The following is a 117,969-nucleotide window of genomic DNA, read 5'->3' as shown; positions in this document are numbered from 1 at the left end:
TCAACATTGGCTTTGAGCTCACAAATCGTCGCCGGCTTGTTACTGTATACCAATGACTTCACATAACCCCAAAACGGGACGGCTTGTTAAATGGACCGTAAAATGGCCGTAATGTTCTTAAAGTAGCAGCAACAAAACGATTATTTTCATAAAAAATTTGCACGATTTGCAATCGTTGCTCAAGTGTGTAGCGTTCCATGATGAAATGTATAATAATGAAGTTTACCAATGACAAGCGAAAAATAAAAAATATTGCGTCGTTCGCCCTCCCTATCGGAACAAAGTTGAAGCGCACCTATTGAAAAACGCTATATATCTTTTATATTTCATGAATAATCGCGGTTCTTTTTTTCTGGCACAAACTGTATATTTTCATATTATGATGCCAGCATTTGGAAGGGACAAAATGGCATCAAAATAAGACTAGTAGGGCACATATAGGATTTCAAACTCTAACAGCACTTATATTTCACTTATTTTATCTAATATTTAACTTCCAAAAGAGTTTCGTTTAACACTTATCCTTGTTGTTGTTATTGTTGTTGTTGTAACAGCATAAACATTCCCCATACATACATATACGGGGAATGCTGCTGGAGTGAAAGACCTTGGCCGATTACAAGTCCGGGGCGTTTCGGTTCCGTAGAACCGACTGCCGTGGAAACGGTTGTTGTTAGTGTTGTATGTAATTTGAGCATAAGACTTATTGTCTTATCGCTGGGATCAGTTCCATTTTTCACTAAATAATGTTTTCATGCACTATCGCTTTTGTATCGCAACTTCTGTCCGACAGAGAATAGGACTTAGAGAGGGCTATTGACGTTGGCGATGATTTTATAGAAGCTAGTGGGGTATTTTTAAATGGTTTTATTCACTTACTTCAAAAAAATCTCTTGCAAGTAAATCAGTGCCAATATGAATTTTATTTTAATGGATATTCTAAATTTGTGTGTGCCTCACTTAACTTCAGCGTTTCAATTGCATATGAGAGTTGAATATTCCCTGTTTTATAAAAACGTCGATTATGCTTCCGTAAAGGCCTCAAACTAGTCCGCCGGCACTGTTATATGCATTATCTTTATGTAAGTACCACTTGCTAATTCTCTTCTGTTTTAAGAGTGTCGCTCTTAATAATCAATGACTTTAATATATCGCTCGTTTGTTGGAAGAACGTCATAAGTCAAAGACTAGTTCAAAGTTTTTAATTTACTATCCCTGCTTAAGGGGTTAGGGGTAGTCAGAGGCCCGAAAAAAATTTGGTTTTTAATAATCTGTTTTGCTAGTCAGTTGCTTTATTTTACAAAAATAAAAACATAGCATTAATGCATCATGTTTCGACTTGACTTTAGCAAAATTTCAAAAAAAAATTAATAATTGTAAAAGTTATCGCTGTTTGGGTGGAGCCCGCTTCTCCAGAAGTCCCTTGCGATGATCATCACAAGTCCTTGGAGATTCATCTAAAATCAATCGCTCAAGAGAAATTAGTTTTAATAATAGATAATATTGTGCCTGATCGAGGCTTTTTCTTCAAAACTAACGATATGGCGGCCTCAGGAAATATTGTTCCAGATTTTCGAGAAAAAAACCGACAATTAATTGTTAAAAAAATCGAAATTTTAAAAAAAAAAAATCCTTCGATCAGCCACGAGTTTTTTATGTTTTTCAAAAGCAGTATAAATTTTGTCGAAATCTACCAAGCGGTTTTTAAGTTACAGTGATCACCAGTTAAAAAAAACATAGTTTTAAGAAAACCGCACTTAAATTTGCACACAATATTAAGATATTATACTTCAAGAAAATGCAAAATCAAAAAATTAAATTTTTTTTTAATTCCGACTACCCCTTAAGTAAGAGTAAATAAAAGTGTACAAGAATATAAGGAGGTTCTAACGATCTCGGAAAGACCCGGATTTGTATGCGGTCAAGTACTGCCACTCTAGTAGCATTCCCCAAATATTCATAGGGAACGTGTATGCTGTTACAACAACAACAACAACAATGAGGCAACTTCTACACACCTGTCTAATCAAATTTTATGGGTCATGACCAAGACGCATTGAACAGCTAGTAACAGTAGCGCAAAAACAACAAGAGTAATATATTTTATTTTTGCCTTTTCGCGTGGGCGGCCTTCGGCCGCGCTTCAAAAAAAATAACCCTCATCAGTCCGACTCCAGCTACGCAGTCCACCGTATTTTTGCGTAGAACTTCTTTTCGCGTGGGAGGCCTTCGGCCGCGCTTCAAAAAAAATAACCCTCATCAGTCCAACTCCGGCTACGCAATCCACCGTATTTTTGCGTAGAACTCCTTTACGCGTGGCTAGAATGTCAAAACCTACATAAATAGAAAAATTGATAGTTTGGCGTAATTTCAACAGAACTTGACAATTTAGATACCAAATAACATAGATAGCGGAAAATTAAATTTGCAGCATTGCTGCTGCTATCTGTTTGCTGTGCCTTGGTTACGGCATTCTTAAGCTATCGAATAGCTCCAAAAATGTTAAAATACAAAATTACGCAAATTGAAGTGGAAATTGACTAGGTTGTGGAATAAGTATAGCGGTTCGAGAATTGAGGGTGTTGCTACTGACCTATTTTTTTTTTTTTTTTGTTGTGTCGGAGTGTTTGCATGTGAAGTTTCAGTTCAATCTATCAATTTATTCTTCGTTTACAAGCCATTGAAGATGGGGCAACAGTATTGGAATTTGTAGTGACAGTCAAACTGCACTGAAAGCCCTTGCTAACCCACGCTGCTCTTCGAAGTTAGTCGTTGAATGTAAGACAAAACTGAACAGCGTTGCAAAACACAAAAAAGTTAGTCTTATTTGGGTGCCTGCACATTGTGGTATTGCAGGGAACGAGTTAGCTGATAAATTGGCAAATTAAGGCTCTGCAAGTATGCCACTAGGCCCTGAACCCTTTCTAGGTGTCAATTCCGCATCGATTCAACAATTGATTGAGGACTTCATGAGGTCTACCCACAGAGGTCGTTGGTCTGAGTTGAACTCGTGCAGAGTAGCCAAATGCTTTGTGAAAGACCCAAACAGGAAAACAGCGACCTTTCTCCTAAAACTCAGCAGGTAGGACCTGAGATTACTGGTGGATGTAATCACAGGCCACAACGTCTGTGGTCAGCATATGGCTACCATGGACAGCACGATATGCTTATCCTGTCTTGAGAATGACGACACTGCAGAGCATTTTCTCTGTATCTGTCCTGCATTTTCCAGAATCAGACTTAGGATATTGGGTTGCGATACACTGAGTATGGACAAAGTTCATACTCTTCTGGATCTCTTAAAATTCATCAATGAGTCCAAGAGATTTGTGGAAGAGTGACCTCAAACTAATTTACCCTTTTTACCATCTCTATTCTTTCTACTGATATCTATCCGGGTGTAGTACAATGGTCTACTGACTGAGTGCTTGGATTTGCCCAGCCCCCCCACAAATCTAATCTATTCCAAGCCATTGAGTACCGACGTATCACAGTATTTTCTACTCTCGAATATCGTCGAGTGATTGCAAAAGATTTAGTAGAAGCCCTGGGCATCTCATTGGGCAGTGCCAGCAATATTTTTACAAAGTATTGGGTTTCAGAAAGCTGTGCGCACAATAGGTGCCGCATTCGCTAACAATGGAACAAAAACACGTTCGAATGCGATTGTCCCAGCAACACTTCGAAGGGATAAATTTGTTAGTTTAAATTTGTTTCCCTTCGTGTATGTAAATGCATTTTCTTTCTTCGGCTATTCGAATTGGTTACTCCTATATTTCTATTATTAATATTATTCATATTGTATACGTTTTTAATTTTTCTGAATATCTTTGTTTATCCACATAAACTTAATTCGAAAGCTTATATACAAGGGCGGTTCAATAAGTACCCGTGTTTGATGACAGAGGGCGTTCCTGAGGGAAGTTGGTGTTCGCAGCGTATACTGCCATCTATGAAAAGACAGCAAAACAAATTTCAGACTGATTGATAGGTTAGTTTGGATTTTGCAGCTATTCGAGTAAGACTAGTTTCGTGATTTTCGCTAAGATGGAAAAAGAGAAGTTTCGTTCGGTAATTCGCTTGTTGTTTTTGGATGGTAAAAAATACGAGGAAATAAAAGCAAAGTTGGATGCTGTCTATGGGGACGCTTCGCCATCTATTAACACTGTGGCGATTGAACGAATTTAAACGTGGGCGAACATCCGTTTTTGATGAGAAGCGTCCAGAACGCCCGGCAGATGTGATTACCGAAGAAATCATTCAAAAAGTTCACAACATGATTCTCGCTGATCGACGAACGAAAGTGCGCGAAGTAACAGAGGCCATAGGCATGTCGACCGGAATGGCAATTAATATTTTGCATGATAAGTTGGCGATGAAAAAATTGTCGGTCCGATGGGGGCCGCGATTGCTCACGGAGGACAACAAGCGGATGCGACTGTTAACTTCGAAGTAGAGTTTGAAGCAATTTAAGCGAGATGCGAAGGAATTTTTCCTCGAGTTGTCATCGTTGATGAAACCTAGATTCATCATTTCACAACAGAAACTAAACAGCAATCAAAACAATGGATTTCTCCCGGTGAATCTGCTACAACGAAGGCGAAAACAATCTCAGGAAAGGTCATGGCGACGATTTTTTGGGATGCGAACGACGAATTTTACGGAAAAAGGAAGAAGGTCCAGTGATCACTGGACAATACTACAGTCTGCTTTCACAAAAAATTGAAGGAGACACAGCCGCATTTGTCGAAAAAGAAAGCACTGTTTCACCACGATTAGACACCAGCACATTCATCTGGAGTTATCGCCGCCAAAAAGCATGAATTGCGTTATGAATTGCAGCCACATCCCTCGTATTCACCCGTTCTGGCTCCCTACGACTTTTTGTTGTACTCCAAAATGAAATGGTTCTCGGGGGAAAAAAATTTAGTTCAAACGGGGAAGTTGGAGGGGTTAAAAAATAGCCGGAGCGTTGAGAGAAGAAGACTATGTTGAAAAATAAAAAAAATTATATCTTCATTTCTAACACGGGTACTTATTGAACCCCCCTCGTATATATAATTGACGTTTACATCCTTTTTGGGTGCTCCGAGCTCCTCCTCCCATTGTACAGTGCGTATTGATGTTATACCACGGACAGCTTTAGCGACACACCGCCTCCGAATGGCAAATTGTTTTTTATGAAGAGCTTTTTTATGGCAGATACACACTCGAAGGTTAGCCATTGCCTGCCAGCGACCGCCACTAGAAAAAATATGTCTATAAATTTTGTGATTCATGCCCGGGTTTTCGAATCTGTGCTCTTAGTCACACACCAGCCGATTCGGCTACGGCCAAAACTTATCTCTCGGCCAATGAAAAAAAAATTCAGTTCAGATCGCAGCTAGTGGATCCCCTTCATAATAATAACATTAATAATAAATTTGTATCCATTTTGTTTTCATTAACAATATTTCCTCGAGTTCAACCCATCACTTTCGCTTACCATATTTCAAGTTCCTTTTGCCAAGTTCCTCAATAATCCACAAAATTATCAAGTCTTTTCTTTATTTATATAAAAATATACATGCTTGCTCATACATATTCGCTAACAGAAAATATTCGATTTTCTTTCGAGTGTAAAATTATATTACAATATTACAGACGACTCGTGCTTTTGAAGAAAAAAATCTTCATATCTATGCTCTAGCCACCTTAAAATTCTCCAACAATTGCGAAATATATTTAATTATTTTATTGCGTGCCTCCACCAATTGTGGTGGATCGGTTTTAGCGGGCTCGTACATATTGGCGCAGTGCGCAGTGCCTGAAAATATGAACGAAAATACATCTTTAATACATTGAATAAAAAACGGCGAAAAACCAAAATATACCTTCAATGTAAATAGTTGGTAATTTTGGATTTTTAGATTTGGTCAAACCCAGCGCATGCCATGGATCAATGGAACCATGCACGTAGAGCACATTGGTTGTGTTGGGATGCAGAGCTCCATAGTAAGTATTAGTCTGCGAAGCAACCTGCTCGAGGTACTTTGCGTCCATGCTGTTTTAAATATATTTTAAATAAAGATACATATGTACATGTGTGTATGTATAAAACATATTTAAATGGCACCTCTCTGAGTAAATATCCATGCATTGCTTTATGAAAAAGTCAACTGCAAATCGATCACCGAAAATGTCACTCTTATTATTTGATGTTTGATAGAACCCAAATTCATTGCATGTCTGATAAGTCCATTGACGACTGCCATTACAAGCCTTAGCAGCCCATGAAGTCTCTTTTAGCTCAGCTATCATTTTATCATACTTGTAATCCAAACATTTTTCTTTTGATTCCTTCAAGAGCATGTCATTGACGACACCGAGGCGAGTAACAGGTGGTCCGATGGTAGTATTGACCATGACATTGCAAAGCTGTTAAGAAAGGTTTGAATATAATTAAACTTGATATGTTTTGTCTATATGTATACTCTACATCATCGATTGTATATGTGGCACTCGGCTTATTGTCCTTGTTATATTGCACAACTCCAGCAAAGTTGCCAGCCAAAGTTTCAAAAAAGTTGGACATGTCCAACGGATTGTCGACCGAGTCCTTGATTGGTGTGCAGGTTCTATGTGGAGACCATGGAATAAATAAAATCAATAATTTTCTCAAAAATGTATTAATAAAATAGGTACTTGAATTTATCATCCAAATTGCGCTGGCCAATCATGTGGCGTGTTAGAATTTCAACTTGTGCAAAAGCACGACCAACTGCTTCCAAGCATTCAGACGAGTAGGTAGCCAAGGAAGCTTTTACCACCTCGAAATACTCTGATAATACGTAAAACAATATTTAAAAATTTCAAAATAAGTTAATAAAAAATGTATATGCGTGTTGCTCACGGTTTCCATACCTTTGAAATCAACCTTGGCCAGTAATGGGCCACTAGAGCTAATAGCGCCATGTATAAGATCTGGGAATTTCTCACGCGCCCAGGCTGCCAACGAGCCTGGATAAGAACCACCGAACACTATCCATTTTTGTTTAGCACCCAAATTATATTGCTGTTTCATGCTTCGAATAAAATTGGCCAAATCTGAAAGTGCTTGCTCCGAGGTCAAATAGACAAGATTCTTCGTGGAGAGATCGCTACAATCAAAACAGAGTACAATTTTTCAGATACTAAAAGAGAAGAGTTGCGTATATACCTAAGTGATACAAAAATTAAATGGTTGTTTTGAACTTAAATTTTTTTAAGAAAATAAAAGTTAGTTTTTTAAGTTTACTTGCTTAAGGGGTTAGGGGTAATTAGAATTTGCAAAAAATTTGATTTTTGTGCATTTTCTTAAAGTATATCTTAAAAATATTGTGTGAAAATTTAAAGGGAATCCGATAAATACTTTTCGAGTTGATCGCAAAACTTAAATGCGTTTTTTCTCAAAACGATGTTTTTTGAACTGGTGATGACTGTAACTTGAAAACCGCTTGGTAGATTTCAATAAAATTTATACTGCTTTTGAAAAACATGTACAACTCATGCCTGATCGAAGGATTTCTTTTCAAATTATTTAATATAATTTTTTTACATTTAACTGCCGGTTTTTTTTTCTCACAAATCTGAAAAATATTTCCTGAGGCAGTCATATTGTTAATTTTGAAAAAAAGTTTCGATCAGGCACAAGATTATCTATTCATAAAACTAATTTCTCCTGGCTGATTGATTTAGATGAATCTCCAAGGACTTGAGATGATCAGCGCAAAAGAGTTCTGGAGAAACGGGCTCCACACAAACAGCTAAAACTTTTACAATTACTATTTATTTATTTATTTTATTTTTTGAAATTTTTCTAACGTCATGTTTTTATTTTTGTAAAATAAAGCAATTGACTAGCAAAAAAAACATTATTGAAAATCATCATTTTTTCGGGCCCCTGACTACCCCTAACCCCTTAAAATGTAAAAATATTTTTCGAGTTTTTTAAGCAAAAAATATGTAAATAAAACTCAAAAATTGGCTTTCTGTTATTTTAACAGCATAAACATTCCCCATGCAAATACGAGGAATGCTGCTGAAGTGACAGTCCTTGGCCAGTTATAAATCCGCGTCGTTCCGGTTACGAAGAACTAACTGTCGTGGGAACGCAAAAAATAATCATTGTAGTCCTTGCTGATTTGAACAAAATTTAATTAAAATAACACTTAACAATCCGAATCTATATAACATTTTTCTGGATGCCAGAGCCGCTGGCTGTTTTTTTTTTTTTTGTTGCAATTTGGTGGTGTGAATGTTACAGTAATAGTTTTCTTGTTAATGCTTTGTTTCTTTATTTACATTCCGATTGAAATTTTGGCATTCACACCACCAAATTGCAAATACAAAATACAAGTATTTTGTTGGTGCTCTAGTGACTTCACCTTGCACGAATGTCGCCTTGGCTTCAATCAGTTCAAAACCCAATTACCTTGTGGGATGACTCTTTCCATAAAATCTATGTTCCAATTGGAAACATAGGGCGCCGAAAATCTCAGCATATTTAATCCAAGCACCCTGGGACATCCAACGTTTTGATGCCTCACCTTCGCCTCCAATCATGAGAAAAATTGGCGCTGTGCTATCGTTGCGGTAGAATTCATCGTTCACAAAATAACGCTGTGAAAAGCATAAATTTAGTTTCACACACATACATAATAACGGTAAACAGAAAATATTGCATACCTGTTTCCAAGTGACATCCTTAATTTTCTGCCCTAAATGATCCAGCTTTTGTTCAAACCATTGATCTTTTGGTTCTGGCTCACGCCGCAGCGACTCGAATTTGCTGGGCTCACCTAGGAACCCGTCATCATAACGCCCGTTACGGAACCGACCCAAAGCGCTAGCCTTATCAATATTCGCAACAATAACCAGCAACACAACAACACTTAAGAGCAATAGACAAGTCGTGTTGCCAGAAATGGGTCCATTAACGGTGCCCATCTTGTCTCCGACTCGTTCAAATTTGACTTCTTTCCAAATATTTCAATACTCTAATATGCGTTTGGATTTGTCTAGTTCGGTCGTTTTGATTCTATGCTGCGTAAAAATAGACATACACATGTAAAATAAATTTTTTTTAATTTCCTGGTGTCAAATGTTATACTAAACTCGAAGTCTCCACAAACAGTGGCTCGGAAAAAAAACAAAAATTATTACATGCATACATGCACATATATATAACTAAGTGAGGTTATCGCTAATGATTACTATGCACAAATAATAGACGCACAACCATAACAAAACACTACCTCGAGTAATACACAAACACTTTGTCTCATTGTAATATTGATTTCTCACTGCTTAATCAATACTGATTTTCTGCACTGCTTTGATAAATTCTTTAAGAAAATTGAAAATTTAACACAAAAATGATGTCCTTTCTCTGCGTACACTAATGAAAACACTTTACCAGTAAATATTTGTATATTTCGCTAACTCTTACCAATCCGCCAAATGCCGGCAAATTTAATAATACGTTTGTCCAACTTGATGTTATGAGCCAATGTCTAAAAATTGAATGATGAGCTTAATAGTTTTGCTATGTTCAGCACCGACGATGTAGAGAATATAATCATTCTTTTTCACCACCAACTCTTCCAGCTGTTTTCTGATATGAACACCCTGTAGGGAAAACCTAAAGTAGAGAAAAAATTTTCTGGTTTAGAACTGCACCTTTCCATCAGTACTTTCGAAAATATCAATTTAATTTTAGAAAACGCCAAATATATATTAGATTGGTCTAATGTGCTTTCGACAAAATCACTTAATAATATGTCAGGTGGTGAGTGAAAATACTTCGTTTCTCAATTCTTTCTATTAATATACACACAAGTCGACAAAAAAATGATTTATTACAATCTTTGTATGAACATGCATTTCCGTGTATTCTCTCCACCTTGAACAAGGCCAAGGAAATTGTAACATTCAAAACACCAAATTCCAAAAACAAAATACACATAGATGCTGTTTTTATTCTAGTATCACCAACTTTTATAAATTCACCTTAACCGTGAAATAAACTTAGTTCCGGCTTTGTAGGCAAAATTTGTTGTATGGGGAAAAAGAAAACTTACTTGAAAATTTCTCGACTGTTCCAAGAAAAGGTTAACTCGAATCTGAAATGATTGCAACTTCAATCTCCATTTGGTGCATAAGTACGTCGTTATCCTCTTTTCAAAGAATATTGATTAAGAATTTTTATTTTTATATTGTCAAACCACCACTAATGTGTAAGCGAACAATGAAATGTTCGTAAATAAAATAAACTTCTAAAGCAAGAGGTTACGCTACATTCTTCTCAAATGCAATTATGAATACACAATCATTACACAATGTTCTAAAATACATAACTTAGAAATCTAATGGTGCGCACACTGACCGACGTATCGTAGTCCCTTAGCGCAGCCCCTAGAGAGCAAAAAATTGAGCAAAACTCATCCCGTAAAAAAAACTGCGTTATTTTAGTTACATATTTACACAATACATCGGTTTGTGCGCGTATGTGTTTGGTTGTATCTACACAATGTTGCCATTGATATCAGTTACAATTTTTCATTGTTTAATAAACCAAAGCCAAAAACCAACAAATGCAAATAGTTCATTTATCTATAATTAACATTATTCAACGTTGTTTTTAAGTTATTTTAACAAAAATTAAAATTTCTTCAAGTTTATTTTGTAAATTATTTCGAAATGTACTGTTTGGCAACACTGTGTGGTGAGAGAGCAATCCTGAGAGGAATTTTCAAAAATCCTGCGACAAAACCTACGATACTACGATACGGAAGGGAAGTAATTTTTCATTTACATTTCTCATTAGTTTGATCATAACAGCTGACAGGGGACAGCGTTTACGTCTGTGACTGTTTTCATACAAGGTAACTCCGGTATAGCAACACCAACATTTGCATGTATTTTGTTTTTGCAATTTGGTATTGTGAATATCGAAATTTCAATAAGAGAGTAAACAAACAAACAAAAACTACTTAGAAACCAAAATACTTAATCGCAAGAAAAAACAAAACCGAAGTCATCTTGTACGGGTTCGTCTTGCTTTACATTAATCCAAAATGAAGGAACGAGTGTCGGAAGCGCAAACGAAACTGAACTTTGTATACCCAACGCATGTTTTTTATGAAATATGTATGTCTTATCTATAATTTTATTGAAAAGTAGGTTACTTCAAACTAAGATTATCATGTCTACTAAATTTTCTATAGCTTTTTAATTAAATGCATATGCTTAAACTTGGAGAAAACGATTTCCCGTTTACAATTTCTATTAACCGGATCCTTAACCTTTGTTATCTTTGTTTATGTTATCAAGCACCAATCAATATTGGTTTCTTAAAAGTTTTTGTCTGAAATCTCAGTGAGCATTGAATTTCCTTTCGATTTTATATAGTTTTCTTTTCTTCTAATAAACAAACCCGTTTACAAGATTTCAGTAAAATAAAAATTTGAGAATGTTTACAATTTCAAAATTTTCTGTACCACGCATTTTACAAGTCTTCGCAGTAGCACGTCAAGCTGCTAGCAAATCTGGTGGCAAGGGAGGCGGCGACAAAGGCAAAGACTCACCCTCTAAAAAAGATGGAAAAGGCGATACTAAATGTGGGTCTGCTAAGAAAAAGTCTCAATGTGAAAATAAAAAAGATGGAAAGGATGCGAAAAAAGATGAGAAAAAGGATGCGAAAAAGGATGCAAAAAAAGAATGTGTCTCATCTAGTGGTGGTGATGGCAAGAAACCCTCAGAAAGCTTAGGTGGTGTTGGAAGAGAAATCAGTTGCAAAGAGAAAGTAAACAAATCCGCTAAAGGTAAACTTCAATCTTAATAGGTCTTCGCATTTCAATATCATATGGTAATACCGTTAGTCTCTCTGTTCCTAAACTAAGCTACTTCTTTTCGCATTTCATCGTAATCACATATTGGAAAGTTAATTCCATTTCGTATCAGCAGAGTGAAGAAGTATTCTCTATTTAGGAATCTTTAGGTAAATTTCAAATACGCTCGCCAGCTGCTCACGTTCGTCGGAATGAGATATTTCATCCCCTTTCTGTTCCCTTCGGAAAAATCCTTTTGATGGCCCTGTAGCATAGTGCATTAATCCTTCTGTTGCTTTTGTAGCAGTTTACCAAATTCTTCTAAGCGCGGTGAAGTCATCTTCCGTCATCGTAAATCTTAACTAGCGGTAGGTCCAAGAAATGTTTCTACGCGCGTGAGTCCAAAGGACTGAATTTTAAGAGACAACTGAAGCTCTTCAATAGGCTTGCGTCAAAGCGTCCGCAATCAGCGGGGTTGGGCTTCGATGACGACATTAGAAGAGCAGGAGTTCATAAAGTTCGGGAGAAACTCCCGATGAATCTTGTTTATGGCCTGTCTGTATACAGGGAGGGTCCAGTGATTGTCGAGTGCAGTGCAGTTAGTTAGGTCATATAGATGACGTACTTAGAAGGTGACTTAGCCTTCAGCAAGCACCTACTGAAGTGCTTCTCAGAAAGAGCTGCTTGTTGTGCATAATATTATGCTTCCTAACTGGGAGCATAGATGTCTCACTAAGCTGTTGTTAAAATTGGGGCATCAGAAGACATCCCAATGCATATCATTAGACCAGGCGACCAGATAGGCGATACATACTTTAGAACCCGCCAGCTAATTGCCTTAAATGTCACCAGAAACGTTTCTTTGTTTTTGCTCCAAGTGCTAACGGTATGCGACGTGAGGACCTGGTTGCGGTTTTGGAAAGCAAACTTTCGAAAGTTACCCGATGTAAAGAGATTATTGAATGCCGATATTCTTGTTTATGATGTTAAGTGCTGTATACTTTACGGAATCCATATTGACGTGTAGCAGGTGTCAGATGATTCGTTAAGAACGGGAGTAAACGGACTTCAAGGTCTTGACTATTGGGGAAAGGGAGGTATCAGGCGATATGACTCCCCTTGGTTGGCGGGTTTCCCAGATTTCAGTGGCCAACCACTCCTCCTGCTTTCCACTTTTCAGTTATAATAAGAATGACCATGGATCTATGTTTGTCAACACCTGCTTAGCCCGTCGGTAGCAATGGCTTTTCAATGCTCTGATTTTTGCCTACAGAAATTTGGATGCAAGTTCTGTTCTGTACTGATGTTGTCCACAAAAGAGTATGGATTCGATATTAAAAAAATATCTTCTTGCATCGCCCCCGTAGGAAAGAAATGTTCCTGCACAATAGCTCTTATAATTTGCATTCCTTACTGCATTGACAAAACCATGGAAGGCAGCATTAATTTTAAAATAAAAATATAAAAAAATTAATCCTAACTATAAAAGTGGGCTTGAGGCAAGCCCCCCTTAATTTATCCTTTCCTCCTTTGGTATGTTTCTTTTTTTTTTACAAATTTTTATGTCTACAGGTGCCAGCACAGCGGGAGCCTTTAAAAAGATCTGTTTGTTCGGTGTCATACCGACGATTGTACTACTGAATATTTTAATATTCTCTACAAGAACTCACGACGAGCGTGAGGAATTCAAAAAGTGGCCACATCTTTATAAGCGCGACAAGACCTTCCCTTGGCGCGATGGAGTAAAATCGCTCTTCCACAATTCATATGCCAACCCTTTGCCAGACTCAGGCTACGAAGACGATTAAAAGTTTTATTTTATGTCCAATATATGTATACAAAATATTTTTTCAAAATGTTTATAAAAAGTATGAAATAAATTAACATTTTTTTATATCCGGTATATAATCACAATTGATATCCGGCTGCTGCTTCATATTAACTGGTGGGCATTCAACGCAGGCAACATTGTCCTTTGGCGAACTTTTCAAGAGATCGTCAATTTTTTCTTCCTTAGAGCTCCTGGAACTGGCTGAAGTACGTTGTGTTCCCGATTTCGTAACAACTTCTGACGTGGCTGGTTGGGGAGGAGGATTGGGCTTACCCCAAAATTCCTATGTGTTGAATAGTGAAAGTGGGTGAAGTGGATGCAATTAAGCAATTGGATGAGGTATACAAATAAATATTTCATTCCAAATAAATATTCATACTCGCCTCCGGTACATCCCAAATAATAATTGAACCATCAATGCTGCCCGTGATACACAATCGACCATTCGGGCTAAAAGCACAGCTCGTCACAGGCGATGAATGCTCGTAGCCGGCACAAACAATTGTTCCGCGATTATAATCCCACACCTGCCAATCAACACATTTACAATTACATCTAAAATAATGAATCAATTGTAGAGGGTACTAACCTTAACAGTTTGATCGCTTGACACTGTGAGAAAGTAATCACCGGTTGCATTGATATCAAAATAATTGATGGAGTTCTTTTTCGTGCCATGTAATTCACGTATAAGACTACCGTTATAAACCATCCAATAACTAATGCGTCCATCAGATCCACATGTGAGCAATTGAACACCAGTTGGAAAGTAGCGAGCACACATAAATTGTGTGTTGGAGGTAATGACAAATTTGCGAGTCATGCGACTGAGAACAAATTAAAAAAGTTTTGCAAAAAACATAGTCCAAATAGTTTCATTATGTAGTAAAACCACATACTTTACATCCCAAATAACGCAGGAACCATCAACGCAAGCTGATATAACCTCTGTATCCAAATTATTAAAGTCAAGCGAAGATATCTGACCAGAATGATCCTTTAAGACACCAAGCAAACTTTGACGAAACGGTTCAATTTTCCAAACACGCACTTGTCCCTCAACGCCGCCGGTAACGAGCAAACGGCCAGTCGATGAAATTCTTAATGCGCTGCATCCTGAAGTTAAATTGAATAATCAGATAATTTGAGGGAACTTATTTTTCTCCCAAGGCGCATTCATTAAAGGTGGTGGCACTAGAACAACAACAATGTTCTGTACGTTTGATTGTCAAATAAAAGTATTGAGAAACTAGAAAACAAATAGTGAATTCGCCTTGTTTCATTCTAAGCTGACACCCACATGGACTCGGCGAAAGAAAAAAAAAAAACAACTCAGCAGATTTACCAACACCACCTTTAATAGATTCGCCTTGTTTTCTCCCCAAGCATACTTTTCAACAAGCTTATGACCTATTTTATTGGAATAGTTTTTACAAGTATGCCGAGAATCGGGTAAGGAATGCAGACATTGCTTTATAGGTATGCCTGTAAACGAATGCTTGGAAGAAGATGGGGTCTTCAAGCATACATTATGACTGTATAAGGTATATTTTATCGTATAGTTTGGTAGTTTGGTGGAAAGCTCTAGGGAGAGAGTACAATACCAAATTACTCGGCCGAATACAAAGATCAGCCTACAGGCAATAACGGTCGGTGCAATCATATCATATCCTAGAGACGCTCTCAATGCACTGACACACGTTATTCCAATATATTAAGAAGACGGCAACCATGAGTGCGTTTAAGTTAAATAAAGCGAGTCGCTGGAAAGAAAAAACGTATGGTCAAGCCAGCCTATTATTGCGACAAACTCAGTTAACCTCGGTGAGACTGACTACACCGTCCCGACGGTAACATTCAATATGAATTTTGCCACTCTCTTTCCATCTAAGGAAAAATGGAATAAGGGATTCTCTTAAACAACTTCGACACTACAGTCTATACAGATAGCAGTAAAATGGAATGTGGTGTTGGAGCTGGTATATTTTCTCACAGACTTAAAATTGAGAAATCTGTACTGGCAATTGGGGAAGCCTGTAGGCTACTACTAATCGCAGATTTCTCTTTTAAGGGCAATATTGCTATTCTTTCGGATAGCCAAGCTGCAATCCAAGCACTGGGTTCGGCTACAATAAACTCTAAAATGGTGGAACACAGTAGGAATAGCCTTACCACCTTGAGTGAAGACCATAAATTTGCCTTAATCTGCGTCCCGGGACATCGGAACATTGAAGGTAACGAAAAAGCAGATGAACTGGCAAGTGGCCTGCCATGAGTAACGCTCTTGCAGAATCGGTATTCACACCATTAGGTGCAGTCAAAAGTACAATTTCCCTAAAATACCTCCGAGTCGCGGATTTTAAATGGAGACACCAGACTAAATGCAAAATTAGCAGGACGTTATGGCCGATTTAAAACCTCAAGCAATCGTCAACATTGTTAAACATGACGGGATGCCTGGAGACTAATGGCAGTCATAACTGGCTTTTGGTCTGTCGGAAAGCAAGCAGCCAAAATCCCTCACAACACCCTTTGTCACAGTTGTAAACAACCGGAGAATAAGGAAACAATCTACCATTTCCTCTGTGAATGCCCTGCCCTATGGAAGGGCAGAGTGTTATCCCTGGGCCAACCGCATTTCGAGAGTCTCGAACAACTCTTTGGTTTAGACGTCAACAACCTAATAAGGGTCTTAAACCGCACAGGCTGGATATAGTCGTGGTGTAAATAACCGTTAAACCAGTTGGTAACGAGGATGTGGCCACAAAATGGTGCGGAAGCGCTAGTTGGATTCTGGAAGAATCACCACTTTAACTAACCAACATGGCATAGCTGCCGAGAATGGCTCAATTTATTTGGATCCGCTAGGTAGCGCTAGAGTCTAGATATTTTATAAAATCGTTTTATGCGCAGACTTGGCTTAATAGACCCACTGGCGGCCCTAGAGTGGGGAAATCTATAAAAACCGTTTATGGCACGATTTAATTAATATTTATTCTTGATAGGAATTGAATACGTGAGATTTGTTTTTTTTTTTTGCTGAACATAAACTTATTGACGACCACTGGGCATGGAGGACTAGAGGAGGACTCAAGAAATGAAGAGGACTCAAGAAATGAAGAGGCATGCAGTTATCGTCGCTGTGCAAATATGCAAATCAGGCCGATTTAGAAATCTCTAATTTTCTTAAGTGTGCCCGCGCATTCATTCATTCGTTCATAAGGTTCGCCGTGAAATGGAAGCATCAAGCGGCGATGCAGAATCTGTTTCAAAGCACATGAAATAAGTGGACTTTTCTGGCACTGTCCGATCTGGGGAATTTATTTAATAAGTACGAGCGATCATTGAAGAGGACCGTTCAAAATCAATAAGGGGTCTTGTGATAGAGCTTAGTATTTCTGAGTCGAGCTGTCCAAGAAGATCTCCGGTATAAATCCTACGTTAGGCGCGGAAGACAGTTTATGTCGGAGTAAACACGAGAACAGCGAGTTATCCGATCAAAACGCCTTCTAATCAAAATTAAATACTCTGAAGTGCCTGAGAACACCGAACTTATGGCAGCCTCACTTATGGCGCAGTTGAGGGTGAAATCTATAAGTATTCTCATTTTTTCGCTAAAGGCTGCTATTAATACCGTTGTGATTAATATTCAACACCTGCTCTTCTTTGCTTTTGATCGAGGTCAACATTGTTAAACATGAATCGACGGGACGCCTGGAGACTAACGGCAGTCATAACTGGCTTTTGGTCTGTCGGAGAGCAAGTAGTCAAAATCCCTCACCACACCCACTGTCACAGTTGTAAACAACCGGAGAAAAAGGAAACAATCAACTGCAGTCGTAAAACGAATCTCAATCTCCTTCATTTAATGGGATTTGCCAAAAAATTGGGAGCCTAGGCTACTCACGAGTTCAACAAACACCGGAAAATTTCTTCTCAGCATCTCGCCCGCCTTCGAGCAACACGCAATCATAAATAGCACTTTTTGTACCGAATCGTCACGGGAGATGAGAGATGGTCCCTGTACAACAATATGAAGCAAAGAAGCCGAGAGTCAAGCCGGATCTTCATCCAAATAAGATCATAATATGTGTTTGGTAGGACTGGGAGCACATGGTGAACCGGAAAATGAAGAATGCCACGGTCAACAAGAGGTTTTACATTGCCCAGCTACACCATGTGAATGAGGCTATTCGACTGAAAAGATCTGATCGACATGGTGTAACCATACGCCTTCACTATAACGTCAGTCCCCATATTGCACAAGTCGGCAAAGCCGCACTCCGGCACCATCTTTCCCGCTTTTCCAAAACAATCTTGGATCAAAACGTGCAAATTTTTTTTCAAGCACGGGGTCCGGCACTCGAAATGTAACCTATTAAAAATGCCATAAATTTAGTTTGGAAAGTTACTTTTGAATTCAAATATAAGAATCAATTTACTTCTGGCCGATATGACCACTTTTCCTTGACTATGGCCTTGAGACGGTCCAAAAACGAATCGCAAGCTGCTCGAATGTGACCTGCAAGTACATATTTGGCCCACTCGCGGACAATCGCTTTTTTCAGCGCCTCGAGGCTGGTGAGTCTTTTAGTTTGGACCCTGCTCTCCAAAATGGTCCAAAGAGAATAATCCATCGGATTCGGGTATGCTGAATTTGAGAGCCATTGTGTGGAAGTTATGACGTTCGGAACATTGTGTTTTAGTTATTCTGGGTCTCTCGAACTTTGTAGAAGGTGCCGAGACATGTTGGAACATCTATGGTCTACTACCGAAACGTTTGTCTGTCCACGGCTTCAAAGCAACCTCCAGAATACTTTCCCGGTAATATTTTGCATTTACCTTGACGCCAGGCTCGATGCAAACGATTGGAGAGCGCCCATCTGCGGCTACAAAGCGATCATCTGGTGCGATAAACAAAAGATTTATTTTTCTTTGAGGTTCTCGAGCTCACGAACAGCCGCTGGTTGTGATTTTTCAGCCAAATATAATGCAATCACTCTATTACGTTTGAAATCCTAATTACTGATTTTCTTTTTTTCCGTTTGCTCTCGGCAAAATGCCTTCGCGTGCTTGTAAACAATACTCTGAATTGTCATTTAGCCAACTAACAGACAGTTGAGCGGACGGTCTGAAGTTGGTTACACTTCCAGTGCCGGACCCTGTACATATGGGTGTGCCTAAAACTTTATGACCTCGTAAGAATTACATATTAATCCATTTCATTTTTTTCATTGCCCCGCTTGATAAGAAAAGTTGTAGTACAAACCTTTATTATGGGCATTTGGTATGGCGTAAATCAAACGACCTGTGATGGGTGTAAATGCGCGTATAACACCATCATTCCACGCTGATACAATACTGCTGCCATCGTTGGTGAATTGCAAAGAGACACACTTGAAGTTGTAGACCATAATACGCAAGAGTTCCTGCAAACGTCCAATCGACCAAATTCGTATGCTCTGATAGCCAGCAGAGGCAAAAATAGTGGATAAGTTCCTGTATACAAAGAATGTCAATTCTCTTAAACTCTCTATGCGTGTAATTGTAAATTCATGCTACTCACTTTGGAAATACAATTTGATTTACTGGCTTTCGATGGCATGTCTTTAACAATTTACATGAAAATTTTGCAATATTTAAAAACCATATTTCATTTTGGTCAGTTGAAACGAAGAACTCGTTACCATTAATATTCACCAAAGATGTTACGGCTGCATTTACAATGGCGCGCTTGAGCTGAAAATTAAGTAAATAAATTACACGATAAAAGTAAATATATGTGTATCTGCGTTTTGAACGTACCGTGCGAAATATTGGCCAAGTTGGACTTGGATAATCCTTCATCATTTCAAGAGTGACGTCCTTTCGCTCCTCCACCAATTCCAAGGTGCCATCGCCGGCACCTACCAAAAGCAGACCCTTCTTTACAATATACAAATGGCGTACCCCATTCACAAAACGTTCACAGTCTTTGCCGTACGGTTTGCGGGGATTATGCTTTCCAAAAGCACCTATCATCGCCGCCGTCATACCAGTTTGAGTAACATTGACAGGATCACAACAGTTGAGTACGACCTTCACAATATCACCCGTCATTGTGCCTAGATACAGGTATTGATCGTTTGTGTCGACCTGCATACCCGTATAGATTCGCTGAACTTTGCCAACATGCACATCTTGGACATGGAGTTTCTTCTGTTCGCGCTGAATGCTCCACATACGCAAGTGCCCTAAGTTGAAGTAGTTAAAAAAGAATTAAGGATTTCTAACTCAACATAGAAAGAATTTGCTACTTACGATCACCAGCGACAATGAAATGAGATGGACTGTTATGTAGCGAGCAGACAGTGCGCCCGAAGCCGGATATTGAGCGAGACGCCGGGGCTTGACAGATCGGTGTTCTAAGAAAAATTTGATAAGCATTGGCCTTAATATTATCATAGTTTTTATTATTGTACTCTATTTTTTTTGTACATTTATTATTGACGACTCTTTTTACGATCGCTTTATGCGTTTTCAATGGAAAGCGATCCAATACATACAACTTCCAATTGTGCAACTTATTTAAAACACGTCTAGAAGAGGAGTGGGTCCATTAAAAACCAGTAAATTGATATAATGTCTAACATGTTTGCCGTATGCTGCGACTTAAATAGCAATAGGGCAATAGGGAGCATAGGGCCTCGACAAGACTCAGTCTTGTGTTGGTTTCGTTAATCTGTTTTGATCTCTGACAGGGTAGGTGAGTAGCCTGCCGCTACCAGTCCTAAGTAGTGAGAATGCGCACCTGTCGTTGCTTAGGAACAACTCCTTCTTACTGCTAGGAGCGGCATCTGTAATTCACATTTTTCTGCCAGAAGAATCGCACAGATGGTTGAGGACTTCGCTAAATTTGGTGTGTCTGCGCTAATACCGCTAATACTGGCTGCCCGCTTCTTCTTGCTGGCGCCACTGATGCAATGTGTATGGTAACTGTGTATTTTTTCTTGTTATAGCAGCCACAATGCAAATAATGCGACTATGACTATTGTGCGGGAGTAAGGATGGAAAGGATGGGGTTGAGGAATGAGATTTTTTTTTACCCCAAATGTATGGCTAGAAAATCTAAGGATAATAAATAAATAAATCTTATAATTTAGTAACACTTGTGAAACGGTCGTGGCTGAGCCCCATCTAACTCCGATCGAAAATTATTGAGAAAGGCTAAAAGGACTGAGACAACTAGAAAGCGCATTTCTTAGGCCGTGTGTTAGGATACTCAGTAGACACTCAGATACTCGGTAGTCAACCAAAATTATTCTACTAGCCTGGTTGAGCGCATTTATTTATTCAAATTAATGGTAACAACCTTACTGGCTAAATTTACAGCGTAAAATACAGGGTCCGGCACTTGAAGTTTAATCAATTAAAAAGGCCGTAGATTTAGTTTGGAAAATTACTTTTATTCAATTCAAGGAAAAAAAAATGTGTGAATCAATCAAAATTAAGAATCAATTTACTTTTGCTCGATATGACCACCTTTTGCCTTGGCTATGGCCTTGAGACGATCCAGAAACGAATCGCAAGCTGCCCGAATGGGACTTGCAGGTATTAATGCCCACTCGCGGACAATGCCTTTTTTCAGCGCCTTGAGACTGATGAATCTTTTAGTTCGGACTTTGCTCTCCAAAATGGCCCAAGGAGAATAAGTCATCGGATTCGGGTCTGGTGCATTCGAGAGCCATTGTGTGGCCGCTATGAAGTTCAGAAAGTTGTTTTTTAGGCTTTCTTGGTTCACTCGAACTTTGTGAGTTGGTGCCGAGTCCTGTTGAAACGTGCCTATCAGGGGTTACAGCGGCCTAAACCATTATCTGTAGCGGGTGCTACCTCCTGGAAGTCAATTGATGACTCAAATTCTCGTATGAACGGTCGGTCAAATAAACCCTATCATTCTGGGAGTTTACGAATTGCTCAATTTGAAAAAAAATGTTTCGTCGGAAAACACAATGTTCGGCCAAGCGAAGCAACTCCTTCGCTATCTCAGGTCTGACTTGTTGCTGCTTTGGTGTGAGATCATGCGCCTTCAGGACCTTGTAAGGCGTGCCTTTGAGACATTTTTTAATATGCGGCGGATGCTACGGTCAGATATTTTCAGTTCTTTCACTATTTGATTGCCACTTTGTCGGGGATTTCGCTCAAGTCAATAAGTGACTTAAACAGAGGCCTTGGCATCGCAAAATCAAGATGAAGACTTTTAGTAAGAATAAGATGCGCAAAGAGTCAAAAATTTTGAACTTTTTCAGTGTGTGATTTTAGAAGATTTTGAGACCATAAAAGAATAAATAAATGTGAGTACTCGGAGCAAGTGACCGCTAATATTTAATTATGAGAATGTTTTGATGCGAGAAGTTTTGAGCATTTTTTGTGATTATATCTAACCAGAACTTAAGTTGTAAACAGTCTTCTATTAAATCTATAAAATTAATACGTTTTTACTATGTTTGGGTTTTTCTTTAATTTAACAAATTCCATTCGAAATCTTTTTACGAAAACGTTTAAAACTACATATAATCAGTTTTTGCTGATTTATTTCACCTAAGAACTTCTCTATTAGTTGCTGTTTTCTTAAGTTCGTTTTTTGCAATTAGTACTGCGTTAGAGGCTTAAGCATGAACATCAAATAATATAATAGAAATAGTTGTTTCTAATAGCGGTCGCCCCTGGGCAGGCAATGGAAAACCTCCGAATGTATTTCTGTCATGTAAAGCTCTTCATAAAAACATATATGCCGTTAGGAGTCGGCTAAAAACTGTAAGGTCCCTCCATTTGTGGAACAACCTCAAGACGCACATAACAAAGAAGAGGAGAAGCTCAGCCAAACACCTAACAATATTTTGTCAATATTTTTTTTGTTTGTTTTTTATTAAGACTTTATACAAAATTCTGAATGCACCAGATATTAGAGGAAATTCGATTTCACGAGGGCGTGCTGTTGGAAGACGCTTTAAGTCCTGGACATATTTATCAAAAAAAAAAAAAGCACGAGAACTTGAGTTATGCCACCAATTGACAGTGTACGTCTTAATGTTTTCTACATGGACAAAGCCCCCTCCGAACCACAGACTGTTTATATTGCCTGATTTTTCATGGCAGAAATGCACTCACTAAAATTCACAACTATTGGAAATAACTTTTTTCTTCAATTTAAGTAGTACCTACCACAGAAATGTTCCTCTCAAAATATACTCGGTTCTCGGCGACCGACGGCGTTTGTCCCTATATCGTGATAAAATCGGCTCTGCTACTACTGTTTGTTGTTGTAAGTTTTGTCGTTTGAATTTTAAAAACTTACCGCGCATCGGTGTCCAAGACAATTGCGGTGCCATCATCCCTTCCACCGACAGATACTAAACACTTCTCATCTGCCGTAAATGCAATCGATTGCACCAACACCTTGTGCAGATCATGACGAGTCAATTGCTCACGTTTTGCGAAATCCCACAAAATCACATAAGCTGGAAAGCCCATGTGATTTCGTTGACCGGATGCCAAATATTGGCCACTGCAAGGAAATGTGAAAATTGAAGTGGACGACAGAAATAAATGGAGTTTGTTATACCTTTTGCTGATTGTCAGACAAGAAACGGAATGTGTATGCCCGCTTAGGAACTCCTGTTTGTTGTTTAACGTATTGGCAATGCCAATTTTATTGCCCAGTGGGTAAATCATACTTACCTTATCCGGATGCAATTGAAAACCGTTTTCGACCTTGCCGTTAGCACCGAAAATCGCGCGCGGCTCCAATTTTTTTACTTCAACCAGCATATCAGACATTATTTTCTCTTAATAAGTTGCACAAATTTTTGATAAATCGTTTATTTTTCATAAGCAAATTCGTAAGTTTTATTTAGCAAAATAAATGTGTACGCAATTAAATCGAATATATTTTTTATACAAGTGACAGTATTTAAATGGAAAACTTTTCAAAGTTAGAGATATTTTCAAATTAAATTCAGCAGAATGTTTTACAATTTTTATGTTCTGTTTACATATATGAACTTTCAAAATTTATAATCACTGTGCAATAAATGCTGAAGTTGATACAATACATACATATCCATGAGGGTACAGCATAGTTACCTTGTTGAGTTGTTAGGATGTATAAACAAAAATAAACTTACCGGAACTCTGAGGACAACCATGGTTAAAGTGAAAATTCAGAAAAACGTATAGAATAAATTTTTCGAGTGAGGCCCTGCAGAGGTCGATTGTTTTTCTTTAGCAAAAAAGGCAGCAAATATTTAAAATGCTGGGCATATCATCTAAGGGGCATACAATCTAAGGGGCTGTTCTGCTACATATGTACATATGAATATGTAGATATAACATATGTACAATAGTTGCTAAGCAAAGAGAGGGGTCGCTTTACCATAGAGCTCTAGTTTTGGCCCTAATGTGTCGCTGGTTTAGAGGCCACTTCAATCTAGCCTAAGATGTGAAATTATTTAAATAAGAAACAAATTATCTTCCGTTAATATATTTATTTAAAAGCTTAGATCAAGGCTAAACCTAGCCGCGAATGGAGTGTGGTTGTGCGGGATAAACCACCAGTAAGTATTGAATTTGATTAGCTCTATGGTAGAGTATGGCAAGCCTCCGGGCTAGTTTCTACCACAAAAAAGCTTCTTAATAAAACTATCTACCGTTCGTTGGGCGAGGGAAACTCGGCGAAAACCCCAATCATATATGTATGTATGTATGATCATAATTTTTTTAAATAAGGTATGTATTCTTAGACCCGATATAAAGAAACCGGAAGATATAGATTCTCTCTTCTTCCTCGCGAACAATAAATACAAATTTTTTTTTAAATAATTAAATTCTCCTCAAAATTAGTTTATTATTATTGTTACTATTTGTTGAACAAATTTTCATAGCAGCAGTGCAACAACAAAGCTTTAGCTACGAAGACCGTTATTTCAATGAGTTTAAATATCGTTCAATGTAAGAAAATATAATTTTTACATAACTGTGATATATGGTAAATGTGTATGAAAAATAGATCCATGCAATATACAGAAATTTGTAGTTTGCAAAAATTTGTTGAAGCCCCAGAGACGCGTAAAAAGTTTTTTTATAGTTTGGTTTTTAATAAAATAATAAGACAACAGACTTTTAAACTTTCTGGCTTTTTTTTTAATTAATTCGTAAAAATTTTTTTTAAACACGTGGCAACTGTACATTTACCAAACTTTTATTACGGCAAAAGCGAATTCATAGAAGGTGACTTCGGTGAAGCAACAATATTTACATGTACTCCGTTCTAGCAATTTGGTGTTGTTGAATGTCTAAATTTCAATGATTGTGTAGACAAACAAGCAAGGCAAAAATAAAAAAGCAGGGTACTTTGTCATGCAAACCAACAAATCGCAAGAAAAAACAAAACAAATCAGCTGCTTTACAAGAACCATCTTGCGTTGATTCGCCTTGATTGCGACCCTGGGGATGTTTGAAGAGATAAGTCACTGCCCTCTTAAAGAGAGAGCCGGATGTGGATGGCTGTCAAATTTAGCGTAAAGTAAAATTTTAAGATAAGAACTTAGAAACGCCTGCACAAAGCAAATTGTTAAGTCCATAAATAAAAAATGTTCGTTATTAATTATTTTATTCTGTGACAAGCAACAAGGTGTGAGTGGTTGAACTACCGTGATACGCGCGCATTTATGGTCGGCCAATGAATTGAGCACTCCAGTCAGGGTCAAAAAACGAAAAAGATAAATAATATCCAGCATATTTCGCATTTGCTTGCGCACAAATTTGTTAGCAAACGAAAAGTTCAATTGAATTTGAATTCATATTTATATTTTTGTACTTGTATTAAATCCAGTAGATAAATAACTTTAGTAAACTGCAATGGATTCATTAACCGTGATGAAAGTGTGTTGTATTGGTGCTGGTTACGTTGGTGGCCCAACTTGTGCGGTGATGGCGCTCAAGTGCCCAGACATACAAGTCACAGTGGTGGATCGGAGTTCCGAACGGATAGCGCAATGGAATTCAGATAAATTACCAATTTACGAGGTAAGTCACTTGCGATACAAACACCTACATGTGCATTTTATTTATAGTAAGCAAATTATTGTTGTATCAGTCACGTTTTATTTCAATGGATATAAGTGACATGTGAGAAACACAATTTGTTGAAATAAAAACTAAATTAACTTAATATGCATGGAAGTTCTTCTCCTAAATTTTTCAATTTACATATATATATAAGTTTTCGTCAAATTTTAATATCCATTTGTTGCTTTTGCAACTCATTTCCATAGAGAAGAGTTATTAGCTGCTTATCTTAATTACAAGTCAGTTTTCAACTTCCTTTAAGTTACATATGTATATATGACATATATTTAATACACCTCTTAATTGGTAAAGTGTAAGCTTTCTGAATGGCCTTTGCCTGAATGTTAAACATTTTAAGCAAATGTTACCAAACTTTGTACACCCATTGGCATAAATAAATAGGATATAACTGCATTATATACATATAGGTATGTACTATATGCCAATTTACAGTGACCATTTATTTAGTTATACCGATTAATTATAAAAAAATTAAAGAATGCTTAGGAAGAAAAAGTTCTTTATCATTTCTAAGAATCTTAGTACTATGGCGCATGTTGAATTCTATATGTGAAGTTGATATTTAAAATAGTATATTAATTCGTGCAACCTTATCTTTGTTGATAACTCGGTTCTTTCCGTTTTGATAACAATATAATTGCCTCAAATGATTTCCATCGGAAGTTGCACTTGTTAGACCTCTCTACGTAATGCACAATGCACTTAAATATGGAGAAACATTCCTATGTATGTAAATTTGTAGATATATTAGGTAGTCTTCTTTCATGGAACTATTTTAAATGCTCTTACCTCTTTAACTTTTATGTCTTCAAATTGCTGTTCATGGTATTTGCATTTAAACTGCATAAATCGTGAAATGGATTTTTTAAGTAGAATACATTAGGAAAATGGGAAGGGGAATACAATGAAATAGCTCACGGTAATAATCGTATGTGTAAGTGTAAAGAAGAAAATGAATTTATAATCCAACGGTTGTGATGATGCTTTGAGAAAAATCAACAAAATCAGTCGAACATTCATTCACCTATACCATACATAATATGAAAGGCACGTTGCAAATCAGGTCATATGAAGCGCATATGGATAAACAATTGAAACTGTTTGAACACATGTATGTATGTACACATACGTATGTATGTATGTAATGAATCAATAAACTAGAAAGAAAGTGTTGGCGGAATTCATACTGGGCTCATAACTCGTTATTAGAGCCTTTTTGACATCTGCCAAATTATGTGGGATCCAACGCGCAAAAGTTTTTTGTCAGCCAAATATTCATGCAATATTGTTTGTATAGGGTGATTTTTTAGAAGCGAAGAAGAATTTTGATTGTAATAAAACACAAAAGATGTTAAAATCCTTGAAATTTTGTGATCTAAGCACGTACATATGTACGTTTTTATTTTTCTTTTTTTTAGTTTAGTTATTACCAAATAATGAATATTTCGATGTCTAACTTTTAACTTTTCGTTGTTACAACTATATTTTAACTTGTTTCCACAGTCGAAAATAATTTCTCAAATGCCCACAAGTGAATTCTAAAAATTTCCCCGTCCTCTTAGTCACGTTTTCATATAACTTCATGATGATACATGCGGATAATCTCAGATGCATATATATGTATGTGTGTATGATGTAATCACTTATTATTAGGGCAACCAAAAATATGCACAAATTAGAAATGTTAATCGTAAAAAGATAAAGCGTTTTATCTATGTTTTTTAAAGCGTGTTTCGCAAACAAATATGTTTTTTTGCTTACCATATATTAAAAATAAGTGCTAATGCATTAACTCTATTTTTTTTCTTCAAGTTTTAATAAGTATTTTTTTAAACTCGGCCAAAATCGATTAAGGGGTTATCGCTACAATCAAGAAGAACAGATGCCGCATCATATATGAAAAAAGCCGTTTAAGCGATAGAACAAGAATATTTCGCTCAAGATAATTTGGACTGTGTCGAATTTTTGAGGAAATACGATATCAACATCCTTTGGTTGACCGTTTTATTTCAAATTTGAAAAAAAAAATGTTTCTGAAATCGCCAGCATTCATAAAAATATTAAGAGTCCGCTTCATATCAATCACTCTCCCACGCCCAATAGAGTAGTACGTGGGCGACATAACTCAATCTTCGAGATCCTCAGTCAAATCATTCATTCTTTTAATAGTGAAGATATAATTCTTCTTTCACAAAACGTTCCAGTTGGACACACCAAGTGAAGCCAAGTTCTGATCCACCTGATCTTTCCAACGCAGAGGAGGCCTTGCTCTTCCTCTTTGAGTATCTGTAGATTTTTAAAGTAGCTGAACTTTTAGTCAAATTTTATTTATTTACTATAATTTTTTGACAGAATCAATTTTGAAACTACAAGTCCATAGAAGCGACAACATTGACTATACGCTGTAAATGTTACACCTATGGCAAACAAACTAAAATCGTTGATTTTTTTTTAACAAAAATACAGTATTTGCTGTATTCAGAATCTGCATTCTAAGCCAATGGTAATTCTATTCATCAAATATACAGTGACTAAAAATTCGCGCCTATTACCAACGTAGATGTAAAAAAACCCTTTTCCAAGTTTAAGAATGCGCATTTTCCGCGATAACAGACTATTATTTATTTATGTAAATTTATCCAATTATTTTCTTATTTATTGTAACAAAAATATTTAAGCTAAATTTGCGTCGTTGATTCTGTGCTTACGTATTTACGTAAGTAAATCTGCTCTAAATTTGTAATATTTTACTTTTGCCAGTGTTTTTGTAGTTTTTGGTGAACCTTTGCTTCCTTCACAGCTTCTTGCCATCGATCTCGATTTACAGCCACTTCCCTCCAACATTGCACGCGCATTTTCCTAAGATCAGCTTCCACATCTTCTAGCCACCTTTTCCTCGGGCGTCCCCTTTTTCTATCTCCAATTGGGCGAAGATCTAGTGCCTTTCTCGTTGATCGCTCCCTTGGCATTCTAGCCACATATCCCAGCCTTCTAAGTCGTTGAGACTTAATAAATCTTATTATAGTTTCTTTCTTAACTATGTCTTCCAGTTCGGCATTGTGCCTAATGCGATAAGTGCCATCTGCCAGTCTAAGCGGACCATAGATCTTTCAAAGTACATTAGCTGTTTTTTCTCGTTAGCTTTCAGCGTCCATAGTTCACAGCCATACTTAAGCACAGGCTTCTTCTTCAGCTAAGAAGAAGAAAAAGAATATTTTTTTCACTAAAAATAGCATTATTATTATTTTTTCTATTATTTACAGCTATTTATTTTTTAGATACATATTTACAGAATGTTTTTGAAGCGCTTGAAATTATGTTTTTACGGCGTATTTTCGTATTTTTACAGCTCGTGTATACCATATAATCAAATGCCATTCTGGTAAAGCTAATAATAATTCGAATATATTTCTTCTATATGCATACATACATATGCACATACATATTATAATGTGTACATAATAGTTGATTATTTTTTACTTCACTGAAGTCATCGCCATAATGACGTTTCATGTGTACATCATCAAGGTCATGATAACTTATTTTTACTAAGACCTCCACTCAGTTTGTTAAAGAAAAACAAGTTTATAGATTTGTACAGTAGATTTTCCACCACAGCGATCTAAGCAAAACCAGTCAATATAAAATTTACTAACATGTAATCAGAAGTAAGTAATTTTTTAAGACTTTAAAACAAGTTTTTAAAACAATTTCCTTTAATTTCCAAGTTTCTGCTTCGTCTTATGCATTTTGATTTAATGCTTGCATTCTGGACACTGCTCGGAATAGTTGACAAAAACAGTTTTTTTAATGTAATCATCTTAATAAGTTTTGCCAACTAAACGCCTAAAGAATTTACCGAATCCATTTCATTCGTAAAAATCAATTTTTTTTAATAGTGGCACTTGCTACTATACTGACGCTTACATCATTTGTTGCTTGTTTGGTCGAGCTCCTCCTCCAACGTGTGGTGCGCGTCTTAACGTTGTTCTACAAATGGAGTACAACTCCGACTTCGAACGGCAGATGGTTCTTTAAAGACCCGGCGGTTCAGCATTAACTGCCGGGGGCGACCAATATTCGAAAAATCATTTCGGTATTTCATGCACACAGCTGATTCGGAACTCGGACACTACCAAGTGGTAGTAACGCATCAAGCTACTTGACCACGGCATCAGATGTGAGTTTCAGCGCTCTAGACAGCTCTAGTTTACTGGGGCGGCAGCTCTTGGTCGGAAAAAACTCACGTCATTACAGCATGTAGAACCGATTGTCATGCGACCCACTCACCTAACACCCCGCTCCCTCTGGATTCAACCTGTCGAAACAGCACGATTCCTGGGCCTAGCGTTAGATGAGTTAAACGATGACGACCGGTTACTATAGCGCTCTGGCAGGGCCTAGTGAACTACCACGACAACAACAACTACGACGGCAGCATAAATCGCCTCTATCGACGTGAAAATTCGGATCATTTGGTGAAATGAGCCCAGCACTCGTACTGACGCTTTAGAAATTCGAATGAGTTTTCAAATCATATTTCACATAGGACTCGAACTATGCGATGGATTCCATGAAAACAAAAATATTATTATTATTCACTAACAAAATTTAATAAACATGTTAATATAATTTATGAACAATAACAGCCCTGGTAGCTCTACAAAATTGTAAATGTATGTGTAGTATAAAAAAAGTTAATATTTGAGAGATCATGATCATTCAGGTTTCAGATAGGTACCCGGGCAGTTTTGATGGAACTGTTAAGTAAAAATTTATGTTGTCCTATGTGGGATTTCTAAATATGCTGCGTTCTGAGTTTTGCGGCGTAGTCTGCAGCCTCGTTACCATGGCCCTTATTTTCTGCTAATTTTCGATAAGCATGACTTATTATGTTCAATATTTGCGAGTTAATGCCCTACCGTTTGAATCGCTTTTAAAATATAAAATTAAAAAATAGTATACGTATTGTACATTTGTAGAGTAGCAATAGCACAATACTAATAATAGCTTGTTTTTTTCACTATATTTGCACAGCAGTTATCTGCATTTTTCTTTATTTGCTGTTTATTCTAAATTTTTTTTAAGTTTTGCCAAACAATAATATTTATTGGTAACCTGAAATGTGCCCGTGTACCCACGTATGACGGCATTAAGGCAATAAATATTTTCTTTAATTTAACTTCTTGTCGTATTGACCTTTAAACACAAGACCAATGACAACAACTAATACAACAGCATTCACAACACAGGTACTACTTAGTTGAATCTTCACCAAATTCAATTGACGCATACAAATAAAAATAATGAACTCAGCATGCAGCTGTATTGAATTATAAATTCTAATTTCTGAGAGAGAATATTTTTAATCTAAAGAACCCTTAAAATACTTATTTATACTTCATTTTTCATTATTTAAACCAACAGCAAAATCTTCTTCTTCTTCTTAATTGGCGCGATAACCGCTTACGCGATTTTGGCCGAGATTAACAAAGCGCGCCAGTCGTTTCTCTCTCGTGCTAACCGGCGCCAATTGGACACACCAAGTGAAGCCAAGTCCTTCTCCACCTGATCTTTCCAACGCAGAGGAGGCCTTCCTCTTCCTCTGCTACCACCAGCTGGTACCGCATCGAATACTTTCAAAGCCGGAGCGTTTGTATCCATTCGGGCGACATGACCCAGCCAACGAAGCCGCTGGATCTTTATTCGCTGCGCTATGTCTATGTCGTCGTAAAGCTCATACAGCTCATCGTTCCATCGTCTACGATATTCGCCATTGCCAACGTGCAAAGGTCCAAAAATCTTACGCAGAATCTTTCTTTCGAACACTCCAAGCGTCGCTTCATCGGATGTTGTCATCGTCCAAGCTTCTGCGCCATACGTTAGGACGGGCATGATGAGAGTCTTGTAGAGTGTTAGTTTTGTTCGTCGAGAGAGGACTTTACTGCTCAATTGCCTACTTAGTCCAAAGTAGCACTTGTTGGCAAGAGAGATTCTACGTTGGATTTCAAGGCTGACATTGTTATCGGTGTTAATGCTGGTTCCTAAATACACGAAGTCTTTTACAACCTCAAAATTATAACTGTCAACAGTGACGTGGGTGCCGATACGCGAGTGCGCCGACTGTTTGTTTGAAGACAGGAGGTACTTCGTTTTGTCCTCGTTCACCACCAAACCCATTCGCTTTGCCTCTTTATCCAGTTTGGAGAAGGCAGAACTAACAGCGCGGTTGTTAAGGCCGATGATGTCAATATCATCGGCATACGCCAGCAATTGTACGCTCTTATAAAAAATTGTGCCTGAGCGATTAAGTTCTGCGGCTCGTACGATGCTCTCCAACATCAGGTTAAAGAAGTCACACGACAGCGAGTCACCCTGTCTGAAACCTCGTTTGGTATCAAACGGCTCGGAGAGGTCCTTCCCAATTCTGACGGCGCTGCTGGTGTTGAGCAACGTCATCTTACATAGCCGTATTAGTTTTGCGGGGATACCAAATTCAGACATCGCGGCATACAGGTAACTCCTTTCCGTACTGTCGAATGCAGCTTTGAAGTCGACGAAAAGGTGGTGTGTGTCGATTCTCCTTTCATGGGTCTTTTCCAAGATTTGGCGTATTGAGAATATTTGGTCAATGGTGGACTTTCCAGGTCTGAAGCCACACTGATAAGGTCCAATCAGTTGGTTGACGGTGGGCTTCAGCCTTTCACACAATACGCTCGCTAGAACCTTATAGGCGATATTTAGAAGACTAATCCCGCGGTAATTGGCACAAATTGCAGGATCGCCCTTCTTATGGATTGGGCAGAGCACACTTAAATTCCAATCGGCAGGCATGCTTTCATCCGACCATATTTTGCATAGGAGCTGATGCATGCACCTTACCAGCTCCTCGCCGCCATGTTTGAATAGCTCAGCCGGCAGTCCGTCGGCGCCCGCGGCTTTGTTGTTTTTTAGCCGTGATATTGCTATTCTCACCTCGTCATGGTCGGGTAACGGAACGACAATTCCGTCGTCAACGATTGGGGTATCGGGATCTTCACATTCTCTATGACATGCGCAGCTGTCACCGTTTAACAGGTTCGAGAAGTGTTCCCTCCATAATTTAAGATTGCTCTGTACGTCAGTCACCAGATCGCCGTCTTTGTTCTTACAGGAAAACGCCCCGGTCTTCAAACCTTCTGTAAGCCGCCGAACTTTCTGGTAAAATTTTCGGGCGTTGTTCCTGTTGGCCAGCATCTCAAGCTCCTCGCACTCACGTATTTCGGCCTCTCGTTTCTTCTGTCGGATAATACGTCTCTCTTCCTTTTTCAGCTCTCTGTAGCGATCCCACATGGCTCGCGTTGCGCCCGATCGCAGCGTGGCTCTATAGGCGGCATCCTTTCTTTCTGCGGCAGCATGACATTCCTCGTCGTACCAATTGTTTTTTCGGGCTCGCCGGAATCCGATTTCTTCTTCGGCGGCGGTACGTAGTGAACGAGAAATGTTGCTCCATTGCTCGCGCATGCCGGTTTGTTGGGCAGTGCTCTCCGAGAGCAGGAGTGAGAGTCGAGTGGCGAATCTTCTGGCTGTCTGTTGTGATTGCAGCTTTTCGATGTCGAACATTCTTTGCGTAGGTAGATGTACGTTTTTTGCTGCACAGAGGCGGGTGCGCAGCTTGGCTGCAACAAGGTAATGATCCGAGTCGATGTTGGGCCCTCGGATCGTACGTACATCTAATACACTAGAAGCGTGTCTTCCATCTATCACAACATGATCGATCTGGTTTCGCGTTTTTCGATCAGGAGACAGCCAGGTAGCTTGGTGTATCTTTTTATGCTGGAATCTGGTGCTGCAGACTACCATGTTTCGCGCCCCGGCGAAGTCGATCAGCCTCTGTCCGTTACCGGATGTTTCGTTGTGCAGGCTGAATTTTCCGACTGTGGGACCAAAAATTCCCTCCTTGCCCACCCTGGCGTTGAAGTCGCCAAGCACGATTTTTATGTCGTGGCGGGGGCAGCGCTCATAGGAACGTTCCAAGCGCTCATAGAAGGAATCTTTGGTCGCATCGTCCTTCTCTTCCGTCGGGGCGTGGGCGCAAATTAGCGAGATGTTAAAAAATCGCGCAAAATCTTAACACATAAAAATATTAAAAGTTCTCACAACAAAAACGTCCTGCGCGAAGGCACATCATCAACCATTTCAGACGTGGAACTCAAGCTCGATTGTGGATTTAATATTTTTACTCAGAATCAATGAATATGCCTGACAATGATCTACAAAAAAAAGTACTTATTTATATAAGTGTTTGCCTCTATTTCAACCCAGTATAGCACCCAAGCTGCTACGTTCAATTATTATCGGTTTACTCCCTTGCAAGTATACGAATACTCCCTCTCCCTATTGCCCGTATACTACACTCACGACGGGAAAGTGCACGCATGGCACGACTTCCAAAGTTTTCCAATCCGTGCAATGTCACGACAACAAAATGCAAGCGAAAATATACTTACAATCTCTGTAAAATATGCAGATTTAGGTATAGGATTTTTGTATTTCTTTTTTTTGCAATCGTGCTACATACTTACATATAGAGAATCACCCCAATTTGATTAATGTGAAGTAGTAAAACTCTTCAGAATTAAAGTAGACGCCAAAGTCTTTCATTTCAATAAAGTAGAGAACGTAGAGATTCAGAAAGTTTATAACGCGTGGGGATAATATTTTGCTTTCTTGCTGAGATAGAGAGTGATAATTTATTAGTATTTAATGACAGCGACTTAAACACTGCAAGAAGCAGAAATACAAATTGTCTAATAGGGCTATCACAAATGGGCCTTTACGGAAACGCATTTGACTGATGTGACATGCAAAACGTACCGTGGTGCCACAATGAACGTATTACCGCATATAAGGAAAACAAAAAGAAACAGATGTGATTGTTGTGAAAGCAAATATTATAGATTGTTGTATATAAACAGGTTTATGTTGATTGTGTCATATATTATAAAATTAATGTTTATTGCAGCGAAAGACGGTTTCAATAGAATTTATGGTAGTCGGGAAAAAATGGGGAGAGATCGGGATGCACATTCATGTTTCAGGACGACTTGGTTAAGCCTAGTCTTTTTTCTACTCATTCAAGCTCTTACCGAAAAGATAAAGAGCGCATTTAAATTCACCCAATTAATTTAAATTTCATTTATTTTCTGCATTTCATTTGATATAATAAAAAACACAGTCGGTAAAATTTGCGTCATAGCAGGTATGTGGCGCCTTCAACTCAAATACACATTTTCTATTTTATCTATATTGAGATAGTCAGTCTATCTACTGCTGCCAGTCAAATTCGTTGCTGCAATGGACACAACGGACCCATTGTGACGGGCCTATAATTACGATTGAAGATTTACTGAACTTTTAGCAGTTTTTACCACAACATAACTTGAGCTCATCCACATACATATAACAGAAATTTAAACAAGGTGAAACAGGAGCAAATGCCGTTATTAAACGAAGCAAATAGCAAGAGACGTAATATATGTATTCTATCTATCCCTTTTAAGACCATATTCCGCAATCTCACCCTTTATACCTGTAAGACCAGATTCCGCAAGAAACGGCCGAGAAAACACATTGTCGAGCGTAACTACTTACACACAGTCATTTACTTAAATATGATGTAATTCACTTTAAAAAAGTTCAAAGCCTAAACGAGGAACTTTCTTTTTACCGCCGTGAATTCTTAGACGTTCCCTATTAGCTCTATTGTGCCGAAAGCCTATTCCAACTCAGCGTTTCTGCGAAGCCATTTTAAGGACCAACTTGGAATTTAAATTTCCCTCGTTAGGTCAAAGTTGGAATTTGTTCAATATGGAACTTTAGAAAATGTGAAATATGGAACTATTGATAGTTCGGAATACGATTCATTGCAAACATTACCGCATTCGCGCAGTTAATCTAGCCCTGCCAGTACGGTGTAGTCACCAGTCGCCATCATCTATCTCATCTGACGGTAAGAAACGGCTAGACCCAAAAGCAGGTGGGTGGGTGAGTGGGCTTAAAAGAGCATCTGAATAGGTAGTTCTTATCGTGCCGGGTACCTCTATATGCCAGACCTAGGGGAGTTTAGAAAGGTGGCATTCCCATGGCAGCCGGTTCTACGTACTCTATCTACTGCGCTGAACCTCACATCGAAAGAGTTAAGCGTATATTCATTCGCTTATCTCTTCAGCCGCTTAATTTTGGGAAACCTACCACCAAACTCTTCCCGGCGTATGCTCATAGATTTGAGGTCACTTACTTCTAGAGGTGCTGCACAGTTCGTATTGTTTATCTACGACTTTGTCTGTTCATTGTTATGTCGGAAATTGTCCTGTTCTTCTGTAGCATGTTAGCCTTAACATTCCTCACAGAGTACAGCGTTGCCATCCTCTGTTTTATGTAAAAGTTACGAAACCAACATATTCTAATTTTTCTCTAATTAAAAAGCGCTCTTAGTGGGCTAAATAGCACCTCTAGAAGCATTGTTGTAGGCTTTGATTGACTCACGCTTTGCCCTTTCCAGATTTATTTTTTTCTCAATACCTATGGCTCGTTAGGAATAGCTTGTGTGTATTATATATTTATTTAATTTTTAATTTTTAGAACTTACATATATGTATATCATGATTGTTCCTTTAATCTGTAACGTTTTGTAACCATTGATTCAAATAAATAAATGAAAAGCTCCACGAAATGATTCTAGAAAATTGGCAGCAATATTTGTATGAGAAATTAACCTATAACACTTTTTTAGGTAATATAAAAATTTCTGTGACCAAAAAAAAACGCCTTAAAAATCAAGGCGTATTGATTAAAGTGGTAGCATTAGACCGACAACAATGTTTTGTACGTTTAATTGTTACGGCAAAGTAGAAAACAAAGAATCACTTTGCCTTGTTTCATTCTGTGCTAACAGCCACATGGACCCGGCGAAAGGAAAAAAAAAACAAATCAATTTGCCAATACCACGCTTAATAGATTCGTTAAAAATATAAAAAAATGCAATTAATTTTACGAAACCGTCTACTTATGGGATACTTTTAGAACTTTATACAGGGTGGGCCATATAGCGTTTGCTTTTTGAACCACCTATTTTTTTGAGAATGGTAACAGAAATGACCTGTCAAATGTGTTCATAATTTACTTAAAGGATTGACATTTACGAAATGGGACGCTATACGCTTGAACAAAATTGGGAAATATTGAAAACCTATTTCCAAAGTGGTGAGTCTTCTTCTTCTTTTCGGATTTTCACATCGGTGGCTACGTCAATGAGCAAAATTGGCGGATTTGGGGCTCAGAAAATCCACACGTTACTGTAGAGAAGCAAATGCATCCACAACGAGTCACTGTTTGGTGCAGTTTTTGGTCTGGCGACATCATCGGGCCAGTTTTTTTCGAAAATGAGAGAGGAGCCGCGGTTACAGTAAATGGCGAGCGTTACCGTGACATGCTCAACGAGTTTTTGTTTCCAAAAATTGAAGAGGATGATGACATGGACGACATTTGGTTACAACAGGACGGTGCAACTTGTCACACTGCCAAAGTTACACTCGAACTTTTGGCTATCGTTTTTGAAAACCGAATAATAAGCCGAAATTCCGATATCAATTGGCCGCCTCGGAGCTGTGATTTAAGCCCGTTGGACTATTTTTTGTTGGGAGCCGTTAAGGACAAATGCTATGCGAACCATCCATGATGCTTTAAAACACGAAATCGAAGTTGCCATTCATGAAATTGGAGCCCAAACAATCGAAAATGTGCTTGGCCTACTGTAAAGCCAGTCGTGGCATTCATTTGAACGATATTATTTTTCATTCATAAATGACAATGTTCAATCTTCAAAATAAAAAAAAAGGTTTGAAGAAATATTGATTAGTTTTTTTTTATAGCCGATTCAAAAAGCAAATTTTACATGGCCCACCCTATAGCTGCTTTTCTGTTCCAAAATCACTGTTGTACTGTGTTGTTAGAGAAGTTAAAATAAATAAGCAATATTGTTTTAAATAATGATAAAAATTTTATCTTGCTTGCTAGCAAAAATATATGACGCAGATTAGCGGCCGGCGTATCCGAATGGGTTGGTGCGTGACTACCATTCGGGAGTGCCTAGGTTCGAATTTTTGTGCATGAACATCAAATAATAGAGAACGTTTTTTTCTTATAGCAGTCGCCCCTCGGTAGCCAATGGCAAACCTCCGAGTGTATTTCTGCCATGAAAAAGCTCCTCATAAAAACCATTTGCCATTCGGAGTCGACTTAACGCTGTAGGCCCCTCGATTTGCGGAACAACATCAAGACGCGCACCGCAAACAGGAGAAGGAGCTCGGCCAGACATCTAACAGAAGTGCACGCGCCAATTATTTTTATTTTTTAGATTAGCTATTATTATCTATCAAAAAATCAGAATGTTTATCGTTTATTTCCCAGAATGAGTAATAATGAACTAAAAAACAAACAAATGTCGCTTATTGCGACGAAGTCATTGCCCAAAAGAGCATACTTTTCTTTCTCATTTTTGGAGATTTCGCTTTTTGTGTGTATAGACGTATGCAGTGCAAGAAAAAAGTAAATTATGTATTTAACTGTGGAGAAGGAAAAATACCTTTTGAATTGGGCGTAAGTTTGATTACTTTTAGCTTAGCTTTGAGTTTCTGAAATAGTAAATGCCTTAATCGAATACATCCTTTCCATAGAGCACTGTAAAACCCCACCTTCAACAGATTCCACATATTTCGCTTTGCTAAAATGGGATTTAACAACAAAATGGTTTGCTATTGTTCGCCGTAGACAAAATGCTTATACGTGGCGTACTGCTAGTAATCAGTAAGTCGTGAACTCGATTTTCATATCGAATATGAAACTATATATGTATATAGGCATTTCCACGAGAAGGTCTATCGCAGAAATAATTTTAAAAGTTAATAAAATTACATTGTTTTAGCGTACTTCCAATAGGGAAACAATTACGTTGAATTTTGTGTGTATGTATTCATAACCTATTTCAAGGCATTCGAATTCAAAGTCGTGCAAGCACAACTTTTCTTATTTGGATATTTCTATTGCACGTGTTGTTCTGACAAGAGCTTTTAAAGAGAGACATTATGCATTGACTTTTGTTCTCTATAATCTTTCTAAACCGCTTTCTCGCCGTGCGGACGCAGATCGCATGCTATATAACCCAAATAAAGACCGCACATCTGTGATAAATCGCAGAGCTTATGGTACGAAGTTTATCGCATGCAATGAGCTGCTACTTTAGTGTTTTGACGGCTATATTATGACATATGGTAGTATATTAATCTTTGTAGTGACAATACTATAAAATCAATAGAGGAATTTAAAAAAGAATTGTTCCTTCCAATTTCGTACGTATATTTAACATTTTTAATTAACCGATTTTTATTTATTTTTATTTTTTTTTTTTGTTTTTTTTTTTTTAGTTTTATGTTCAGTAAACTAATTTCTTTCGCTCGAAAATGCAAGATGTGCTTTGCGCAGAATTTTTTTTCGTATTAAAAGTTATGCTATGAAATGTCATGGGGAAGATTCTAACACGTTCCCGTTGGCATGTACCACTAGTGGCATATTGAGGACTGCCCCATTGGACAGCTTGTACCATTGGTGGTACATACGCAATTGTCTCATTGGGCGTTTTTCTGAGAATGCTGGTAACGGTTTTCTGAGCAAAAAGGAGAGAAATAGTTTCAACCTAACGCAGGCATAGTCGCCAGCTCTCTGGGTTGGTGATATACGAAAAGAAATCAACAGGACCTTCACTCATGTTGCTTCGTTGCTATCTGTGCCATGACTGATTGGAAGAATGTGCCAATACATGTGAAATGATCGTGCAGAATTCGTCTGCCGAATTCCCAAGTGACGTCGTAGCCCAATTGCTTTCACGTAAAAAAATATTTATGGTAATTGTTCCGAATTCCATAAAGTGACAGTTCGTATGGTCGTGGGTTAAAGTAAAAATTTATGTAAATAAATACTTTTAAATGAAACCATTGATCTTTTACGGGAAAAGTTTCCGGACCGTGTTATCTCTCGAAGAGGTGATCACAATTGGCCACCGAGATCTTGTGATTTAACACCTTGTGACTTTTTTCTTTGGGGCCACGTGAAAGAGAATGTCTACGCCAACAGCCCAGTGTCGATTCAAGACCTCAAAGATGGAATTCGTGATTCTATCGAGGACATAGGGTAGCCACTTTGCAATTCGGTTATGAAAAATTTCATGAAAAGGATATTGTCCTGTAAGAGTGGTCGTGGTGGTCATTTGGCTGATGTTATTTTCCACTATTAACGGCATACCTTCCTCTTTATAATGAAATAAACATCCGATCATTTATATTAAAAAATAGTACAATATTTTTCTTTGAATATGAAAATAACGCCTCTTATTAGATAACCCTTTAGTTTTGGTTTTTATTTATGTGAAAATAAATACGCGTAAAACTTTTGTGGTTTCAAAAATATTTTCCCTAACTTGGTTAGACCTATTAATTTCGCAACAAAATCAACATAAATATTGTGAAGGAAAAAAATTTAAACTGCTACATGTCCCGCGCGACAGTGATCAAAATTTAATGAATAAATATAAAAATAATTTTTGGGTTAAATTGAAAATTTTTTCAAGTAACTTCAATGAAAAATATTCTAAAATGTTTCCCCAAAATCAACATAAGAAAGATGTCCATGTTTTCCTTATTGCCCAGATATACCGGGAGGGCGTAGGTTCGAATTCCCGTGCATGAAACAGCAAAACGAAAGAAAACGTCTTTTTTAATAGCGGTCGCCATGAAAAAGCTCCTCTTAAAAAGCCATCTGCCGTTCAGAGTCGGGTTAAAAACAGCATTAAGGCACACGCCACAAATAGGAGGAAAAGCTCTGCCAAACACCTAAGGGAGTGTGCGCGCCATTTATTAATTTTATTTTTAATTATTTCATAAAGTGGATTCTAATGAGAAAAAAGAATTGTGCAGCTTGGCGCTGCCATCTTTATATGAATCAACATATGAAATAAACTAGAATACTTCAATATTAACAAATACGGTAGTATCACCAAGGTGATATAGCCGTTTTCTGCCTAGTGCAGGACATTTACAAAGAATGTGTTTTGAACTTTCAGAGTCATCCATAGCAAACCATCATGTCTCAAAGAGGCCAATTCTGTTTAAATAATATCTCAGGTTACAATGGCCTGTAAAGTAACCAGTTCAAAGTCTTAAGTCTACTCTGCTAAGTGAAAGTAGCTTATCAGAAATTCCTCTGTGCGACGTTAGGAATTGTAGCGCTTATCGCTGACCGATAGAGTTTCGCCAGTGTTCAACGAACTTCTTTACCTCCCACCTCTTGAGAAGTTCATTGACGTGGCTCTTTTTAAGTCAACAGAAAGGTTAGGGGCATGTTTGCCCCTCTCTTAGCTATATGGTCCGCTTTTTCATTTCCCTCGTGTCCATGAACCCAACCCAATAATAATGTGTTGAAGTTGCCTAGTATGTGCCCTTTTTGAGGTGATTATAGTCTATAGAAGGGCTTTCAACCGCTGACTATCTAAAAGTATGTAAATGTGAGTTCCTCTCAGTTTTCTAACCTACCTAACCTCGCCTTCTACCGTCTTGGTAAAATAACTTGCAGATTGCGCTATACCAAGACTGCGACGCAGCACTGAAACAAAACCAACGAAAATAAGAGGGAGAACAGGCTAAATGTGAATCGAAAGTGGCGCCATGAAAACGAAAAACAACTTTTCATTTCAATGTAATCATTCATCGAAGGCCTTAAGATTACGATTACTATAAATGTAATTATTCTATTCCATTTCTATTAATTGAGGTTACTCTACTTGTCTATGGTCCTTCGAAGAACGATTAAAGTAATCGTAATGCTGAATGTAATCAATCGCGCATGTAATCCTTATCGTTCAGCTCTGTTATTATTATTAACCTAATGTGTTGTTGTTTTCGTTGTAGCAACATGATCATTACCCACACATGCTGCTGTAATGACACTCCCTGGCCGGATATAAATCCGGGTCGTTCCGCTAACTTACCCTAACCTCAATTAATTAAAAAAACTATTTCCTTCCTACATATATCACGCACTTACAAGCATATATACATACTTACATCAAATGTATGTATTTAAATTAGAAGAAGCTTATCTCCAATTCAGTAACGATCAGTGTTGCCATTTTGGTTATTTTTTTATCAAAATTGGTTATTTATTTTTCTTCATAATCATTTTGATTATTTAGTTTATACATATATTTCTTAAATTATTACTTTTTGATGAAGTTCCATGTTGTTGTTGTTGTAACAGCATAAACATTCCCCATACATATACGGGCAATGCTGCTGAAGTGACAATCCTTGGCCGGATATAAATCCGGGTCGTTTCGGTTACATAGAACCGACTGTCGTGAGAATGTTGTGAAGTTTCATAAAAATGCTCAGTTGAAATTTTTTAAATATGTTATGAAATTGAGTATTTTCATTTCACAATTTCAGAATATTTTCATACACTGAGTTGTACGGGATGCAGCAGTGCAAATTTTGTATCCAATGATGGGCAGAATTGAATGACCATTACTTTGTATCTGCGAAACTGAGAACATGTCCTTAATAACACCGTTTTCGATTATTGACAGAAAACGAACTTTATATATCTCCTTCCCTTCAAAATTTTTCTACTCTTTTCAAGTGCGATCCAAAAGTTAATTCCACGCAATATAAAATGCTCCGACTTTCAGCCTATTTCTAAAAAATGATATAGGTATCTTTACCTTTTGATTAGTAATTAAACAAATTAAAAACTTTATGAACGAGCCATCATATAAAAAATTGTATTTCTTTGCATTTAATTTGATGAGTTTGCCTCATAGTTCAGTTGCTGCAAATTTGTCGGATCTTACAAATATTAACACTAACTTCGAATTAAATTAAAAATAAAAACTATTCAAGCCGTAAAACTTTCAAAAGAACTACTAAGAAGTTACTTAGCGGGGGAAATGTAGACCCCTGGAGAATGGTTTGAAATTTGAATTTTCAACCAATATTTCGTTTAATAATTCATTACATTTTTGCCTCAATAAGAAACCCAGAGGATGTGCTTAGGCTCCAGGTTGAGTTTAATGAGTTCATTTCTTGATGTAAATTTTCATGCGTCTTTTTAAATTTAAAAACATGTTTTCAAGCCACTTACACTTCTTTCATCTTTCTTAGCATGGCAGTCCTGGGTGCACCACTGTTTCCGCTACAATCTCTCTCCAGATTTCTCGATCTGCTGTCAATTGCCACTAGTTTTGTATGTTCATCTCTTTGAGGTCATCTATAACCGAGTCTATCCATATTTTTTTTTGTCTTCCCTTAGTTCGCTTCCCATACGGTTGCTTCTTGAATTCTCACTTTGGTGCTCTTTGCTCTGGCATTCTTTCTACGTATCCCAGTGAGCGTATTCGTTGAGCTTTTATGAATTTTATAATGTTTCGCCCCTTTGCAAGGTGTTCAAGTTCTAGATTGTGTGGAAGACGATATGTGCCATCTGCCAACTTGATTGGGACTATATTTTTCTCAAAATTATCCTTTCGCTTACTCTAAAACTCGTGATATTCCGCAATCGTCGTATTATAGCTCTAATAATGTCCTCCAATCTGTATATGACATTTAAGACCTTAGAGTAATTTTTGACTCTAATATTTCATTCTCAAGTCGTATCAATTATATTATCTCAAAATCGTATTTGATCTTCATTACGATCTAACAACGTAATAGCTCAAATTTCTCAGACCCTTTCACGATGAAATTACTGCTTACCATGTTTTCTCGATCAATTTCATATCGCAAGAATAGACCGGGTACAAAAGCTGTTTCTTAACTATGCCCTAAAAACTCGAAAATTTTCTGTTTCATGTCCTTTTTATAGCACCCGCTTGTTATTAATTGGATTAAAGTCCCTTGAGTGCAAAAGATTGAGTGCAATTTAGTTCATCGGGGCATTGCTTGTGCGTTTCTTTTGCGACGCATTAACTTTCTTATTCCGGCGAGAACTTTGTGTAGCTCTTACTCTTTTTATCTCAAGGTATTCAAAACGAATTTCAAATCCAATGCGCCTATTGTTTGGCCTCTGCGCGAATTTAATGAGATCTCGCATACCATATTCTTAGATTTTATACATATTTAATTGGCTCTTACACCCTTTTCCGATATTTGGCCGTGCTTCTCCTCCTATTTGTGGCGTGCGTCTTGATGGTGTTCGACAAATGGAGGGACCTACAGTTTTAAGACGACTCGGAACGGATCGTTATATATTATATTCTTAGATTTTATACATATTTAATTGGCTCTTACACCCTTTTCCGATATTTGGCCGTGCTTCTCCTCTTATTTGTGGCGTGCGTCTTGATGGTGTTCCACAAATGGAGGGACCTACAGTTTTAAGACGACTCGGAACGGATCGTTATATTTGAAAATAACAAAAAAAATTCTCTTAGTTGCATCATTTAATTCGCTTATATAATCGTATTATTTTTAATCAAGTTGTATTTTAGTTTTAGATCGTTTTATTTGTTATTCTATTAATATCTGTTATTGTTTATATTTGCACTAAATCAATAGTCAGTAAGAACCTTAGTGTTTTTGACTAAATTTAAATAAATAAATAAAAACGAATTGTTTTTTTTTTTTTGTTAATTTTTCCAACGTTTGATAATATTTCGTTTTCGCCCGCGGCAACACTGGTACCAATTTGAATAAAACTCTTTGCCCATGAGCACTTCAAACGTGTGTGAGTATACGCATGGCAGTCGGCTAGATTGTATATATATTACATAAACATACATATGGGCATTTCTCCAATGTCGAATGCGACATTCGTACGCATTCAAAGTGAAAAAAAACATATACCAAAACATTATTTTATTTTGACAAAAGGCGAAAGCTAGCACTTGATTAGCACTATGATTGGTGCTAAGGTTGTTTTTGGGAAATTGTTCGTTTTCAAGATAATTACAAAAAATCAAGCCATTCGCATGCGACAAAAACAGAAGTCGCTTTCAAAGCAAAAAAATCAAACACTTTTTTCAGCGAAACCTGAAGAAATATATTAATGCGACTAATTTTTAAATGATATGCATTGATGTATCTTAATAATGCTTTTTATTTTATTCAAAAATATTAAGTAGTTTATTTTTTATTTAATTTTAATCACTGTCGCACGTGACATGTCGCATGCGACATTTTGTTCCATCATACTTTTTATGTTTATTTTTTGACTTTTTATGTAATTAGACATGCAAAAGATGATTATAAATGATTTTTAATATATTCAATATATTTATTTTAACAACCAAAATTATAAACTTAACAAAATATCTTCAATAAAGAAAAACACAAATAAGTATATTAATCTTATATACTATGTAAAAGCAAAGAACGGAAACTAACTTAACTGAGAATAGTATTACTAATGTCAAATAAAGTTCTTTTAATGGAATATGCAGTCCTAGCTGCTTCTAACTGTTGGCCATCGCAACAAAACGAATGCAACTAGGATATACCTGGAATATTTTTCACTTCCTTCCATTTTTCGTCCAACTTATAATGAAAAGACAAATTTTCAATTTGAGCAGATGGCATAAAATACATTTTAATTCCATTTGTGTTGTTTTGTGCACATTGATAAAACGATAGTGCATTTGGTAAAACAACGTTTTTAGATTTTGCTATTTGCCACACTTTTCTTTTAATGACGGCTCCAACTCCATCAACGGCTCCCTTTCCGTGAGAACTGGCATTACTAGTCATTAACATAAAGCGCTTAGCTACTAATTTGCCTTCAATTATAATGGCGTCTTTCTTTCCTGAAGCTTGCACACTAATATTATCATTCTGATAAAAAGCATTGATGGCATTAATTAGGCTTTCTGGTACGGTTCTGTTGGATTGGTTAACGTTTTTCTTTTCTTCAAACTGCTTATATTTTTTTACCAGGACTTCAAGAACTTTTAGCCTTCTGTGCATGTCTTTTGGCATCGCTTTCTCCACTTTTTTTAACAGCTTTCGCCAAGGTTTGTCTACATTCGTAAGATGCGTTTCGGCTTTGACGTGCATATGACATTCCATTTTCTAAGAGTTTTTGGCGCCTCTCTCGTTGTCGTATGCGATTATATTTCCGTTTTTCTTGAGTTATATCTTCTTTGCCTTCAGCCGGTGCTCTCCACGTTTGTCTAGCTTTCCGCATTCTTTCCTTGTTTCTTAATTTATAGTTTTGTAATTTTGTTTCATCATCCTTTAACCTTTCTCTCCACCGTTTACAGTTCGCCTTATTTTTCTCGCCACCGTTTTTACTCATCTACATTCAAAAATTTTATATTTTGAATTTACATAATATGTATACTAATAAAGATATTTTCGAACGAAAATTTATTTTGAATCTGTACATTTTACACTTACGATGTCGCACGCTACAAGCTTTAAATAAGTAAAAAGGGCAAAGCGCTTATTATTTTCCAGCAAAGTTTTGTTTATTTAATTAGCAATAAAAATATCTATTTGCTACTAACATTTGATGCAAATTGTACAAACACCTTCGACTCACTGATAACAAATGTTCTTTTTCAATGTCGCACGCGACATCGAGTTATACGGTAAATCAAAGAAAAAATTTACCGTAATTGGCAATCGCATCGTTCCTTTTACATTTTTCTTACATTCTTTACATATAAACCGAGATTTAAAAAAGCAAATGTCACAGCATAATATATCTCATCAAGATCATTAATCAAAACAAAACATGCAACAGAAATGTTTAAAACGGAAATTTTGCACTGGTTCGATTTTGCATTCGAATATTTCAAAATGTGGTTTGTACAAATGTAAAATTTGTTTACATTAGTTACATTTAATAGATTCCCTATAAAAATATGTTAAAACAACATAATTTTATAGACTTTGAATTTTTTGGCTTCGGTTGACATTTCTGTGGAAATGCCCATATACATATATATAAGTACATCTATGTATACATATGTATCTAGCAAAACCCGATAGTAAAAGGCAGAAAATCTTGAAATGTGCATTCAAACTCTCTAAAAACGGATGCAGTGCATCTAAGTAAGATTTATGTACATTATTTTGCCGGCATAGTTCAACAAAACCTGCTTCCTAGTTAGTAAGTAAGTACAAAATCGATGTGGGTTATAGCAATTTGTTACATCGAAGTAACTACACAGAACCAAAACAAGCCAGAACCATTGCATAATTCAAATTTTTGTTCACAGTTCCCCGCTCAAATGAAATGTAAATTTCACCATTTGAACACTATCAGTTTTACGTGAAATTTGTGTTCGTGAAACACGCAAAAGCTCTTGACCAGCACAGCACGTATTATTGATATGTTACTCACGGGCAGTTAGTATGACAATTGTGTATTACTTAAGTGCGAGCAACGTTAAAATTGCATTTTAAACACGTTGATTCGAAAGGAAATTCGAATCAGAATAAAATAGTTTTTTAATGAATTTAATTTTGTGTTTTTTTTTTATAAATAGGCATGTACAATTTAATTAGAACAAACAGATAACAAAAAGCCATATTTCTTATAACAGGATTTCCTCCTTCATAAATGGCTGGGTGTGCTTGAAAAAAAATTAAAATTTTTAAATTCAGTAGTATCGTCTTTTATAACCAACTCGAACGATTGGTAATGTTGTTGTTGTAGCAGCTTACTAAATTTGCTCTAAATAACCAATCGTTTCATATTTATTATCAAGAAGGTAAGCCCATTTTATTTACATGTATAACCATATCTTCCATTTCATAAGGGTCAGTGACCTCGTCAATAGTTTTTGTTCAAAAATAACCACTTTTATCCGACGTTTTCTTAGAATTAACAAACTCAACTTTTAAATTATTAAAAACTGCGAAAATTTGCAAAGTATGCTGTATTCTTTTGCATCCGACCTGCAAAACGAACACCCGTAATCAGTTATATTTTACATTTATTTGCAGTTACTCCATTTTGTTTCATTTTATTCAAAGCGAAAAATTTAAATTAACGTGAGTATCTAGAAATGGGAGGAAAAATTAGAATTCAACATAAACATGTCCCATAACTTTTTTAAATTATACCTATTTTACTAGCAAAAATAATCCTGCATTTCCCAAGCAGCGATCGGATGTTTGTCATCGTTGATATCTTGATGATTTGATTGAAAACCAACATAGAACTTAGAACTTTCTCCCACAAAAAAAGAGAATGAATGAAGCAACAAGTGCAGCATGTCACTGAAAACTCCAATCTGTTTCGCACTCCATCTCCTCTAGATTATCCATTCGGCTACTTTCAGGATGGCAAAAACTTCCGTTTGGAAAACAGTTGCCATTTCCCCCAAATCTCCTTTCAAATGAAACTGTGATTATCAGGTCGTCTTTAGATGCCAAAAGCAGTGGATACTACTCAGATAGCAACTTAAAGATTTCTCTGTGTCCCGAAGTTCCGTCTTCGTGCCAGAAACCATATTTATGGAGTCTACACATTGCTTTTATTGCTTCCTGTTGTATCTTAAGATCCAGGCTGTACTCATGACACCCGTGATCAGGGTCGTAGAGAGCATATCCGGGCCCGGGGGAAAATCCGGGCCCCAGGGGAAAATTGCAAATGCGGGCCCTTGCAAATGATGTCTAATTCATATAAATACGTATAATCTCGAGTCCGGGCCCCTTTGAAAACTCCGGGCCCGGGGGAAAAAGTACCCGAATGCAATTTTCCGAATAGGGGGAAGTCATTGGGAGCCATATCAGGTGAATACGGTGAGTGATTGATGGTTAAAATGCGATTTCCAGTCAAAAAATCAGTCACAAGAGTGGATCGATGAGATGGTGCATTATCATGCAATAAGCGCCAGCTTCCTCCTTCGCGGTATTCAGGGCGAATTTGACTAATGTGATGTAACAAACGCTTAAAAACGCCAAGATAGAAAAATACATTGATGATTTGGCCCGTTGGCATATTGGTACGTACTCCTTATGGACAATTTCCTTGGAATCGTAAAAACAAATGAGTTTCGACTTGATTTTTGACTTCGCCAAACGCGATTTTTTTGGGTGGTAGCTCGTCTGGAGCCTTCCATTCGGCGCTTTGACGCTTCGTTTCAGGTTCATGTCGGAAACACCATGTTTCATCACCAGTTACAATGTTGTAAAGCCCTCTTTAATGGGTCTTTCGAATGTTGAATTCTGAGCAATTTTTAGTCCTCAGTTAACTTGTACGGAATGAAACGTACTCAGAACTTTCGTAAGCCCAAATAATCAATTAAAATGCGATAAATCGATGTTTTGGTGATATTCAACTCCGATTCCATGAATTTCAACAATGATTTCGGTTCATTTTTGATACATTTACGAACAATTTCGATGGAGTTGTCGATGATTACTGATTTTGGGCGGCCCGTATGTTCATTTTCATCCATCTCTGAAACGTGTAAGCCACTCATGAACTCTGGCACGATTCAGATGTTTCGGAAAGCATTTTACCGATTTTAAAACAAAATTTGAGATTACCTCTTTGTTCGAAATTTATTTTTGTACTGATGACACAAACATACTGCCACTGAACTGAATGTACCCAAGCTTTCACTGGAAGTCAGCTAGGGACGTAGCTTCCAGCGTACTAACTCATTAAAAAGATGGCGCCATCAAAAGCAATTTTATGACGCCACTCTTGATTATTTTGGACTTCACCTTGTATTATAGCCTGATTACCGCAGTTAATTCTGATTAAAATTATAGTGTGACAGGCGGTTATTGCGCGGATTAGTGAACATCTGATTTGTTATTGGATGCTTTCGTCAATAAAAGATGCACCACTAATACCTGTATTTGTTGCCCCGATACTAAAATATTTTTGTTTATTTAAAAAAATCATAAATTACAATTTCTCAAACTGCTCCGATATATCAAAACAATTAAGTAATTTCGGACGTGTTAGTGCAAACTAGCACTTCTTCCAGTATTTCTTGTTCTTCTCTTTAAAAGTTTCATTATTTTTAATTCACAATACATATTAATTGCCATTTTTCGGCAATGTTGCCATAGAAAATTCCACTCATCCCTTTAAATTATGAGAATTAAACCTAGTTGTCAATCCGCATTAATTGCACTCAATTCCTGAAATAATTCCGAGTTAAGTCGTTAATCCCGATTAACGCGTCGGCCTGTCTAGGCTGACAGAATTTTCATTCTAGAGAATTTTAGAAAATGTTTGAGTATACCGTGTTATAACCTATTTAATTCTATAGAGTAAAACAAAGTGCAAGTTTGAAGAGGCTCAAAATTCTCGTTAATTTCTCATCACTTTTTTTCCTTAATTACTTGAGCACAACTACGTAAGGAATGAATAAGTAGTTACTCTACCCTCTTTCCATTTGCATGACACCTTGGTATTTCAGTAATCATAGTGAACAGAAGCCGAAGAAGTAGTTCGTTCATGAACAGCTTTTTACCTGAACTTATTTAATTACGAAAAATTAACATTTCGTGAGAGTATTCGCACACCTAATCCCACGTTCTAACAAGACCAAAGTTACTGTTTTATTGGGCTCATCCGAATTGAACTATGTGTAGCGAACAACAACAAAACAAAGCAATACTAGAATTGAATGCGTAGCATTGGCCTTCTCTCGCCGGACAACGGCATACCTAACACCTTGTACACGTATGTATGTACGTGCATACGTGTGCAAAGGCATACAAAGTGCGGCATTATCTTGTATGCGTTTGTCGAAATTTGCTTGTGGTCAAAAATTAATTGAGATTATTTACACGTTCACGAAATTATTAATTGGACCCACTTGTATGTTTGCCTGTAGTTCAGGCTTGCTCTTATTAATAATTTAAACGCGTATATACCTTGATTTTGTGCCGCTATATACATATGTACATATGTATATGAAATTATTAGTGCTATTTAAAGAAAATAAATTTGGAAGTTGTGTTCGCATGCTTGTTTTTACAATCCTAATTTTATGCCTGATAAATTATCTTTTAATGTAATTTTAATAGAAAATTAAAATATTTATGTGGTCTACATACAGTACTTGTAAAAAGCGTAGCAAGTTTTTTAAGGTGGCATATTATAAAAGTTAGAAAAATTGTGTATAATTTGAAAAAAGGTACCAATCGAAGTGTTTTGGTTATATTATTAATACTATAATAATAATACAATTAATAATTTTAAAAGTTATCGCTGTTTGGGTGGAGCCCGTTTCTCGAGAACTCTCCGCGGAGATCATCACAAGTCCTTGGAGATTCATCTAAAATCAATCGGCCAAGAGAAATTAGTTTTATTAACAGATAATCTTGTGCCTGATCGAAGCTTTTTTTTTTAAACTACCAATATGGCGGTCTCAGGAAATATTTTTCAGATTTTCGAGAAAAAACCGACAATTAATTGTTTAAAAAAAGCGACATTTAAAAAAAAAATCTTTCGATCAGGCACGTGTTTTTTATGTTTTCATTAAATCAGGATAAATTTTATTGAAATCTACTAAGCTATTTTTAAGTTACGTGATCACCAGTTCAAAAAACATAGTTTTGAGAAAAACACATTTACAGTTTTGCTATTGATTTATGTAGTGCCCGAGCGCCCTTTGTTAGTTGTTGAATATCTTGAAAAGTATTTGTCGGATTCACTTCAAATTTTCGCACAATATTTTTAAGATATTATACGTTAAGAAAATTCAAAAAAAAAAAAAAAATTTTGAAAATTCTGATCACCCCTAACCCCTTAATATTAGGTCTGTTCATAAGGCAAATAGTTGCTAATAATTTTTACAAATTATCACGTTTTTGTGTTCATGTATTCAAAAAATTTGCAAAGTAGGGGAAAGTGAGAGAGCGAAACGACATTTCATTTTGAGCGGAAGTTGCAAGGTTTTACTGGATAAATTTTAACTTGTAAGTGTAAAAATAAAGACGAATTGAAATTTGCGAGTCGCAACTGACAGCGATAATGAAATGGAACAAGTTATTGTGGACGAAATGAAATCATGTGATTCCGAAGCTCGTTTTTTTCCATTTTATTTGCTTAATTTATTTTTAAATTTAATACGAGGTAGGTAAATTGAAAAGAATTTTACTTTTTGTGATTTTTCCTGCCAACAATTTAATCAGCTGCTCGTAAAACTTGCAAATTGTTATTGGTTGATTTAATATTTTTCTCTTTGAGAGAGAATTCTCGGAAATTAAGTTATTGGACAATTTTTACATGAACAGACCTATTAACAGTAATTGGTGTGAAGGGTAGGAATTGAAATGTCCCTTCTCTTTGCGAGAGCATTATTGGCTTATTGGGGTTGGGGTTGCATGGCGACAAGCGGTGTTGGTCAGTTGTCATTTATTTATTGAATCGACGACGGATAATACCTCCATTATTAAACGTTTTAAAAATAAATATAAATTGCAAATGGTGGTGCCAACAGTTATTTTATTTATTTTTTTATTTTGTTCCAAATCGCCACTGATTTTTATCAAGAAATGCACTCGGAAGTTTGCCATTAACCGCCAATAGGTGACTGTTATTAAAAAATGTTTCCTACCATTTGCTGCTTCGTATCACAGTCGGCATGGACTATGGTTCAACCGAACACAATCCCTCGCACCTACGATGTCGTTCCAACTATAGGATTTTCCAATAAGAGATGTTATTTTGATATTCAAACAAAAATGCTATTTTTAATATCGGATGTTTATTTCATTATAAAGAGGAAGCTATACCGTTAATAGTGGAAAATAACTTCAGCCAAATGACCACCACGACCACGCTTACAGGACAATATCCTTTTCATGAAATTTTCCATAACCGAATTGCAAAGTGGCTGCCCTATGCCCTCGATAGCCTCACGAATCCCATCTTTGTGGTCTTGAATCGACCCTGGGCTGTTGGCGTAGACCTTCTCTTTCACGTGGCCCCAAAGAAAAAAGTCACAAGGTGTTAAATCACAAGATCTCGGTGGCCAATTGTGATCACCTCTTCGCGAGATAACACGGTCCGAAAAGTTTTCCCGTAAAAGATCAATGGTTTTGTTGCTTATGTGGCACGTATCGCCGTCTTTGTTGAAAATAAACGTTGTCCAGATCAATACCATCCAATTCCGGCCATAAAAAATCGTTAATCATATCTCGATAGCACAATCCATTCACCTGTAACAGCTGTTATTGGAAACGCCTTACAGTCGGTTGAACGTTACCTGAACGACCCGAACTCATATTCGACCAAGTACTGGCCCTGCAATAGCATTTTTTATAGGGAATATTTTCGGCTATTACAATAATAACAACAAACATGCCGATTTTTTTAACTTGCCCAATTTATTACAACTGCGTAATTTATAACATCAAGACACTTCTTACATATAATACAAAATGGATAGAATTGAAACTTAAGAAATCTTAAGTCATTATTTAAGAAAACTAGTTAAATATAAAGGAATAAATGATTTCTTTAATTTTAATTTAATTTTTTTAATAAAATAAAAAACATATTAAAAATACAAACCTATCTATACAAGCCCATTTAATGTTTGATTGTTTTTCAGCCGGGATTGGATGAAGTCGTAAAAAAATGCCGTAATGTCAACCTTTTCTTCTCAACTGATATTGAAACTGCCATCAAAGAAGCAGACCTGATATTCATATCTGTAAATACGCCAACAAAAAACTTTGGCAACGGCAAAGGTATGTAAACTAATTCATATGAACTTTTAAACTTAAATTTTGCTAATCACCACCAACCAATCCAATAACGTCTGCTCATAGGTCGCGCTGCCGATTTAAAGTACGTTGAAAGTGCTGCCCGTATGATCGCCGAGATCGCACAGTCTAACAAGATCGTAGTGGAGAAGAGCACAGTACCCGTGCGTGCTGCCGAAAGTATCATGCATATCTTGCATGCGAATCAAAGGCCTGGCATTCGGTATGATATTCTCTCGAATCCTGAATTTCTTGCCGAAGGAACGGCCATTGAAGATCTGTTGCATGCCGATCGTGTGCTAATTGGAGGTGAGGAATCATCCGAGGGTCTCAAAGCAGTTGAAAAATTGTCGTGGATCTATGAACATTGGATACCGAAAAAGAATATACTTACAACGAACACTTGGAGTTCCGAATTGTCTAAATTGGCAGCGAATGCATTCCTAGCGCAACGTATATCGAGCATAAACTCATTGTCGGCCGTGTGTGAGGCGACGGGCGCCGATGTATCGGAAGTGGCTCGTGCCGTTGGTCTGGATTCACGTATTGGCTCGAAGTTCTTGCAAGCGTCAGTGGGATTCGGTGGTAGTTGCTTCCAGAAGGACATTTTAAATTTGGTATACATATGTGAAGGACTAAATTTGCCCGAGGTTGCGGCGTATTGGCAGCAAGTGATTGACATGAATGAGTACCAAAAGTCGCGGTTTTCACAAAAGGTAGCCTTCTTCTATAGAAACGTGCAATTGTTTAAAATTCAACAAAATTCTATTTATTCTCCTTCAGATCATCGAAAGCCTGTTCAATACCGTCTCGGATAAACGAATTTCGATATTTGGTTTCGCTTTTAAGAAAAATACTGGCGATACACGTGAAACACCAGCCATAACTGTCTGCAAAACATTACTGGAGGAGGGTGCCAAGCTGGACATTTACGATCCGAAAGTAGAGCCAGAGCAAATAATAGACGATTTGACACATCCATCTGTGACAGAGTCACCGGAAAGTGTCAAGAAGGCAGTGCAGATACATAGCGATCCGTACAGTGCAGTGCGTGGCACACATGCAATTGTGCTTTGTACAGAATGGGACGAGTTTGTGGTGAGTGAGCTATTTAAGGGGGAACACCACTGGGAACGCGTGAAAATTAAGTGATTTTCATGAATTTTTGTTTATGAGTAGGGATGACTATTTGAGAATCGGACAAATTATAATTTATTTAACATGTATTAGACTATACTGACACAAGTTTTTATTAAAAAATATTAAAAATTACAATTGTTATTAATATAGTATTAATGCAATGACGCCATAAAAAACTGATGCACCCTGGTGGCCACGATACAGCGGTGAAAAATCATTTAAAGCAAAAAACCAAAAAAATACTTAATCTATACATCAGTGACTATCGTCGTACGTGGCGCTTTTTTTATTATTTTTTTTTTCTGTTTTGAGAAAATGGTGTAGGTTTGAAAAATGAGTTTGTGTTTTTACCCATTTTTTGTTTTCGAAAGGCTTGAAAAAATATACATTTTTGGAATATTTACAAACGGCTATGTACGATTGCAGCCAATACATGTACAAAAATTAAAAAAAAAAAATTAAATCGGTTCATAAGTCTTCGAAAAATCGAGACCACCGTGTTCAGAAAAGTCGTTTTGATAAAAACGCGTTTAAAGTTTTCGTTGGCCGTTGTAACTACCTGCACTTATTGTATTTGGTATAACTTCCTCAATTTTTAAGACTTTAAGTTAACATTTTTTTTACATATTTTTGAATATATCTACTTTAAGAAAATGCAAAAAAAATCGATTTTTTTTTAAATCACAGTGGTGTTCCCCCTTAAGCAAATGCTCAGAAGAAATTAAATTGAGAATTATATTCCATTACCAATATTGAATGCTTTCTCTTCTTCTTCTTCACTGATCAGACATTAGACTACAAACGTATTTACCAGTCAATGATGAAACCAGCTTATATATTCGATGGCCGTAAAATTTTGGATCACGAGTGCTTGCAGCAAATTGGATTCCATGTACAAACTATAGGAAAACGCTACCAGCGTACAGGTTTAATGCGTTCTTGGGGAAGCGTGCCACAATTGTAGAAACCGGCCATATAAACAAATTATGGCGTTCCATATCGAAGTTGTTGATAATAATTTGCAAGGAATTGGGTGTGAAACTCATCTCATACAGAGCTGTTTAGATAAACGAAAATGTTTCCAAAAAAAACTTTAAAGTAAAGCCTATATACAGTATTTATTATTTTGCTGTAACATTTGTTATTGTAAATATTTACAAACGTGTTCATACGTATACGTCTAAACGATTTTACTTTATTTTACATTAAATAACCAAGTCACATTAAGCATATTAAAAGTGGAAATGCGTCACCGTTCCAGTCATACATACTTTTCGACCTGTCTATGCATTCATGCCGCCATTCGGAACGACGGCCACTATCTCATTCCCTACCAATAGTACTTACATATGTACATCAATGTAATTTACTATGAATTTAATTTAGAAAGTATACCTTTAAATTTAAGTATATCTATCTATTCATTGTATGAGTACACGAACTTTACACGTTTCACTTGATTTTGCCAAAATTCGTTCATGTATGGAATTAATAATATTTACACATGTGTATACAATAACTAATTGAAAAAGGCGATATATATGTTTTGAAATAAAATCGAAATTAAAACAAGTAAAGTAATTTTGGTATTGAAATGTTTGCTCTTCGTGACGTTTAATAAGGAATTCTCTTTACTATTTGACGGTACCACAGATACGAAGTAATTGCTGATAAACTGAACCACGTTAGAAGGTAAGACAGATGTTCATTACGTAATGTTACACGTGTTTGCCCGCCAATGGGGCCACCGGGAATAGATGACTCGTATGTAGCGTCTAAGATAATCGGAGATGCTCCAGTTAATGCGCACATTTTTGGTAAATCCCTGCAGAAAAATAAACAAGTCAGGTGGTTGCCAAAATATTTAGGTGAGACAGCACTTACCTATACAGGAAAACCCCACCTTTATGATCCGGAGAAAATTGTGGTCGGTTTTCGCCCATGCGTACCACGCCAGTCAACTCTACCTCGGTTTCTATTTGTCCTTCGGCTCGTGTTTCCGGTTTGACTTGATTCCTAGATACCCATCCACGATTGATCAAAATCACTTCACTAGAACCAAACACACGAATTAGTAAAGTAATAAAATACAAATCTAATCTAAAATTTAGCCTGATAAGATTGAATAAATGAAATAAGAGTGAAGAAACGTTCATGCAGCGAAAAGAACGGATAATGTTGCTGCAACAAGGATGTTACCGTGCTATTAGTTACTGAACGGATATAAATCCAAGTCGTTCTATTTTTGTTTTGTACACGAGTAATTTACCGATGTAATTAAATGTGATTCAAGATAAATATAAACTTAAAGTTTCCCTTAGCCAATTTTGTATGAAAAAGTCCAAACAAATCAACTTGCTTTATAAAGAATGAAGTGAGAGAATTATCGCTACATTTACACAAATATACTCCAAAAAGTTTATAATATTCATCATTACATTAAGGGGAGAATCCAGCTTAGACTGATCAAAAAATCGAAATTTTTTATTGCATAAATTGTTAGTATAACTACTCAAGAATATATGGTAAAAATTTTAAAAGGAAATTCGCATTATTCCCGATTCTATGAGCACCTAAGTGACCGCCTCTCGGTTTGGCACCGTAGCGCGCGGTAGTTAGAACGGCGTTTTTCTCGAAACGACTTTTTTCAACTGGTGGGCACTTTAGCTCAAAAAGTTATCGACCAATCGAGATGAAATTTTTGGGGAGTGTTCTTTATTCAATTCTAATTTATATAAACCTAATTCTTGGATTATGTTATCATTAAAAATTTTTTTTTTAAGCAAAATAGATGAAAAAATATGGCAACATACTCTGACGACGGCGGAAATAGCTTGAAAAAATTTAAAAGTGTATTTAAAAGTATGAATAAAATACCCTTTAAGTTTAAACAATTTCTGATTATTCCTTCCTTGTTAAAAAAATTCATGAAAAACACAAAAATTTCGGCCTCCTAAACCGGTTTCCCCCCTTAATGGTGTAGACTAAAAGAAGCAAAAAAGTATTGATAAACATGGTTGCAGACTAACGGTTTTTTGGATAAGGCAAGTTATTATTCTTTTAGCTCCTTTTTTATATACGTGCTCAATGGTTGTATGCATAATGATTGTATGTAACAGAATAAATGAATGGAGGTAGATACAGACATTCATATCTGCATACGTATTTCAAAATGCTCAGAATGATCGCAAGTCGATTTGACCATGCCCGCCCGGGTGTATTTAAGTCGACTAAATATTCATACATGGCGGCCGCCGTGGCTGAACGGGTTGGTGCGTGACTACCAAAACAAAATTGTCTAATAGTGATCGTTCCTCGACAGGCAATAGCAAGCCACCGAATATTCATATACATATTCCAATGAAACCTGGTACACATATTAATTACTATTTGTCCAAGATAGTTTGTTGTTGGGTTACTAAACCCTGTGAGTGGGCGTAATTGTGCCAAAATTACGCGAGTCTCTCGGGGCAGCTGAAGCTTGCAATAGGTGGTGGTTGGACTCCGATGACGGCATTCAGAGGTGGGGAGTTTAAGAAGGTGGTAAGTGTCTGCCGATGAATGTCAGTTAGCGTATGTCTAAGCACTGTCCGGTCCAGTAGTTGTCGGTTCGCTTGCCTCCTGATGTGCCTGGGAGCCGGCTCAGGTTCTGGCAGGTGTCTACAGTCGTGAAACCTTCGGTAGCACCCAAGTAGAAACTAATGGCTGAGCATTTTGATGTGCTTCTTGACTGGGAGCATTGAGCCTCATTTTGTCGGTTTTGTAGAGGACCCCTCTCAGTGATTGCAGTGTTTCGGCATGCCTGTCATTGCGAAACACTAGTTCCAGGCGACCAGACAGGCGCAACATAATTCAGAACCAGCCAATTGCTTTAAATGTCGCCAGCAACATTTCCTTATCTTTGCCCCCCAAGTACTTCCGGATAGCGATTTGAGGATCTTGTTGCGATTTTGAACTTTAGTAACAATTGCGGTTGTGTGCGCAGAAAAGGGAAGCAAATTATCGGAGGTAACTTTCAAAAGTGGTTCCGCACTTGGTACATACATGGTTTCCCGCCTCAGTTAGATCTGACATAAATAATAATGAGGTCGGATAAAACCACGCACACTTTTTATATGCTTAGACTGTATTCCTCTCTATCCCTCTGAAGTTTCTCAGAGGTACTCCCTTCGACTGACTTTCTCCAACGAATTAAAAATTAAATTTAAATAGACTAACACATACGCAAGGATACCTACTCTCTATCTGCTAGCTTAAATGGAGTTATGACAAGGTAGCCATTGCCTCTATCACGCTGGGAAAATAAACCTCCGGCTGTTTCATTTCCATCGGGACGTATGAACGACCGAGGACCCATAAGCAGTTCCTTGTTATGAATAAACCTTCCCCTGATTGTAACCAACTGGTACTCCATAGCAGACAGCTCTGTTAAACTAAATGGAAAAATTGTATATACTCGACATTAATAAACATAATAAATTGCTTCAAATTACTCTGAAGGTAGTGGTACTGGTGATAGCTTGGTTTGATGCTCTAAGTCTTTGATTAGTTGTTCTTTCCATGCTTTACGTTTCACTTGCCAGCACCCCAGAGCAAATGTAGACACTGGGATAAGCTGATATTGAGAAAGGTTAGAATATTCAATTACATAGGTTTAAAATCATTAATGAATTCATTAGATTCCGACTTACTAAGAGGAACCAACCAAGGGGCGCTATTTTTTTGTTGCTATCAAAGCCCATAGTAGCAGTGCCAGTGCCTCTTGTAGATTGCCATCTGCGGTTTACCAAAGAAAACGTTTTCAATACTTGTGGCTTTCCCGCAGGATTTGCAATCAGTTTAACTGAAACGGGACCTCTAACTATTGCATTTGTAACGAGCCGCAACATTTTCGGCTATCTTTGTTGCACAACAGAAAATAAAACCTAAATATTTTCTTTATAGCAATTACATCGTATGGCAACTAGGGATGCAAACGATACATCGATGTTTTTGCCATCAATGCTTCTCGGGCCGGTATGTGTTTTTTTTTAGTTGGCCTGTAGTCATACATACCGTAAAAGCCGACTTTGGTTAGAAAAATACTAAAAAGTAGAAATCGACCTTATTTTTAATCTTGTTATCGTCAGTTTGTTGTTTGTTATCACCAGTTTCATGGTGAATGTCCAAAGCGCATTGAATAAACAAGGTGGTGCCTTCCGAAAAAGTGACTTTATTTTTCGCTATTTTGACAAGTCGAACGTCAGGTCCCTTTCGAATACAAAACAAACAAGAGGCGGAGAAATTACATGTTTGTGGAAATTTAGTGAATGAAGACATTATATTAATTTATGCTTTCACAATTTTAAATAAGTTACATTAGTTTGATTAGTTTGAATCTCACAAATCACAACATTTCCAAGCTATTCACTGAATGTTTATAATCCTGTAACTTCACTTCAATTCCCTTGTTTTGTTTTGTATTATTTTGTTGCATGACATCAACGGTTGCGGAAAATAAAGGAACGGTTTTCAGAAGGCACCACCTTCTGTATTAGACGTGCCTTGGACATTTACCATGTTATTACGCCTCTTCTTTCGCCAAGAGTTAGCAAGTGGCGAATAGCTGAAGCAAGTGGTATGATTGAACATATATAAGCACCGCTGGAATAGAGCAGCCTTAATGACATGTGCTGGTACGACTCTGAGTTATACCAGTTTAATGAGCTATAACCATACTCGCTAGCGGCGAATCTTACTCGATAACCTTAGGCCTCTTTTTCTTTGCGCCTAGCGTTAGCAAGTGACGAATAGATGAAGCAACTGGTATAATTCAAAATATGCTGGCAACTCGGAAATAGAGCTGTCTTAAATTTCATGTGTTTGTACGACAGTGAATTATACCAGTCTCATGAGCTATAGCCATACTCGCTAGCAGCGAATCTGCTCAACAACTTTGTTGTTGCTTTCGCACGCAAATTTTTCGTAAAGGTAATTGAGAATAAAGATAGCGAGCGGAGAAATGGCGAATAGAAGAGACATATTTTTAGATCAAGAACGATAGAGAAATTGATTGCGCCTCCCGAATTCGCTGTGTTATAAGAGTCCATGAAGAAACAACCAAAAGGAAGGGGTATTACTTGATTGTGAAGAAGAAGAGTAGGCGAAAGCAATGAAATCAACCAAACCCAAGAAATAGTACGTACACACACATACTTTCTAGCCACGGCGTCTTCCGCAAACAAACTGCAAGTCTTCAAATGCTTTCACAATTTAACACACGGCTCTTCGTTTTCATTAGATTAATTAGTTTAAATCTCTCAAACCTCAACATGCAATTTCTACGCCTCATTTTGTTTGTCTTGGTCGTTTGGTTTGTATTCGAAAAGGACCTGTCGTCAGACTTCTCAAAATCGCAACAAATAAAGTAACTGTTTTGGAAAGACGCCACCTCTAGTACTCAATTCGCCTTGATGTTGTTCGACGTAATGAAAAATTGGTTATCAATAAAATTGTAAGTATTTATTGCTGTTCATGAAAAATGAATTGCCCATTCGCAATATATGTTTAGTTATAAGTAGTAAGATATAAATTTTTGCCAGCGGAGATGTAGGGTTAAGGAAATCTGTGCTGATCCATGCTATACAGCTGGTTCATTGCGAAACTGACCGAAAACTATCTTGTGCCGGGTTAGATTCACATTCACGTTTTAATATATTGTTAAAAAGAAGTCAAAATTCTCAGTTAGGAAAATGCGTATGGTTATATTGTATGGAAGTCAAACTGGCACGGCTCAAAATGTGGCCGAACAAATTTGGCGGGAATCAAAAACGTGGGGCTTTAATGGGCCAGTTCTACCAATGGATGACTATCCGGTGCAGCAGTTGATAGAGGAGAAATTGGCTATTTTCGTCGTAGCCACCACAGGTAATGGCGACGAACCGGATAACATGCGAAAAACGTGGAGATTTCTATTGCGGCGAAGCTTGCCAGCAGATTCACTACAACGAGTGAATTTTGCTTGTTTGGGGTTAGGAGACTCGAGTTACGCTAAATTTAATTTTACTGCCAAAAAATTGAATAAGCGCCTTATGCAGTTGGGCGCTATTCCTATATTAGATTTAGGATTGTGTGATGATCAGCACGATCATGGACTTAGTGCGACAGCTTTGCCGTGGATCGCAGAATTGTGGCAGAAATTAGGGAAGTCCTTATCATATGAAAAATTGAAGCAGAACGGCGAGGCGAAGAAGATTTTCAAATGGAATACCACAATTGTCGAGCCTGCAACATCTTTGGTGGAAGATAACCATCTGGAATGGCCACTGAAGAGTGAAGCTATTTGTTTTACTTTAAGAGAAAATCAGCGTACCACTGCTGCTGATCATTTTCAAGATGTGCGATTTTTAAGTTTTAGTTTTCCATCCTCTATTAAATGGAATGCTGGTGATGTGTTAAATTTGAACCCTGCCAATTCAGATGAGCAAGTGTCGCAGTTTTTTGAACTGGTGAAGGAACACAATTTAGGTTTTAATGAAGAAACTATAGTAAAATTGGAAACAGTTTATGGTGATATGCCTGTTCCATTGGCTTACGCAAAGCCGGTAAATATTCGTATGCTAGCGAAGTATATATGGGACTTAAATGCATGCCCACGACAACGTGCATTTGAACTCTTGTCGTTGAACTGTGAAGATGAGTTGGAAAAAGAAAAATTGGAAGAATTTACTTCAATAGAGGGATTAGATGATCTTATAAATTATGTAAATCGCCCCCGACGTACAATTCTTGAAGTTTTGCAGGACTTCCGGCATAGCACATCGAAGCTTCAACTTCCGATTCTGTTCGAATTATTTACTATGATACAACCGCGCAGTTATTCAATAGCTTCAATGTCTAGTAGCCGTTCACTTGATATTCTTGTTGCAGTGGTTGAATATAAAACAAAAATGTCACTCCCGCGCCTTGGTCTTTGCTCGAATTGGTTAAAGACGCTGTCTGTCGGGAGTATAGTAAAGGGTGTGATAAAAAGTGGAACAATGTCATTGCCTGTCGAGCCAGCAACGCCAATCATAATGGTAGGCCCAGGTACTGGTATTGCACCTTTTCGTAGCGTCATACAGTACAGGAAGGAACAACAAAAAAATGGCGCCAAAATCGGCGATTCGGTTGTTTTCTTTGGTTGCCGAAACAAAGCGAAGGACTATCACTTTGTTGAAGATTTTACACGCTGGCAATTAGATGAATCCTGTACAATATTTGTAGCGTTTTCACGTGATCAGGAACGTAAAGTATATGTTCAACATTTGATAAAACAAGAAAAAGTGTTAATGAGTGAATTAATTCTGGAAAAAATGGCGTCTGTAATGGTGGCTGGCTCTTCGAACAGTATGCCTAAAGCTGTTCGCGAAGCATTTATTGAAGTGTTGGACGGTGATGAGGAATATTTGGAACATATGCTGAAAAGTCGGAGGTATCAAGAGGAGACATGGTCGTAAAAACCAATTGCTATAAAATGGTTAGTATAATATTTAATTATATTTTAAAATTTATTAAATAAACTGTTAATTTGGGTGCAATGTACATAAAATGGGTTTAAAATACACACACACATACTTAGTTTATTTATATATATGAAGGAATTTTGGACTTAAATAAGATAAATGTTTTTAGATTACGATTCTGCAAAAGTGCGCGCGGCATGCCATCTTAGCCTAACAAAACATTTACAAAGACACTTTAAACTGCCAGTGCAGAAATATAATCAAACTACGTGCTCCTATACTAAAGGCAATTACTACAAATATTCATCAAGTAATTTTTCCGATGAAGTACGACAAAAGGGACAATGACCTTTCTGTAACACCTGTAGTTCGAAGTCTTCTGAATAAAAGACCTAGAAATAAATTTTCTATAAGCAAAAAAGATATGTATAGGTCAGGGGCATTTGTATAGTTTACCAATAAACATTCTGGACAAAATGTAACTTGCAAATCCGGTAAAATGTTGCGGTAGTATATATTTTTCAAATTATTTTCACTGCGTTTAACTATTAAAATGTGGCTTGGATGTATCGCGCGTAAAGCGTTGCGATCGAGGCTTAGTGGTAAGGCGCTTGCAACATCCTGTTTTAGAAATATTGACATTGAACTCAATTTTAAATATACACCTCGATATTAAAGTCATACCTCGTTAAAAGGATCGCCTTCCTCAGCCGCCTTTGGTGGGGCGAGTAACAACCGTTCTGCCTCTGAATCGCTTATGTCTACTTCAGGATGAAATTGCACTAATGGTAAAATTTCTAAAGTATAAATGAAACGGTTACTTTTAAGGTTAACATTTTAAATTCAATACTCCACGGACTTACCAAATGAGATAAATGAAAATATGTAATCTTGTTTGCAGGTCGGACAGTTGTTGCCATTCAAGTGTTGGCTATAATTTGAACATTTGTAACAGAGCGGCAACAGTTCCTCGGGATCGTTGAAACCGCTCTTGCATGCTTTACTATTCAGGTAGTTTATCTGTAAGAGCAGTGAACCGTAAAAGAATTAGATTAGGTGCATTGCAGTTTTAAAAAGGAAACTTACATCGATTTGCTCCTGAACGCCGGCGGGTGGCTTCAGGGATTGCAAACGCTTATTAACAACCAAACATAGTTTGTTAGCCTGTAGTAGCTTGGCTTGCTTTGCTAGTGTAAATAGAACCGCGCTAGAGACAGAAAATAATCGGACGGAAAGCCAAAATATTATTTATGAGCCCATGTGTTTTCAACTTGTTGACAGTTTTAAAATTAGAAAATTAATATAAAAATTGTGTTACTTACAATAAGCTAACTCCCTTCGGTGTACCTTTATACTCGACCTCATTCAATATGAAGCGACTCACGTTGAACAGACTAACTGGCGAATAAGTCGTAAATGGTTCTTTCATATAATTAAATATTACGCTATAAGCATAATACACTTTGGCGATGCGCAAATGGCTTTGGTACTCTTTGAAATGGTGGACACTGGGATTTTGCTCTCTATAAAACATACAATTTTCATATATATTACATACATACAGAATTAAGTCGCTTTATCTCTTTGCAATATTCGTAATATTTGCATATCAAATTTTTTCCTACATTTTAAAAATTGTACAACAAAAATCTAATAAATAAAAGTTCCAAACTTTGTATGAAATTCATACAAATGCAACAAATTATTATAATTTAACAAATTGTAAAAGGGTTGTTTAAAAAGTTTAAAATTTTGCCGACAATTTTTGTGAAGTTTGGAACTTTGATTAATTAATTATATTAATTTTTGTTATACAATAAACTATATTTGAAAAAAATTTACGAAACAAAAATATTACGAATATTAATATTAAAAATTAAAATATAATTTTAAAAAGCTCAAGTGTCTTAACCAGTTAACTGTGATTGACGAGTATACTCGTCATGGAGAAGTGGCAAAATTTTGTGTATTGACGAGTATACTCGTCATGCGTATAAATTAGTGACCATTGGCTATTTAAATTACAATTTTTGAGAAAAACAACACATACAGTGCACTCGCGATAACTCGAACTAATTAAAACAGGCGCTGTTCGATTTATCGAATTTGTTCGACTTATCAATTGAGTGTGCTATGTTAAAAAAACAGTCATCGATATCGATTTTTTTCAATTAAATTTATTTATTTATTTACATATGGATATGAACATGAATATGTTTAAAATAATTAATTCGTTTCAATATTTTTCATCAAATATTTGGCAGTCTTTGTGTCAGTTACACAAAAAAAGTCAGCTTTAACAGAAAAGTTAGGCCGAAAAGAAAGTTGTAATGTGTGTTTGTCTTTTCTTGCCTGCAGCAATGTTGAATATGACTTTTTCACGTAGCAATTAAAGAGTGTTAACCTTTGCGGGGCTTACTTGTTCAGTTGTGGCCCACTGAATTACCTTATTGATAGAGCTAACTGCCTCCTCAGATGATATCCGCTCACATGTCTCAGTTGTGTTGTTAAACTCAGACTCAGAATCACTAGTTTCAATTATTACTTCTGTGTCGGTAAATTCGGCACCATCATTCCATTTGTTAACATCATAAAGCGTAAATTCGACATGTAAATTATGTTTTTCATGTTATGTTCTTTCAAGATGAGTCCACTTATTGGGTAATTCTTTTTTCTTTGGGACAGAAACCATTTGTATAAAGCGGCTTTCATTTTAGGAAACTCAGAAGCTTTTAAGGTTCTCCTCTTCCCAGGACCCAAAAACGTGTTGTTTACTGCTTTTAAAATTGCCTTGTCTTTCTTTTTTATAAGACTTATGGTGGACTTGGCTACCCCATATTCCTTCGCTAGAGAAGTAACACTACATCCACGTTTAATTTTGTTAAGGACTTCAGCCCTCTCTTTTAATGTTAAACACTTCAACCTTTTACGATCCATTACTCACATGCACTGATACACTACAAATGACAAATTTAAAGCAATTTGGTCAATGCAAGATGTTGTTCCCAGAAAACTAACGGGATATTAACGTCGAAATATTCATATGGACAATACACTAGTATACATATAATTTATATACATATACTATTACATATGTATGTATGTACAAAATGTACATGTTTGAAAAGAATGTGTGTACAAATAAATTTGTTTTTTTGTTCGAGTTATAGCGCTTTAATATTGTTCGAGTTACAAACTAGTCAATAGGGAAAATAATGTGTTCGAGTTAGCACGTCGTTCGACTTAGCGGCTATTCGAGTTACCGCGAGTGCACTGTATTCTCAAATTTCAAGATGTTTAGAATATTTTGAGGCTATGCCGGAATAAAACAAACAAATAGAAAATATAAACAGTTTGAGATGATGTGATGCTTCCCCGTATGCACTGGTTGAAAAAGTTCACCAGTTCGCATAATGAGTTTATTTATGTGCGATGATAACGTTTTTTAGATGTTAACCTAAAAGGGGCAAAGGCAAAAGTCAAAAAGTGGATTTATAAACTAGAAAGCTAACTCGTGTGTGTCAGTGCATATCTTTCCAAGAGTCGGCGGTTCTTATCAAATAAGTACAGTGCAACATAAGAATTGCAAGTGCGTAAATATTATAAAGTTGTCCAGAAGTTCTGTAAATTACTATTTTTTTTATTTTTAGTTCATTTGTCCCCAATTTTATAAAATTAACCCATCTTTTTCATCCAATATCTTACCAGCGCAACTTACTCTGTGATTGACGAATATACTCGTCATAGCTCAATTCTGGCGACACAAAACTGTGCGCACTTTTAAATGAGAGCGCCACAGTTAACTGGTTAATTATATAATATGAACGACTATAAGTTCATGTGGCCCTCTGTTCTTCCCTGGAACCATAGGATATAATAATAAAATCATAATTACTCCTTTTTATGGTAAATGTCTAAATACTGTTTTGACAGCAACCAGTAAAAGTAGCTGGCATCTAGAAAACGCTCCTCTTCGATAGCTGATGTGCTAAGCTGTTTCAGCAACCGATTAGCATCTTTCATGCGGCCCGCTTTTAAGTAAGCTAAGTTTTGTGATTAAAAATTAGTGTTAAAATAATTAAAAAAATTATATTTCAATAGTCGCTAAGCTAACCTTTATGTGCCTCAATGAATTGATCTGATTCGGCAAGCCATTGAGCATGTTGGTAGTTCACTGTGGGCAACATCTCTGGCATATTTTCTGCAAGTCTGAAAGCTTCAGCCCAATCGCGCGCTTCAACATGCAATTGGATTACTTGTGCTTCATCCCCTAGCTTTTTAAATATTTCAGCTGCTAGCGGTAAAGCTTTCAAACGCTTTAAATTGAATGCCACAGATTCCAGTGGCATTCGCTCACTCAAACTGAGTCGACGCCCAATATCATATAATCTGTTAATAAAAAATAAAAAACCATAAACATGGGTTTCCTGGTTTTTAATGCAACACTTACATATCTGCCCAACCTTGCTCCGCTACAATGTCGATAGCTCTCTGGTGCTCGCCTGCTGATAATAGCAGTTCAGCAGCAGCTCGTGGTTCTTTGACGGAGTATGCCCACTCCGCTCGTTTTTTGACCAAATCACGCTTCGCTTCATCCGAACCGTCTTTAATAAATTCTTGGGCCAGATCGAACATTCGTAAGTCGGTATACATTTCCAATGCACGCATAGGCCGACTACACTTTTGAAAAAGTCGTGCAGCTTCCTTGTATTTGCCAGCATATGCGCAGCTCTCTCCTTGTAATACCTCTTTTGGCATTTCGCCACGTTTCTGTTTCTCACTTAATTCATTGACTAACTGTAGCCACGGGAGACTGCGCACTTTTACGTATGCATCACGCGCTATATGTAGGTGCAGAGCTTCTAAAGCTGACTGTGCCAGACCTTCCCAATCGGCTGTGGTTACACCTAAGCACGCAACTTGATAGGCTTCCCTGTAAATAATTTTTGAAATATGGTACATAAAAGCTGGTTGAGTTTTAATCTATTTTACTCAAATAGGCCAGATTCAATGAACTGCCACATAGTAGCTCCCAAAGCTAATGGTATATTGTGCATAACGTTGCCCCGTAGACAAAAGGCCGTGGCACCACATAGTCCCACTACCACACCCAACATGTTCTGTGGACCGCGGGGCGGTAGACTACCAACACGAATGCTAAGGCCACCAACGGTGTGAGTATAGCAAAGCATCGAGTCCAAATGAGTATTCCAGGTTACAGAGTTTACGCCAGTATCCTATAAATAAGTTTTCAATATTTCAGTGTGGCTCATTCATGTGTAAATATTAATACGAACCTGATAAAGTAAGGTGTCACTAACGATGTCGCGCACCACAAGACGCCCAGTATCATCTACTACAGCTATTTTAGTGCGATTCGCATTGATATCTAAACATCGCACTGCTGAGGCGACATTTGTAATCAAAAGTGGCAGTGAGTTGTCCAAAAATATACGAAATACCTGAGGAATTTTTATATAGGTAATAATTTATAAGTATTGATAAAAGCAAAACATACCTGCCCGCTCTTTAAACCCACAAGCAGTCCTTCCCGACCTGCTGGGCCACCAGTGACCTTCAATAATAATGGCATAATTTTTTAATATTTTTCTTAAATCGAACAAAATTTAATGTTTAAAAAGGTATAGATCGTTCACCTTAATGTAGCGTATGAAAGAGTCCATTATCCAATCGCGTTGCAATATGCCATTGAAGTCCAAGCTCTGCAGACGTTTCTCTTGGCATAGTACGATGTGGCATGCGCATACCACCAACAGACTACAATCGAATTTCTTCTGTATCTTCTCTTTTACTTTGTAATGCATCGGTTGTTCTTCGCCAGAACTTAATTCGTACAGCACCACCCGCTCCGGTAATTGTACGGCTAAGCTATTTCTATAGATCGCTATTTTTTGCACAAGATCGCGGCACTTGATGCGCACTTTCTGGCCTGATATTAAATGCTGTATTATAACGTCACACATATTTTCGCGAAATGCATAGCGTTCGCGGTACAATGCATGAACAGTGCTTGAAACGATGTTAAAGCAGGCGAGCGTACCATTCTGACAGCCAATCGTGTAAGATTGGCCATTGGGATGAATGGCAACTGACCATATCCAGGATTTAAACCCTTCGCCGAGTGTGCCCAAGCGTACGCCTTCCTTGGTGAAAAAGTGCAATGAATCGGAACAACCACTCACCACGCAATATTCTCCATTGGGAAAGTAAGTTAAGCAAAGCGGGTCGAAACCCAGCACCCGTTCTTTGCCAATCATCTGACCGCTCAAAGTATGAAATGAAAGTGTTTGGCTCCAGTCAGCTACTCCGATTACATCTGTACTGGTCATTGGACAACATTGTAAGCTGAATACATTACTACTTGAGCCACCTGGTCGATCGAAACGACCCTTTTCCTCACCTAGCTATAGAATTGGTGAGGCTTATGTCAAAAAATGTCTATACATACATAGGTATATATACTATATATATATACTTCATCACTATTTTATGCAGTTTGTATAAAATTTACTTACTTTGCTTCTAATGGAAATGCTGCCATTAGCTAATCCAAGTATCAAATACTGGCCATCGTTGGTCCAAGTGCATGAATTGACACGAGTCGAAATTTTGTATTTTTGCACGGCTTTCTGATCTGCTGACCAGAATGCAAAGTCACTGTGTGAACAGGAAGCTAATTGGTGTGAAACAGGATTGAAGGACATACACTGTACGGAGTCGCTATGTCTGTAAATTAGCGAGCAGCAAAGAAATCAACTTTCCACTAGGCAACATAAGGCCCTAGGGTAAGAGCAGGTGGTGGGAAAACTTACGAATATTTTAGCAATCCCTCCAACTGAATTGTCCACACAATAACTGTTTTATCCACAGCACCACTGGCAAACTTTTTGCCATCGCGGGCGTAAGCCACACAATTTACCACATCCTTGTGAGCTTTTAGAGTGTTCAATAAAGTTCCATCTTGGTCGTAAATAAGCACGCGGTCGCCAGCTGCCACAACCAGTTGCTTTCCTTCCGGATGATAACATAAAGAGTGTACACTATTTAGAAAAGAAGGATATTTTCATTCATAGTTTCAATTACTAATTCTATTGTTTTCACCTGACTTGGTCTTCTTTGGTATTCGGGAATTCAATTTTCTGCACCCATTTAAGCACTCCACGCATTTTTGTCTACTTTTTGAACCTTTTTAAACAAGTTATGCGCTTTTTAAAACATTTGTAAGTAATTTGCATGATTTTTCAGTTTTAATTTCAGTTGCATTTTTGTTTACAGTCTTCAGTTGCTCCTAGTTGCTTGGCAACGACAACAGCAACAATGCATGCGTAACAGGGCTAGTGATGGCAAGAAGTAGTAGTTCGTTACTTCGTTATTTAAATTTACATATGCTCATAACTCGACAGTACATGTGCACATTTTAATGTATTTAATAAAGCGAAAGGTTAACCCAGCTTCGGTTCTTTCTATCAGCCTATTTCATTTTATCATATGTATATCAAGGCACATAAACAGGTAGCAGCAGTAGGGTTGCACGTTTAATATTTTCTATTTATTTGGTCTCTAAATTGTCAAATTTTGTTTAAGTTACTCTCAACTGTTAATCTTTGTTTATAGATTTTTACATTGTACGGACCAAAAGCAAACACAAAATGCATTGCCCTTATTATTTTTACTTTATTCCTGCTTCAATGTTTAATGTGCCTTGTCATATACCCATCAAATGACTATTTAGTTGCTGTAAAGTAAGGAATAATAAAAGGGGTGATACAACTAAATATTGTACATATGTACATGGAGGTATGTATGTATGTGCAAAACGCGCGAAGATATTCCCAGCCGGCATTTTCTTATCAAGTAGTTCGTATACAATAACCGGTATACATTGTGATCTCAACTCGTCATTACGTAAATGAAGAATATGTGTACATATTCGAAAATATTATATTAATTTTACTCTATCTTTTTCATTACTTACATTACAAAAAACTTAAATTTGTAGTGTTAAATTTCAAAACGAATGTGTCCGCCACCGCATTTCTTCTACAAAAAGCAAAAAGTACAGCATGTACAAGCATATACGTGTCGCTCATTTGCCGCAAGAATGTCATAATCCAAAAAAAATAAGTTTTGGTTAAGTATACAGAAATGACCACAAACTGTTCTTTTATGCTGTGTAAAAAATTCCTGGAAGTATCAATGAAGAGTATCTCATTAGAGAAAATTATGTATTTACTTTTATTTATGGGAACATCGTAATTGAAAACTTTGGACTCGTTTTTCTCGATATTTTGGTTTTTTGAATTATGATACTCTTGCTGCAAATGAGCGATATGTATGTATATGAAAACGTGAAACAGAAGTTTGAGTTTTCTTGGCATCCCTCAGTGTTCTGCCAACGTCTATGCAGCACTCTGCTACTTCATTTTCACGGCTCTGCCAGTCAGTATTGGGAAAGCAACGATACAGTAAAGAACTTTTTCTGTACGTGTGATAAACCGTACGTTGAATTTTGCGTCGCTTTTATTCTGTTGCAGCGCAACGCGGCGTTGCTTCGCTGTGGTATTCGAGGGTGACTGCTAATTTTATATCGTTCAGTGAACAGTGGATATTTATTAAGAATATTGATGGTAAATGTAGTTTGATTATTTAAATGATTTAATTTGTGTGTGTATTAAATTAACTAGATGGCTTGGAATATAGGATTGGCGGCATAAAAATCAGTATAGTCATACTTGGCATCTTTTCTTTTTTTTTTTTGTAGAAATTTAACGAATATAGCGGGTCCGCCATTTTGGTTTTGTGCTTGACGAATTTTTGATTTTCGGCCAGTTACGTTTTGTGTTTTATATTCGTCTCTCTCGTACATTCGTTTCGCAAGCAGTAATTCTTGTCGATGGCGTAGAAAAATTGAACGAACGCGAAGGTTGTACGTTAACTTGGGCATTTTCGTACGGAAGTTCTAGGCGTTTGGAATATTTTCTTGATCGCAACGGCAATTTTTGTACAGTGTTGCTTTTTTTTGGTCGCAGTGGTGTGTTCATAAGCAACAGCAGTTAAATATAGAAGAGCCAAAGTTCTAGGCATAGGTAAATGAATTATAAAGAAAATATGTCGGAAATTGTGGTTAAAGTATTGAAATAGACAATCCAAGCCATTTTGTAGCGTGTTAAAGATGGAAACTTTGATGTATGCAGGTAGGCAGACAGAGGCAGCAATTTTAGCTGCATCTGCTCATGCTTCGATTTGTTCGTTAAGTTGATTTTCATTTTGTGGCTTGATGATTGTCGTACAGTAGCGGACAGTATGAAATTGATGGTGTTTGCGGTAAAGTGTTGCTGGAGAGAGAACTAATTTGTGTAAGAAAATTGTGGAAAATAATTTTCAGAAGTAGTTAAATATAATAGATAAAAATGGTATGCCTTAAAACAAGTTGAAGATTGTTCGAGACACAAAACGATTCTCCCGCCTTATTGAATAATTGGGTATTAAGAAATTTACATAAAAGTTCATATATACTTGGATAAATTTTAGATTTGTTTCAGTGGTTTAATTTTTTTCTTGTGATTGAAACGTGCGTTTGGGTCTTGTCAATGGCACTTAAATGTGCAAGAACAAGAATATTTGAACCGGGCTTGGAATCGGCCCTTCAAAGAATGCAATAGTGTGAGATTAATTATAGACTTACGTGTTTTATTGTTTTTTTTTGAAATAGTTGCATTTTTGTGAAATATATCCTATCATGTTTTGTTGTGTAAAGAATCGATTTTTATTTATATTCACGTGCACATATATGGGTATAATTAAAATGGCACCGCTCGTTTTTTTTGTACAATATAATTATATGTAATTGATAAAATGGTAAAAAAAAACTAGTCGCCGGATGCCAAACTATGGCACTTTTCTATCCCTTATTTAATGATATATTTGTCCCGTTCACTAAACTTCATGGTGACCTGAGGTAAAATTCGGGTTTTGTCATAAAGCATGTGTCACTTATTCGTTAAAATTTGACGAAACAAATACTAGGGGTAAATTGATCGAAAGTCGTCTAGTGCAGAGCTTCTTAAACTGTGGTATGTAAAGATGGTACTTTAGAAGATAAAGATGATAAAAGAAAGAAATAAATGATAGCTGAAATTTTTTCTTTATTAGGTAGCTGCACTATATTTTGTGGCTTTTTTTTTCAAATAAGGACTAAAATATATAACCTGAATAAGATGAAAAGCAAAGGCAATGTGTGCCATTTTGGACATAAAATCAGGTCTGTAGTGACAACCAAGGTGCTCTAAGGTCGTAGAAATCGATGGCACCTCATCGAAGAAGTTCTGGAATGTAACTTGAGGTAGCGTCCAGTGCAGTACTCACACTTACTAAACAACGGAAAAGATTTGACAGGGTAATAACAAAATTTCTTCACAGACAGAGGAGTAATCACAATCTGCAGGGGCGATATATGATTACCATATTCATCATCGAGGACCTACTACATATTTTTTGGAGGATGGGGAGACAATATGGGCTGCAGTATTGTAGCAGTTATAAACGTTTGCAAGTCTGTTGCAAATACTAAGCTTATATTTTTCTTATGTTCGGCACTTAAACTCCTTTCTTAATTTTGGTGTTTCACGGAGATTCGAGCCTATGTATATACTTAGAATTCCGAAAAATAATCACGCACCAACGTATTCGGCTACGGCGGCTGCATATATATATTTTGAAAAATTCCTGAAGGAACAGACGCAAAGAAAACATAATGACGAGTAAAAGCGATATAGGAAGCAAAAGTCAACTTTACACAAAATACTATGTACATCGTAAGCCGGTATTGGACTGATGCGAGTTATTTTTTTTTTAAGCACGTTCGAAGGTTTCAGATTTATAATTATAATTAAATCAAAATCCTTGAATTTGAAATACGTACAATAAAACATATTTCAGTACCAACCATGTGTTAATATATCATGATAATCGAAATACTAGCAAATGCAATACTTTTTAAGTATAGATATGTAAATATATATATACAAATATATTGCACTCATTGTAAGCACTAGCGTTTTACGTTGTGGCAAAGCGCCATTTCACAATTTCAAAATTTTCCCTTCTTTTCACACATACGCGACAAAAACTCCTGTTAGGTTTGTTGAAATAAAAATAATCCAATAACTTAATTTCCCAGAAGTTGCTGTCAAAGAAAAAACTTTATGTAAAATAAATACATGAACGCGAGGCTAATAATAAGTTGTAAGTTTTACGAACAGCTGTTGAAATTGTTAGTTGGAAAAAGCATAAAAAGTTAAAATTTTTTCTAAGAATAACGTGCTTAGCATCAGATGATTTAAATTTGTCCTCAATAATTTGTACGATTTCATCATCGTTGTTAGATGAAGGACATTCCATTAGCAACTGTATTGTGGCAATCACGCAGTGAAGGAATGTTCATATTTTCCTTGCTTCCGTCTATGCATTTATGCTATCTATATTGTCAAATTCGGTAATAACCAAGAAGCTTAAAATACAAAAGATACCTTGAATAATTTCGATTTGTATTTCGTAAACTGCAGCAACGGTGGCTAGGGGCTGTCGTTTAATAAAAATAAAGTATATTTACTTACATTCGCCATTTCAATCACAATTTTTATTTAAATTTAGAACTTTCACTCAATTCGCAAATTTTAATTGGTGTTTTTTTTTTTATCATCTGCACTTTTCCCTACTTTGCAACCTTGATAACTTGTAACAAATGCTACAAATTATTTGCTTCATGAACAGACCAATAGGTCAAACATATTTTTTACAAATAATTTCGTGCTCCAGAGCAGCATTCCCCGCGAAGATATTGCAATAACAAAAGCGTTTATTGTCTAGCTGTTCTCGTGATGTTACAGCAGTACTCTGACGGGTGAAGACAAAAATATATGGACATGAAATAAATATTGAAGAATTATTAATTAGTAATAATTAGAAAATTTACACATTTCATATCCATTCTTTAATTTTATTACAAATGTTGAATTACAAAAATATGCATATTAAAATAAAAAGTTTTATACTCTTTTCAGTTATTTAAAAATCAAGTTTCATTTAATTCAAAATTGGAAGACCAACACATTTTAATTTAACTTTTTAGTTTAATCCTAATTAAAATATAACCTAAAACCAACGAATAAATTGAAGTGAATTAAACTGTATTGAAATGTTAATTCTTCAATAAAATTTCCACCTTTCACATTATTTATATACTAAGAAAATTCCATTTTTTCTTATAATTCGCAACTCAACATGTTATATCAGACGCGTGAGCGAGTTGTTCTCTCGTATCTCATCGGTTAGCAAGAGTGAAATTTGTGTTTGTATGTGCTTTGTCCAACAATGCTCCAGAACTTAAGTGTAATGGGCAAGATTGTCAAGTGCTTGGAAATTTTCGACGTTCTACAATTCCATTCCTTGTCATCTCTTATCAGTGGCACCCCTTTCAGTAACTAGGATTATATAATATTGTATAAAATTGCTCACCTAAAAACTTTAAAATACAAAATGCAATGATTAAGTACATAGTAAATTTGAAGTGATAACGCAAATTTTTGAACCAGAGCGTCCAAAGTTATTTCTAACCATGCGTAACACATGGTATGCGAGAAATAAAGTCCAATAACCGCTGGCCTTTTTTATAACTAACTAAAGAAAGCAACTGCTTTGATTTGGAAATATTTTCTTATGTTATCGCTTTAATAAAAATAAAAAATATGTTGCTTCCTTTTTTCGAAGATGTAAAACATTCACATTTTTTATCTTTTTCAGGCAAACAAGTGGTGAAGAAGTAAATACATTGCTATAGTTGTAGACTTGTTAAAGAGAAAATATCCTACGTTGACGTCTTTTAAACGCGTCGTGGTGGCGCATATTCCTTGTGGTTATCGAGCAAACAATGAATAATCAAATGAATAACGCCGTGCGCAAAATTCATAACTTACATTCGAGCGGGGCTGTGACCGTTACTGGCCTCAGTCAACCCCGCATTTTAAAACAGAAAGTTGGTTCAGGTATTGTGACGTCCAGTAACACACATAATCTGCAACAGCAAACAAATACTAATAGCACAAATCGTTGCTATGTGTGCGATGATGCATTGGGTTCAAGTCAACAACAAAATTTGCTAACTGAAACACAGACTTCGCATACTGCCACTAAGTTCCCAAATAAAATTGGTCAACTTGTGGGTGATGCTTTCATGGTTATTGTAAGCGTAGATGATGTTGTTTGCGCTCGTTGTACTAACCTGCTTAATTATTTGGATCGGTTAGAGAATGACGTGGAGCGTGTTCGGACCAACTTAATGAATTTACTCCATAAGAAGTATGGGTTAAATGACGATAGTGGTGGAGGTGGGGCCACATCTCCCCCTATTAAAATGCAGAAATTAAATAGTGGAGCAATTGGACGTACTGCTGAAGATACCGGTAGCGATCTGGGTCGCGTACGCAAAGTTCTACATACTGTATCTAGTGATTCGAGTATAGGAAAACAATCTCCCCCAGGTATGTTCTCTTGATTATTTTACATACATATTTTATATGTACATACATACAGTGAACTAAAAAATCTTGTACACCAAAGGGTTTTGTTTTTGGTATGCATTATTTCCAAAACCAATTACGGTTGCAACCAAAAGCTATTTTCTTTCAATAGGTATACACATTTTATTCGGAAAAGTTCATTTAATTACCATAAACTTAAAAAAAAATCGAACAGCTTTTTTTTTTACTCGTTACCACAAGACAAAAAAAATGTGTACAAATAGTTGCGCTGGCAAGTTTTAAATGCATTTATATAGTAAGCACCTATACTTGAATCCGTTGCGATTGTGCGTTTTTGTTTTTAAATGGTGTATGAATTTTTAAAAAATGTTTTGAAGAAAGGCAAATAAACAAACTATTAAATATAGGCTTGCCTCCTTGCCTGAAAGAACAATTGTTTGTTTATATTTAGGAGGACCACAAAGCTTTCACTTCAGTTATCGTTAAAGAAGGATGAAAGAAGCTGTCATTAAGAAAGCACATTTCCAAACGCAGCACAGCAAGCCATATTTTGCAACGGAACATATTTCTAAACGTTTTCAATATGCTAGAGAATATATCCACCGCGAAAATAAGTTTTGGAGTACTGTCATTTTTACAGATGTGTCCAAGTTTAATTTATTTCTGTCTGATGTGCGCCGGTTTGTGCGCTGAACAATAAGTATCTCAATAAGACGGTAAAAGACGAGACAGCGTCTGGGTGTGTGTCTTCATCGTCGAAATAATAAACCAATTGGACTAGTCATTTAAAATTTGGCTCCATATGTTGCACAAATTAATATTGGTTTTTATTATTGCCTTGTGCAGAATAACGACCGGGAATATTTCGTCGTAATAATTAAAGAGAGAATGGTTGTTGTATTATATTAAAAAAGTAGTGTTACTCCAAAAGCACTGTTCTCCACACAGTCCGGATCCTAACCCCGTGGAAGAGTTTCTTTTGCCGTACATGGAGACCAAGTTAGTTATGTGAGTTCTGCATAAATAGTAAAAGTGAGGTTAAGGTCGCTTTTCAGGATATTTGGGATCACATACCGCTCGATGCTGCAAAAAATTTTGCACTTCAATCGGTTCTACGTAGCCGGAGCGACCCGGATATATATCCATTCAAGGACTGTCACTCCAGCAACATTCCTCATGCATGTGGGGGAAATGGTTATGAAACAGCAACAACAACGGAACTTGATACATTTTATGACAAAAAGACTGCAAGCTGTGTTAGACACCGAGGGTGGCCACACGAAGTGCTAATTATTGTATTATTTGTAAATAATAAATACTGTATAACTGTTTAATGGTCTTCGGAAAGTATTCGTTTTTTGATTTTTTTTTCAAGTTTGGGTAATAAAATGAAATGAATATTTTAAAATACACTTTTATATAGATTATAAATTTGACTGCATTTCGATACAGCATTTAACAGATAAACTATTTTTTCATTTTACTTTAATTTGGTGAAAAATGTACTAAGGTATTGTACATTGAACAGGTACTAGCAGTAGAATAACTTTACATTTAATTGTCAAGTTTTGCTTAAATTACTTTAAACTGCAAATTTGGGATAATAGATTTAGACATTCTAGGGAACAAAATCAAAAGCAAAATGCACTGCTCTGCTGATATTACTTGTTCAATATGCCTTGGCCGTATCTGGTATATTTGCTTGAGGAAGATAATCATGTTGCAAGTTTTGGCTTTAACGAACCAATAACAAAATGAGTCCGGTTGTGTAACATTCATTGTTCTTTCATAGACTTGAATACTGCTTTTGCTATATTGAAACTGCATTTTTTTTTATTATTATTTTTTTTTTTTCAAGTAATCACCCCTAATCTGTAAGAATTTAACTATTCCATAGACTACAAAATTACATGAAGATTATACAATTTTGATGATTGCAATTTCCTCATTTTCATATTGTTATTAGTTGTAAGCGCAGTTCAGCAAATGAAAATATCTACACAGGGTGTAAGTTCAAATACATCAGTGGGAGGCACGCAAACGATTCAACGCAAAACAACTAGAATCTACAAGTGTATTTCATGCGATTATAAGACGTCAGATATGCGATTATTTAACACACACTACGAGACGTGCAAATCACAAAATTTCCAGTGCAAGAATTGTAAGAAAATCTTCCCGAACTTCGGTAGCATGAAACAGCATATGGTGCGGGAACACAACACAACTATGGATAACACTTGTGCTGTATGTCACATAAACTTTGTAAATGAGCCAGCTTTGCGAAAGCATATGGAAGCCAATCATAGCACAAATGTTGTAGTTACAAGTACGACAACACTTCCAGTTACGCAGCAGTCGGCAGGTGAATCAATTTCAACTGGGGCAACCACACCGCTCTACACATGTAACCACTGTCAATTTAAGTCCACAGACAAGGCGCTATTTGATGAGCATTTCAGAAAGCATTTGTCTGGGGTGAAACCCAAACCATTCAAATGTCGGTTGTGCGCTCAACGGTTTGAGACGCGTGAAGCTGCAACTATCCACGCTAAACAACATCAGCCTAACTACTTCAAATGTGGCACCTGCTCAATGTCCTTCCCTAAACGTGAATTGCTCGTTAAACATTTCGAAGTGCATCAGCAGCCCCAACAACAGCAGACCACATCCGCAGTTGTGCAACACCAACAAATTGTTACACAGTCTGCTCCGGTGGTGAAACAGATAGTACCAGCAAAGCAACAGCAAGCCACGTCTCAAAATATTTTGACAACACAGAAATTATTGCAAGAAACCATTGACGAGGCGTTGAGCGACAATACAGTAAACACAGTTGTAAGTAGTGCGGGTAACACGGATGTACTGCCCTCTGCAGCCAACAATATACGCTTCTTTTCATGCCACATATGCTCGCTGACATTTATACAAGAGAATTATTATAATCAACATATGGAAGCGCATCGTCAGGATAAAGAAGGTGTTGGTAGCGGAGGAACCAGTGGTACTACTATTACCACGTCAACATCATCAGCTTCAAGTGGTAGTATGCTTCATCCGAGTGCTGCTGCATTACTAAATGACGACAACAAATGTGATGGTGGTGAAAGTGGTGATCTGTCATCTCACCAAGGTGGCGTGAGTGGTGTAGAAGCCGATATTGAAAGCATTTTTGAAAAAATGCATTCCGACAAAAATGATAATGGTGGTGATACAATAACAGTAACATCGGCGTCCAATACTGCCACAGCCACGAACACAACATCTGCCCCTGGACAAAGCAGTAGTGACAATTTGGTTATAACATCACAACAAGGTTCAGGTGGTATCACTTTCAATATTACTATCCCACAACCCGAAGCTGGAAGTGCACAAGAGACTAGCAAGGTGAGCAATTTGTACCACCGTGCAATTATTACTTTTTTTTATACATACTTTATGTTATTTCTGCCCTTTTTTTTTTTACTCATACACTATTTTTGTATTTTTGTAGAGTTCAAAATCTGCACCGACAAGCACTGCCCCCGTATCCGTTAGCATAGATATGCCAGTTTTAGACCAACCTGACGAAGGTTTAACCTCCACAACGGCTGATAAGCCTGGCGGCAGTAGTGGCAAGGAAGAACAGGAGAGCGGTAGTAATACTGCAGTTGACAGGAAACTATCTGCCCCTGTCAGCATGCCGAGTTTAGATGATGATAATGATAACCAAGAGCAGTTGCAAACACAAGCAGCGCAGCAAGAAACATCTTCGGCGGAAACCAAAAAAGGTGGTGAAACAATAGACGAAAATGCGAGGGTCGACGGAGGCAAACCGAAAAAAGTGGAGCAACCATCTAAAGAATCGGAAAGTGGAGCACCTTCTGCTGAGGAGCCAAGTGCAACAACTGCCAGTACTTCCGATGTCAATGGCGATACCCATTCTGAACATACCGCGGGGGGCGAAGGAGATCATCATCAACAGCAAGTTGCAATGGAATTGGATGAGGCGATGCAAGCGCAGGTGGAAGGTGGTCAAATAAAATTCATACTTAATGAAAATGGCCAGCTACTGCAGCTGGACAATCACATCATTACCGATGCTGAAGGTAACCAAATACTTGTGCAGGATCCCGAACAAATCCAGCAACTACTGCAAAGTGCGGGTCTATTGCAATCTGGCGACGGCCTTGATGGTGAAACATTGCAAATGATGACAGACGCAAATGGTCAAATGGTTTTAGTGCAGGGGGAAAACAATGAGACACAGCTTATTGATGCTTCCCTTTTGAACGCCGATGGACAACTGGTAATTCAGCAAGGGCATGATGGTGAATTAGGTGAAGGCGCTCATGTTATTGGTGAAGATGGTACGCGGATACCTGTTTCGGTGTCGTATACTGCAGATGGTCAACCGATCGTTAGAGTGCAACAGCAAATGATGGAGAGTGCTGGCGGTGAAGAAGATCAACAGCATGTTTCTCTGGAAAAAGAAGCAGAAGCGGAATCAGCCGCGACGACAGAAGAAGCCCCACAGGTATCGGCGGATAGTGCTGCAGCAACAACCGGAGCATCTTCAGCGGCAACTAGTGAAGCGGCCGCTAGTGGTAGTGGTGGCGAGAATAGTGTATCTGCAACCGGTAGCGCTGGTGTCGGAAGCAGTAGTGGTGGCGACTTCTTTCCGCTAGAAGATATAATGCAGCAATCGGCGGAGAATAAACCCGCGGAATAGGAGTGGCTTTAGGAAAGCATTAATTGTACAATTATTGCGGATGATTGGAATTTTTAGAGTGAGTAAAACATATTTATTGTATATATATATATATATGGTATATTAAGTCCCAAACCGGCTGTAATGTGGGGTCATTGGGAAAAAAGAAATCCATCAATTTCTCGGCAGATGGCTGTAGTAATCGATGTTTTGTAAAGTATCGATCAAACAATTTAAAGTTTATGCTGGTTGTCAAGGTGACATTTCACACTAAACAAATTCGTTTGCTCTTTTTTGTTTGTTCCATTCAGTTGTGAATTACAGGGTGTTAACAATGGAAGTCAGCAAAGAGAAAATTCGGTACATTTCGAAGTTTTTCTTAGATAGAAGCGAAATTGACCGCTGAAATTGTGACTGGTGCTTATGGTGTTGAAACTGTAAGAGCTAATTACGTGCAATTTTGGTTTCCTCGATTCCGTTCAGGCATTTTGGATGTTAAAGAAAATGTTGGTAAAGTCGAAAATACCGATAAAATCACAGAAATAATCGAACATCATAGTAGTCGTAGCATAGCCCAGAAGCTAAAGGTCGACCATAAAACCGTTTTAAACCCGCGCGGAGCTTCTGCCAAGCGATCTACCGAATCGGCTGGAGGGGGAAAATGATCGTTGGACCTTCCCCTTCTACTAGAAACCGGTCCCAGTTCGCTGGCAACAGCGGTGCAGTCAACATCTCTCCGCGTGTGAAAGCTGTTTTAAAAGTTTGTTAGGATTTTGCAGTGGCGAAAATGCAGCGATCGTTGGAGCAACGTTACCGAAAACCATTGGGCTACTCAAGGAGGCTTACGGGGACCAATCTATGTCCAGTGCCCAGGGCTCGGCTCGACCTCATCAACAATTGGACCCTTCATCACGACAATGCGCCTGCGTACACCGCCTTCCTCTCCACCTCTGCATTGACCAAGATGGGGGTTCCAGTGCTTCCGCACCCTCCCTACAGCCCAGACCTGTCCCCCCCGGACTTCTTGTTCCCGCGCCTGAAAAGAAAGCTGGAAGGGAGGCGTTTCGACTCCATCGAGGCGATCCAACAAACTGTGACAGCCGAATTGAACGCGATTCCGTCGGATGAGTTTAAAAAATGTTTCCTGCAGTGGAAGGACCGCTACCAGCGGTGTATTGACGCTCAAGGGTCCTATTTTAAAGAATATTAGTTGTATCAGCCTAAAGGTTTATAAAACTGCTTAAAAAAAATAAGGCTCATCACTTCTCAATCAAACTCTGTATGCTCCACTGACTGACACAACTGATATTGCACGGCGGTGAGAGAACAGCCACCACGAGAAAATTCATTGTACCAGTTCTTTTTACGGTGCTTGCTCGCCGTATTATGAATTTAGTTAATCGATGTATTCTTGTTTTGTGAATCAGTTGTTTCACGACCGACAGCATTAGAAGTGTCCAAAGCCAAAAATAGCATCCCTCAAATTTCTTTAGAAATTCAAAATCTTGAATAGATATTTTCGAGGAAATCATGGTTCTTATTCACTGAAACTCGACTCTTTTTATACTCTTAGCTTTTTCAGCTCGTTACCTTGAGCTTTTATGAAATAAATGGAATGGTGAATAGGTGACACCAATTGAAGGAAAATATGTATATATATTTTGCCTTTCGTTATGTATTAGAAAAGCAAGGAGTTAATAATTTGAGTTATTTTAATGCACGTATAATTCTATAAATCGGCTCGAACATACCAATATTTTTCGTCGTTCTGTCATTCTAGGAACTTGACGCCAGCATTTAATATTGCAAAATGCCGATTTAGCCAGGGTAGAGCAAGACTGCCACTTCAAAAACAGTTGTTTGCTGTTGTAGCGGCATAAACATTCCGCATACATATGCCAGGATTGCTGTTGAAGTGGCAGTCCTTGGCCAGTTATAAATCCGGGTCGTTTCGTTTACGTAGAACCGACTGTCGTGGAAACGTCATAAACATAGACTTTTGAAGTCTACAGTTACATTTTTCTTGGGTTATTTTAGTGCTTTATTTACTAAAAAAGTTATCTACGTATTTCAAAATTTACCATTATTTTTTATTATAGCAACAAATATTATAATGATAATAGTGAATAAATAGAAACGAAAATGTTTTTTTTTTTCAGATTTTAACTTGTACACACCTGCATGCTAAAAGGTGACTTGGTCGGAACTAAAAGTGCCGCATTTCATTTAATGGTGGACGACTCAAAGAAAGAAATTCACGAATTGGCAAGTTAAAAACTGAATAAATAGTTTTTTATATTTTAAACTAAAACAGTTTCGAAGTTAGCACATAGATAACTATTAATTAACTGTAGTTATTATTAAGTTGTAAAATAATGTGAAAATAACATAAAATAATATTAAAACAGACATATATATAAATCTAAAACTTTTATTATTATAAGGTACTTACGGGATTAGTTTTGAGAAAAAGAGAAACTTAAAGTGTGCAAAAGTATTTTAAGGAAATGAAGAGTTCTAGTATAGCATTCATTATTGGTAAAAAGTCTGAGTTTTAATGCTAAATATACATACATACACTCTTATTCATGCTTCAAATATGAAATTACCTGTTGAAGTTAATTTACCCAGAAGTAAAACCCTCTAAATTCGAAAGCATTGCCGTGTCAAAAGTCCACGTAGTTATTTAAAACATTGCCTATGAGTGTTGTAATTAGTGCGGTTGACGCTCATAAATACATACATACATAGTTACCTACATATGTAAAAGGGAATCTTGGAACTTTTTTTCCGTTAATAATGGAAGTAATGATGAAAACTATGGGGTTGATTATTTCAGTGATGTTTTAGATGATTAAGGTTTATTTTAAAATTTCAAGTTGATTTTAAATTTTTCATATAATCTATTAATGCCCTTGGTACCATTTTCGAATCTATAAATTCGTACCTTTATGCTTTCCATCTGATGAGGGAAAAGCAGTTACTATTGCAAACCACTATATTGAGAACACAACTTTCCACTTAACTCTTTCTGTTTCTGCCACAAATTAATACACATTCAGTGCCCTCAATTTAAAACAAAAGGTCTTGCCTTGCTTGAGGGAACTTTAAGGGGGTAGTATGGTTAATTCGGTGTAAAACAAGTATATTTTTCGAGATTTTTTTTGTCGACACAGTTGATTTTTTCAAAATTTTAAAATTACTTCATTATAAAGTCATATTTAAAGAATATTGTGTGAAATTTTCATTGATTTTTATGAAGAAATGAGTTGGTGGCAGCGAATCTTCGCGGACGACTCATAAAAAAGTTTTATTGCGGTGTCCCTCAGAACTCATTACTGGATCAACTAAAATCAAAAAACCAAATTGATTTCATCAGCTAATAAAGTTTCGCAGGTAACAACGTCGAGTTTTTTTTTTTTTTAAATTTTGTCATATTTTAAAACAACAAAGTTTTCAAGTTTTTTTTATGAAAAATCGGTGTTTTGACTTCAAAGCGCTTTAAAAACTTAAAAAAAAAAAAAAAAAAAAATTCGACGTTGTTACCTGCGAAACTTTATTAGCTGATGAAATCAATTTGGTTTTTTGATTTTAGTTGATCCAGTAATGAGTTCTGAGGGACACCGCAATAAAACTTTTTTATGAGACGTCCGCGAAGATTCGCTGCCACCAACTCATTTCTTCATAAAAATCAATGAAAGTTTCACACAATATTCTTTAAATATGACTTTATAATGAAGTAATTTTAAAATTTTGAATAAATCAACTGTGTCGACAAAAAAAATCTCGAAAAATATACTTGTTTTACACCGAATTAACCATACTACCCCCTTAAGCAAATCAAGCCGCGAAGTACCCATGCATATGAATCGTCGCATTTAGCTCGCTGGGATTAAAAAATAAAAAGAAATGTTATAAGTAGTATAACAAAACTGAAAAAAGCTTATAAGAAGTTGTTTAGCTAAGGCACAATGTAAGGATTTAAAAGCAAAATTAATTAAACAAAACTTCATATAAAATGCTTAATAATTAAATAAATATAATTGTTAAAAGTGTAAAATGATTTTTTGGTTTTTCTGGTAAATAGCAGCAGCATTTCCAATCAAATCTGACAGTTTTAAAAATCCTTTATCGGGAGTCAAGCAGTTTATGAATGCAAATTTCAATACAGAAGCGCTCGCTTCACTGCTTCGTCCTCAAGAATTGTGCTACGAATTGTAGAAATTTTCGTATCGCCATCTTTTTTTAATAACAATTTGGATATTTCATCAACGGTTCGTTGCTGTTGTTATTAGAGTCAGTTTTAATGCAGGTTGGCATCCTTGATATTAAAAATGAAGTTTAGTTTTTCCTCCGCGAAGGCAGGCACCTTGTCGTGGTGCGGGGGCTTAGTCGAATCATTAATCAGACCTTATCAGTGGATGGTAGTGTAGTCGTTTAAGTACATTCCAGTACTGAACGATTACATTCCATTCCTTTGGTTCGGGCTGCCTTTTTGAACGATGACCAAGTTCTGCCAACCCCCTAATCCAGGGTGTAATGCGACACCGTGCCCATTGGATGGTTTGCAGCCAGGGGGTTTACCAGACCGGCTGTATTTTAACGGCGCCTTCCTAACACCGGGCCGCCTTAGGGAGTAACTGTGGCCTTGCTGCGGCATGGGGCGCTGTCGTGGTGGACCGTTTGAATTCCCCATTATATAACTTAGACCACTGCGCTTGCCTCGTCGAGCAGGTGGTCGTACGAACAAGATGAATTCAACTTACTTAAATAATACTTATAATAAACCAAACGAGAGGGCTTTGGCCGACCTGTTGGGTCAGCTGGTGAGGGGTAGAAACCCGTCACCTACTGGCTTTAACAGGGGGGGAGGAGGTAGTAGTGGAGTTAGTGGTGGTGGTGGTGGTGGACCCATGAACAACTATAGTAGTTCATCTATGGGGCCGAGTAGTGGAAGTGGCGGTTGGGGCGGAAATGCTCCGAATGATTGGAACCAAGGAGGCGGTGGAGGTGGTTTCGGAAGTGGGGGTGGTTTTGGTAGTGGGGGTGGTGGTGGTGGCAACATGATGCCATTGATGCAACGTAACGTGGGTATGAACATGAATAGTGGTAGTGGGGGCGGCGGCGGCTTTGGTGGCATGTCGCAGGGTGGTGGCATGAACGATAACTATGGTGGCATGTCGCAGAATAGAGGTGGGAACGATGACTTTGGTGGGATGCAACAGGGCAATAACTACATGGGTATGTCGCGAGGCAACCAAGGTGGTTTTAGTGGCATGCCATCAAACAGTGGCGGTTTTAGTGGGGGTGGTTTTCCACAAAGTAATTTTGGGGATGATGGTTTTGGAGGTGGCGCGCCACCACCATCTCGGTCTCGAGGCCAGTGGGTTAGTGGAGCCGCGAATCGTAGTAATCGCAATGCGGCGCCGGCTCAAGTGCGCGGCAATAATCGCCCGTCGAATTCAGCGCCAGGCAGACGAAGCTTAAATGGTACAAAAGCACCACTATCATCGAGAAGTAGTCGCAGCGGTGGTGCTTCTGCTTCAAGTAACGCTTCAAGGCCTGTGCAGGCACAAAAACGTAGTGCGCCGCCAATTTCTTCCCCACCAACAAAAGCCAAGATAAGTGCAAATAATGTTAAACCAACATCCGTTCAAGGAAATAAGACGGCCACATCTGCTGCAGAACCTAGAAGGGTGCTGACATCAACTGGTGGGCGTTGGTATCAACATTTCTTGGCGAAGGGTATTAAACCAGAAGAAGCCCGTAAGAAAGCTTTTGAGAATAATAACAAGCCATTCCCCTCAGGAGCTGAAGGGGCAGCAAAGAAGAGTGTAAAAAAAGCGAAACCTCCACCCGCTGATACGTACATACGCCTTGCAATCTTCGCAAAAGGTTTTCCCGAAAATATGTTGGATCCCGAAGATCTATCGTCTATCGAAGAACTGATCGTCGATGAAGTTTCCAACAGTAGCACTGAATCGAAATTACAATTTGAAAGAGTACTGAGAAAACCGGGCATGCTTATGATAGATTGCTTAAGTCAGCATACTGCTGATTGGCTGAAAGATATCATCCCCAAATTGACCAACTGGGAAAACCCTGAATTGGCAGTTTGTAATGAAGAAGACATTCCAGATGCGTATGTAATGACTATCTCGTTGCCAAGAAGCGTTGGCCAAGAATATGATCAGACCTTGGCACTAATTCAGTCACAAAATGACGATTTGGTCACCGATTCGTGGGAATGGGTGCATGAGCGAGAGGATGGTGATAGACTAATTGTTACCATCCGTATTGATAAGGACTCACATGCAGCAATTAAAGAGAAAAAGTGGAAGATATTTTACAAATTTGGTTTGGTAGATGTAAATTTTGCCCGCTATATGCGGTATGCCCTTAGTAAACGCTTACACGGAGAGGCGGAAGGCGAGAACACTAAAGGCAAAGAAGATAAACCAGAAGCTGAGGATGGCGAGCGAGAAAAAACGGCTGAAACAACGGAGGAGAATCCACCTTCACCACCGCCCGCACCTGTAATCAGCAAATAAAAATTGTAAGTGTAAAAAAAATATATTTTTGTTATTGCGCTTGCATTGTTGTGTTTACTTGTATTGATTAAACGCGTTTTTCAACCCTTTACAGGCATGCGGTATTTGCATTATTCTTACTTGAATACATATTTAGCGATGATTATTTTCCTCAACAATTGACCATCTCAACTATATTATGAATAACACCGTGCTTGGCAATGCTGCGATCTGTAAGTAAATATTTTGCTCATATTACAATAGTTTTGATATTTATATATATTCGCTCCTTGCAAATGAAACGGAATATCGTAGAATTTTACCCCTAGACGGTCTTATTGCCTCTAGTACAGTTGGTAACAAGCTTTGTTGCTAATCATTTATGGCAATATTAACATATTTTGTGCGAGTACATTTCGCGGCGGAATCGTATCGGGCGCAGAAATTTGGTGCGCAAATTTAGTTATTCAGTTAACCCTTTGGGGCGAGTGTCGGCATATAGCCGCCCAAATTAGTTCCTGGCTGCAAGGCTCGGGATTCTGCCGTTCTGAGTGATAAGATACGCGTAGATATAGTAAAAGAGCCAAGTTTTCATTCGAAGACATAAGGGGCCATTAGCGATGAAGTCTTATCATCCTTTAAATGTAAGCTTGCGATAGTAGGGTCAGAACGGATTTCAGTTCTTCGAATCAGTCTCTCAGAGTCACTGCCAAAGGAACCAAGCTTTTTATATATTTTATCCTACGCACGAAGGCTAAGCGATCTAGAGATGATACCTTAGATAGTAACAGTTCTGACAAATATTACTTTGAATCTGATAAGACGGAAGATGGCGGCATTACTACTTCGTCAAGTGGATGTGAAATCCGTGCAATAAGGAATCCACTCAGGCATTTCAATATTAGCAGTGATAGCAGTTTGTTTACAATTATTTTGTGATTTTATGAAAAATGTTTCTTGTGTTAAATAAAGCTTTAATTTCTATAACGTTCAACGTATTCATTTTCTTTACTGCGCACTCGAATACCGCTCGTCCTCTGCGACGCTCGCCGAAAACTGTTTAATTTTTTAACCTAAACTTTATGTACTTTATATTGAAATATAATATATTGTCGGGAATATTTAAAATGATTTGTTTTTCTGCATATTTTAAATAAAAGCATGTATATTCCCAACTGCCACATACATTCGGTCAAAAATGTGTTTATTTTCCATTAATCTCATTGTTATTTGACTGCATCATTTTGGCTGTGAGTCACTGCAGTTTGAATTTAGATCGTAAACTTTCCAATGTGGTCTGGAAACTGTTTTTCTTCACATGCATATTATAAGTATTTTTCGAATATGTCGGGTAGGCCCTTACAGCTGAATTTTTTTTATTCCCAATCCCAGGGATATGAGGGATTGAGGGATAATATGTATTCGTTAACCAACCCCGCGAGTGCAATATAAACATTTTTCGTATTTTTTTATGTTTTTATGCACTATGTTTTATATAACAATGTCACTTTTGTAGAACGATCTACCTTTTGCCTCAAAAAAGGCTTCAGTTTCAGCGATAACCTCTTCAATTGAGTGAAATTTCTTAGTGAGCATTTGTTGTGGTCTGTGAGCAGCCAGTAGTAGCTGTTGGGAGCCAAATCTGGCGAAAATGGTGGATGTGAGAGCAATACAAAATTCAATTTATGTAATATTGCCATTGTTTAACTGACTTGTGGCACGGTGTATTGTTTTGATGAAACTAATTTTTTTCTTTCCCATATGTGGACGTTTCTTTGTAATTGCGGCCTTCAATAACGCTATATACAATAATATTCACGGTTGATGGCATTTCGCTTCTTAAGATAGTCGATGAATATTACACCACCACGCACATCCTGAAATACCGAGGCCATAACGTTTCCAGCCCATTGATGTGTTTTCGTGCGTTTTGGACGAGATTCACCAGTTGCTGTCCACTCAGATGACCATCGTTTTGATTCCTGAATAAACTGATGGATGGATGTTTCATCCATTGTCACATATCAATGCAAAAATTCAGGTCTATTATGTTCAAACATGGACAAACACTGCTCAGAATCATCAATATGTCTTTGTTTTTGGTCAACATTGAGCAAACGCGGCACCCACTTTGAACAGAGCCTTCTCATAGTTAAATGCTTATGCAATATAAACTCAACACGTTCTTTTAATATCTCTACGTTGTCAGCTAACTCACACAACTTAACTTTTCGGTCATTCAAGACGATTTTGTGGATTTTTTTTTATATGTTTTCTGGTGTTTGTTCCCCCCTAATTTGCACCTCCACTGCGTTGTGCATCATTGGTGTCTGTACGACCACATTTGATGTCAGCAAACCATGGTTTTATTGTTGTTTCTAATGGAGCGGAGTAGGCGGCTGCTGTAGCCGAATGGGTTGGTGCGAGACTACCATGCGGAATTCACAGAGAGAACATAGTTTCGAATCTCGGTGAAAAACCAAAATTAAGAAAAACATTTTTCTAACAGCGGTCTCCCCTCGGCAGGCAATGGCAAACCTCCGAGTGTATTTCTGCCATGAAAAAGCTCCTCATAAAAATATCTGCTGTTCGGAGTCGGCTTGAAACTGTAGGTCCCTCCATTTGTGGAACAACATCAAGACGCACACCACAAATAGGAGGAGGAGCTCGGCCAAACATCCAAAAAGGGATGTTTATAATGGAGCGGAGTCCCCATAACACTTGCCATTTGCTTCGCTTGAACGGTATTTTTTCCCTATCAAGAAGCAGTGTAAAATTAAAACACGAAATTCTTTTTGATCCATTTATTTGAAAATAACAAAAGTAACGTCGCTCTTAGCTCAATAACTCACGAACTAATGAATAGACTATCATGAAATTTTAATAATTGTCTTAAGGTTAGTACTAAATGAAAAAGAGGTGAATGCAATAATACGAATGCCATCTTTGAGTTAAGCGCGCGACTTTTCAGTTCATGTGTTATTAAATACAGTAAGTTTCGTAAATTGGCATATACTGTACATACATAACTCGGTTTTTTTTGTATCACCTCGAACGCGACTACTTGCTAAATGAAAAAATAAAAACGGCAGTAACTGTGCCCTTCGAGGCAGAAGAACTCCTACAAATTGAATCTTTAAAATAACAATAATAATCTTTAAATAATAATCGCTAAAATAACAAGAACAAAAAATATTCCGATTCGTTCCTAAAACGCAGTATTATAGTTGTAGTGCTGGTCTGAAGAAAGCAAAATTATATTGCGTTGCAAGAAATCGAAGCTAATAGGTCTTGTTCATGTAAAAATTATCCAGGAACTTAATATCCAAGAATTCTCTCAAAGAGAAAAATATCAAAAAAGTACATGAACGCAAAACCAGTAACAACTTACAAGTTTTACGAAGAGCTGATTAAATTGTTGCCAGCAAAATTCACAAAAATTCAAATTTTTTTTTACTTGAGCTACTTCGTATTAAATTAAAAAGATAAAGCAAATAAAATGCATAACAACGAGCACTTTCGAAATCACATGATGCCATTTTGTCGACAATAATTTGTTCCATTTCATCATCGCTGTTAGATGAATAACATTCCATCAGCAATTGCAATTCGCAAATTTAAATTCGTGTTTATTTTTTACTTTGCGATCAGCTGTTTTTCTCACTTGCAAATTCTTACAAGTAAAAATTTATCCAGTAAAAACTTGGAACTTCCCCTCAAAATGAAATGTCATTTTGTTCTCTCACTTTCCCCTACTTTGCAAGTTTTTTGGGTCCATGAACAACAAAACGTGATAATTTGTAACAATTATTTCAAACTATTTGCTTCATAAACAGGCCTAATAATACGTAAGAGTCAATAATCCAGACGAACTAAGATATTCCGTTTATATGTAAATAAGACTGGCATTTTCACAATTCTATAGAAGTAAAATGCCTTATCATTAAACGATTTACTAACTTATACTTTAATATTCATTCTACAGTTGGTCATCTATAGTCGTTGACAGCAGACATACACACTAACTATGCCAATCCTATAAAAACCAATATATTTCTCCGAAGTCATTGGCAAAAAACATCAGTCATCTATGGAATTCTAAACGTGCACGAAAAACAGGGAAATCACACAATGCATGAGCGGAATGACGCGATGAATTGAGCGGTGTGCAGTTTTCATATTGTTGACAATTGTTTTGGAAATGATCATACAAGTAATTATTTTCTAATTTATTCAAATCTTTAAATAATTCATGTACAAGTGTAAGTTTTGTTGTGCAAAGCTAATCGTCATACATCAACACATGATGAATTTCACAACGTTGTATACCGTTAGCAACAATAAAGTATGTCTTACTAGAAGGCGATATGATTGAATTCTTTTGTAATAGTTTTTCTTTTTTACGGAATCCAATTGGAGTTAACTCAGTTTAATAAATGTTAGCAGTTGAGATTTCTTAGGAACTGTCGTGAACATAAATGTGTCTGTAGAACGTAATTGGGATAATAACTTGTAATAGCAAAAAGAAATTTGTTGTAACTAAATAGAATAATTTAAAGTGAGTTTCTAGCGACTACTAATTCAAAATTATGCCAAAGTAGCAGAAGTAGTATACAAATTAAGTTGCAAAATTATTAATGCCTTGTATTGTGAGAAAAACTGAACCGAAGATAAAAGTATTGAATGTTTGGCAGTATTGTATTGTTTTATAAAAATATAAATGTACAATTGCATCCGGGTGCTTTGGGTCTCAGGATACAGGGGTATAACTGGGAACGAAGTGGCGCATGCATTGGCCAAGCGGTTTCGGCCTCGTTATTAATAGGACCCACGCTCTTCTTCGCTATTGGACAACACACCATCAAGGAAGAGCTTAGAAGCGAAGAGCTATGGTTAAGAGACGTAAGGTGGCACCAAATTATGGGGTTACACTAGGCGAAGTCCTTACTGGGTGTATAATAAAACAAATGTACCGGGACAATCCATCTACACAGACTTGAGATACCATTCACACATTTTTCACGAATGTGATACCTTAGCGAGTAGTAGTAGACATCTCGGGCGGATACGCTCAGCCCAACCCAGCTCGGTTTATTACGAGAGGTGGGTTTGGTTGAGCTACTGTGGTGAGGAGGGAGCAGTGACCTTAAGTTAGAAGTGTAAGTCTAAAAAAACTATAAAGAAGTTTACTTTGCCTCTTTCAAACCGCTTTTTAAGCGATCCTGAGGTAAAGGTTAGCTTAGGTTAAACTGGTTGACTTACAGTCACGCATAGACCGATTCGGTCCATTGCGATACCAGTTAGTTATGTGAGAAATAGAATAGTAATAATTTTTCCTCCGCGAAGGCAGGCACCTTGTCGTGGTGCGGGGGCTTAGTCGAATCATTAATCAGACCTTATCAGTGGATGGTAGTGTAGTCGTTTAAGTACATTCCAGTACTGAGCGATTGCATTCCATTCCTTTGGTTCGGGCTGCTTTTGAACGATGACCAAGTTCTGCCAACCCCCTAATCCAGGGTGTAATGCGACACCGTGCCCATTGGATGGTTTGCAGCCAGGGGGTTTACCAGACCGGCTGTATTTTAACGGCGCCTTCCTAACACCGGGCCGCCTTAGGGAGTAACTGTGGCCTTGCTGCGGCATGGGGCGCTGTCGTGGTGGACCGTTTGAATTCCCCATTATATTACTTAGACCACTGCGCTTGCCTCGTCGAGCAGGTGGTCGTACGAACAAGATGAAAACAACTAAATATTCAAATTACAATTCAAATCAACAAGTTTTAACGGAGTTATTGGGTCAATTGATGAGAGCTGGCAACTCGTCAAATGGCTATAGTGGAGGTATGAGTAGACAGAGGAGTAGCGTTAGTAGGCGTGCAGCTGCCAGAATTAGACGCCGACAAGGAGCTCGTTCACAGGGCAGTGAAGCAGTGCGGAGGACAGGGGCTAGTGGTAGCACGGCATCACAACAAGCTAAAAAAAGTGGTGCTGCTACTGCTGCAAGTTCAACTGCAGCAAAAGCCACAGCCCAAAAGCGAAGTGCCGCAGAAAGCAGTGCTGAACCTGAAAAGAAAAAAACTGCTTCAGATGAAACTGCGCCAGGTGGGGATTCCAATCAGAACAAAACTTCTGAAGCAGATCCTTACTTAAAAGGGCTTTGTGAGCCTGGAGTGCGATGGTATTTGCGTTATTTGAAAGAAGGGCTTGACCCTAAAGCTGCTTGCAAAAAAGCTTGGGAACATAGAACCGAACCTTCTGAGTATGAACCACAGTGGGGAAAAGAATTTCTTGTCAAAGAAGTTGAAGAAGAGCCCACAAGTAGACAGCGAACCAGAAGGAAAGGAGTTAAAAAGCCTGAAATCAATGAAGATTATCGCATTGCAGTACATCCAAAAGACTTCCCAGATCAAATGCTCGATCTGGGCTTTGTAATATTCCTCGAAGAGGCAATCACAGCAGAAATAGCAAAATGTACAGACGTAAAACCGCAATTTGTTTATGCTCATCTGCGTCCAGGTGCGTTGCTTCTCGATTGTGTGAATGAAGAAACTGTCAATTGGCTGAAAGATATAGTCACCAAATTGTCGAATTGGGAAGGCCCTGAATTGACAACAAGCCAAGAACGCGTGATTCCAGACGCATACGTCATGACAGTTGCATTACCGAGGAGCATTGGCCAAGAATTCGAACGTACATTGGCCTTGATTTCGGCACAAAATGAAGATTTAAATACAGAGGTATGGAAATTGGTGAATGAACGTGAAGAAAACGAAAAACAAGTGATTACGATTCTTGTGGATAAAGATTCTTTCAATACAATGAAAAGAAACGATTGGAAGCTATACTACAGATTCGAGAAAGTTAGCGTGCATTTCCATCGCTATTTACGATATAACAAGCCTGTGTTATGGATAACTAATCCCAGTTGTCATAAACAAAATCAGGTTAAACCACCTGGTCCCGCTAATGCAGTATAAATTAAAAAGGTGAGTCCAACCAATTGTTTATGTTTATTCCACTAGTAAATTGCCAATTTAAATAAATACACACATTAAGACATTAAACGATTCTGGATATTAACAAACATTTTTTTTTTTTTTTCAGTACAATAAATCTCCTTGTCATTCGGCGAATTGGTCTGTAGAAATACAGGCGACGGAGTAGGCGACTTCCAAGTGAGGTGAGTAGTTCGAACTAGTAAATTTAAGCGCTAATTTAGAAGCAGTAGTTAGACTACCTTGAAAGAGTATGAAGCATATATTCCAACTACTAGGTAGTAAAAATTGAACTTGAAAAACTTAACCAATCGGGACATTTATCGTAAAACTTGTTTATTTTTATTCTAAATCGAATTCAATAGCCCGAAGAAGAGTAAAATGAAGGTTTATAAGCACCATTTTGTTTCTTTTCATTATTCACACGCGCAGCAATAACAGAAGGCATATGAAATTTAATGCATAGTTAAAAGATTTCAGGGTAGAAAAATGAACTCACAGATTTAATTCGAGTAGTTGATGAGTGCGAACTTGCAGATTACAAGGGATAGCTTGGCTAATACTTCGGTAGTCAACTGTTTTACTTTTCACTTTTGTTCTTCAGCCGTGTAATTTTCGCTTACCTAAATCAAATTCAATTAAAATGAAATAATTTAAATTAATACAAATAATTTGCTCGATTTTAGAGAAGTTTCCTCTAATTGCTGGCACATATGTATGTATGTGTACTCAGATAAGTTTGTGACAAGAAATAATTTTGTTGACATGTTTCAGTTTATTGTTGTATAAGATAATTGTTATTTTAGCAAAATTTTCTTAGACACCATTACAAACATGGATACGTATACATGTCTGTATGTATATGCTACATATCGTTCAACGTGTTTGTTTTAGTTAGTGTAGTTGTTCGCAAATATCCCAAGTGCTAATTAATTAAAGTTTATACATAGCAGCATACATGAATGCAAGCAATAAATCTGTATGATTCTGCATCATTTTATTCTCATATTCATATACGAGTACATAAATAAAAATGTTGCATAACTCGATTTCTTCAATTCTTCATTTTTTATTTAGTGTCTTATTAATTTTGTTAACAATAAAAGTAGGTTGGCTGGCGGCTTATACATCCCTGAAAGCTGCTTACCAATGTCGAATCTTTTCTCCGGCTTTACAGTTTTATGCTGCTTCCGAATGAAAACTATTTCTTATTGTAAGTATTTTTCATGTCGGAAATACAATCGTAAGTTTGCTGTTGGCTGTTAAAAGGTGGTCGCTGTTAGAAACGTAACTGTTTATTCTTATGACACAGTGCGCATAAGACCGGTACGTCAGGTATATTCAGCTAAAGTGGCCGCAAGCTTCCTGGCCCAGCCCTGGGTGAATGCAGGTATATTCTTTAGCATAAGTTAATGTTCAAGCTTTGTCCGGTTTAGTAGCACATACTATGCATGTATGTATGTAGATATATACAGAGAAATGAAAGATACATAGCAACCCACTCAAATAGAACCAGATTTTCAAATTCAATTTTAGCCTTTTCACATAACAGCAAAGTAAAATAAAATAAAAAGGTGAATTATTATGAGAGAACTGAAAATTCCATTTTAATCTTGCCAGCATATCCAAACATACATACTTACTTTCTAATATTGATATATGAAACATATTTTCACTTATTAAGCTAAAGTTAATAATATAAAGTTAGTCTCTTAGTTAGTTTGCCATCTAAAAGGAGGTATTCTACATAACCTCAAGTCTAGCTATGATATTTAAAATTTGTTTCTTATATAATATTCTTCGACCCAAGGCAAGACTATTAAAGGTGGTATCGATAAATCAGCTGATTTGTTTTTTTCTTTCGCCGTGTCTATGTGGCTGTTAGCACAGAATGCAACAAGACGAAAATAAAACATAAAAAACATGGTTGTTGGTCTAGTGCCACCACCTTTAATGAATGCACATTGCTTCGATCCATATATTTTTGTATCTTGATTTCCTTGAAATGGATGACAATTTTTGCCATTTGCAACTGGAAGACAGTTTTTATGAAAATTGCTTCTATCAATTTGCTATGTTTTATTTTGGAAAATCAAATATAACTAACAAATAGCTACAGGTTATTATGTAATATTATAAGCTCGATTTAAATAGAAATAAGATAAAGAATTATTTGTAACAATTATTCATTATAATACATTACATTATTTTAAATCAAGTACTTTCTTAAGTTCTTTAATATAACGTACAACCATCAACTCTTATCCCTAAAACTTATAGCCAAAAGATGAACACAATTCACTTGTTTAGTTTTGTTCGTTCCTCAATTCCAGAAAAAACAAAACAGTTTGTTTGCCTTTGGTTTTGACTTCAATGTGAGAATAAATGTTGCTGCTCTCATTCGAAAATGTTGAGTGCTAAGTAATTATTAACTAATTTTTAGAGGACATTCTATATATGAGGTTTATAAAAACGTTTTACTTTACGTTGATAAATGTTACAATTAGTTGGAAAAAATCTCATTACGAATTCCGCGGGTAAAAATAATAATTAATATGTTTTTGGTTGGCACTTGTTAGCTAGCACTAGGGTGTTGGATGCATTGAGCTTCTACACATTTTTTCCCACATTTTACCTTTTACCCAAAAACTATTTATCGCTTTTCGATTTTTTAATAGCAACTTTATGTTTTGTTTTCTTCTCTTCCGCAGTTCGAAGCTGTCGTTTATAGTTCAACAACGTCGACGTCACTTGTTCCGGCAGCTTAGGTATATGATCGCCTCTCGGATGATAGCCATCAGCATCAGCCACATATGTCATCGTAATGGGAATACCCTCTAGCGAAATGTACTGCACCACGCCGCTATGTCCGTATTCATTACCCGCTGCTTTTGTAGTGATGCCGTTGGATGTTTGGAACTCGTAATGAAAGTCGCCATGTGTATTGGACGCCCGGTTAGTGTAGTAAATGGTGCGTGCATCACGATCAATTGGCCGAATGACCGCTTGTGCGGACTGCAGTTGTGCAAGGAAACAGCAAAAGAATGTGCACACGAGGAGATATATTAGCTATACATTAGTTGGGAGAGGAGGAAAACAACAGTTTATATTCGTAAAATATAAGAAATAGCCAGTAATGTTTGTGGTAAAATAAGAACAAACCGTTGATTGGAATTCTGATCCAACGTTGAATCGAATTTTACGTGTCATCTGCATTGTAAACCACATTCCCATTTGATTAAATTTAGCGTCTAATGACACAGTAGAATGGAATCGCCGCAAGTCCAGTTAGCAGATCGCTTATTTATTCGGCGCTGCTCACACACGCACACAAGCGTTTTTCGATAGCTCTTATAGAACGCCACTTATAATCTGCATGAATCGCACCCGTAACGAAATGAAGCACGATTCTGGTGCCGGGGAAGCTTTTATAGATGCGTCGCAGGTATGCAAATTAATTCGGCAAACAATTTTTTTTTGCCCACCACGACGACGTTAATTATTTTATTAGCAAGAAGCGGTATGGTATATTTTTCTGCAAGTTGTTTATGTCCACTCAAGCATTTGATGTGACGTGACATCTGTGTTTGTGAAACATACAACAAATGAAAGAGAAGTGAACCAGTAAGAGCGACACTTCAAAGAAATCGCTGTCAATCTGGCTTAGCGCGTTTGCGGAATGTGTGTCATAGTGCGGAATTGTGAGTGTGACAAACTGAACGGCAATGCTTAATTGAATGCTTCTGGACTGAATGATGGAGTTCCCAATAGACCGCTACATGAGATCATAAAATTTCATAGATTCAAATTCGCCAATTTCTATATATTTAAAAAACATATTTGTAAGTTTGTCATGCAATTGTCCTGAGGAGCGATAATATGAACATCAGTATCAAATAAATAAAATCTTCATTTGTATACCGATCTATGGATGGTAACCACTTAATTATTATTGTTTTGATTTTGGTTTAACCCTTTCGGTACATCTTTTTATTGCGCCATCCAAAAAATCCAAATTTTTGTCTGAGTATTTATTTTAGGACCAATAACAATACAAATAATTTTTTTTTGTTTTTTTTTTTTTTTGTTAAGTGATTTTTTTTTAATGTTGCCATATGGCAACAAATGTTGTGTATTCGTTTCAATCGCAAATAAACTTCTTCTGCAATCTAATGCAAGTTAACACCTTACGAGAAATTTGTTGCCATATGGCAACAAGCTAAGTTTTAAAAATTAGCACAGCTTTTAAACCTGCTAGCAAAAAAATATTTATATGCCAAATGACAGATTGAACATTTTTCTATATACTTTATTCAAAAATTGTTGAAAACATTTGCCCAAAATGCCTCAAAAATCTAAAAATGCAAAATACAAATTTCAGTGTGAAGTGCTATATGCCAGAAGGCTTTGTTTAAAAATGTTGTATTACCGATATATAAACTTCAATTTTTGAAAATATGTAACAGAAAAGTTGATATTTTTTACAAGAGAGTGTTGACGGCCTTTTAAAGTTTACTGTTGCCATATGGCAACAATATCGCGAAAGGGTTAAGGGAGTGGTGTGGTGGGCATGCGTAAGTGAAGAGCTGGGCCGCTTAAGGTGATATTAATTCTATATTGTTTATAAGTTATGGATCTGCAAAAACAAAATCTAGTTAATATTTGAGTAAAACCTATTCTCTCGCCCTTTTTCGACTTTCAAGTTCGCGGGTATAGGTATCTGAACAGCTGAGCGGCGTTAGTGCATTGAATTTGTTCAGGCTTTTAGGCGCGTTTTGGTGTTACTTATTGGTTAAATGCGTAAATATAAGTATAAGTATGTATGTAAGTACATTTCTTGTAATAGTTTGGGGAAAAAGAAATACATTATTTTTGCGTAAATTTGTTGGCCCTTTAATGGTCGCTCTTTAGTTTTTGGGCTATGCTACGACTAGTAACATGTCGGCTAACTTTGATTATTTCTGCGATTTTTATTGACATTTTCCTTAACATCAAAAATGCCTGAGTGGAATCGACGAAACTCAAGTTGCATGTAATAAGCTGTTACAGTATCGGCACCATAAGCACCATTCACAATTTCAGCGGCCTGACGTGCAATTTCGCCTTTATCAAAGGAAAACTGTAAAATGTACCGGATTTTCTCTTTGATGACTTTCATTGTTAACACCCTGTAACTCACAACAGATTGGATTGTGTGCACTCCAAGCCACTTTTATTGTTATTCAAAACTTTAAATGCGTTTTTCTCGGAACTGTGTTTTCAAAGTCGGTTGTCAAATGTTCTCGAAAGCTACTCAACCGATCTTGATGAAATTGTACACAGTTGTTTGAAATACAATTTACTCGTGCTTGAACGAAGGATTTTGTTTTTTTTTTCAATTACAACTATTTAAAAAAAACAAAATGTCAAGCCAATTTGACCGGAATTTTCATTTTTTTGCAAAAATGTCTGCCAAAATTCCAATTTTTACTTTTTTTCTTTCCTTCGTTCAAGCACGAGTTTATGGTCTTAACTAAAGAACTTATTTTTGTTTTTCCATTTTTGATGAGCCTGTCAGGAGTTATGCTGACAACGCGGACGCACATTTTTTTCGAGGGGTCACCGTAAATGACGTCACAATGGAGGAGTTTTAATTTTTTTTTTTTTTGAAAATTTCAGAAATTATTCTTTAAATATGTATCTATAAGACAGAAAAAAGTTGGAATTAAATAAATAATTTTTTACATAGAAAATAAAATATTGAAAATAGGCATTTTTTTACCCGACGAAACCCATGTAACCACTTAAGTTGTTTATGTGGTATTAAAAAAGTGTTTTTAATAAGTTTAAGAAACATAACCCCCGTTTTTGTACTGGCACAGGGTATCACACAACACAGCATTTTCTAGGAACCTGTCTACCGTGTTATAGGAGGGTTACCTGTAACCTATTTTAGGATTTGAGCATATCAGGCAAATTGGCATTAAGGGGTTAGAGGTAGTCAGAATTTTCAAAAACTGGATCTTTTTTTTTATTTTCTCTAAGTATAACATCTTAAAAATATTGTGTGAAAATTTGAAGATGATCCGACAAACACTTTTCGAGTTATTCAACAATTAACAAAGGGCTTTCGGGCGATCCGTAGCGTTTGATTGTATTGAATTGCCGTTCTAAAATTTCAAATTTTTGGTATTTAAAATGGTAAATGTTAGCTAATCAACTGAGTATCAGCAACAGTCCATCAAAAAAGTAACAGGATTGCAATATTACTGTGTGTGGCGAACACACCCTTACTCACATGTAGATATGTATGTTATATATAAATCAAGTATCTACGTGCGTACATATCTTAAGTTGCATTGAAATCTTACGGCAAGCATTTATGGTTCCTGCTTGTGCAAATACTTTATTAGAGGAAAAAATGTCAAGAGATGGATGTCACGGACGAAGATTGGAGTCAAACGATAATACATACATAAGTACGAGTACATGCATGTACGTGCATTTGTAAATAATTAGCGAAAATTTGCACTAGTACAGACGGATTGAGTATCGCCGAAATAGTAAAAAATTTAAAGTAGAAGAGTTAAGAAATTAATAATTTTTTTTTGAACGTGGCTTTATTAGGAACCTGATTTGAACTAATGCGTTAACCCTTGAACTCCCTTTGCTTTCATGCAGTACAGGCGATATGCAAAAGCAGCTCAAAGGAAAAAGCTTGCAATTTTTTGCATGCTTTGGGAATATACAGAGAATAAAAAAATTAAAAATCAAAATAAATAGCAAACAAAATATTTTTGCTATTGCTTGCTATTAAGGCTGTCCCCGATTTGTTTAGCAGAATGTTTAGGGCGGCTGGCCATTTTTGAATCTGCTTAAAGGAGGCAGCTCCTCCAGCACTTACAAATTTTCCATTTTTTGTTTGATTTAAATATTCATTTACAATCTAAAGAACATCCTTTCAATGTTTTAAGCTAATAGAAAGTCTAAAATGCCTCTCTAAAGTCAGTGAAGTGATTAGCGTCGGACGAAAGAAGAGTAAGGCGAAAACTTTAATCGCGTTACTTTTTTCCGCGTTGTCGAGTATAACTCAAAAAGTAATGAAGATATCAACTTACAATTTTACAGGAAATTCTTTAACATATTGGCCTTTGCATGTACCTCAAATTTTATATAATAATATTTTTTTTCACTTCTAATTTTTATTTTTTGTCGTTAAAAATAGGTGAGTGCAAGGCGGAATGACTTATTTTAAGGGATTAGGGCTCGTTAGAATTTTCGAAATATTGGATTTCTTTGCATTTACTTAAAGTATAATAACTTTAAAATATTGTGTGAAAATTTGAAGTGAGTCCGACAAATGCTTTTCGAATTATTTAACAATTAGCAAAGGGCGCTCAGGCGCTCGGGCACCCCGGAATCGATGGCAAAACTTTAAAAGCGTTTTTCTCAAAACTATGTTTTTTGAACTGGTGATCACTGTAACTTAAAAACCGCTTGGTAGATTTCAATAAAATTTATACTGCTTTTGGAAAACATAAAAAATTCGTGTCTAATCGAAGGATTTTTTTTTTCAAAAATTTCAATTTTTTTTAACAATTAATCGTCGTTTTTTTTCTCGAAAATCTGAAAAATATTTCTTAAGCAACCATATTGTTAATTTTGAAAACAAAAAGTTTCGATCAGACAGAAGATTATTTATTCTTAAACTAATTTCTCTAGGCTGATTGATTTTAGATAAATCTCCAAGGACTTGTGATGATCGCCGCAAGAGAATTCTGGAGAAACAGGCTCCACACAAACAGTGATAACTTTTAAAGTCAAGTCGAAACATGATGTAGTAATGCTATGCTTTTATTATTGTAAAATAAAGCAATTGATTAGCAAAACAAATTATTGAGAACCATAATTTTTTCGAGCCTCTGACTACCCCTAACCCTTTAATGACAAATATGTGCCTGGTTGATTTCAGTTGATTGGCTGTACATTCCATGGCGCAAATTAACGGAGTTTGAGTAGTTGTAGGGTCGCCATTTTGTTCTTTTTTTTTTGTTTAAAAAAAAAAAATTTGTGTATTCACTTAAGCATGAATATTAATATTTCATTTATCTTAAGATATTAAATACAGTTTTTCGTAAAAAATTATTGAAAAACTCGTTGTCTGGAAGAGCTGCCCCTTTAAGAGAAAGCTCTAGTTTTGCCCTCCCTTAGTGCTTATTAGAGCGAAAGATGTCCTGTATGCATGTCAAGTCCAGCTGTTCGAGAAAAGTGATATTACGAGTAGTAACGTTCAACGGGCTTCACCTTTTGTTGCTGTTGTTGTAGCAGCAATACCTTTTCTTCGTCTCTGTAGCTACGGCAACAGTGGTTGTTATTGTAGCAGTTTACTAGCAGTAGTCGTATCGGATACCCGATTAAGCAGATTAGTGGCATACCTTTCATCTTAGACATGTGGTGAAATTTGTATAGCTACCGAATAACTGATTTCCATAGCTCATCTGCCTGCACTTTTAATGAAAGTTTGGAACGTCTACTGAAAGAGGGTTTAATAGAAGCTACAAAGCCTTAGAAATATACATAGAAGTCAGCCCGTGCGAGAAGCATGAAAGCTTCATGTTGCTGTATTTTATATTTTGCTCTATGTTGGCTTTAACCACCGCGTACGTCTGGTGCATTATTTGCAATTTATGCTAACATTAAGGAGGAGCTCGGCCAAACACCCAATAAAGACTGTAAGTGCTAGATATTCGAACAAGGGCACTTCAGAATGGTATTAGTTACGCACCAGCCCACTCGGCTTCGTCGGCCACAATTGCGATTACAGTTGGATAATTAGTTTTAATACAGTCTACTCTCTGCTAACGGACCCCTCTCTTAAGCGGACACCTCCCACGAGGGGGCACTTTATTCACTACATACCACAAATCCTTATGAATATTTTTAAATTTTTTCTCCTGAGTGGACAACCCACCCATTATACGACAACCCTCCCATAGCATATTATTGTATTATTATTATTATATGCAATTTTCACCAGGTTTGGAGGATCGAACGATGATATCAAAAGCTGTGACGGCATTTGGCTCTCCGTAAGCAATTTGGAACGCATCACACATTTCACGGCGCACAAAACTGCGAATTTTTAACTCCAACGTAAAGTCGATTTTACTTTATGTTTGTGAAACGTGGAATGCGTCGCCGGCTGACAAAAGTTCATCACAAGTTTTTGTACACAGACGCCTTCGAAAAATTCTCAAAAAAATCTGGCCAAATATTATCTCGAATGCTGACTCCTGGGCCAGAATCCAACAGAATCCAATACTATGAGAGATCCGAAAGAGAAAATGGTGCTGGATTGGCCAATTTCTACGCAGAGGAGATGGTGACTTAACAAGGGCTGCATCGACTGGCACCCACAAGGAAGCCGCAGACGTGGAAGCTCACCGAATACCTGGAGACGACTGCTGGAATCTGAAACCCGCGCCATGCAGCTTTGCTGGAATGAAGTTACGCGATTGGCGCAAAACGGATCCGATTGGAGAAATTCATTGATTGTGGCCCTATGTTCCACATTGGAAATCTATGAATTTATGATGACGATGAATTTTCGCCCCTAGATGGCCACATTTTCAATTTATTTATTTTTTGTTTTTATTTTTGATGGTGAAACCATCTAACAGCAGTTTTATGAACTTATCGAGGAGTAGCGAAAGGGTTAACAAGTTTATTAATATAATCATAAAATTCATAAAACCAGCATAGTAAGAAAACTTGATTTTGTATGCAACACGCAGACGTTTTTAATAATGAAAAGCTGGAGCAAACTGAAGTTGCCTGAACTGTTTGGCTTGAAAAATTATTATTAAACAAAAACACGTTCTTTGCGTTTCAGGAATTGTGGGCAATAAATTATTTGAATGCAATCATAAAATATGATATTCTTGAGCATTTAGCTTAGCAGTGAAAAATAAAAAACAAAATCCATATATATGCACATACAAAATAGGCCAAATTGCCATTTTTAGCATGTCATAACTTTCTGAAAATAATTCGCAAAATTAACACTGCACTAAAACAAATCACTCCACAATCAAATGCATTCTTTTCAATGAATTTCATTTCGAATTTTTACTTTTGTTTTTGCTTTTTTCGGCTTCAATGTGCCTTTATTAATATTTTTATTAATTATGTTGAAATATTTTCGAGTTTTAATGAATGCAATTCATCAGTGTACACCAAGATTAGTTAAAAAAAATGTAGTAATAACTCAAAAACCAACGATGAAAAATTAATTAAGATTCACTTGAAGCGTTAAAAATCTAATAAAAGTAACACCATTAATATCAATTTATCAACGCACAACAAAAAGGTCACAGTAGCGGGGTTCTACCGAAACTCACACCTTTCATCTGATGTACGATAGCCAAATGCTTGGAAAAAAATTGTATTGTTCAAGTACCGCGGACACGAGTGTGATTGGCAGGAGATGCTACTTAACTCTGAGTCATGAAGCATCGGCACAGAGCAGTTGGAATGTTGGGTTTGTATTCTTGTTCGAAATTTCACCTCACAAAAGTCGAGTGGCCGAGTATAGCTAAAGTACAATGCGCCGCTACGCTAGTAAATCTGGATTTCTTTTGGGGTTTTATTAACTTGCACATGGAATATCTTAGCTTTTATTTATTGAATTCATTAATTTTAGAAACTTGTTAGTATAATTTTAGAGACAATTGGAAATACAAAAACAGGATGATAAGATTTTAACCTATCTAGAAAATCTCTTTTGTGGTAGTTTATATACATAAGCAGATATATTGAACTATTACGAGTATTAGTGGCCTACAATGGTCTATTGTGCTGAGCCATTCACCTGAAATTGGAGAGTTTTTGATGAATATAAGTACCTACTTGCTATTTTTTCTACTTACAGATATAAATATTGAAGGCAGAGGCTGGCATTAATGTATCGTTTGTTTTAATGTAAGTTAATTTTTTTAACGGCAGGCATTGGCAAACTCTGAGTGTATTTCTGCCGCGAAAAAGCTACTCGCAAAACACCATCAGCCATTCGGAGTCGATTTAAAACTGTCGATTTCCCTCCATTTGTGGAACAACGTCAATTCGCGCACCATAAATAAAACGAGGAGTGCGGCTTAACATCTAACAGAATTGTACGCGCCAATTATTTTTTATTTATTTTTATAGCTATGCGTTATGTCACTGTCAAATTGAAGGCCAAGTGTTCGTAATTTTGTATTTCTGGGCGGTATACGAGCCTGAACTGGGCAAGAACGAATTTAGAAATTGTTGCAGTTTTTGGAAGCAATTAGAAGGCATACGAAAAATAAGCGAAATAAGTGCGAAAAAATGTCTACATTCGGCGCGAGTTGTTACTAAGTTTATTTTCTTTTCTCAAAAAAAACCAAAGCCTCTTCATTATACGGCGACATTATCGACGTTGCATATTGAAATGATAAAAGAACGAGAAAAATTCAAATCTTTCGCAAGTTATTCATATATTGAATATAATGAGATTAATCGATGCACACACTTCTATTTTTTAACAATGAAAGTTTTCACAATATATTCGCTATTGTGGTGAACTTGTGTGCACCGATAAATTAAAAGCTGCTTGAAAACGTTGAATATGAATATTCTGAGAAAAAACACACGAAAATTTTACAGCAGAATAAATGCAACATTATTGCGAGAAAGGTGAACACTCCTTCAAGCGGAGGTGTATGCTCTTCTGCAGCGAAAGCAAAGCTGCGCTCATGGCTTTAGACAGCCCTCCAATCACTTCAAGGATAGTTGAATCCTGTAAATCCAGGCTGAATTATGTCGGTAGACATAACATCCTGATGGTAATATAGGTTCCGGGACACTTGCGTATCACGGGTAACGAGATCTCTGACTCTTTAGCTAGAATGGGCTCTGAGGCCAAAGAAGTTGGTCACGTTCTGCCACTCTCTTCTGCAGCCATCAAAGCCACGATTAGTGAAAGGGACTAACAAAACTGATGTTACCTGTCATGTTCGACCGGCTGTCGCAGATTCTCCTGCAATTAAGCAGAAGGGGCTCTAGGCAGATGGTTGGACTGATGATGGGCCACTTTCTATGGGCAAAGCACATGAAAAAGATGGGCATCTCAGACAGTGCACTCTGCCCAGCATGTGGAGAGGAGGATGAGACGGCGGACCACTTTCTGTGCGTCTGCCACGCCTTCGTTCAAGTCAGACTCGAGACCTTTGGCATTGATGTGTTAAGAAGCGACCACCGTGGATCCTTGGCCTAACAAGATCTACTAAAGAAAATTTAAAAGGCAACCCGTACGTACAATGTACTTAATGTTGCCTGAGTGCTGTACTTGTAAAGAAAAAAAATTACTATTTTTATTTTAACATTGTGACGTCCTAGGCAGTAGTCAATGCTGTATGATTTCGTTATTTAATTTATAGTTAGTTATAAATTAAATGGATTTCAGTTTGCTATAAACTGGCTTTATTTAAAAAATGCTATACAATTTTGATCTGCTGAATAAATTCTCTTATTTTTATTGTTAAAGCATTTTTTTCTTCTTTATTGGAAAAGTAATTAAATGCATGTTACGCACGACGATAATCAGAAAATTAAATACCGAAAATCAAAAAATAATTGAAATTATTGCTATGTTAGTGTGCAATTTCCAACTAATTAATACAATTTAAGTTAAGCAAAAATTAGGTTTTCTTATTTAGCATAAAACTGCATCGCCCGGTATGTGCCAGTATTACAGGGGCTATGAAAACATGTCCAATTGATGCATTGCGTATGCTGCTGAACATACCACCGCTTTCAATCTTTATTAGAAGGGAAGCTCGTTGGAGTGCCTTAAGATTAAAAGGTATATCTGAAGTTAAAATAGGGGATATGAAAGGACATTTAAAGATCCTAGAAGACTTCCTACATAATCCCATTCTTCAAAGGGAAGACATACTTTTACCCAAACCAATACTCTTCAGGAACTTTCATGTTATTATTAACGAAAGTTCAGCCTAAAGAACTAACTCTATCAATTTCAAACCTCGTTCTCAGATATGGTTCACTGAAGGGTCCAAATTGGAAAATGGTAGAGCAGAGGGCTAAATGGGCCTAAATTAAAAAAAATCGATTCCGATGGGACTCTACCCAACAATATTCCAGGCAGAAATACATGACATTCAAATTTGTGTTCGCAGGAAAATGAGAGGTACTCACATCTACATACATACTTTCAGATAGCCAAGCGGCTCTAAAAGCTTTTCTATGAACAACTATCACCTCTAAACAGGCAAATAATTGTCTAAACCTTCTCAACATAGTAATACTAGGCTGGATTCCTGGACATGAAGGACATGAGAGAAATGCTCTCATAACCTTGCAAACCGAGGAGCAAATATGCAGCTTACTGGTACTGAGCGTTTCTGTAGACTCACAACAAGCCACATTAATGAATTTCTTAGGAAATGGGAGCAAAGGAAATTTGCTGAACACTGGCTAAACTGTCACTGCACTGGTCACTGCAGCCTAAGATATCATTTAAATAATATTGGTCCATCTGAGACCAATGCCTGCTATTTTGCAAAATGGACATAGAAAGTTCCGAAAATTTGCTTAATGAATGTCTTGCATTAGGCAGTCAAAGATTTTACCACCTTGGTGCACAGTGCGGCCGATTCCCGAAAAGCTGGCCAAAACTCAAAAAATTAAGTAATTGATTCAAAATTTCTTACTTGGGGGTTGTCGGGGTCGCTGATTACGAATATGATCTTAAAATTTTGAAAATCCACCCCCTTCCACCCCTATTGGCCACCCCCTCACGTGAAATAGCGTATATTCTAGAACATAATCAAGATGCATGTTAATTTATATGTTTTCGGGGTCGCTGATTACGAATTTGATCTTAAAATTTTGAAAATCCACCCCCTTCCACCCCTATTGGCCACCCCCTCACGTGAAATAGCGTGTATTCAAGAACATAATCAAGATGCACGTAAATTTATATGTTTTCGGGGTCGCTGATTAGCAAGTGGTAGCAGCTGAATCTTGTTTTATTCAGTAACCATTACTTTTTTGAGTAACCTTTAATAGGTTTCAAAGCAGCATATGACGGCGTTGTATTACTATACAGTTTGAAAACTCAAATTTTATTAAAAAAATTGCAAAAAATGTATCTACGTATTGCTGCAGCTAAAAATTTTGTGTCGAGGTATTGATATGTACTAAAGATTTCTCGTATTTTACTAACCTTCCGAAGATGATTCCATTTGGTTTTGTTCAATTTACTCCATTACAAAATCCTTCAAATGTGTACAACTTTCACTATTCATCGACAGTAATACGATGCTCAAACGAAGGCCACGTTGCGACTGAAAATACAGAGGATACTTAGGGTACAGGACATTGCTATGAACGGTTTTCACTACTCAAGGCATTACTGTAGCCAACCCAAAGACAAAAAAACTCTATCTAGAAACTTTTTTTTCGACTTTTGGCCAGCTTTTTGGGAATCGGCCGCACTGTGTATCGTCGTAAAGCGAGCTTCATAAATATTTTGAAAGCGGCAGCGACAAGCAAAACAAATGATTAAGAGGTTTGGCGATTTTATTAATTTAAAATGTGTGTGGGTAGCACTCTTGTTTGGATAAGCAGAACTGACCAAGAACTTGTTATCACATGCCACATGACACTTCTTTTCTTGAAATTAAGGCATTTCCTTCCAGGTAAAAGTGTTTATTTAAAAAAAGGAAATAATATTAATTTATAGTTATTTTATCCTTTTGTGATTAAATAATACGGGGTAGCGATAACGCGGCTAAAGAACAACAAAGCCGTGGACGCCGACGGACTGCCGGCTGAGCTATACAAACATGGCGGCGAGGAACTGGTAAGGTGCATGCATAAGTGTGCTATGCCCAATCCATAAGAAGGGTGATCCTGCAATCTGTGCCAATTACCGCGAGATTAGTCTTCTAAATATCGCCTACAAGGTTCTAGCGAGCGTATTGTGTGAAAGGCTGAAGCCCACCGTCAACCAACTGATTGGACCTTATCAGTGTGGCTTCAGACCTGGAAAGTCTACCATCGACCAAATATTCACAATACGCCAAATCTTGGAAAAGACCCATGAAAGGAGAATCGACACACACCATCTTTTCGTCGACTTCAAAGCTGCATTCGACAGTACGAAAAGGAGTTACCTGTATGCAGCGATGTCTTAATTTGGTATCCCCGCAAAACTAATACGGCTATGTAAGATGACGTTGCTCAACACCAGCAGCGCCGTCAGAATTAGGAAGGACCTCTCCGAGCCGTTTGATACCAAACGAGGTTTCAGACAATGTGACTCGCTGTCGTGTGACTTCTTTTACCTGATGTTGGAGAGCATCGTACAAGCCGCAGAACTTAATTGCTCAGGCACAATATTTTATAAGAGCGTACAATTGTTGACGTATGTCGATGATATTAGCATCATCGGACTTTACCACCGCGCTGTTAGTTCTGCCTTCTCCAAACTGGATAAAGAGGCAAAGCGAATGGGTCTGGTGGTGAACGATGACAAAACGAAGTACCCAGTGTCATCAAACAAACAGTCGGCGCACTCGCGTATCGGCACCCACGTCACTGTTGACACCTATGATTTCGAGGTTGTAAAAGACTTCGCATATTTAGGAACCAGCATTAACACCGATAACAATGCCAGTCTTAAAATCCACCGAAGAATCTCTCTTGCCAACAAGTGCTACTTTGGTCTAAGTAGGCAATTGAGTAGTAAAGTCCTCTCTCGACGAACGAACCTAACACTTTGTAAGACCCACATCATGCCTGTCCTAACGTATGGCGCAAAAGCGTGGACGATGACAACATCCGATGAAGCGACGCTTGGAGTGTTTGAGAGAAAGATTCTGCGTAAGATTTTTGGACCTTTGCACGTTGGCAACGGCGAATATCGCAAGCGATGGAACAATGAGCTGTATAAGCTTTACGACGATATAGTCATAGCGCAGCGAATAAAGATCCAGCGGCTACGCTGGCTGGGTCATGTCGTCCGAGTGGATACAAAGGATCCGGCTCTGAAAGTACTCGATGCGGTACCAGCTGGTGGTAGCAGAGGAAGAGGAATGCCTTCTCTGCGTTAGAAAAATAAGGTGTAGAAGGACTTGGCTTCACTTGGTGTGTCCAATTAGCGCCGGTTAGCACGAGAAAGAAACGACTGGCGCGCTTTGTTAAACTCAGCCAAAATCGTTTAAGCGCTTGTCGCGCCAATTAAGAAGAAAAATACGAGATTCATGAAAAGTTTTGTCGCCAATAAAATTATTATAGAAATAGATTTAATTCTGCGACAACGACAATTTGTCGGCTGATGTCGGACTGTCGTCGAAATAATTGCTTTTATAAAGTTAGGTTGGTTAACCCGGCTGGCATTAAGCCACGTACAGACCTTTTGGCCTCTAGCAATACCAGATGAAGAATGGCCTCTATTAAGATTTAAAGTAGACACCTCATAGGACACTTTTAGCAAATCTAAGCAGCGCAGGAGGATATTTTTTTACATATCCTCCAGACCCTCAAACTTTGAGGCTCCCAGGCATTTCGAGCGCGTTTTTAATAATGCCGGACAAAGACACAGAAGGTGAGATAAATTTTCTTCTATATTCTCTCTGCACTTCCTGCATTTGTAGTTGCTAGCAATCCCTATCTTATAACCGATGAGCCTGTCAGCATATCTATAATAGTTCTGCAGCCTTTTCGTGAGAGCGTAAGTACGAGTTAAGTCAGTTTTAAGTTTTGTGTCATTAGTTCTACCTACACATGACTTTTGCAGGATTGCATGTGGTCAGATTAGTTCACCTAGCATTCACTTGCTTCTTCATGTATATACATAGTCGTCCATTTCTTTGTATTATTATTAAGCGGTTTTTGTATGTCGTTCTCTTGTTGCTATTGTTAGGTTAATAGCTACTATTCGTTTTCTATAATGCCTTTGTGACCCGGTATCCAATAGAATTTTTTAGACTTAATACAATATGGGGTTATTGCTTCTGTTGCTGCTTGACTGTCCACGTAAATATTAATTATTAAGTTATTTTCAATTTTTGTGTAGCAACAGCAAAAACTTCCGCCTGGAAAATACTGCTTTTTTTAAGCAGTAAATACCCATCCATACTCCATCCAAGGTTTTAGAGGTGTATATATAAATATAAAAAGATACTACGGCCAGGCTTCGATCATGACTTTATGCCATCCCACCTCTTCAATTGTAGTATGAAACCTTCTCTTCCAATTACAACGCGGAGTCATGTAGTCTGTGCAACCTGTACTCTTCTTTCTTAATGAAATATGACCGAAGGTTCTGGAAGTAAATATGCCAACAGCCACTAATTTTCACGCGTTTATCAGAAAGTGTGTATTTTAATATTTGACAGATACTGCACGTCGTCTGCCGTCGTCAAAGTGTTTACTTGTATACTATAACTCTGGCAAGTGTTTCCTAAAAGTGGTTTGGCATTTGGCCTGCCGGGGGGTGACCACTATTTGAATTTGTTTTTAATTTTTTCGAACCCGGGCCACGCACTAGTAAAAAATTATTTAAACGAGAGGAAACTATCAAAAAACAAAAATTCCGTAGATTAAAAATTGGAAAATGACCGATATAGAGAAGTTGAGAAGCTGTAAGAGCTGTATGACGACATATATTGTACATAGCGCAGCGAATAAAGATCCAGCGGCTACGCTTGCTGGGTCATGCCCTCCGAATGGATACAAACGCTCCGCTCCTGAAAGTTTTCGCTGCGGTACCAGCTCATAGTAGCAGAGGAAGTGGAAGGTCTCCTCTGCATTGGAAAGATCAGGTGGAGAAGAGCTTGGCTTCACTTGGGGTGTCCAACGGGCGCACGAAAAAGAAACGACTGGTGCACTTTATTCTTCTTCTTTTTAATTGGCACGATAACCGCTTATGCGATTTTGTTAAACTCGCACTTTGTTAAACTCGGCCCAAATCGCTTAAGCGTTTGTCCCGCCAATCAAGAAGAAGAAGTGAAGCTGAAAAAATGCAAGTAAACTTTTCCAATTAAAAAAATTTTTAAATGAATATCGCATCATCTTCTTGCACTGCAATTTACGAGTTTTCAGTTTCACTCTAAATTGTATAAAAAGTTCCTTGGGTTTGGTCCAATAATATATTTATGTGACATTAAGTCATAACTACAGCAGATGGAAAAAAGTGAATAATATATTTAGATACTAAAAATCTTTATATTCTGCAATTAAACAATTTTTATGATTTGAGTGCATAATGTAGTTTATTTATTGTAATAATTATTTTACTTGTTTCTAATTAGCGTCCATCAGAACAATGCAAATAAGAAAAAGAAATCTAAATTTAAAAGGGCAATGGGTTAGAATGTGTGAGATTTAAAACAAGTTTGTACAAACGGGAAAAGTCACTTAATATAAGAAATTAACAGACACACGGTATTAACTTGCACTGAGCGAATACCCGGCGCGCCGCAGCGGCTGAGTCAGATTGAGCGTAACTAGCATTTGAACAAACACGAATTATATATCCACCGTGAACATAACGCATTTGGTGCATATACATACATACATACATTTGTAAAGAGTATTTTATGAGTATAGCCTTTTAAAAAGAAATGAAAAAGATTTAAATCATACAATAGTAATGGCAATAAAAATTATTAAATTAAAAATATGGTAATAATATTTGAATATGATTTCGGATATATGTACATGCTTGCACACATATGTATATACGAGGTATGGCTATCAAATAACGCGACTGACACTGTAAAACGAAGACTTTTGATTTCACATATGGTACATATATTTCCTTATGAGGGTTGCTACTTATATTTACGGCCACGAACAATTTTGGTGTTGTCAGTCGCCTTCTGATGTTTCCGTTAGAAAGTTTGACATATTTTACCATAAATGCCCTCAAAACGTTTTAACGGGTGAGTAGTATTAGTACTGTTTATGGTCGGTTGGTTGATTAAAGTGGTGAACTAGCGCTTCCACACCATTTTGTTACCACATCCTCGTTACCAACTTGTTTACCGGTTATTTACAGCATGACTATATCCAATCTGCACGGTAAGAACCTTATTAGGTTGTTGACGTCTAAGCCAGACAGTTGTTCGAGACTCTCGTTGGTCCAGGGTTAACATTCTGTCCTTCCATAAGGCAGAGCATTCACAGAGGAAATGGAAGATTGTTTCCTTTTTCTGCGGTTGTTTACAACTGTGGCAGTTTGTATTGTGAGGGATACCCATTTTGGCTGCTTATTCTCCAAAAGACCAAAAGCCAGATGGAAGGGCCTACAATTTTATGCCGACTCCCAACAGCAGATATTTTTTTATGAGGAGTTTTTTCAAGGCAGAAATACACTCGGAGGTTTGCCATTGCCTGCCGAGGGTCGACCGCTATTAGAAAAGTTTTTTTCTTATTTTTGGTGTTTCACCGAGATTCAAACCTACGTTCTCTTTGAATTTCGAATGGTACTCACGTAGCAATCCATTGAGGTACGGCGGACGGCCATCCTTTAGTACCGCAAAAAATTGCATTGAATGAATTTTCTCGTGGTCGCTGTTCTCTCACCGACGAATACCGGGAAGGTCGTCCAATATCAGTTATGGTGCCAGACAATATCTATGCTGTATGCGAAATGATTGAGCAATATCGCCATGTCAAATACTGTAAAATTCAGCTTTTTGAAGACGCGTGCCGATTTCTTTTTCACAACTTCAACGGAGCCTAATCTGGTTTCTTTCAACCGTCCGTTGGGTACCCGGATCTGGCTAGACCTTTTTCGACTTTGGACGTGAATTAAACATATTTCTATTATAGCTAACGACTTGAACTTCCAGGTAGCTTCCTTAAGTGTAATTTTATGGATACAACCTATTAAAATGGAACCTCGAGCAGGACGAAAAAAAGGATTTAAAAAGTTACATCTTCAGTTGGGCACCTCGAGTCTGTCTGGACCCCTATGTATTTACATGCATTTATATGGGAATGTGTGACAAATGCGCCACATTTATATGTAATTCATTTATAAGTATCGCAGACATACATTTTTAATTTCTTACCTTTTTCATGGGTTTTGGCATGCATTGAGTTACCTACAGAATCAAAAATAATCGCTGAAAATATTTAGGTTTGTTAAAAAAAGGATTTTTTTGTGTTGTTCTTTATTTTGACTCATTTCGAAGAAGGTTGAAGAACAAAAGTTGATTACAATGAAATTTATGGTAAACTATGAAATGAAATTTATTTATGGATGCGGTGGAAGGCAACCAAAACATGCATAAGAGATTTTTGAGTGGGGTTGATATACTGGATTCTTACATACAATACAATAGAAAAAAGTTTTTCAACGAAGCTATTCGCCTCCTTGTAGACAAACACGACAATCTCTCTTCGCTGTGAGTGTGTCGGCTCCGGTTGGTTGGTCGACTACAATATTCCCAATATGTTGAAAAATTATTCCATAGCCAAACGAGTAGTGAATTGAGAAATAACGGCTGGATTATTCATTCGATTTTTGATGCTTGCAAGGACCAATGTGTTCGATAAAGTCGTCAAAGAATTTCTTGCTGCATCACTTTTTCTTTGTTCATTAAAACTTCCTTGCAAATACATAACAACCGGCCAAAAAGGTGTTCAACGGAGGGTTAATTCAAATTTTACCTTAGCAAATACATAGAAATTGCACGGCAAAAAACCGGTAAATAAAACTAATGGTATAAAACTGTAATGCTGTACTTGGCTAGAAACATCCAAATTCTATAGTAGTTCCAGTCTCGTTATTTCATAGCCACACCTCGTAATGCTCCGTTCCGCCTTAACTTACACTTCTTTTCTGGTTTTACTTCCATATACTTTAGTGTTTAATATATAGGGTGTTTTTTTAGCTGCTTGAGAACTATCAATATCGATAATTGTAGTTTGGCAGTTGAGAATCGAAAACTGTGTTGACATTTCTTTCTGTTCAATATGCCAAATTAGAATTTATATGGTAACATTAAAAATAATAAGAGCCCATACTACTACAGAAAGTGGCGATGGATGGCGAAGTTCGCTGTTGCGCGAAGGAGCAGATGCCGACATCAGATGGGACGGCGCGAAAACAACAGCCTAGAACGTGTATGATGGAAGAGTCTTGTCGAGGCCCTATACTCCCGAGGGGAGTGGTTGATTGATTGGTTAAAGTGGTGATTCATCTAGAATCCAACTAGCGTTTGTACACCATTTTGTTGCCACATTTTCGCTATCAACTTGTTTAAAGGCTATTTACATCACTACTATATCCAGTCTGTGCGGTTTAAGAACCTTATTAGGTTATTGGCGTCTAAGCCAGACAGTTGTTCCACACTCTCAACAATGGTTTGCCCAGGCTTGACATTGTCTCCTTCCATAAGGCAGGGCATTCACAGAGGAAATGGTGATGGTCAATGTTGATGATTGTTTGAGATTGTAGGTAGACCATAACGTTTTGCTAATTTTGCATGTCGGAGTGGAGTGAACAAGGGTATAAAAAAATTAAAAATAATAGAAAATAAATGTAAAATAATGTATTTGACTTGGAAAATTTATAAAGACTACTATTTTTAATATATTTCTTAGCTATAATAATGCTTTTTATTAAGAAATATATGAGTTTTTAGTCATTTGTTAGACTTTTTGATTCGGTTTCTGTGAAATTTAATCATTACTTAGGAATTCATGTTACATAAAAAAACGTTTTGGAAACAGGTGATGTCAGCTGTGGGCATATTTTGACAACCAGCTGAAAGTGTTTTTACATATGGATTTGTACAATGCATTGCATCCAGTCTTTCTTGTTCTTCTCTTTAAAAGTTTCATTTTTTTCACTCACAATAGATATTAATTTGTCGTTTTTCAGGTTTGCCAGCGAAAATTTCGCTAATCCGCATAAATTATGAAAATTAATTCTAGTTGTCAATCCGCATTAGTTTCGCTTAATTCCTAATTTAATTCCAAATTAAATTGTTAACCCCGCTTCACACCACTATCTGTCTAGGCTATCTTATTTGGCAAGCCATCATGGTTTCATAACTCGTAACCAAGGCGGACGTATACCGTATATAATATTGAAAAAATAAATGCCATGAAATTATCTAACAGATTTAAGAGAATATTTCCGTTTTGTATTATCATTTTAAGGTATCAAGCTCTTTAAAAAACACCCTATACATGCATATGTATGTTTATCTAAAACATATGTCCGGTACCTGAATGGCAGTATATTAGATAACGGGCAAATTAAAAACAAGTTTTGAGTACATCAAACCGAAAATTTTAGCTTGCATACTATGTAAAGGTGTTTCCAATAAGAGGTGTTATTTTAATATTTGCTTGTGTATTATTTTGCTTGTGTGGCACGTAGCGCCGTCTTGTTGAAAATACACGTTGTCCAGATCAATACCATCCAATTCCGACCATAAAAATCGTTAATCATCTCTCGATAGCTCAATCCATTCACCGTAACTGTTACTCCAGCTTCATTTTCGAAAAATTAAGGTCCAATGACTCCGCCAGACCATAAACCGCACCAAACAGTCACACGTTGATGATAGAGAGGCTTTTCAACAATAACTCTTGGATTTTCTAAGCCCCAGATCCGACAATTTTGCTTGTTGACGAAGGTACCGAGGTGGAAATGGGAAGCATCACTCAAGATGATTTTTCGATGGAATTCCGAATCATTGCATCAATGCATGAATTCAACGATCCAATCAGCAAAGATACTACGACGTTGTTGATGATCGGCCGGCTTGAGTTCTTGTGTTAACTGGACTTTATACGCCTTAAGACCCAAATCTTTATGCAAAATACGGTGTAATGACGGTTGTGGAATGCCTAATTCCACAGAACGACGAGGAATGGACAAACCTGGGTTTTCTTCAACACTTTCGGCTACAACAGCAATATTTTCGGCTGTTCTTGAGCGACGT

The 117,969-nt window shown here is 37.1% G+C and overlaps 11 protein-coding genes across 15 annotated transcripts; 6 read left to right on the top strand and 5 right to left on the bottom strand.

Moving 5' to 3' along the window:
- Nucleotides 1–5,530: 5,530 nt before the first annotated feature.
- Nucleotides 5,531–9,579, bottom strand: LOC128860373 (putative serine protease K12H4.7). 2 transcript variants are annotated; one of them, XM_054097860.1, is made up of 9 exons: nucleotides 9,470–9,579; nucleotides 8,707–9,063; nucleotides 8,453–8,640; nucleotides 6,904–7,139; nucleotides 6,685–6,820; nucleotides 6,479–6,617; nucleotides 6,116–6,417; nucleotides 5,874–6,043; nucleotides 5,531–5,806 (listed from the first exon to the last, which is right to left on the bottom strand). In XM_054097860.1, the coding sequence occupies exons 2-9, from the start codon at nucleotides 8,965–8,967 to the stop codon at nucleotides 5,679–5,681; spliced, it is 1,560 nt and encodes a 519-aa protein (XP_053953835.1). In that variant the 5' UTR covers nucleotides 8,968–9,063; nucleotides 9,470–9,579; the 3' UTR covers nucleotides 5,531–5,678. The 2 variants fall into 2 exon arrangements, with proteins under 2 accessions (XP_053953835.1, XP_053953836.1); XM_054097861.1 differs by having other exon boundaries at nucleotides 8,707–9,058; nucleotides 9,470–9,577.
- A 1,829-nt stretch (nucleotides 9,580–11,408) lies between these two features.
- Nucleotides 11,409–13,763, top strand: LOC128860374 (cytochrome c oxidase subunit 6A, mitochondrial-like). Its single transcript, XM_054097862.1, has 2 exons — nucleotides 11,409–11,843; nucleotides 13,422–13,763. Exons 1-2 carry the CDS (start codon nucleotides 11,492–11,494, stop codon nucleotides 13,655–13,657), a joined length of 588 nt encoding a protein of 195 aa, XP_053953837.1. The 5' UTR covers nucleotides 11,409–11,491; the 3' UTR covers nucleotides 13,658–13,763.
- Nucleotides 13,624–23,614, bottom strand: LOC128860372 (cilia- and flagella-associated protein 52). Its single transcript, XM_054097859.1, has 10 exons — nucleotides 23,282–23,614; nucleotides 23,015–23,224; nucleotides 19,981–20,084; nucleotides 19,486–19,913; nucleotides 19,247–19,419; nucleotides 18,950–19,179; nucleotides 14,580–14,796; nucleotides 14,270–14,507; nucleotides 14,064–14,207; nucleotides 13,624–13,963 (listed from the first exon to the last, which is right to left on the bottom strand). Exons 1-10 carry the CDS (start codon nucleotides 23,494–23,496, stop codon nucleotides 13,730–13,732), a joined length of 2,193 nt encoding a protein of 730 aa, XP_053953834.1. The 5' UTR covers nucleotides 23,497–23,614; the 3' UTR covers nucleotides 13,624–13,729.
- Nucleotides 23,615–25,194: 1,580 nt separating this feature from the next.
- LOC128860369 (UDP-glucose 6-dehydrogenase) lies at nucleotides 25,195–55,683 on the top strand. The gene is made up of 6 exons (XM_054097855.1): nucleotides 25,195–25,350; nucleotides 25,550–25,743; nucleotides 53,426–53,564; nucleotides 53,646–54,295; nucleotides 54,363–54,677; nucleotides 55,507–55,683. The coding sequence occupies exons 2-6, from the start codon at nucleotides 25,576–25,578 to the stop codon at nucleotides 55,681–55,683; spliced, it is 1,449 nt and encodes a 482-aa protein (XP_053953830.1). The 5' UTR covers nucleotides 25,195–25,350; nucleotides 25,550–25,575.
- Nucleotides 55,684–55,818: 135 nt separating this feature from the next.
- On the bottom strand, nucleotides 55,819–59,732 carry LOC128860370 (SURF1-like protein). The gene is made up of 5 exons (XM_054097856.1): nucleotides 59,411–59,732; nucleotides 59,213–59,334; nucleotides 58,958–59,152; nucleotides 56,604–56,771; nucleotides 55,819–56,544 (listed from the first exon to the last, which is right to left on the bottom strand). Exons 1-5 carry the CDS (start codon nucleotides 59,606–59,608, stop codon nucleotides 56,334–56,336), a joined length of 894 nt encoding a protein of 297 aa, XP_053953831.1. The 5' UTR covers nucleotides 59,609–59,732; the 3' UTR covers nucleotides 55,819–56,333.
- Nucleotides 59,733–61,223: 1,491 nt separating this feature from the next.
- LOC128860365 (NADPH-dependent diflavin oxidoreductase 1) lies at nucleotides 61,224–70,562 on the top strand. The gene is made up of 2 exons (XM_054097852.1): nucleotides 61,224–63,216; nucleotides 70,469–70,562. The coding sequence occupies exon 1, from the start codon at nucleotides 61,451–61,453 to the stop codon at nucleotides 63,194–63,196; it is 1,746 nt and encodes a 581-aa protein (XP_053953827.1). The 5' UTR covers nucleotides 61,224–61,450; the 3' UTR covers nucleotides 63,197–63,216; nucleotides 70,469–70,562.
- On the bottom strand, nucleotides 63,252–71,552 carry LOC128860363 (intraflagellar transport protein 122 homolog). Its single transcript, XM_054097847.1, has 18 exons — nucleotides 71,457–71,552; nucleotides 71,199–71,263; nucleotides 70,325–70,557; nucleotides 70,036–70,263; nucleotides 69,739–69,949; nucleotides 68,860–69,627; nucleotides 68,721–68,777; nucleotides 68,500–68,664; nucleotides 68,195–68,439; nucleotides 67,653–68,135; nucleotides 67,317–67,591; nucleotides 67,098–67,245; nucleotides 64,525–64,725; nucleotides 64,289–64,409; nucleotides 64,066–64,222; nucleotides 63,887–63,999; nucleotides 63,659–63,823; nucleotides 63,252–63,594 (listed from the first exon to the last, which is right to left on the bottom strand). Exons 3-18 carry the CDS (start codon nucleotides 70,387–70,389, stop codon nucleotides 63,496–63,498), a joined length of 3,501 nt encoding a protein of 1,166 aa, XP_053953822.1. The 5' UTR covers nucleotides 70,390–70,557; nucleotides 71,199–71,263; nucleotides 71,457–71,552; the 3' UTR covers nucleotides 63,252–63,495.
- A 101-nt stretch (nucleotides 71,553–71,653) lies between these two features.
- On the top strand, nucleotides 71,654–83,872 carry LOC128860364 (uncharacterized). Of its 4 annotated transcripts, none has more exons than XM_054097848.1 (5): nucleotides 71,654–71,850; nucleotides 76,025–76,761; nucleotides 78,728–80,148; nucleotides 80,255–81,530; nucleotides 83,611–83,872. In XM_054097848.1, exons 2-4 carry the CDS (start codon nucleotides 76,152–76,154, stop codon nucleotides 81,470–81,472), a joined length of 3,249 nt encoding a protein of 1,082 aa, XP_053953823.1. In that variant the 5' UTR covers nucleotides 71,654–71,850; nucleotides 76,025–76,151; the 3' UTR covers nucleotides 81,473–81,530; nucleotides 83,611–83,872. The 4 variants fall into 4 exon arrangements, with proteins under 4 accessions (XP_053953823.1, XP_053953824.1, XP_053953825.1 ...); XM_054097849.1 differs by lacking the exon at nucleotides 71,654–71,850 and adding an exon at nucleotides 72,161–72,309; XM_054097850.1 differs by lacking the exon at nucleotides 71,654–71,850 and adding an exon at nucleotides 72,477–72,579.
- A 1,937-nt stretch (nucleotides 83,873–85,809) lies between these two features.
- Nucleotides 85,810–92,357, top strand: LOC128860361 (uncharacterized). Its single transcript, XM_054097844.1, has 3 exons — nucleotides 85,810–88,007; nucleotides 88,097–88,214; nucleotides 91,967–92,357. Exon 1 carries the CDS (start codon nucleotides 86,203–86,205, stop codon nucleotides 88,000–88,002), a length of 1,800 nt encoding a protein of 599 aa, XP_053953819.1. The 5' UTR covers nucleotides 85,810–86,202; the 3' UTR covers nucleotides 88,003–88,007; nucleotides 88,097–88,214; nucleotides 91,967–92,357.
- A 944-nt stretch (nucleotides 92,358–93,301) lies between these two features.
- On the top strand, nucleotides 93,302–98,921 carry LOC128860362 (uncharacterized). Its single transcript, XM_054097846.1, has 3 exons — nucleotides 93,302–94,966; nucleotides 95,085–95,160; nucleotides 97,687–98,921. The coding sequence occupies exon 1, from the start codon at nucleotides 93,623–93,625 to the stop codon at nucleotides 94,955–94,957; it is 1,335 nt and encodes a 444-aa protein (XP_053953821.1). The 5' UTR covers nucleotides 93,302–93,622; the 3' UTR covers nucleotides 94,958–94,966; nucleotides 95,085–95,160; nucleotides 97,687–98,921.
- LOC128861098 (pupal cuticle protein Edg-78E-like) lies at nucleotides 97,610–103,396 on the bottom strand. Its single transcript, XM_054098993.1, has 2 exons — nucleotides 103,259–103,396; nucleotides 97,610–98,044 (listed from the first exon to the last, which is right to left on the bottom strand). Exons 1-2 carry the CDS (start codon nucleotides 103,394–103,396, stop codon nucleotides 97,625–97,627), a joined length of 558 nt encoding a protein of 185 aa, XP_053954968.1. The 3' UTR covers nucleotides 97,610–97,624.
- Nucleotides 103,397–117,969: the final 14,573 nt, after the last annotated feature.

Source organism: Anastrepha ludens, chromosome 4 (assembly GCF_028408465.1).
Source record: "Anastrepha ludens isolate Willacy chromosome 4, idAnaLude1.1, whole genome shotgun sequence".
Lineage (NCBI taxonomy): Eukaryota > Metazoa > Arthropoda > Insecta > Diptera > Tephritidae > Anastrepha > Anastrepha ludens.
The sequence above is the reverse complement of the archived record's forward strand: the minus strand, read 5'-3'. Positions and strand labels throughout refer to the sequence as shown.

Coding starts and splice junctions, on each gene's coding strand:
- LOC128860373 (XM_054097860.1), bottom strand. CDS start 8,967: ATGGGCACCGTTAATGGACCCATTTCTGGCAACACGACTTGTCTATTG. Junction 7,140..8,452: donor GGAAAGAGTCATCCCACAAG/GTAATTGGGTTT, acceptor TTTTGATTGTAG/CGATCTCTCCACGAAGAATC. Junction 6,418..6,478: donor CCACATATACAATCGATGAT/GTAGAGTATACA, acceptor CTTTCTTAACAG/CTTTGCAATGTCATGGTCAA.
- LOC128860374 (XM_054097862.1), top strand. CDS start 11,492: ATGTTTACAATTTCAAAATTTTCTGTACCACGCATTTTACAAGTCTTC. Junction 11,844..13,421: donor AGTAAACAAATCCGCTAAAG/GTAAACTTCAAT, acceptor TTATGTCTACAG/GTGCCAGCACAGCGGGAGCC.
- LOC128860372 (XM_054097859.1), bottom strand. CDS start 23,496: ATGTCTGATATGCTGGTTGAAGTAAAAAAATTGGAGCCGCGCGCGATT. Junction 19,420..19,485: donor CTTGGCCAATATTTCGCACG/GTACGTTCAAAA, acceptor CTTAATTTTCAG/CTCAAGCGCGCCATTGTAAA. Junction 14,797..18,949: donor ACCAAATGCCCATAATAAAG/GTTTGTACTACA, acceptor ATTTAACTTCAG/GATGCAGCGCATTAAGAATT.
- LOC128860369 (XM_054097855.1), top strand. CDS start 25,576: ATGGATTCATTAACCGTGATGAAAGTGTGTTGTATTGGTGCTGGTTAC. Junction 25,744..53,425: donor ATAAATTACCAATTTACGAG/GTAAGTCACTTG, acceptor ATTGTTTTTCAG/CCGGGATTGGATGAAGTCGT. Junction 54,678..55,506: donor CAGAATGGGACGAGTTTGTG/GTGAGTGAGCTA, acceptor TTCACTGATCAG/ACATTAGACTACAAACGTAT.
- LOC128860370 (XM_054097856.1), bottom strand. CDS start 59,608: ATGTTGCGGCTCGTTACAAATGCAATAGTTAGAGGTCCCGTTTCAGTT. Junction 59,153..59,212: donor CCAGTACCACTACCTTCAGA/GTAATTTGAAGC, acceptor TTTTCCATTTAG/TTTAACAGAGCTGTCTGCTA. Junction 56,772..58,957: donor TTTAAGCTAGCAGATAGAGA/GTAGGTATCCTT, acceptor GTTTGGTTCTAG/TGAAGTGATTTTGATCAATC.
- LOC128860365 (XM_054097852.1), top strand. CDS start 61,451: ATGCGTATGGTTATATTGTATGGAAGTCAAACTGGCACGGCTCAAAAT.
- LOC128860363 (XM_054097847.1), bottom strand. CDS start 70,389: ATGCGTGGAGTGCTTAAATGGGTGCAGAAAATTGAATTCCCGAATACC. Junction 69,950..70,035: donor GAGGGATTGCTAAAATATTC/GTAAGTTTTCCC, acceptor GCTAATTTACAG/ACATAGCGACTCCGTACAGT. Junction 68,665..68,720: donor TGGGTTTAAAGAGCGGGCAG/GTATGTTTTGCT, acceptor AAAATTCCTCAG/GTATTTCGTATATTTTTGGA.
- LOC128860364 (XM_054097848.1), top strand. CDS start 76,152: ATGAATAATCAAATGAATAACGCCGTGCGCAAAATTCATAACTTACAT. Junction 76,762..78,727: donor AGGAAAACAATCTCCCCCAG/GTATGTTCTCTT, acceptor TATTGTTATTAG/TTGTAAGCGCAGTTCAGCAA. Junction 80,149..80,254: donor GTGCACAAGAGACTAGCAAG/GTGAGCAATTTG, acceptor GTATTTTTGTAG/AGTTCAAAATCTGCACCGAC.
- LOC128860361 (XM_054097844.1), top strand. CDS start 86,203: ATGAATTCAACTTACTTAAATAATACTTATAATAAACCAAACGAGAGG.
- LOC128860362 (XM_054097846.1), top strand. CDS start 93,623: ATGGGGCGCTGTCGTGGTGGACCGTTTGAATTCCCCATTATATTACTT.
- LOC128861098 (XM_054098993.1), bottom strand. CDS start 103,396: ATGAAAGGTATGCCACTAATCTGCTTAATCGGGTATCCGATACGACTA. Junction 98,045..103,258: donor TACAACAACAGCAACAAAAG/GTGAAGCCCGTT, acceptor ACTAATGTATAG/CTAATATATCTCCTCGTGTG.